Source organism: Canis lupus, chromosome 12 (assembly GCF_011100685.1).
Source record: "Canis lupus familiaris isolate Mischka breed German Shepherd chromosome 12, alternate assembly UU_Cfam_GSD_1.0, whole genome shotgun sequence".
NCBI classification, from domain to species: domain Eukaryota; kingdom Metazoa; phylum Chordata; class Mammalia; order Carnivora; family Canidae; genus Canis; species Canis lupus.
The window spans coordinates 6,781,328-6,903,223 of record NC_049233.1 but is presented as its reverse complement, the minus strand read 5'-3'; the positions used below and the strand labels follow the sequence as shown (position 1 = coordinate 6,903,223).

Genomic DNA, 121,896 nt, shown 5'->3' with positions numbered 1-121,896 from the left:
GGCAGGAGGAGATGGGGGAGATTTCTAGAAAGGAGCTCTCACAACAAAAGCTGCCCTGCTTGGCCAAGGTCTGGGTTTCCTGGTTCCCTGGCGTGTCACACATCATACACCCCGTCAATCAGCAGCTAGTTCCAGAAACTTCCTGGAGCCCAAGGGCTGGGCTTTCTCTGGGGCAAAAGAATAGTGTTTTTCTTAGAGTGTCTCGGGTGGAACCCAGGAGTTGGCAGTCAGTGCTGACCACTGAGTCTCCAGGAAGCCCAGCCTCAATTGGCCTCAGGTCCAGTGGTCGAGAGCTCATGTGCCACCCCTCAAAAGCCCGTTTTGAGGGCCCGGTGAATTGTTCTCTGAGTGTGACAAGAATAGGGAACACTCCTGTGAAAACATTTACTAGGCACCTAGGCCCTTTCATTCCTTCAGTATAGAGCAGTGGGAAAGAACAAGGTGGAAGGGCCAAGCTACCTAGGTCAAAGCCACATAACCGCTATGTGAAGTCACTGAATCGTTCTATGTTATTCTAGGAGAATAATGGCCCTATCTCCCATAGTTGTTATGAGGATTAAATAGCTATCCACATGAAGGCCTGTGGTATCAGCTGTTATTACTCACATCTCACAACCACTCTGTGAGATAGGGATCTGCCCACTTTATAGCTGGGGAATCCGAGGCTTACGGAGGTTACAACTGGAACGTTGGATTGATGGCTCCCAAGTCTAGTGCTTTTTCCTTCTCCTGGTTGCCTCCTCCCCCCCCTTTTTAAAGATTTTATTTATTTATTCATGAGAGACACACAGAGAGAGACAGAGACATAGGCAAGGGAGAAGCAGGCTCCACGCAGGGAGCCCAATGCGGGGCTTGATCCCAGGACCCTGGGATCATGAGGTGAATCAAAGGCAGACGTTCAACCACTGAGCCACCCAGGTGCCCTCTGGTTGCCTTCCCTTGTCAGATACAGGGCTCTGTCAGAGGCAGCAAGCCAGGCCCACTTGGGGGAGGAGATGGCTGAACTCACAGGCACACACCAACTGGCTGTCAGGATACTTACACTGCATACAATTAGCTGCAGAATATTCACAAGTGAATTCGCTACTGCAAATGTTCAATCCCAGCCCTGCTTCCCCCTCCTCCTGGTCTCTCCTTGACCATGAGTCTTCTCTGTCCTTCAGGCCACTATATGTGTTCAGAGAGGGCAAACTCAAGAGCTGAGTTTGTCAGCTGGGTCAGTGGGGATTCCCTGTCCCCCGGTAAAACATCCCAAGGCCAAAGAGGAGCAATTAACTGCTGTCTTGGGGTTTGGACCAGATGGTTGGAAAATAGGAAGGCAGTCTCCTCTGGCGTGGATACATGCTCATTTAACTCAGAATGGGCAAAGCCAAGGAGAGCAGAAATCACCATGATCACTCCCTGAGAGCTTCCTGGAGGTGGTGAAGGTTTCTAGGAATTTTTGAACAGGGGAAAGATGACAATAAAAGAAAATAGTCATCAGCACACTCTCAATTGGTGCCACTTCCTGTTTAGACTGGGTAGGGGAGGTAGGTGGGAAGAGGCCTGATAGCTCTGTAGCCCAATGGAGCAGAAAATGGGTTTTTCTCCTCCAGGTAATGGTTGCGGGGTGGGGAGTAGAAAGGGTGGCTGCATTGAGGGTATCCTAGGTCTGTGGTATCTGGCCTATGATGGGCATCATTCATCCATTCATTTAACAAGTGTCCTGCTGGATTCTGCTGGGTGCCCAGCACTAAGACGGGTCCCCTTATTCAGCCTTGGATCCACAGGAAAGGAAGTGGAGAGACCAAGGGGGAGGGGATAAAGAAGGAGCTAATCAGTTGGAAGTGGGCTGGAGAATAAGATTCTTCAGATGTTTTCAGACTTCCCAGGATGGACAGAAAGGTGGCATACCCCCCAGGGCGGCCTGGCATTTCTGCCAGCATCTCCCACTGCTGCCCGGCACGTTCTCCCGTGAGAAGTCAGTCCCTTGAGGATTGGGGGGGGGGGGGGGGGACCCAGCAGAAAGAGGGTCTGAGATGGGGTGGATTTTATTGTTATTATTTTTGAAATTTGTGTTTTAATTACATATTGAAAAATGAAGTATTTTTTGGTGTAAGTTCTCTGAGTTTTGGCAAACGCATAGAGTCGTGGAACCACCATCACAGCCAAGATGAACTGAACAGTTCGGGGAAGAAGGGTTAACAGTCTCGCTTGTTAGCTGCTGCGGTAGTCCGCGCTCCCGCGGGCCGCCCTAAGACCGTCCCCACAAGCCGAGATAGATAACGGCGACAGGTGGAGCAGGTGAGATTAGCAGGACCGGCGTGGGGACACGCCAACCGAGGCGCAGCGGAGGCCCACGCCCCGTCCCCGCCGGCGTCTGGGAGGCGCACGCTTCCCAGCCCCGCTCCGGGGGCCGGGGGCCGGGGGCCGGGGGCCGGGGGCCGGGGGCCGGGGTGAGGTCGCGGAGGTCCCGAGTGCCTGCGCCCCGCAGCTGGAGCCGGCCGCGGGCTGGGCTGCCGGAGGAGAGTGCGCCCCTGGGGCGCTTGGGGGCGCCTGAGGTCCTAAGGAGAGGCCGGATGGGGGCGAGACCGGGGCGAGCCGGGGAGCATGCGGAGGCCCAGGGGAGCTCCGGCAGCGGGGTCCTGCGGGCAGACCGGTTGGCAACCTGTGGGCCGAGGCAAGGGCAGGCTCGGAGCGCGCGCTCCCCGCCCGGGCCCCAGCAGCGCCGGTGGCCGTGGCCCCCACGCCCTACGCCGGGAGAGGCCGAGGCCGCCTGGAAGGGGCGGGGGCTCGGCCGGGGGCGGGGGGACTCCGGGGCCGCGCAGACAGCCCCGCAGACCGGCAGCTCCCGCGCCTGCAGGGCTCCAAAAGACGCGGGCCCGGTGGCCTTTCCCTCCGACCCCCGCTCTAGTTCCGACCCCCGAGAGTGCAAAACACTCGCAAAGTGCGCGGTGCCCCGCAGGCTGCGGTCCCCGGGGCGAACGGCCGTGCCTGCCCCGCGAGTACGGAGTCGGTGCACCGGCTCGGCGGCGGCCTGGGCGTGCAGGGCGGGCGGGGAGCGAGCGGCGAGCGCGCGGCTGCAGAGCCCGCGCCGAAACCCACGTCCCTCCGCCACTGTCCTCGGGATAGATGGATGCATTTCTGCTTTCTGACATTTTCCTGCCGGGGGTTGGGGGGGGGGGCGGCGGAGAGAGGGAGGGGGGGAGGGGCCGAAAGGAAGAGGGAGAGACAGAGAGACTGAGAGAAGGAAGCCGGCGGTCTGCTTCCCCCAGCCCTGTTTTGTTTTCTCTAATTGGTCCTGGGGGAGGCGAGGAAATTGGACAGAGGCTGGGCCGGGCGAGCTGGGCTGCCTTTAATTGGCTCCTTTTTTTAACTGGAGGGGAATCAAACAGGAGAGCGAGCGACAAAGGGTGGGAGAGCGAGAGACCGAACGAGGAGACGCGAGGAGGAGGGAGGCGGGAGGAGGGAGGAGGGAGGCGGGGGGGCGGGAGGCGGGAGGCGGGGGGAGCGCGGAATGAAAAGCTCCGAGGGGGGAAGCAGCACAGCGAAGCCCAAGTTGCCGAGCGAGCCGAGCGCTCCCGCGGCCCCAGCCCAGCGGCCGCCGCGCCCGGGAGCCCGGCCCGGCCCCGCCCGCTGGGGGCCCCCGCAGGCCGAGGCCGCCGGGCGGGGGCGGGGACGACCAACTTGGGGCGCGGCGCAGCCCGGCTCTCCGGAGAGCAGCGAGCCCGGGAGCGCGGCGGCCGCGGCCAGACGGCGGGAGCCCAGCTCGGCGGGCGGAGGCGGCGAGCGGCGCCCGCGCCGCAGCCCCGGCCTTGCCGAGAGCGCGAATATTTTTCAAACGACTCAAACTTTCCTCGTTTCCCCGCCTTCTGGGGTCTCCGTTGGCTGGAATTGCTCTCCTGATTCCCGCGGGGCTGCCGGGGCGCGATTCCTCCCCGGGGCTCCTCGGTGGCTCGGTCAACTTCGCGGACCGGGGACCCGCGGCTCTCGCCCCTCGAGCGAGCCCAGGCGGCGCTGCTCCCGGCTCGGGAGGGCCGCGGCCGGGGCTCCTCCGCCTCGGGGAGCGCGCCCAACCCGGCCCCCTCGGGTCGGGCTCCGCGGCCCCCGGCGCCTGCCGCAGGACCGGAGACGGCGGATTAACCTGAGCGTAGCCCGGGCCCTCCCGCCCCCGCTGCACCGAGGGGCGTCCCCCGGCGGGGAGACGGCAAGTTTGCCGGCGGCCGGTGGCCTGTTGGATCGCGGCGCGCCCTCGGCCGCAGAGGGGTCCCTGGCGCCCCGCGCACGGAGCACACAGCCCTGGGGACCCGGGGCGGATCGGCGGCCGGGCTCCTCGCGCCGGGGCGCTGGCTGCTGCGCGGGGCGCGCCGAGGCACCCGGGGCCGGGCCAGCGCCCCCTGCGTCCCCACGCGGGCAGCGGCCCCGCCGGAGGAGAAACCCGGGTCGCCGCCGCCGCCGCCGCCGCCGCCGCCTCCTCGGTCTCCTGGCCTCGGCCGCCGCCCCCTCCGCCGCCTCTCGGGGGAAGGGGGGACGCAGGGGGCATCGCGGGGCCCCGGCGGATGCGCCCCCCGCCACCTCTCGGGCTGCGCCGCCTCGCGGGGATGAAGCACCGGCCGTGAAGATGGAGGTGACCTGCCTTCTACTTCTGGCGCTGATCCCCTTCCACTGCCGGGGACAAGGAGTCTACGGTAAGAGCCCGCGTCCCGCTCCACGCCGGCGTCGTGCCGCGCGGAAACTTTGCAGGAGGCGCCAAGTGCGCGCTGCCGGGGTTCGGTGGGGACCCCGGCTCGGACTCCGGAGTGGATGCCTGGGTCCCCGCCCTTCTCAGGGCGCCAGGAGACCGAGCCAGCTGTTCCGGAGAACGGAGACGGGTCGCAGGGTCTGGCGTGAAGCCGGGGATGCCAGGGGGAGGTGCCCACCTCCTCAAACCTCGCCAGGGGCAGGAGTGCCTCGGGACCCTTGAGAGCCCCCGGCGGCTCGGCAGACCCGGCAGAGCCCAGACCCCGGCCCGGGGCAGCGCCGGGCACGGAAACCGAGCGCTGCCCTGGTCGGCCTCGGGAGTAGAGGCGGCGCCGCACGATCCGGAGTTGCGCGCGGCCCGCGGCCCGGCGGCGGGCTCGCCTTCCCCCGCTGGCGCTGCGGCTTCGCGCCGCTTCTGCTCGCTACGCGGCTGCCAGAGCGGATGCCCGCAGCCCCGGGGTCGGCGCCCCATCCGCGGCATCCGTGTTCGATCCAGCCTGCGCCAGTTCTTCGCGCCCCCGGTTCCCGGCTGCGAAACCCCAGCCCCACCTTCCTTCTCCCCGAGCGCACACGCGGACACGTTCAGCCGCCGGCCCCAGGAAACGCAAAGGCGGCACGCACCCATCGGGCGACGTGTTCGAACTCTGCCTCCTGCCGCGCAGCTCTGCTCCTGCGTCCCCACGCCTCGAGCTCCGGCGCTGAGGGGACACTGGCTGGTCGTCCCTTCTCCTGACTCTCCAGAGGGTGTTCCCCGCGGAAAGGTCCCGACAGTAGGCATCACCTGTTTAGGATCACCCCGAGTTCCCTCCTCTCGGGGGCCCTCCCTCCGAGTTCTAGGAGGCTCCAGCACCCTGACCTTACAGCACAAAAAGTCTTGCGGCCCAGTGGCTCTTACTTTGCCTTCTCCCGACTGCAGGGTGGTCTGGGTCGGTCACTTCGTAATCATGTGTAGTTGGGGTGGGGAGAGGTCCCTGTCCCTTTTTGGCTGGACCCAGGGCCCGATTATTCATGTTTGGATCAGAGGAGAGTTTGACCTGTTCTGTTGGCGCGGAGACAGAGGCATTGTGCCCCCACCCCCCCCCCAGCTGCCCCCCAACATGGTACAGGGCGCACAGCCGCCAGCCTCAGGTGCAGATGCTAAATGCTCCCTTCTGGGGGCTGCTGGTCTTGCTGTGCCTTTGGAGAGGCCCCGGTGTCCTGAGGGGCGTCTGGGAGGTGACATGCTCCCCGCCCTACACAGTTAGCTGGCTTGGGCTTAATTCCCCGGGGGAGGCTGGCCCAGGCATCTGGCCAAACTCTGCTTCTTAATTAGTTTGTGTGTCTCTTACTGCCTGGCCCTTTACAGAGGCCAGAAGAGGGAAGGGGAAGGAGGAGGGCAGCGGGGACTGTGAGAGGGCGGGTTGTGGGGGGAGGCCACTGAGCCCGCCCCAGATGCCTCCCCAGGACAGAGGAAGACACTGGGTGGTCTGGGGGATTCGGATCCTCTTCTTTATTCCCAAGTTTCCTCCCAGCTTCACTGCCTCCTTAAGAGGTAGCCTAAGGAGGGATGTCTCCCCCCCCCCCCCCCAGGTCTTTGCCTCCTGCTCATCACACCCCGGGGGCTCTGAGAGTGACCAGACCTCTCCCTATTCCCTGCTGTCCTCTACCTGCCCCTCCCACCAAGTGCCCTTGGGAGATCTGGTAAACCTGTTTCCTGGCCATCCCTCTTCTCCATCGCCTCCCAGCATTTCCAGCCTTCTCCAGGGCTGCGCAGGGCCCATGGTCAGGGCACTCCCCCGAGCCTAGCCTGAAAACCCCAGCAATGAGGGCAGGGTGAGGTGTGGGGGTATGGATAGGAACCATGGTGCCTACAGACCCTGATCTCAGAGGACTTGGGGACAGGACTTGGCCATTGACTTCTCTGTCCCCTGTTTTCTATAGTTTCTCCTCTCATGCTTGGGTCTCCCTTTTTCTTGCTCTACACTTGAACAAATCAAGGTGAGCTGGGTGACCAACCCCCTGGCTCTGGAGTGACGACAGTGCCTTTGGGGCGTCAGCTCCGGAGAAGGCTGGGGCCTCAGGGGCATTGCAGAGTGGGGCGGCTTCATCTTCGTTGAGGCGGATGGAGAGAGGTGTGAAGATCTAGTATGAGGACGGCAAAAGGCTGCTGTGATGCTCTGTGATGCTAGCTTTGGCCAGAGACAGCAGAAGGGGGGACTATTGTAGGACTATAGGTCTCCCCCCCACCCCACCCCCCAGTTTCCCTTTCCTCCCAAAGCAGGGAAAGCAGCTTGAGAAAGAGTAGGAGTGAGGGATGGTCACTTGTGTCCATCCTTATATCCTGGCATCCAACATGGTGCCGGGCACACAGAAGCTCGGCAAATATTTGCTGCAGGAATGAAGGGCCATGGTCAGGGGGAGGTTGAGGAAATGCTTTTTGCGATTCTTCCCCCCCCCCCCCCCCCCCCCCGCCCCCAAGGAGTCTGTCTAGGTTGTATTCCAGCAGGGTGGTGGGGCACCCTCTAAGGGTCTCTACTTAGGGTGAGTCACAGATCCTAGGTCCGGGGCCAGAGGGGACTTTGGGGAGGAGACGAGAGAAGAGACTGAAAGTCCAGGCACAAAAGAAAACTGTGTCCTGGGGTGGGAACCCCAGCCCATTCCCCTCTGCCCCAGGCCTGTGTGGTGAAGGAGGGGCAGGTTAATGTGGAAGCTCAATTGAGGAGGGGGAGGAAGAGCAGGACGTGGAGGCGAAGCCGGCAGGATCTAGCCTGGGCCCTGGGCCTCTGTTGAGGCTGGTAGGAGGCAAGTAACCAGAGCTCTATCCTCTGCTTCCCTCTGAGGATCCTCTTGCTGGCCCTGAGGACTGCTGTCTGCGGTAGGGCTGGGGAGGTGCTCTCAGTCTGGCCAGGTGGCTTCCCTTCTTCTTTGGGGCGCAGATGCTATAGCGGCCGAGTACTGGACCAGATGGTCCCTTTGGAGCCGATCCCCTCTTCCCTCCCTGCCTCCCATTCTCCTGGCCCAGTTTATTGTGCTCCGTAGTGGATCCGTAATTGTTTTCTGGTGGTGGTGGGGTGCTGGCCCCAGAGGCCTACTTCTGGGGCAAAGGCAGTAGCCAAGTGATGGAGGAAGAGTATCCTGCGTGTGGATTCATCAGAAAACACCCTCTCCTCCACCCTGGCTTCCTCTCCTCCTGTAGCTGCAGGACTTCCAGCCAGGGCAGGTCGGTGGGATTCCTCTCCCTTACAAAAACACAACAAACCTCTGGGTTATTTAATATGCAGGAGTAGGAATTGACATTATCCTTAAGACAGGTTGTTTGCAACTTACTGGTGGAAGTCAAAATATTTCACCAAAGGTGTCATCAGAAACTACTATCCTATGCTAATTTTTGTGGGAACATGAAGACAGATGTTGAATAATTTGACAAGAGCAACATAGCTTACAGAATTATCACCAAGTCAGGTTTTTCCCTCCTCTGAGGGGTGCAGAGAAGGAATTTCAGGAAGTGTGTCTCCCAGTACCATCATCTAGGTGTGGTAGGTAGGCATCATCATCTAGGTGTGGGCACTCTTGGGATTTTTTACTAGAGTTTCTACCATGTGCCTTAAGAGCAATGCTTAACACGGAGGAATCTTTTTTTAAACGATGAAAGATTCCCCTGGAGAAGGCATGGCATCAGATAACTCTGGTCCCCTAGGGCTCACAGAAGGCTCAGGGTTTTCTAAATGTCCTCAAGAAGGTTCAAAATTCGGTTCCTTCTTTCTTCCCGGTTTTAGAAACTGCTTGAGGGGAAGACGGGGCCTTGTGCCCACAAAGCAGGCCGGTTTGTATGCCTCGCTGGCTGGCACTATCTCCCCAACCCCCTTCTACCTTTCCCAGTGGAAGTTGAGGTCGGCCCTTAAGACAGCCTGAAAGCTTCCTAGGCCCAGCAGCAGGCTGGAGAGCCCCACTCGGGTCAAGATCTGCATGATGTCCCGTCCTACACTGTAGGCGGGGAATCTGTTTCCTGGCTGGGTGGCGGCCCTGGCAATGGAGTGGTTAGAGAGAATGTTATTAGCTGGGAATGCACCCTTGAGGGAGTGTGCTGGGGACACGCCAAGGGGCCACTTGTAATTGGCCAGGTTTGGCTGTGAGTTCCCGGGGCCGGGTGGCAAAGCCTCCTTTAGAGCCTGGTATTAGCTCTGCTTTGCTAGAACAGGGAGGAACAGGCGAGGGTGTGTTGTGGGGGGTGCTCCGGAGGGAGAATGGAGGGAGCTAATCACAGCCGCCAGGGCCCTGCAAATGAATGATGCAGGAAATCATTATCTGGGGGTAGGAGTGGAAATCCCAGCAGCGGGAGCAGCCCCGGCTTCTCCGGCTTCTCCGGCTTCTCCGGCTGCCCAGGAGACATGGGTGGGCTTGGGAGGAGTGGGACAGGCTGCACTGTGGAGAATCTCTCTCTGTCACCTCCTCCTCTCCCCCATCCTTCCCCCATGGACTACTCTGCCTCCCCCCACCCCCACCTGTCTCCCATCTCCATATTGGGTGGGGAGATGCCCCCACAGAGATAGGGGGCCTGGGAGATGGGACCTTGGGTCTCTCAGTCCTGGCAGAGCCATGCCCCGCCCCCTACCCCGCCTCTGGACCCTTGAGCCTGACTCCGCCCCAGGTGCAGGGAATGTGTGTAGCTGCCTGGGGACGCTGACCTCTGCTGCTGGCACTGCCACTCCAGATGTGGCCAGCAGGGGGAGGGCTTGGCCACCACATTGCCTTTCCAGGGCTCCCTGGGCCTCAAGCCTCTGGGTGGGATGAGTTAGTCCAGTTCCTCAGCCTGGGGCCCATGGGGGCTCCCTAGGGCCTTCTGAAGCTCTGGGCCCCCACTCCACCTCCCACATGCTCGCCCCAGTGTCCCGTGGCACTTGCATGTGGCCAAAGCCACACTTCCTGCACCCTAGGCCACTGGAGAGCTTTTTGGTGGGGCTCAGCTCTGTGGGCTCCTGCCCAGGTGAGGCTGTGTGCAGAGGAGGGACAGTTGCCCTTTAGAGCTGCCTTTGGGAATCTGGGGTGTGGTTCCTGTTCTTCATCTTTCTCCCCTGCTCAGAAGACCACTTTGCAGGCACATGTCTGCCCATGGCAGGAATGAGGTATTAAAGGGCCCTATTGAATGTAAATGCTGATGCAGGAGGCAAGAGCAATGCTTAACACAGAGGAATATTTTTTAAACAACGAAATCTCTCTTTCCCCCAGTGAGTAACACATAACAGTCAGAGAATATGTAAAATTATAAGGAAGAAAGTAACACTCACTTGACACCCCGCCATGCATTTGGTGATGGTTCATTCTTTCGGGCAGCCTTCTGTGCAGAGAGGAATGAATCTTTCAAGGAAAATCATTGGTTGTAACAACAATCCCTTATAGGCATGTAAGTGTCGTGCGCCTTCTTCACTGTTTCTATGCCTCTGCTTCCTTTGTTTCCCGTAAAGTTCAGAGAGGTCAGCACAGCAGGTCCTCTTGTCCCCATTTAAGAGAAGAGGAAATGGAGGCTCCAAGATTTTAAGTGACCTGTTCAAGGTTACCCAGCTGATAAGAGGTGGCTCCGAGAGACTCCATCCCAGGGGACCTTCTGATTTGGGGGTGGGAAAGGTGGCAGTTCTGTCCTCAAAGAGAAGGGGAAGGGAGTCACGTACAAAGTGGGTCCTGAAGACCTTGGCAAGGGCAGATAAAGGACTGGGGACTCAAAGGAGTGAGAAGTTGCTTGCAAGGCCTTGTGAAGGGGCATTTGAACTGGCTTTTGACAAACAGAAGTAAGGATGAGAAGGCCATCACAGGCAGAGAGCTCCTAGCAGCAAAGGCATGTGGATGATAGAGACCCTGGTGCGTGGGGAGAGTAGTGAGTCACTCAGTCGGGGTGGGAGCAGAGGCTGAAATGGAATGGGCGCTCTGGAACAGCAAAGGAATGATAAGACCAGTTGCTCATGTTTCCTTCCTAGGCCGAGATCACAAATGCATATTGTCTTTAATCCTCACTACTTCACCAACGCCACCCCCCCCCCCCCCCGCCCCCAGCCACCCCAGTGAGTCATTGTCAGCCCATTTTACCAAAAAGTAAATGGGGGGTTTAGAAAAATGAAGTCTGCTTGTCCAAGTGACGGAGCCACGCTCGAACCCGGATCTAATTACAGAGCCTGGGGATCCCTGGGTGGCGCAGCGGTTTGGCGCCTGCCTTTGGCCCAGGGCGTGATCCTGGAGACCCGGGATCGAATCCCATATCAGGCTCCCGATGCATGGAGCCTGCTTCTCCCTCTGCCTGTGTCTCTGCCTCCCTCTCTCTCTCTCTCTCTATCATAAGTAAATAAATAAAAATTAAAAAAAAAAAGAAAAAAAAAAAAAAAAATAATTACAGAGCCTGTGCTTGGGTGGAGGAGACCAGAGTCCTGGGTATGGGAGAAGCTTTCAGGAAGGTCTGGGGTGGAGAAGGGGGCTGATGTGAGCCATATTCAGGCTGCTGTGCAGCTATGTGTTGTGAAGAGGATATAGTCAGGGGGAGGGAGGCTGGGCAGGAGGTCCTGCAGTTGTCCAGGGAAGTCATGCGGAGAACTTGATCCAGGGTGGTGGCTGTGAGAATGGACTGGAGGGAGTGGGTACAAGAACTGCGGTCATCCCAGAAACACGTGAGGGAAGGCTCTGTGTGGAATGCTTGAGGTATCTGGTGAGAGAAACAAGCTCTTACTCTCTGAGAGTTTGCATTCAAACTGTAAACAAACAATAAACAATGAATAAGTATGTAATGCATCATATGGTGATGGGGTCGATGAAAAAGGGTAAAGGAGCCAAGGGAACAAGGAGTGGTGGATTGTGGTCCAAGTTCAAATACAGTGGCTAGGAGGCCTCCTTGTGTAGAGATCTGAAGGCCACCTGAAGAGAGATCCGAAGATGCTCAGGGAGGAGTGAGGAGGCCTGGTGGATATCTGCGGGAAGTATAGTCCAGGCAAGAGATTAGCCAGTGCAAAGGCTCTGCAGCAGAAGCATGCCTGGCCCGTTTAGCAACAAGGAGGTGCCCAGCTTGGCTGGAGCAGAGTGAGCAATGGGCGGGGCGGGGGGGGGGGGGGAGTAGGATGTGGGGTTAAAGAGTTAGTGGGGCCAGGTTGTTCACGGTCTTGAGGGCTATGTAGGGATATTGGCTTGAATTCTGAGAGATGTGGGGAGCCATGGGAGGATTTTGAGCAGGAGAGGGATATGAACTGATACCTTTTTAATGGAATCCCTCTGGCTGCCTTATAGAGAACAGACTGCAGGGGGTTGGGCATAGGGAAAGGGGTCCACTTAGAGATGGTTGGAAAAAGCAAGAAATGAGACTGTACAATCATTAGGTTCCAAAAGGGCTCCAGGAAGAGCGCAGGCAAGAGTTAAGGCTGAGAATGGCTTTGAGGTTTGGCACACAACAGCAGTGAGCAAAGCCCGTGGAAGTCAGACGGGTTCTGGGCAATGGAGTGATGTAGTTAAGAGCTGAGATTTCTGGGTAGGAAGCCAGATCTGAACCCCAGCTCTGCCCTGCACCAGCCATGAGAGTCTGAGAAATTCCTTCAGTTTTCTAAGACATGGCTTTTCTGCTTCTCGGACAGAGATAGTCGAAGCCACTGCTCGGGTTTGTGATAAGCGTGCATTGAGACAGTGCCTGGGAAGCCCTGAGCACTGTGCTCGGCCCTCCGCAAAACCTCAATAAATCATTTTACTTTAACGACAGTGCCAATGCAGTTTTGAACTTCATGGGATTCCGGTGTGGGAGGTCCGGAAGAGGTGTAGGCGGGGGGAACTGGACATAAGCGTTCATGCTCAGAAGAAGGAGGATTCTGAAGGGCAGATTTGCACATCTGGATTTATGTGCATAGAACGATGGGGGTTGAATCATGCATTGACTTAAACTGCCAGAGAAGAGAGAGTCGAGAGAGGGGCACTGGGCTGAGACCAGCACCCTGGGTGGGGGACGGTGAGAAGAGACAGAGTAGCTGGCATCAGGGAGGTAGGAGGAGGCCCAAGGGGGACAGGGCCCGGAAAGCCTGGAGAAGGGACAGAGTTTGTGGGAGGAAAGGCCATCTGAGGTGAAGGAGACCGCAAGCGCCGTCCGGGCTGGGGGGTTGGCATTTCTAACAAACTCCTGGGTGCTGCCGTGTTGCTGGTCTGCGTCACTCTTTGAATACCAAGGACACACAGGAAAGACGTTAGACTCAAATGGCAGACTTGGCTTGGAGGGCCAAGTGGGTGGCTTGCTGCCTGTGAGGGGCTCTGGCCCAGGAGCCTCACGTCTGGAACTCAGTTTCCCTTTCTGGAAGGCTGGCTTAGGCATGTCCAGCTCTTAGGATTACAGAGAAGCCCGACAGTGATAATGCTTTGTAAACTCTCAGGCGAACTCTGGGGACTCTGTTCATGAGAGCAGAGGGGGTGGCAGGCAGATGGTAGGGAGCCCCGGGAGTGGGTGGCGTGTGGAAGCAGGAGGTGCAGGCTGCGCTTTTGAGAAACATGGCAGGCCAGGGAGGGCCCCAACAGCAGCTCCTGCTCCCCAGCCCTCTGCCTGTGGCGAGTGGGGCTGCAGGGGTGGGTCGTGGGGAATGACTTGAGCAGGCGGGAGGGCGCTGCTTGGCCTGCCTTGGAGGTTCTACCCCAGGCTCTTGTTGGTTCCTTTCCAGTCCCAGAAACTCCGCTGAAATAGACTTTGATTATCTGGAGGGTTGGAAGCTGTGTAGAGAAGTGGTTCTCAACCCCAGGGCAAGTCAGAACCACCTGGAGAGCTTTTCCAATGGCAGATGCCTGGCTCCACCCCCAGACCTCCCAAATCAGAAACTCTGCAGGTGGCATCAAGGCAGCTGTGGCTGTAAAGAGCTCTCCATTTGATTCTTGGGCACAGCTGGTGTAGACTGTGCATCCGAGTGAGTCAGGCCCAAACAGATGTCTTCTTCCCTGGGGCTTTCTGAGGGCATTTCTGGGCTTTCCAGGTCACAGCACAAGCTTTGTTTCAGCCAAGCTCATCTGGACCCTGGGGTCTTTAAAAAACAAAAAAACAAAACAAAACAATGGAACACCCCACGCTTATTATTTTGTAAATGATGAGCAGGGAAGCATTCTAGTTTAACAGTTCTAACTGGCAAGTCCAGGTCACGGTGCAGGAGACCGACCCCTCCTTCTGCTTCCAACCAGGGGCTTTCCAGTCCTGAACCTAGAGAGCCTGAAAGACACTGCCCAGAAACTGTTTTCATTGATTTTCAGTAGGTAAATTCTGTTACCATTTTGAAATGTTGCCCTTTTGTTTATTCTTTTCTCTTTTTGGTTTAGAGAAAATGAAAATTTCAGAGCTGGACCGCGTCACAGCAATTCAGGGTAAACCAAGCAAATATTTAATGAGCATCTGCTAAGTGTCTGGAAGGGTGTTGGGTGCTGTGGCTGCAGAGGTGAAGGGCACCTGCCACCAAGGAGCTCACCGTGAAATGGGAGAATGAAGTCTCTTCCAAAGCCTTCATTTTCCAGATAGAGAAGCTTGAGTGATTTGCCCAAGACTGTGCCATTAGCAGGTGGTGGAGTAATGATTTGATCTCAAGCCCGCCTAAAGCCAAGTCTGGAGTCTGCCTCCTGCCCCACATGTGAGGTTCCCGAGGGTGGTATCTGATCATTTTTTGTTCCCCAGCCTGTGTTGTGCGGGATGGGTTGGCTGATAGGAGCAACCTGAGGACCCTCTGTCCTATAACAGATACACATCTCATTTTGTTGCCAGAAACAAAGATCCAACTACAGAGCCTCCAACAAATTAAAGTTGACCTTCTTAAGTCAAGAGGTAGGCTCTCCATGACCGCTATGTCACTAGAAATCCAGGCTCCTTTGTCTTATTGCTCTGTTCTCTTTCTTACAATGGTGCTTCTCAAACTCTGCAGCCTGTTAGAATTACCTCGCAAGTGTTTAAAAATCCCAATGCCTACGTCATACCTCATGCTAATTAAATCAGAATATCTGGGAGTGAGAAGCAGGCATCAGCATATAAATTTATTTTTTAAAGAACTCCAGCCATGGAGCCTTTTTGCCTCAAAGTTGCCAAAGGGCTGCTGGGGCCCAGCCATCATGACACATTCCAGGCAGGAGAAAGGAAAGAACATTTAAAAGGATGGACCTACCAGCAGAGTCAGCTTCTGTTAAAGAACTTTTCCAGAAGTCCCTTCCCAATGACTTCTGCTTACATCTCATTGGCTGTTCTTAGCTGTAAGGGAGGCTGAGAAGTGTAATCTTTGAGATGGGCACATTCTCAACCTAAGAAAACATCAGGTTCGGTTAGAAGGGGAGAATGCATATTGGGTAGGTAATGAGTAGTCTTTACCACCTCAGGGCCAGTTGGCATTTCTTGAAATGAGAAAGGATTTAGATGGACGTGAATGCTGCTCTCAGCCCTCCCTGCCAGTCTAGCTCAGGTGGGGTGGGAGGCTCTGGCTGCGTTGTGGATGCCCAGAAGGAACCTCAGGGAAGACAGAGAAGCACAGGAAGAGACTGGTTTGGGGTCCTGCAGATGTTCATGAGGGGTTCTGCTTCCCATCGGCCAGCACTCTCATTCCCTCCTCCCACCCCACTCTCATTTGCCCAACATTGTTCATTTCTGCTGGTTGGTACCTCTTTCCACTAGCTGGTGGCTCCTTGAGTCATAGGCACAGGAGAGCTCTGTGGACCCTCCTGATATATTTTTTAAAAAGATTTTATTTATTTATTTATGAGAGACACAGAGAGAGGCAGAGACACAGGCAGAGGGAGAAGCAGGCTCCCCATGGGGAGTCCAATGTGGGACTCGATCCCAGGACCCCGGGATCACGCCCTGAGCCAAAGGCAGATGCAGACGCTCACCCACTGAGCCACCCAGATGTCCCAACCCTCTTGATTTTTAGACCAGAAACGGAAGGTTCACACTGGAAGCCAGGGACCAGAGAGTACTGCAGAAGTGATGATCTAGCTTCCCTTTCTCCCTGTCAGGCCCACGCCCACTGGAGACCAGGCTACTGCACTGGTGTTTGCTCAGTGTCTCTGGTCTTTGTTTCTGGGAACTTCTCCTTGTCTGACCTTATTTCAACTTGCCATAACATAATTTATCAGAAAGACTGAGGAGCTGAGGCCCCTGAGCTACACTTGAACATCTCTTTGGCCCTGAGACTCCCTGTGTAATTCTTAAGAAACTCTGAGAAGGACATCAGGAAGATGTAGAGGTAGGGAGCTGAGTTCCGGTGGCCTCATCTGTGTTTGGTTCTGGGGTTTCAGTGAAATGCAGGGAGACCTTGGGGAGGTCAGTTTAACTCCCAGTAAAATACATAAAGCCCACAAGGCAAGCTGGAGGTGGCAAGGCCTGGGCTCTACTCTCCATTCTGGAATAAGGCCATAGGGTAGACAGAGGGAAGGCCATGAGATGGGGCCAGAGGGTGTGGCAAGGAGTGAGCTCAGCTGCCAGCCAGTGGCCTTGAGTGATCCAGAAGCAGAGCCGTGAGATTCACTGTAGGAAGAACCTGAGACCAGTGAAGGTAAGTGGCTTGTCAAGATCACACAGCAGTTAGGTGCCAAGGCTAAAGTTAAAAGCCACGCCCAGGGACTCTATAGCTAGATCTCGCTCATTCTCCAGTATCTCCTTATAGGTTCAGGAGAAGCCAGGACATGTCTGCATGGCATTTATAAGCTCTTTATGCCCACACCCTTATAATTCTCCCCTCACCCCTCTGAACCCTATTTCTTATTCCCAGGCCTCATTGCATCTGAACTATAGGATCTGGGGCTCACTCTGGGTTCAGAACTCCAGCTTAGATATTAGAAGCCCTTAGCGGAGGGACGCCTGGGTGGCTCAGCGGTTGAGCATCTGCCTTTGGCTCAGGGCATGATCCTGGGTCTGGGGATTGAGTCCTGCATTAGGCTCCCCACAGGGAGCCTACTTTTATGTCTCTGCCTGTCTCTCTCTGTGTCTCATGAATAAATAAAAGTCTTTAAAACAACAACAAAAAAAGAAGCCCTTAGTGGAAATCTCAAGGAGGCCCCTGGTGTGGGTGGAGGAGGCAGCTGGCTTGGCAACTGGAGGTTGCTGCCAATCCGTACCACATCCAACATCTCCATCGTACTGCCTGAGTCCCTCCTTAGAGTTATTAAAAAGGTAGCCAGCAGAAACACAGACACTGTTACCAGAAGGTTGCTCTGGGAATACTTGGAAGCCCTTAGGCCTTTTGCCAGTGCCCAGGTTATTTGATCAGATGAGTTGGATGTTGAAATGTTGATGCTCGGGCAAGGAAGTTTCCAAGGAAGTCATGGGTCCAGGTTGGGGAGCATGGTTGGTTATGTGATGTTTGTAGGTGTGATTGTTAAGCATTATGTGGGCTCTGGGTCGTGGCCATGTGAGAGATTTTTTTTTTAATATTTATTTATTTATTTATTTATTTATGATAGAGAGAGAGAGGCAGAGACACAGGAGGAGGGAGAAGCAGGCTCCATGCCGGGAGCCCGATGCGGGACTCGATCCCGGGACTCCAGGATCGTGCCCTGGGCCAAAGGCAGGCGCCAAACCGCCGAGCCACGCAGGGATCCCCCCATGTGAGAGATTTAATAGTGGACATCATGAGGACCAGAATTGGCTTGGACTCGTGGTCTTTGGGTTCCCCAGGAGCAGAGCCTGAGATAAGAAGCTGAGTGAGATAGTTTATTTGGCAGATGAGCCTGGGGAACTCTGGTAGGGAAATGGGGACATAAGACAGGGAAGCAAAGAGAACTGAGGAAAGGTGTATTGTCAAGCCAGTCACCACCGTGTCCCACTGGGGACCTCTGGGTCACTCCTGCCATGGTGAGGGAGCTGGGGCATGTGTATACCAGCTCCTATCTGTCCTTGGTTGGGGGCTGCTCCGAAGGCTATTAATTTTCTGGTACGTCTAGCTAGCCCGGTACACATGAAGTGTAAGCCCTAGTGGCCAGAGACAGCCTCAGGCAGAGAAAAGCGTTCTGGCCAGTGTGCAATCAGATGGTTAGAGGAGAGTGTGGGGCGGGGCGGGGCGGGGGAGAGGGGCAGGCGCTGACAGCTTGTACTACATCCTGCCTAAGCCATCCGTCTTGCTTTTTCAGATCCAGCCTGTTTGGCTGAGCTCTTTGTTCTTAGGTCTTGTCTTCTGGATGCACGTATAAGCTCTGACTCCAGGCTGAAAACTCTCCCTTGCGGCTATCAGACCTGTGAGCTGCTCATTTACTTCCTTGGATTCTGTGACCAGACCCCAGCAAGTCAACTTCCCCAAGATCTTCCCAATAGAATCCAGGCTCTCCCAGAGGGATGGAGGGGGCCTCACACTTGGGGAACGAACGCAGGGTTAGGGGATCACTGAGGGCAAACTCAGAGTTTACAGGTCTTTGAGGCGTTGCCAGGAGAGGCATGATCTTTAGCTCCCCACCTGGTGAATTCAAAACTAAGAAAGAGGTGGGGACCATCTCAGACTACGTCTCCGCAGGCAGGTTTCCATATGGGTAATAAAGTTGATTGCATTCTGTCACTTTCTGCTCCAGGAACCCACCTCCTCCCACGGGTGATGGGAGGCTCGCCCACACCCCTGAATATCCCTGGGCCTTATGGATCCAGATCGGAGCACCTCCATCCTATTGTGAATTTTTGTGCCAGATCGTTATCTGACTAAGATTAATTAATTAATCAAATATTTATTGAGTACCCCTCCTATGTGCCAGACACTGTTCTAGGAGCTGAGGATACAGCAGAGAGCGAGACAAAGAGACAATCTAGAATTACAGGCTTGTGGAATCAAAACCAGGGAGGGATCTTAGGGCAAATCTAATCATTCCTCCGAAGAGAAACCTGAGGCTGAGGAGGGGCCAGAGAAGTCCTTAGCCATGGGGCAAATCGGGAGCCCAGCTTGGAATCATGGAATCTGAAAGATAATGGGCTAAGAGGTCACCTGTCCCTACCTGCTCAGTTTTAGAGGCAGAAACCAGTGGCCAGAGGCAAAAGTCACACCCTTCTCTCCTACATCTCTCCCAAACCAGATCTGGGCTCTGATTTACTGAGGGGAGTTTGTATGTGTGTGTGTGTGTGTGTGTGTGTGTGTGTGTGCGCGCACACGCGTGCCTGCCTGCATCTGTGTGTGGCTTCGTGTAGGCTACGGCAGCCTGCAGGAGACATGAGTGGCTTTCTGGTGATCCAGCCTTCCCACCTCCTTCCAGGGCATTCAGAGGCTGCAGTGAGCTCTCTCCTCCCCTCTGACCTCCACTGGCTCCCCCATACAGCCATGGCCCCTGGCACTGCCACAGCCACTGCGGCCTCAGGCAATGCCAGGGGGGTTCAGTACTGAGGGATGCCCTGACATGCCTGAAGCATCAACACCCCCATCTGGCTCACTCCTTCACCTTCTGGGGAGCTGAAGGAGTTGGGGGGTGCGAGGCTATCGGGGGCAGGGCTGGGCTGCATCCCTCCCAGTCTCTTCTCCCTCATTCTTTTGGAGTTGGGACAGGTGTAAGGAGTGGCTCTAGAGAGCTAGACTGAGAGGCCAAAGGAGGTGATTGGGTGGGGAGCTCTGGCTGCTGGTGCTCAGTGTGTATGCGGAGGACCATTGGCATGAGGTAAACTGCTCCCACTGGGTACCTCGATAGGAGCTGAAATACATCCCCCTGCCCCCGCTCTCTATCCTGGGCATATGTACCTCATTTGTGTTTATGTGCCAGTAAATATTCGAGGGTGTACACGTCCTGAAGGTGTGGGAATGCATGGTGATGCATCTGAGAATGTGCGCGTGCGTGCAGGGAGCCCGGTGTGTGCATTTGGGGGACCTTCTCTGGGTCCACCTCTATCCCACTGCCCCTCCAGGCAGCCCTTGCTTCCCAGGCACGGGGCAGGGCCACACCGTGGGCAGCAGCCAGCAGCCCGGTGCTTGGCCCAGCCCGGGTTACGGCTGCCCCTCCCCCCACTTCTAGGAGACCTGCAGTGGGGCCAGGGCAGGCCGAGGCTGGCCCGGAGCTCCTGGCTAATTTTCCCCGGCCTCCATCGATCCAGCAGCTTCTCCTGAGTCTATTAGCAGTCGGCGAGTGAAAATATCCCCCATTGCGAGCCCTGACCTGAGACAGGAGGAATCCATAGCAATTTGTTCAAACAGAGGAAAGCGTTTCCCTCTGATTTGTATTCCAATTTATTCTAGGCAGGAAGGGGGTAGGGGTGGGGGGGAGGTGAACCCGGGCTCGCCAGAGCTGGGCCCAGGCCCGTCCCCCTCAGCCCCCCATGCCAGCCGGGGTGGCAGCTGGCGCTCCCCGCGGTCCCTGGGTGGGGGCCGAGGAGGGAGGGCGGGCCCCAGCAGGGGGACGGGAAGAGGGGCCCGCCTGCCTTCCCAGCAGGCCCGGCTTGGCTGGAGAGCTCAGTTGTGGATGTGGTTTTCACAAAATACAAAGCTGCCGGCTCGGAGCCTCCCTCTCGGGCCCTGGGGCCTGTGCCAGGCGTGCGCTCACCCGCTGCGCCCGCGCCAGGATGGGGGCTGGGCCGGGCCCGTGGACGGTGGCCCCAGCTGGGCTGAGGGGCAGGAGGGCCCATTCTTCCCCTGAAGCCCTCCCCGGCCAGCCTGGCGGGCGCAGAGCTGCTCGGGCTCCGAGGGGCACTGACACGGGGGACAAGCTGCGGTGCGTGGGGAGAGCCCGAGGCCAGGAGCCCCCGAACGCATCTTCCTGGCGCCCTGCTCAGTGCTCAGGCTCGCTGCTCTCCTACCCAGGAAGTCTCTTTTGAGCACTTAGAATAATGACAGCTCTGACTGACATTCATTAAGGACCTACTGTTTGCTGGGCATGGGGCTCGTGCCCTCAAGTATCCAGGCCTTGCAGGATCTAGGCCTCCTTGGGGTGCCTCGGTTTCCCGACCCTTCCAGAACCCTCTGTCACCTCCTTCTCCCACCTCTGCTTGGTCCTTCTCCCTTCCTCCTGAGAATCTCTTCCCCCTTCCACCCGAGGGTGGCCCTGGTGACTGAAGTTCTCAGGGCTGACGCCTCTGCGGCCCCGTTTTCCAGAGGGACTCCAAAGGCTAGCTCCTTTTTTCTTTTTTCCCAGGTAGCTTCCTTTGGCCCCACCTCACCCTCACCGCCAGGGCCCAGGCCTCTGCAGAGGTGACGCCATGGCAACGGGAGAAGAGGATTCTGGGAAGGGTCAGCCAAGTGGTCCTCTGGCTACCCACCCCCTCCACTGTTTCCTCCTTTCTTGTGGCGGTGCCCGCAGGGAGGGGAGTAACTAGAGACATTCTGCACACCCAGGTGTCAGTGACTAGCAGCTCTGAGGTCAGCTGTTGCACATGATTTGCCAGGCTCCATGACACCAAGGTCTAATTTCAGAAGCCAGCAACTAAATATATCAAAGTTGATGAATAATCATCTGTCTCAGGTGGGAGTATGTGGTGTGAGGGCGCAGAGGCTTCTGAAATGGATCTGGGTTCAGGTTCTGCCCCGGCCACTCACTGGCTGTGGATTTTTTGTTGTTAAGATTTAATTTATTTATTCATGAGAGACACAGAGGCAGAGACACAGGCAGAGGGAGAAGCAGGCTCCCCGTGGGAAGCCTAATGCAGGACTCGATCCAGGACCCTGGGATCACGCCCTGAGCCAAAGGCAGACGCTCAACCATTGAGCCACCCAGGCGCCCTTGGCTGTGTGATCTCGGGCAGGTTAAGCTCTGTGCCTCCTGCCAAGCCGCCCTGTGCACAAGAGGGGCACTCACAGCACCTTCCTGAGGGGACTGTGGTGAAGAGGAGGTGGGAGCACATGAAAAGCCATTCTTAGCCTAGTGCCTGGCACAGGGGGAGTAAGTGACTGGGGCTGTTCAGAGGCCATCCTGCTACGGGACTGACACCAGTGCCTGGGCCTGGCTCGGGAAGCTCCTGAGTGAGTCGCAGAGGCTGCCACCAGGGAAGTGGCAGTGAGGTTCTGTGTACAGACATGCAACAGACCATTAGGGGAAAGAGGGAGCAAGAGTGGGACTGTGGCCCAGGGAGGGCAAAATTTCAGCCCTCCTCTCATTTCTCTCTTGGGGAAATTTATAGCCAGAACGTTCCCTCTGAGCCACTCTGTAGGTTGGGAGACAGATGTGTTTTGCACCTAGCCCTTTAGGCACCACTGCCTATCCCAGACCTCATTTTCCTTGTAAGAGGCAGCCCTCCCCCCACCACCTTCTCAGCCCCTAGGAGCTTCCTAATGGCAATGACTTTTCTGTCTCTGGCTGTGATTGAACTCTGGTCCAATTGGCCTCCCCACTCCCCAGGTCCTTCACTTTTCTCCCCCGACCTACTGGGTTCCAAATCATTTACAAGTTGTTCGGCAGCTCAGCATTATAATCAGATCCTACAGTGCATGCCACTTATGTGGTTTCTAAAGTTTTAGCCAAAAAAGGAGTGAAACCCTTCAGTGATGGAGGAAAAAAAAAAATAATGAGAATACTTAACAGGAGGGCAGGTATTGCATTTCTTGATTTATAAATGTACCTAATGCTAAAGAAAACCTGTTCCCCAACTTGATGCTTCCTGAATTGACTCTTGGAAAAAGAAAAAAAGATTGTTCATCCTTTTCAGGGATTTAACATGCTTTTCCTCCCAGGAGTGTTTGTCTTTTGACGAGGACACAGAAAAAGAATGAACAAGTGACTGTTTAATATGCAGGGTGTTGATGAGTGTTATGAAGAACACACAAAGCAGGGGAAGGGATTGAAAGTGGTGGAAGTGGGGCAGGCATGCTGTCTTAAATAGGATGGTCAGGGAGGGCCTCTCTCAAAACACAACTGAAGGAAGTGAGGGAGCAAGCTCTGGAAATCTGGGGAAGAGCAATCGGGCAGTAGGAGCTGCAAGTGCAAAGGCCCTGAGATAGGCAGTGGGTTTGGCCTGCTTGAAGAACGACAGAGAGAACAGTGTGACCACAGTGCAGGGGGCAGTAGAACATAGGTGGGGATGGGAGCAGATGACAGCTGGTGTGGCAGCCTATTTAAAAATAGTTGGCTTTGACTCCATGTGAGATGGGAGGGTTTTGAGCAGAGGAAGGGCAGGACCTGAATGGGACGCCTGGGTGGCTCTGCGGTTGAGAGTCTGCCTTTGGCTCAGGGCGTGATCCTGAAGTCCTGGGATGAAGTCCCAGGATCAAGTCCCATCAGTCTCCCTGCAAAGAGCCTGCTTCTCCCTCTGCCTGTGTCTCTGCCTTCTGCCTCTCTCTGTGTATCTCTCATGAATAAATAAATATATATTTTTTTAAAAATGACATAGCGTTGTAAAGGGATCCTTCTGGCTTCTTGTGGAGAACAGACTGTGCTGGGCCAGGGAAGAAGCAGAATAGACCTATCAGGAGGCTGTTGTAGAAATCTAGGCAGAAGATGGTGGTGGCTAAAACAAGGGTGGTATCGCAGGGGTTGGATTGGGGAGCACTTTTGAGGGAAGCTGGGAGGGCTTGCTGGTGGATTGGGTGTGGGGTGTAGGAGAAGGAGAGAAGTCATGGAGAACTGTTTCCAGGTGACAGCAGGGGATAGTGTGTTTTCTCTAATGAGGGTGGGGGTGAGGAATGGCTCTAAGGCCTTGGGGTGCTGGGAGGCAGTAAGTGCTGTCCTCCTGAGGTCACTGAATGTGGAGAGAGGCATAAAGTGAATCAGGCCCTTATAGCTCTGCTCCCTGATTTATAAAACTCAGAGCTAATCCTCCTACCGCCTCCTGAGCTGGGTGGGGTGAAGACCGGTCTGGGAGAGCTGTGGAAAGGTAGCTTTGAGATGTTTCAAGCAGTTAGGTCATGGCACCCATAATTTCACCCCACAGTTGGGTGGATAAGGCCCCGAAACCCACTGTGGCCTGGGGGTGGGGACATCGGAGGGTTGCCCAGTGGTGGGCTCAGCAGGAACACTGTCCTTCCCTCCCCTGCTCTTCTGGCCTGGGGTCCAAGGCTGCACCTGCTCTCAAGCCGCAGGATTGATTTTGCTTTCAGGGTGGTATTGTTATTATTACCCACTTAAACAACCTCGTAGGAAAAAAAGAAGGAGCCCGATGACCATCAAACATTAACCGTTCATTCTGAATTCCCTGCCCACACCTGTCAATACATTTTTACATAGCGGTAAACAGTCGTCTGTTCTGCTCTGTCGGCTGACTTTATCTCCCACACACGTCTCTTGGTATTGACTGAGCCCTCAGCCCTGTCACTTTAATGGCTGCAGGGCACCCCCTGCATCGATGTGTGGGAGTTTGGTCACTGTTTCTCGGTTTCTCCGTCGTGGAGCATTTGGGCAGGTGCCAGCTCCCCCTTCTCCTAAATAGCTCTGCCGTGAATATCCTTATGTGAATTACTTTTTCCTTTTACATTATTTCCTTGGGGCCTATTCCCCAAAGTAAGATTGCCTAATAGGTCATAGGATAGGAACAGTTTTATGGTTCTCATTTTGTGCTGCTGGGTTGTGCTACAAAAAGTTTGAGCCAGCTTTGCACACAGCCCAGCCACAATGGCTTTTATCATCCTAATTTATTTTCCCTGGTTTAATAGGTACATAATGGCTTATTTCATAACTTCCAATTTTCACTTCACGAAGCCACGTTTGGGCCTTTCAGTGCCTAACAGGTACCTGACCTGGGCAGAACTTGGCAGTTTATATGGAGCCTTCTGATAGTCATCTCGCTTAGGCCCTGGGGGTATGGTATTTTGGCCTTTGTTTTATATGGCAAAATGGGAGTTTAGTCACGGTAAGTGGTGGGGTGAGGCCTCCAACCAATTTTTGCAGGTTTGATTAGAAAGGATTCCAACCCATCTGCCATTCTTTCTGTGGGCCCAGGGTCCCCAGATGCCCATTTCAGCCCAAATTCAGTGCCCTGGTCTTGTCACCTCCCCTGAGCTCCCATAGCCAGCTTGTGCCTGTGCTTCTAGGTTGGGTCTCAGCTCTGAGGGGCTTGGAGGAAGCCACTGGGTTTGGGGGTTTGGTGGAGCCTTGGGGGTTCTTTGCTTCAGCAAAGCTATGACACCTTCCATTCCCTGGCCTGGGCCTGGCCCAAGCTCTACTGGGTCGGGGGGCCTAGACCTAGCAGGTTTTATTCTGCGCTCTTCTAACTCTACTTCTTGAGTGTTAACTAGGAAGCACAGGCTGTGCTCAGCAGATTCGGTTCCTATTGTATTTAACCCTCACAATAGAGATTACAGTTATGCCCATTTGACAGGAAACTGAGGTTATAGACTAGAGATTTAAAAGATTTGCCCCAGGGCAGCCCCGGTGGCTCAGCAGTTTAGCATCACCTTCAGCCCAGGGCCGGATCTTGGAGACCCGGGATCGAGTCCTACGTCAGGCTCCCTGCATGGAGCCTGCTTCTCCCTCTGCCTGTGTCTCTGCCTCTCTCTCTCTCTCTGTCTCTCTCTGTGTCTCTTGCGAATAAATAAATAAAAATCTTAAAAAAAAAAAAAAAAAAGATTTGCCCCAGGCCACAGAGCATTGCTGCAACTGCCTGGATAAACTGTGCCCATGTCCAAGCCATGTCTACGCCACATCTGCTCCTCTCATGGGTTTGGGTCAATAGTGACGCTTCAGTGTTGAGGGGGCTTGGTCATATCTAGTGTCTGGGCTGCCACCAGCTTGCAGGGCCAAGGGTAGTGCAGTGATGGGGTCCCCAGGACTGGCAGGGCTTGGCAGGGCTGGGTAGGTGGGATCCAAGCAGGAAAACTTACATGAGTGACCCCATGTCTGCAGACCTCACATCCCTGGGCCAGGCAGGCTCAGGTGCCGTGTTCTAGAAGCCATTCTCTGTCCTGATGGGTGGCAGCCTCTTTATCCTGCCATCATCCTGTATGTTTTCTTGGGGAGATCTTTCCTTCCTGCAATTACCTCCTGTAGCCCACCTTGCTGTTCTGGTCTTTCAAGATTTGGGCTCATGGCGTTCCCCGCAAAGTAGGCTTCCTCATCTGGTGTTACATTTTCTTCTTGCAGGTTCTTTGAATGGGTTCCCACAGGGTCCTGGGCTACATTATCAAATGGAAAATGGATTAGAATTTATTAAGTATCTACTGAGATACTAGTCCTTGTGTTAGGTACCCAGTGCATGCTATCTCCTTTAATTCTCACAACCCAGAAGTTACTTCCACGACTGTCTGAGATGTATTTTCTCCATTTGCAGATTGAGGAAACTGAGACCTCAGGAGACTGAATAACATGTCTGATAGTAAGGAGATGAGAGGTAGATTCCTGCCTCCTGCCCCTCATACCACACCATCTGGGCAGCCCCTCAGGCTTATGTTTATAGCCTCAGATCAAGCAGTGCCCAATTTAGGGCATGTGCCTTCCCCCTGTCTTCCCTGAGTGTCCCACCTACACTGGTTAGAGCTGCCAGAGGGCCCCTCACTGTTGAGAGCTTTGATCCTGGTCTTCCGAGACTCAGGAAGAAAGTTTCTTACAGCTTTCCCCAGAGCACCTCAGAGTCCCCATGTAGGAGTCCCTCCCGGTGGCCTGTCTAGACATCCCAGAGTTCCACAAGTAGGGTGCCCATTAGACTTCTGTTGATCCACAGACAACAAAGCATCTAGGAATATCATGTGGCACTCTCAATACCTGTGTGCCTTCTGATGAGGCCAGGATGTGGGTGCAAGGGTGCCAGACATTCCCTGGGCTCAGGGCACAGATAGACTGGCCACCACTTTGGGCAGAGGAAATTTGTCAAGAGGGCCAGGCTCTGCCAAAAGCATCAGGCTCTGCAAACAGAGCTAGGCCCTGCAAACAGTATCAGCTCCTGCAAGTGGTATCGGGCTCTATGAGCAGTAGCAGGCCCTGCCTCTGACCACAGAAGCAGAGCTTTTTGTCCTTAGTTGTGGTGATAGTGTGGCAGCCTGTGTGCGCTGGGCCTTTCTGCTATGGCTGGTCTCACATTCAGTGATAGCCCTTGTACTTTGAGGTCACAGACCCTATACACTTGGGTTGGGAAGAGATTTTTGTGGCCAAAGACGAGGTTGGCCGAATAAGAGTTTGGTATTGATGAGAGAAAAAAAAAAAAAAAAGACCCTGGGGTGGAGAGCAATCTCTAGTGGGATCTGCAGCAAAGTGAGGACAGAGGTTCTTCACTGAGGATGGCTATGCCTTGCTAGGCTCTGCATTTGGCACCGAGGGCAGGACGTTGCACACAGTAGGTGCTTAGGAACTGTGCAGACCAAATCGATGAATCAGTGGCAAATAAACAGGCAATTGTGTGTGTCCTCTGAAGGGCTGGGAGGCTGGGAGTGAGAGAGAGGATGGAGAGGGACTCAGCTTGCATGGAAGTCTAATGACCCAAGAGAATGACCAGAGGTGTACAGGGCAGAGTGTGATGGTGCTTCCCCTCAAGATGAGCAGCATTAAAAAAAAAAAAAAAAAATTTATTTATTTATTTGAGAGAGAGGGAGTGTGCATGTGAGTGCAGGGAGGGGCAGAGGGAGAGAGGGAATCCCAAGCAGACTCCCTGCTGAGTGAGGAGCCTGGCACTGGGGTTTAATCCCGTGACCCTGAGATCATGACCTGAGCCCAAACCAAGGGTCAGATGCTCAACCAACTAAGCCACCAGGTACCTCTCAAGATAACCAGGATTAAGGTGAGACTGGAGGAGATGGGATGGGATGGGAGAGACTATTTCAGACTTGTTTTCCCAGCCCTGAATTGGAGCCTCCTTTAGACTTAGAGAAGTCACCTGGTCCATCCTGGGTAGTAAACAGAGGACAGGTGTTAGCTAGTTCCACAGAGAGCCAGGGATAATGGGGAGGCAGGGAAAAGCCTTACTGCAGAGAGCACAGAAGGGTTAATCTTCCCCAGAGGTCCACGTCTGATGGCCCATGGTTTGTTGGAGAGGTGCGTAGCATCATCCCTGGCAGAAGGATGCCCAGGTGGAACTGGCCAGGTGCCTGCCCATAAGAGCAGACCCTGGCTGCCATTCTCTGCGTAGCTAATTAAAAGAGAAAAGCCTGTTAATATTTCAGCACTGTTAACTCTGCTAAATTATTAAGCATCCATTTGCATTACGTGCATAAAAGATCGATAAACATGTGTGTACCAGGAGCTAGGCAGGCAAGGGTAAGATGGTTTCTAAGGATGCTGTATGGGACTGGCCCAATAGTGACTCCGAGACTATGTCCTGCATCCTGAGCTCTGAGTCCTCAACACTGTGCCAGGCACTCGGGAACTGGAAATGCATGGGGCTTGGCAAAAATCAGAAAGTGTGATTCTAAGTCAGCAGGGTGTCCCTGGGCAACTTACTCATCCTCGCTGACCTCGGCTTCCTGATCTGACAAATGGGAGCGATGGGCTTCTTATGAGCAATACATAGCTAATAGATATAAAACATTTGGCATGGTGCTGGCACAGAGTGAACTGTTAATTGTATGTAGGGGGGTCGGTGGGGGAACCCCTAAGCTTTAACTCCAGCTCACAGCCGATCCTTCCCTGCTTCCTTTCTGTCACTCAGAAAGGCCTTTATGGGCATTGTCCTGATCCCAGCTCTTCCCAACTGTGCCCTTTCCTGGCATCCCCCAGCACCGAGCCCAGCACTTCATGCTCACGAGGATGTGTTGACTGATGGAAGTCAGGACCAGAACATAGATCCTGATTCCATATTACCCAGCCCAGAAACACTGAGTGATGCTTGTGAGAGGCTGTTAGGATGGTGGCACTCGCCCTGCCACCTGCTAACGGGGTGGATAGAACTCCAGGTGGGGAAGTCTGTAGCCCCCTTCTCTTCTCTCCTCACCCCCTCCTCTGGAAGTTCCCCAGGCCTGCAGATCCACACATTTTCCCTGAAAGAGTCAGGAGCAGGAAGCAGGGCAACAGCCCCCACTTGATGATGATTAACCTTTTTAAATGTGGGGTGAGGAAGAAACCCGAAGGAAAGCTGATGGAGCTTTAAATTAAGGGTTTCCATTCATTTTGCTGTCTGCCTGCCTTAGTTGGCTCTACATATTGCTGTCACATCCTTGTGCATTTAATGGCACCTCCTACACCTTAGCTAGTGCCAGGGAGGAAATTCTCTTATGAGGGACGGGGGTCTTTGATGAAATTTCCCCTCTGGATTCCAGTGAGAATTCTCTACTGAAGCACAGTGGCTGAGTTGGACTTTGCCTTAACATGAGAGTTTGTGGCTTCCTTGAGAGTTTGTGGCTTCCTCACTGGGCTTGTGGGGTGCTGGCTGTCCCTATGCCCTACCTATAATTATGGGTGTATACTTTTGGGGGGAGGAAAAGGAGTGAGCTGATAGGCCAGAAGCATTCTTCCAGGGACCCACTATTTCTGTCAGTTGTCCTCCTTCTGATGCTGCCCTGTGGGTGACATCTCTCATGTAAGTGCTTAGCTCTGCTCAGCCAGAGGACCGGGGAGGGCCGTGATGCTTGACTCGACAGCCATTAGTTTTATATTGCGCTTGGATCAGCATATCTCCTCTTGCTTTACACAACGCTTCTATCTCTCAAGATGCTAAGAGATCCTCTGTGAAGAAAGGGCTTTATGGTCAAATATATTTGGAAAGCACTGGCTTAAACCAAGATACATAGGTGTGTTTACTGCAGGACTTTTCAGAGCCTTTAATAACACACACTTGGATTCCCAGACATTCGGGAAGGAGAGACAAGACGCAGCATCAGCATCCTGACTTGGCAGAGGACTCTCAATGAACACTTTATGGCACATGGGTTGGGCGTTACTGTTTTTCTTTTCTACGGGGGTTCATTGATAGATCGCAGGAGAATGAAATAGGAAAAGTCTCATAGACCAGGGTCAGGGAGACATACTTGGTTCCAAACTCCCGTCCTATCTTCCATCCACTAATGTGGTGTCAAGCGGAGATGATCAAAGCCAGCCTACCAGAATCTCAAGGAGCTTGTTACAAATACAAACCCTGACAGCCTGGAGTCTGCATCGCAACAGCCTCCCTGGTGACACAGGCAGAGGTAGGGGAGTCTGTGAAGGGCTGGGATGGTGAACACAGTTCCAAGCTAGCAGGTGAAAGGCCTGCATTCAAGTCTCTGCCCTGCCTCTGTCTTGTGTCAGTGAGTGAGGTAGACAGGGCATTTCCTTCTCTGGGCCTCCACTGTCTTCTCTGCCAAAAGAAGCTAAATAGGACTTGCTCTTTCTGCCCCTCAGAATGAGGTGAGGAGCTTGGAAATATATACAGTGGACCCCAGGAAGGTGTCACTCCTCACCATCTGTGGCAGATGAGGCAGGGTCCTTTCATGCAAAGGGCTTGCAGGCCCCCAGGGAGGTGGGTTCTTGAGAGGAGCGCGGGATCATTTATAGAATAATAAAGCTAGCTACGTGTTTAGATGGCTTACGGTGTACCAGATGCTGTTTTCAGCACTTGACGTGAGTTTACTTATGTATTCCTCACAACAAGCCCATTTTACAAGTGAGAAAATTAAGTAACTTGCTAAAATCACAAAGTAACTTGCAGAGAACTGAGTGTGCTGGGATGCTAAGGGGATGCTCAGAAGGGGCCCATCCCTCCCCTCTGTTTTCATCTCCCCTGAAGCCCTGCACTGCCTTCAACATGGATTTTAACATATTTGGGAAACATCCCTGCAGGCTTAATGTCTGCTTTGAGGGTCTCCACCCTGGGATTTTGAGGTGGCCCCAAAGCATGCTCTCCTGTCTCCTTCTCGTGTTCCTACTTAATCATTTCAGGAATTGTCATTTTTTAAAAGATTATTTATTTATTTATTCATGACAGAAAGAGAGAGAGGCAGAGACACAGGCAGAGGGAGAAGCAGGCTCCATGCAGGGACCCCAACACGGGACTCGATCCCAGGTCTCCAGGATCACACCACAAGCTGAAGGCAGCACTAAACCGCTGAGCCACCTGGGCTGCCCAGGAATTGTCATTTATTGAGAGAGCACATTTTGTTTGTTTGGCCAGATGTTTTACAGACGTATTAAACCCTCATGCCAGTCCTGGGAGAAGGCGTTACTGTTCCCATTTTACAAATGGAAAGCCTGAGGCTCAGAGAGGGAGGTTAAGTAATTTGCCTAATGCCACCCAGCTAGCAGAGCCAGGAATTAGTCCCAGATTGTCCGCTTTTCCCATTTCTCTAGAGCATATCTCTCCTCTGCTCACTGTTCCTTGACGCATCCCCTGTTTTAGAGTAGTCTTAGCATTTACAACACTCTGAAACCATCCTGCTCATTTCTGTTCCCTTGTTCGCTATGACAGTTCTCCTTCATTGTTTGCTTTTCCTGGTAGTCTCTCCAGCACCCATACAGCAGCCAGCTCAAAGCATTTGTTGTTTGACAGACTGAATGAAGGGATGATGATGTCATGGTGCCTCTGGCCTGATTGCCTCTGGAACAGAAGATGCTGCTGCTGGCAGTGCCTTCCAAGGGTGTGTGAGCCAGAGGCCGAGGCTAAGTGGGACAGAGCCTTTGACGTGGGTCAAGGTCCAAAACCCATTCCAGGAGTGAGCAGATTGGGGGGGGGGGTGATTCATGTTAACAAAGCTCAGGGGGAGACCACGAGCAAATGGAAATGCCAAGGCCAAGAGGGCCTGGGTACCACTTGCTCCAGAGGGAAAATCTATACCTCGACAAAAGTCAGCCATGGGAAGCAGCTCATCAAATAGGAATCAGAGTAAAGGGAATGGGTAGTTGGAAAGGTTAGTGTCAACCAAAGAAACTGGAAAAACTTAAGGGGAAATTTTTTAAAAATTGAAATGTAACTTAGGTACAGTAAAAGCTTAAGCAAACAACTCGATGCATTTTTACATACATGTCCGCTCATATAAGCACTCAGATTAAGATGTAAGCATTTCCATCCCACCAGATGGGATCCCGCCTTCTCTCCAGAAACTTCTTGTGTGCCCTTCCCAGTAATTAATCCCTGTCTCCACCCAAGGGCAACCACTGTTACTTTAAATTGGATTTTTCCAGTTTTGAATTTCAGATACATGAAATCATATGCTATTTGTGCTTTCGTGTCTGGGTTCTTCCACTCAGATTGTCCATGTGACATTCAACAGTGTCACTGTGTCTATCAGGATTTTTTTTTTTTTACTTTTGTGTAATATCCCATTGTACAATTATACCAGAATTTATTTACCCATGCGTCTTTTTTTTTTTATAAAAATTATTATTTATTTATGATAGGCAGACAGTGAGAGAGAGAGGCAGAGACACAGGCAGAGGGAGAAGCAGGCTCCATGCACTGGGAGCCCGACGTGGGATTCGATCCTGGGTCTCCAGGATCGCGCCCTGGGCCAAAGGCAGGTGCTAAACCACTGCGCCACCCAGGGATCCCTACCCATGCTAGTCTTGATGGATATAGGGGTGGTTTCTCATTTTTAGCTGTAATAAGTAAAGCTGCTATGAATATTGTTGGACCTATTGTTTGGTTGTTTTAACCACTCATTTCTGTTGGGTACTACCCAGGAGGGGAATTGCTATGTCATGGGGTTTACCCTCGTCTAGCTGGAGCAGGTATTGCCAAAATCTCTTCCGAAGTGGTTCTATCATTTTAGAGTTTGATATTCTTAATACTTAATGTCATCAAAGGGAGTTAGGTCATCTTAATGATATCATCATCCATGATGCCTCGTCTCCAGTGTGGAAACGTGGCAGGTGGCCAGAGGCCCTGTGTCTGCTGGCCAGGCTCTGTGTTTTCTGGCCTGTGCTATCCAGACCCTGAGAAAGTCCAGCTCTCCAGCTCCTTTTCAGTATTCCCTATCAGTCACCAAACCTTCTGTTACAACACTGCCTGGCTACAGACAAGCCACAGTGTCCAAGATTACAGCTTATCTTCCACTGGAGCCTGTTAAATCAATGTCTTCCTTGTGAAGAGGCACCCCAGGCCTCTTGTAGACATTCATGCGACCTTCTGGTCTTATCAGCAACTGGCATGCATGTCATGCATTGATGGGCTGTTTCCTGATGAGATTTCTTGGGGCCCTTGGCCACAGATGGCTCTCTCTTCCATGGTGTGGTGATGTTCATGCATTTTCATTGCAGGGGGTGACAGTTTCAGACCCATTTCCCAGATTCGAGGTTGCATCTTATATGTGCACTATGCACTGATTATAAAATTTATAGAAAGTGTGAGCTGAGAAGGATCTCAGAGGTCATCTAATCTACTCCTCTGCTTTAGGAGGGGAAATTAAGGCCCATGAGGTCTGACTTGCCCAAGGTTGCATAGCTTGTTTCCTGACAGCTAGCCTAGGTTTACTCCTCTATGGCAGCCAGGCAGGCAGGACGATTGTCTGGATACTCAAGACTCCGGGCTGGTGGAAGCTGCCACTGTTTGCAGAACCTGCTGCTGTTTGTAGAGACTCTCGTGGTTAAACAGGGCCCGTGTGGCCTCAATTGCTGCCCCACAGCTTTTTGACTTACAGCCTGGCTACCTCTGTGGACTCACCTCTATAACTGGTTCATAACTGTCCCATCAATGCGGGTTGGAGAAACTCTGTTAAGGCGCTACTTGTGGCAACTGTAGAACACATTAGAGTCTAATCAGCATTTCTCAGTTAGCCTGTGTTACTGTCACACCCACCCTCGTGAATTCTCAGGGCTGGCAGCATGCTCTCTGTTTTAGAGATGAGAAAACAAAGGTCCAAAGACGACTCATGGCTTATTCCAGGTAATATATATTATGTAGGACTCCACTCTGTCAACCAGCACAAAGCTCCCCGATTCTCTGAGGCCTGGTGAGAAAGCTGCCTCTTCCATGGAGCCTTCTGTGATTCTTCCTCTGGCAGACAGAGCTCTCTCTCCCTCTCTTGACCTCCTAGGGCCTTCTATACCTCTTTACAACACTCAGCAACATCACTATAGGATATTCTTGTAAATTCATTCATTTAGGTTCACTGAGTGCCCACTATATTTCAAAGGCCTTGTGCTGGGGATAAAAGGTGAAACCTATGGTTTGGTAGACAGAAAGACAAGAACCCCGAATCTGGCAGACACACAGATTGATGTTCTGTTGTCGCACTGGGAGAGTGACCGGGTACAGAAGGAGGGAGGGCGCAGGCCAGTCATGGGATGCTTCCTGGAGGAAGCTACACATTTTATGTACGGGTTTTATCTCACCTTTGTGCATCTCTTTAGGGCAGGACTCTTTTCACTCTCTTGAGCCCCTGGTGCCCTGGATTAGCCCTCCCACCTCCACTTTCTCCACCCTCAGCTGGGAGCAGACAGGGGCCTTGTCATCCTCTCCAGAGCCCCACCATTGCTGGGCTGGGGGCTAAGCACTCAGGGAGGGGCTGTATGCTTTTCCCATTGGGTGTCCCAGCCACATACTAACTCTTGCCCCCCAGCCCCGGTTACTGTGAGAAAGGTCAGGAGGAGCTTCCAGGCCCCTGGAAAAGAGCCTCTTTCCCTTGAAGATGCTGGGCTAGGCTCAGGGAGCGATGAGGGAAGAGTAGCAGGCCTTTGGGTGAGGGGAATGAACAGTCTGTGGGGCTGGGAGAAATCTCTGTCAAGCTCTCTAAAAGGAAAGCCTGGGATGGTTGAGGGGGTGCAATTTAGGCAAGTGATTTGCTGAGAAAGTGCTCTTGGGAGAAACTGGAAGAGGAGGGAGCCAGGCAAAAATGTGGCTCAGTGGCTTTAGCTGTGCCCTCCCACCAGGAGATGGGGTGGGGCAGGGAAGGGGTTGTTAGTCACCGACTGTGTGTGTGTGTGTGTGTGTGTGTGTGTGTGTGTGTGTGTATTGGGCAGAGGGGTGATCTTGTGGGCATATCTGGCCCAGGCAGCTGCCATTGGTGAAAGGCAATCGCAGGCAAGGTGAGCTCTGTGCACCTAGCAGCTAGCTCTCATAGCAGCTGGGGAACGGATGCACGTGGAGTGTCTGGGGAGCTGGGAGGAGCACCAGCAGCTTCCACTCTGGGGGCTGCGAAGGCAGCGATGCTTACTCAGTGATGATAACCAGTCTGTATGGATCCCAAGCCCCTCAGACTCATCAGCTCATTGAAAGCACAGATCTCTTGCAACGAGAGTGGGATGAGTTGGAATTGCCCCCTTCCTGAGTCCTCGACTCTGGCTTGGGGCCCTGGGAGTCTCCTTTCCAGAGCTCAACAGGTGAGGCCTCTAAGGAATGGCCTGGGGAGGTCTGGGCTGATGCCTCCTGCTAACATACTCAGAAGAGGATGCCCTAGACCTCCCTCAGGCCTTGGTGCCTCTTGCCTAAACCTGCCCCCTCTCCGGCCAGCTCCCGCCCAGGCTCAGATTGTCCACGCAGGCCAGGCATGTGTCGTGAAGGAGGATAACATCAGTGAGCGTGTCTACACCATCCGGGAGGGGGACACCCTCATGCTGCAGTGCCTTGTCACCGGGCACCCACGGCCCCAGGTAAGCCCCTCCGTGGCTTCACCTCCTCACTCGCCGCCCTGCCCTGGGATCAGAGCTGCGGATGAGGCAGCAGGAGCCCGGGACCAGAGGCAGAGGAAGTGGGCAAGTAAACATGAGACTGAAGCCCGTGTCTGGGAAATAGCTGGAAAATGAACTCTGTGGGGAAGGGCTGGAGGCCGGGAGCTTATTCAGCTGAAAACATTGACGGCTGAGGGGAAAAATGAAATGTCAGCTGTTCAATTCCACTTTATCCTGTTGTATCTGCTGGGCAGACACTTCCTCAGATGCACCTTCAACCTCCGTTTGAGGGCAGCTGACACTGTGCGAGGTGCTCCCTCCAGTGTCTTCTCTTGGGAGCCTCAGGACCATGCTGTGGGGAAGACATTAGAGCTTCCATGTCACAGCTGAGAAAATCAAGGCTCAGGGAGGCTGAGTAAACTCCCACGATCACACAGCTCCTGTGAGGGTGGAGGCAGATTTTGAATCCAGAACCAGTGTTCTCTGTAGCTTTGCACACTTCCTCCCAGTGTGCCTGTCTTTGGGTTGAGGGCTCCAGGGGTTACCCACAATGTAGGATGATATGATCTCCTCTTCAGGAGGCTTCAGGTAGGCAAGCCCCACATTCTCAAGGTTTAAAGACTGAGAGCAGTTAGAAAGCCACAGAAGATGAGTATCTGGAAATGCCAGGTAAATTTAGTCACAGATCAAGGATATGTTCAGTCAGAAGGGTTGGCCAGTTATCACCGAAGCTGAGGAGAAGAGACAGGAGGTGGGCTGGAAGGATGGGTGGAATTTGCTGGTGAGCTGCTGTGGCATTTAAGAGCAGCAGAAAATTTTTCACTGGATCTAAGGAGGATAATAAATGCAAAATAGTTTTTTGGGATAATTTTGGGCACAAGGATGACTTTGGTAGGTTTGGCCTGGAGATAAGCAAATGATAAGGAAGTCACTAAGGACTCAACCTAAAACCATTATCACTGCTTGCTTCTTCTCAGAGTTTTGTTTCAAAGTGATGACAATGCTGCCAATCTTCACATTGTTATATGCATCAGGTGTGACATCAGGATGGTCCTCCCTAACACCAGGGAGGCAGCTGGGCCATCTCTCCCTAAGGCTGTACTGGCCATCTGTGTGTGTCCCCTTGTGCATCGCATTTATAAGTTGTTTGTGGCTGTGGCTCAGCGTGTGCACACACAACACTCTTTTTTTCTACTTGCATCCACGATTTCATTATCCTTCCTGCTACCTAGGCTCAAACCCTTGGGCTAAAATTTGGCTCTGTGCCATCTCATTCCCCACCTCTAGCCAGCCTCTGAGGCTTCTGTCTTTATGTCTCTTGCATAGGTCTTCTGTTTCTCTTCCTCATTACCACTGTGGGTCAGACCTTCAGACCTATCCCTTGGACCACTGCAGTAGACTAACTGGCCCCCTATGTTTGATATCTCCCCCTTGATTCACTTCTGTACCCTGCTCCCAAAATCATCATCTTCAAACCTCCTCTCTCATATCATTCCCCTGCTCAAAATCCTTTGATGGTTTACCTATTACCTACCAGACCCAGTTCAGGCTGCTAGAGGTAGAAGTGAAGAGCCCTCCATCCCCCACCCAGTCTGGCCCCACCTGCCTTCCTTGTCTCACCTCCACTGCCACCCTCCTCATACCCTGTGCTCCAGTCACACTTGCCCGAGTACGCCCTGTTCATTCCTGCATTAGCCACTGCTGCTCACCTCTCCTGGAATGCCGTCTATCTCCTTGCTTATGTCATTAAACAAATATTTCTTGAGCACCTGTTGTGAGCCCAGCCCCGTGATGGGCCCTGAAGATACAGTTCCTGTTGTCACAGAGCATCCAATCTAGCAGAGTCACAAGGAATCAGCATCTCATGGTCCACTTTGAGGTCAGGATAGGGGACTGCGTAGGCATGGAATTCCCCACTCTAAACAAATAGCAAGACCGAAGGACTCTTGAGGGCCAGAATGAAGAAAGAATCTGTAGCCATGGCAGTGAGCAGAAGGTGAAGGACCTGGTCCTTGGAGGGGCTTGAACTACATACTCACCTCAGGGATAGTAGTATTAATACACACACGGGGTGGGGGGTATGAGTTGAGGCCACAGGTCCATCTGTGGTTGGAGGCTAGACATAAACACTCTACCTAAAGCAGGAAACACAAGAGTGTCCCCTGTGGATGGGGACCAGAAGTTCTCCATTCCACATCCGAGAGTCATAGCCGGAGGCCGACTCCACTTCAGGATGAGCATATGAACAGTCACCTATGAAGGAGCACAACCTTTAGGCTGTGTCTTACTGTCGCAGTGGTGAGGAAACCTGAAGCTGAGAAACTAATATAAAACTAGTTGGAACCTGTGAACCCTTGTGTCTTGGGCATAGGCAACCATAAAGCTACACCACAGACAGGCCTGTGAGGGCCCACAGAAATTTCTTTTTTTTTTTTTTTTCCCGCAGAAATTTCTGTGGAAGAAAAGTCCCACAGAATATAAGCTTGCGGAGTAAAATTTTAAAACACATTTAAAAATACAATGCCAAGAGGGCCAGCCCAGACACTCAAATAATTGAATTGAATAATCTCTCACATAAAAGGAAACAGAGATAACAGAGCAATTTGTTCTTTTGTTTGTTCATTCATTCATTCATTCATTCATTCATGATAGACACACAGAGAGAAGCAGAGACATAGGCAGAGGGAGAAGTAGGCTCCCTGCAGGCGCCTGATGTGGGACTTGATCCCAGGACCCCAGGATCATGACCTGAGCCAAAGGCAGACTCTCAACCAGTGAGCCACCCAGGTGTCCTGATAACAGAGCAATTTGAAAGGATCTTGAAAATAAGTATAGTTAAAGTGTTTAAAGAGATAATGAAAGGCATACAGTCCACAAGTCAGGAGATTATACAACCTGATCCTTCAGATATGGGGGGAAAACCAAATAGCAATCCTAGAAATAAAAATCCAACAGTCTTTTGAAAAATTTGACCTCCATACCATAGAGATAGCTAAAGAGAAAATTAACGAATTGGATGACAGATCTGAGAAAACCAGCTACAATGCAGTCCAGGGAAGACAAAGAGACTGGAAAATGTGAAAAGAAAGTTAGGAGACATGGAGGATAGAATGACAAGCTACAACATTAACTTAGGATGGACTAGAGAAAACTGAGAGAAGGCAACATCTAAAGAGATAAAAGCTGAGAATTTTGTGGAATTGAAGAAAGGTACAAACCCTCAGATGGATAAAGTAAAACAAATCCAAAGCAGTTTATAAACACACTCCATCTAGATAAATCACAGGAAACCTGCAAAATGTCAAATACAAAAGAAAAAATATTTTCATGGCCTTGGTTTCTCTCTGAAGTGGGTGAAGGGCAAGTTTCTCATGCAGAGAGTGGCCACTGCAGGCCACAATGTTGCTACCATCATCCTCTCGCCATCCTTCTCCCCAGCCTTGTTGTTTTTAGGGACTATGGCCTGACCTCTTCACTGGGATCGGGGCCTTGCCCCATCTCAGTGATAAGCAATCCCCACCCCCCAACTTTTAGATGGAAGCTTCCCTACCCTGTCCTCTAATCCTTAAGACTTAATCACCTGGAAATGATCAATTTTTCTTAAACCTCTCCTACTCTGAGTAGTAGCTCCAGTTTCTTGTGTGATCCTTGATCATTTCCTACGGTCTAGGGCAGTGTTGATAATAATGGAAATTTGTTGAGTGACTAATACATACCAGGGACTACACTTAGGTGCTTTACACACTTTGTTTCTAAACCTCTTTGCAAAGCGAGTATTGTGCTATGTAATAGTTATAGTTAATCTAGTGCTGCATAACACATACTCTAAAACTCAAGAGACTCGGAACAACACACACTTATTGTCTCATAGTTCCTATGGAACCACAATCTAGGAGCAGCTTTGTTGACTGGTTCTGGCTCGTGCAAGGTCTCTTAGGAGGCTGAAGCCATTTGAGAACTGACTGGGGTGGGAGGACCACTTGCAGGCTACCTCCTGTGGCTGTAGACCTGGAGGTTTCCATTCTTCCCCCGGGGACCCCTCCCTCCGGAGGGCTGCTCATGACAGCCGGATGGCTTTCCCCAAGGTGGAAATCACAGTCCTTCAAAACCTGATCTTGGCAGTGGCATACCGTCATGCCCGCTGTGTTATATTGGGCACACAGCCCATCTGCGGCACAAAGTGGGAGGGCACCACAGAAAAGGACCAGACGCTAGGGACCATCTTGGAGGCTGGCTACCACGGAGACCTCTTTCGCAGATGACAAGTCTAAAGCTGGGAGAGAGTGGCCTACCCAAGGCCACTAAAAATTTTTATCAAATTCTTAGCCATACAGGCACTAAGGCACATTTAATCCTCCCAGAAGCCCTCGGCCAGGTAGTATTCTCTGTTTTCCCAATGCGGAAAGGGAGGCAGGAAAGGTGGGGCAACTCGCCCCAATCCATCCTCTTAACCACTGCACTACACTGCCTGATTTAAAGCCTCCTTCCTCTGACCCCAGATTTCCCAGGCTCTTTGCTGAAGCATCCTCCTACCCTATCCGTGCATTTCCCTGGGGGGAATTAGTTTCCCAGGCTGGGGTGGGCCCCACGGGCACGCAGGGAGAAGAGTGGGGTGCGGGGGGAAGAGGCCCCGTTGCATGACCTTCAGCCCGGAGCACGCTCCTCTCCGTGCCCCGCTCACCCTGCCCCGCCCTGCGGGCCCAGGTGCGCTGGACCAAGACGGCGGGCAGCGCCTCGGACAAGTTCCAGGAGACGTCAGTGTTCAACGAGACGCTGCGCATCGAGCGCATCGCGCGCACGCAGGGCGGCCGCTACTACTGCAAGGCAGAGAACGGCGTGGGCGTGCCCGCCATCAAGTCCATCCGCGTGGACGTGCAGTGTGAGTGCGGGCCCGGGTGCCCCGGGGGCCGGGCTGGGAAGGCGGGGGGTCGGGAAGGAGGCTGGAGAAGAGACACTTCGGTGGAAGAAGGCAGTAGAGACCTCACCTCTCCCGGACCACTGTTCCTCCGATGTGTGTCCCCCGATACCATTCACACGTGTCCCTCCCTAACCCATAGGAACCTTGCACAGCTCTCCAAAGTGATCAGAGAGGGCGGGATAGTTTGGATTATACTCTACTCCTTTCACAGATGAAATGGAAGTGGGGGGAGGTCTGTGACTTGTTTGCCCACAAAGGTTCTCTTGACTCTGGCCCATGCCCTTCCCACAGTCCCTCATGTCTCTTGCTTCTGTCCGAGGGGGAGCTCTGCAACTTCCCTGCCCCCACCAAGGGGGCACCTACAGGACCAAGCACCCCTTAGCCCTGGCTGCTGGTTGAATGGGAAGCCCCTAGTCTCTACCTGCCTACCATGGAGGTACCCCCTTAACCCCAAGAGGCTATTTCACTGCTTGCCACCTGCCTCTGTGCCCACTCAGGCTGACACTAATTACCCAGAAGCCATAGGGCCAAGCCAAGCAGCCTGTCTGGCACCATCTTAATGTCCACAATGAACCTATTCATTAAATATGTCCCACACCCCACCAAGTGAGACCCCCAAGTGGTGAGCAATGGAACCTCAGACCCTTCTGTCCCCCATCAGTCACCTAAGGGCCTGCCAAAGCCTGGGGCTGAGGATCATTTCTTGCATTATTGGTGCTGGAAGGGGCTGGCAGGCATGGCCTGGATGTCACCAGTGCCCCACCTCTACCCATCATGGTCTTTGATATGACTTCTGTCCAGGTGGGCTGTGTGAGGACAGAATGATGGGATGCTGGAACACCACCATAGAATGTTAGGCTGTGGAATGTTGGTGCCTTTGTTTCACAATGCCAACTCTTCATTAGAAGGTCTAGGGGATCTTTAGAAGAAACTATTGATGCCTGGGTCCCACTTCCAGAGATTCTGATGTAATTGGGCATGGAACCCAGCATCAGGATTTTTTCTTAAATTCTTTTTTGTTGTTGAGGATTAACCTATATCCAGTAGAGTGCACCAATCTTAAATGTACAGTTCCGTGAATTCTTATGTCAACGCATGTGTAAACACCATCCAGTTCAAGAGCATTTCCCGGACCCCAGAAAGTTCCTTCATGCTCCCTCCCAGTCAATAATCTCCTTAGAGGCAATCATTCTGACTTCTGACGCCATCAGTGAGCTCTGCTGGGCATTGGTATTAAAAAGAAAGTGGTATTTGCATGACCCATGACAAAACGCCCAGAAAGAGAAGTGACTTAGGCAGGTCACACTGCAAATTAACAGCTAACCTGGGATTTGAACCAGTGTCCTGATTTCCAATCTGCAGCTGCTTCCTCCATCCCATGATGGGAGGATAAAGACAGACACCCCCATGCAGGGCTGGGGGAGGAACAGTTGGGAAGCCATTAGGTCCATTCTCCTGCCTCCAACAGGTTGGTCGAGTTTGTGGGCTGGGAGACCATCTGGCTTTCTGGAAGCATCCCTTGAGGGTGGCTTAGCTTTCCTTGGGGTTGCCAGAAGACCAAGCCCCCCACCTGGCCGTGACTCCCCTGGGGCTGTGTCCTTGCAGACCTGGACGAGCCCGTGCTGACGGTCCACCAGACGGTGAGCGATGTTCGAGGCAACTTCTACCAGGAGAAGACGGTGTTCCTGCGCTGTACTGTCAACTCCAACCCGCCGGCCCGCTTCATCTGGAAGCGGGGTTCCGACACCCTATCTCACAGCCAGGACAATGGGGTCGACATCTATGAGCCCCTCTATACCCAGGTCAGGACAGAAAGCAGCCGGCCTGGTCTCCTCATGGCTCGCCCTGCACTCTTCCTTCTGTACCCAACAAGGGAGGGAGACGTGGAGACAAGGCCCCATGATCTAAGGGGTTCCAGGGGCTGCCCTGATGCCAATAATTCTGCTCTGATGTTGGAAGCGTGCAATCTGATTGGGCTTCAGACAACCTGGGCCAAATGAAATCAGGACAGAAAAGTCAGGGAGCAGTGGTGAGGACGGGAGAGTCCCCAAGGCAACATGTCCTTCAGGAACATTGCTAGTTAGGAAAGGATCCCCCAGGGGCAGGCATGTCACCCCTGTGTGCTGCTGGCTAGCAGAGTATTGGGGACTCTTGGGCAGGCACAGCAGCAGTCGGGGGTATTGATTGAGGTCCCCCACAGTCCCAGGAGGTGGTGATGAAGCTGCCTGCCAGGGAAGTCTTTCAGAGGTGGCTATCCCAGGTGGTGGCCAAAGCTCCATGTGTGGACATGGCTTGTGGGCCAGCCCCATGTTTGTATATGTTGTAAGATAGAGCAGGATTCCTTCCTAATCCTCCATTTCCCAGAGTGTGAAAACCGAGGCCTGGTCCTGGCTGGTGTGTGCCAGGACAACATCAGATCTGAAGCTCAAGGTATGGAGGCTGCAGTCTCCACCCCAGGTGCAGGCTCCCTGAGGATAAACTGTGGAGGTTGGAAAGATAGGAATTTTTTTTTAAAGATTTTATTTATTCATGAGAGAGACAGAGAGGCAGAGATGCGGGCAAAGGGAGAAGCAGGCTCCCTGTGGGGAGCCTGATGTGGGACTCCATCCCGGGACCCCAGGATCATGACCTGAGCCAAAGACAGATGCTCAACCACTGAGCCACCCAGGCGTTCCAGAAAGATAGAAATTAAAGTAGCCATTGGCTTCAGCCTCTGGCGCTGGGTGAACGTGTGTGGGATCCCTAGAGACCCAAGCAGGCCCCTCACCCCAGTGATCTGCTGCTGCCTAGGGGGAGACCAAGGTCCTGAAGCTGAAGAACCTGCGGCCGCAGGACTATGCCAGCTACACCTGCCAGGTGTCTGTCCGCAATGTGTGCGGCATCCCAGACAAGGCCATCACCTTCCGGCTCACGAACACCACGGGTACAGGACTCCCCTGCCCATCGCCCTCCTGGGCTGGCTCCCCAGCTAGGACACAGGGCCCAGCCCACACAGGACTCTAGGCATCTCCCCTCCTCCTCTCTGCCTGCTCCCTGCCTACTCCCTGCCTCTCCCCTTCCTTTCCCCTCCAGGCCTCCCTCAACCCCCTGGCTTCCCTTGCCCCCTTGACTCCCCCAGCCCTGCCTCATGGTCCCTAAGACCCCACCTCCTTGTCCTCGTAGCACCACCAGCCCTGAAGCTGTCTGTGAATGAAACTCTGGTGGTAAATCCTGGGGAGAATGTGACCGTACAGTGTCTGCTGACAGGCGGCGATCCCTTACCCCAGCTTCAGTGGTCCCACGGGCCGGGCCCGCTGCCCCTGGGTGCTCTGGCCCAGAGTGGCACCCTCAGCATCCCTTCAGTGCAGGCACGGGACTCTGGCTATTACAACTGCACCGCCACCAACAACGTGGGCAACCCTGCCAAGAAGACCGTCAACCTGCTGGTGCGATGTACGTGGGTCGGGAGGGGTGGGGGTGGGGGGACCCGGGAGGTGGCCTGGTGGCTCCTGTCCTCCAGAAACCACCCGTGAACCAAGAGAGAGGCCTGTCTGCTTCCTCTTGGTCAATGGGATTTGCTGAGAAGGCATGTTCCAGGCACTTCGATTTCCCTGCAATTCTGATGTCTGCCTGCAGGTGGCAGGACTACAATTTGTACAGAGTTTTATTTACAATCCACATTTCCAAAGGTCATCCTGACAATGGACCAAGTGGGAAGGGTGGGTGTTGATTACCTGCATTTTTCTTAGATCTGAAAACTGAGGCTGCTAAAAGCTAAATGTGGACACTCCAGTCTGCAAGAGAAATTTCCTGACTCTCTTCCTATATAATAATTTCTACATTTTTCACAGAATTAAAATGAAAATAACATACATTTGCACATACCTCAAATGCAAATCTTTATTAGCAAAGAATGTCAGTGAGTCTGAAGGTAATTACTAAATGTAAAAATGATAACAAAAGTTGGGACACAAAAAGTATTGACACTCTCCTTACTAACCTCCGCCTTATTAGCTGCTCAGTATGATCTTGATTTTGCTACTGTGCTTTAAGAAGAAAACTTTTTTTTAAAGTTTTATTTATTAAAGTAATCTCTACACCCACCATAGGGCTCAAACTCATGACCCTGAGATCAAGAGTTGCATGCTCTTCTGACTGAGGTGGTCCAGCGCCCCTAAGGAGAAAACTTTAAATTCTTTTGACTTGGAAGTCACTTTAGGTTGTTGTTTGTTTATTGTTTACTTATTTGAAAATTTTAAAGATCTAGGCTTGTTTGCAGCTCTTTCTCCCTTGAAAGTCAGGTATAGCTCCTGTCAAATCTTCTGATTAAATGGAGAATCTTCTGATGAAATGGATTCTCCATTTTGTTCTTCCCTCACCAACCAGTCTCTCTCTGACTCTTCTCACAAAAAAGAAGCTAGCTCTCTGGGATTTTTTTACTTAATCAGAGCAAGAAACATTCACCAGATTGTCACTGCTGACTTTTTCCTTTGATGGTACTTCTCCTGTCAAATTATTCTTCTTTACCTAATTCCACTTGGCCTTTAAAACCTGGGTTCAAAAAACAAAACAAAACAAAACAAAAAAACCCACAAAACACCTGGGTTCATGAAATTGCAGTTTGCATCAAATACTTACAGTCATCTCTTAGGGTCATGTACAGCCTGCTTTGCCCAGCCCAGTCCTGGTTCATGGCTGTTGCACCAGGGTCCGGTCGAATTAACAACCCACTACTGAGCATTCTGTCTAGACGGGCCTGGGCGGCTCAGTCTGTTAAGCATCTGACTCTTGATCTCAGCTCAGGTCTTCATCTCAGGGTCATGAGTTCAAGCCTTGCATTAGGCTCCACTGTGGGTGTGGAGCCTACTTAAAAAAGGAAGAAGAAGCAGCAGCAGCAGCAGCAGAAGAAGAAGAATTCTAACTCTCAGTTATGTCAGACAATATTCAGATTTTTCAAAGAGGGCTAGACCCTTTTTTTCTAAGCTCTGTGTTTTATGTAATTTCACATAAAATAATTGTATTAGGCTTTTATTATAAAAATCACACAAACTTGTTGAGAAGAAGCAAACAGTACAAAAAGATGAAATGTGCAAATTAAAATTTCCCCTCAGCCCCACTCTCTAGATAGAAGCACTATCACATTCTGGTGCATCTTTCCAAAATGTGTACTTTGCATATTCAAGGTTTAAAACAAGAATAAAAATAAAGCAGTGCAGCTGTTAAGAGCACAGGCTGAGTCTGAATTCAAGGTTGGCTACTTTGGGCAAGTTACTTAAACTGTCTGAGCCTCAGTTCTCTCCTTTGTAAAACGGGGACAGCAAAGTGCCTCACTCGAAGATTGTGGGATGGGTGAGATGAGTAAACCCATGTAAAGTGCTTGGAACAGTGCCTCTCACGTAGTGGGTGTTCAGTCAACAGTGGCTGTAACAATGACTAAACCCACTTTTCTACAGCCAGCTTTTTTGAACTTTTAAAAATCCATCTAAGTAAGCAGAGCAATTTCCAAGCAAAGCAATGGTTTCTCTTGGGGGTGGGGTAGGGTGGTAGCCCCCAATCTCCAGGAAGGTCAGTTCAAGAAGAGAAGCTGGGTTGGGATGGAGGTAGGACACAGACCCTTGGCTTTTGGCCAGTCCTAGCCACCCTTCCCTCCCCATCCACCTATAGCCATGAAGAATGCTACATTCCAGATCACCCCAGATGTGATCAAAGAGAGTGAGAACATACAGTTGGGCCAGGACCTGAAGCTGTCATGCCATGTGGATGCAGTGCCCCAAGAGAAGGTGACTTACCAGTGGTTCAAGAATGGCAAGCCAGCACGCATGTCTAAGAGGCTGCTGGTGACCCGAAATGACCCTGAATTGCCTGCCGTCACGAGCAGCCTAGAGCTCATTGACCTGCACTTCAGCGACTATGGCACCTACCTGTGCGTGGCTTCCTTCCCAGGGGCACCAGTGCCTGACCTGAGCGTCGAAGTCAACATCTCCTCTGAGACAGGTGGGCAGCCAAATAAGTGGCGTGGGTGTGTGTGTGAGGGATCTGGAGAGGCCCACAGAGAGAAGGTGGGCACAGAAGCTTGGGGAAAGGAGGCCAGAGTGAGGGGAGCACCGTTTGTGTTTACTTGGTGTTCTGCACACATTTATTAAGCACCTGTTAAATGTCAGGCATTGTGGTAGGCTCTGGGGCAGAGGGGTGGGCAAAATAAGCTCTGCTGGCATGGAACGAAGCAGGAAGGCAAACATTTTTCACATAGTCTCACAAATAAATATATCACTGCAAACTTTGATACACAAGAGTCAGGAAAGAGTCTCCTAAGATAGAATGTTTGATCTGAGATCTGAAGGAGGGGCGGGATTTTGCAAGGTGGAAGAGAGCAAGGGAGGCCAAAGAATCAGCACATGCAAGGGCCGAGGTAGGTAAGCACGTGGGCCATCTAGAGCCCTGATGGAAGGAAAGTGCAGCTGGAAAAATGGAGTGAGATGGAAGAGAGCAGAGGGGTCAGCGGGGGCCAGATTATGCAGGGACTTGGGTCTTTATTCCAATAATAATAAATAACAATGAAATAATGACTAACATTTATTGAGTGCTTACTCTGTGTTCTGATGATTTCATATTTCTCTCATTCACCTTCATGGTTTACCTTATGAGATAGTTTATCACCAGTTTTTAAAGATGAAGAAACAGGCTCAGAGAGTTTAAGAAACTCACCTAAGTTAACAAACAAGTGGTGGAGCCTGGTATTCAAACCCAGGCAGTCTGACTTTAGAGCCACCCCTGAAGGGTTTATATTTTAAGAATGACAGGAGTTTGGAGAGGAGGATTTTGGAGAGAGTCTCTCGAATCTCATCTCCAGCCCCTAGCCCCTTGCACTAAGGAGCTGGCTGACTTTGACTAAGCCTCTTTAACTCTCTGGGCCTCAGTTTCTCCTCCGTGAGACACTGAACCAGATGGCTTCGGAGGCTCCTTCCATCCTAACTTCTACACAGGGAGAAGACTTTGCATCTAGGGAGTGTGTCCCTCACAAGTGGATCCCATAGCTGGGACACAGGATAGGAGAGGGAAGATGAGTCTGGGGAGTGGCAGAGGCTGGAGCACGAGGGTCTTGTTTGCGGAGCCAAGGATCTGGAGCTTTAACCGGAAGGCAGGGCAGCTTCAAAGGAAGGACAGCCCTTTAGCCTATGGGGGCACAGGAGGGTTGGGAGCTGGGATGTTTTAGAACCAGAGAAATCAACAGGGCACAGGGCCATTTCCTCTATTTGGCTCATTAGCCTGATGCCTAGGGCATGGAAGCTTTTTAAGGGCCTATAGAAATAATTTAGCCCTGGAAAAATAAATTAATTGGCTCCAAAAATACAAAGAGAAAACTGTAAAATTAAAACCAATACATGTATAAATGTTTATAGAGTATGAATTATTCTAACTGGATAACTGGACCTCAGCTTGCCTTGCAGAGTTATTTACAGTTTATATTTAATGTAGGACATTTTAATTTGTTTGATGAGATGTGGGATGGGACCCATGGAAGTCTTTAAAAGACCCTCCAGTTGGGCGATGTGTTGGGTTGAATTAGGTTTGTCTGTGTATAACAGAAAATCCCAAAATACTACTAGTGACTTAAATGAGCTAAATGTATGTTTCTTTTTCTCATAAAAGTGAGCAGTCCAGGCTGGAATAATGGCTCCGTTCCACCAAGTCCTCAGGGTCCCAGGCTCCATCTTGTCTCGCTCTTCCGTTAACCTTAACCGTAGTGTGTGCCACCTTGTCCACAATGGCAGTTCCAGGGGCAGCCATCAATCTGCATTCCAGCCTGCAGGAGGGAGGAGGAGAGGAGGGCCATAGCGTCTCCTTTTAAAGACCTTTATTTCCTGTCACATCCCATTGGCCAGAATTTACGTAGCCGTAGCCAGCCGTAAGGCAGGGTGGTTATTCCCACTGTGGACCGTGCTGAACTCCAGATATTCTATTACTTTGGAAGAAAGGCTAAAGATGTTGGTGGACAGACTATTGATCTGTGATCACACTCCAGAACACAAGATGGAAGCTTTAACTCTATGGGATCCAGTGGGCAGGAGAGAGGGAGTTGAGGGAAGAGGTCATTTCGTAGAACTGTTTAAAAGGTGGAACTCCCTTTGTTGGGCTAAAGGGAAAGAAGGCATAGGCCAGGACGACCTCAGGTCTCTTTCTGAGTTGGGAGACCCTGAGATAGAGACCCCAGGAGGTGGAGAGACCTGGGGGAGGTGCGTTGTGTTTTGGGGACCCTGAGGGATCCTTTGGGACACCTGGGATGGGAAGCCTAGGGCAAGGGCAGCAGAAGCCCCAAAGCTGGGGCCGGCGGGGAGCTCTAACCCTGCCCCTGCGCCTCCCCACCGCAGTGCCTCCCACCATCAGCGTGCCCAAGGGCAGGGCCGTGGTGACCGTGCGGGAGGGCTCGCCCGCCGAGCTGCAGTGTGAGGTCCGAGGCAAGCCGCGGCCGCCGGTGCTCTGGTCCCGCGTGGACAAGGAGGCTGCGATGCTGCCTTCGGGGCTGCCCCTGGAGGAGACCCCCGACGGGAAGCTGCGGCTGGAGCACGTGAGCCGCGACATGAGCGGGACCTACCGCTGCCAGACGGCTCGGTATAATGGCTTCAACGTGCGCCCTCGCGAGGCCCAGGTGCAGCTGAACGTGCAGTGTGAGTCTCATCGCCCCACCTGGGACTTCTGAGCTGTCCCTCCCGGTTCTCAGCCTCACCTGCCCCCTCTTCGCCCCTTCGCTCCCGGCCAACCAACCCTCCTCCCTCCCCGCACTGCTGCTGATAGCCCTAAAACCTTGTCATCCCGCCCCCCGCCCCAGTTCTAGGGGGCGAGGTCTGTGACCCCTGCCACATTTCCACCGTCAAGCGCCGCCCCGCCCCGCCCCCACCATCCTCATTCCCGCGGACCCAGTGAGCAAAGAAATCATTGATTTTGACAGGTAGAAATGGTTAGTTTGAAAGACCTTCAAGGGAACACGTCGTGTCTGATGGTAGAACGATGAGAGTGATGAGTTAACTGACCTCGTGCCAAGCACTGTTCAGAAAGCATCTTAATGCATGACCTCCTTTAACCCTTCGCAGCCCTATAGGTAGACTCTGTTATTCCCTTATTATTACAAATAGAGAAACCGAGTCACAGGATAAGTAACTTGCCTAAGGCCTCACCAGCTAGTTTGAGGTAGGGCTGGGATTTGAACCCAAGGCGTCTAGCTCCGCGGATCGTGCTCTGAACCCTGATGCTACACTGCTTTTCACTACGGGGCGGCGGGGGAGGGGGGGGAGGGGAGGGTGTGGGGACGGTTTGAGGCGAGACCGGAGGCCCAGCATGGGAAGCCTGGCTGGAGGAATCGGCCGGGAGGGGTGGGTATCTGCCGGTCACGGAGGTATGAGCGTGGCTATTGAATCCTCGGAGATCTCTGCAGGCTGGGGGTGCGGGAGCCGGGTCGGGCGCGTCGCCTCGGACGGGCCGGTCCTCAAAGCCCACGCGGCCCCGCTGACCGCCGCCCCCGCCCCCGCCCCCAGTCCCGCCCGAGGTGGAGCCCAGCTCCCAGGACGTGCGCCAGGCGCTGGGCCGGCCCGTGCTGCTGCGCTGCTCGCTGCTGCGGGGCAGCCCCCAGCGCATCGCCGCGGCCGTGTGGCGCTTCAAAGGGCAGCTGCTGCCCCCGCCGCCCGCTGTCCCCGCCGCCGAGGCCCCCGACCACTCGGAACTGCGCCTGGACGCCGTCACCCGCGACAGCAGCGGCAGCTACGAGTGCAGCATCTCCAACGACGTGGGCTCGGCTACCTGCCTCTTTCAGGTCTCGGGTGAGCGTCCAGTGGGTCCCGCGCGACCGCGCCCACCTGGGCCAGGCTCCGCCCCCAGCCCCGCCCACGGCCGGCCTGGCCCCGCCCCTTCCAGCCCGCCTGCCCTGGTTTAGGCCCCTGCCTCTCCGAGACCTGCCCCTGCCAGGTCCAAGCCCCGCCTCCGCCGCTCAGACCAAATGAGACGTCTTTTACAGCCTGGTCCCCTCTAGGCGGGCTACACCCCTTCGCTCGCGCCCACTCCGTGTAGACCTTGTCTTCTCAAGGCCGCTTATACGTGCCCGAGGTCCTGCCCATTTTAGCTCAGCCTCCTTCCCCTTGGCCTCGGACTGCCCTGCCTCTTTCAAACCCCTGCTTCACCCCTGCTTCCCCGGACTTAGGCTTCGCCCCTTTAGCCCCGCGAGCGCCAGGTGTGGGCCCTTCCCATTCACACCTCACCTAGGCCCCAACTACAAGGCCTAGGCTCTAGCCCTTGCAGCTTCAGTCCATCCCGAAGCTCTCCGTTTCCTTCTTCCTCCGTAGCAGGTGCACTCCAGCCCCGCCCACACCAGGTTCAAGACCGCCCACTCAAGCCCTGCCCCACCCCCTCCATCTCAGCCGGCATATTTCAAGCCCCTCCTCTTTCGTCCTTGGCCCCAGAGGCTACGGATGGAGGACCCCCTCTTTTCCTGACTTGCAGGCCCAATGTGAGGGGCCTGAGCTGTAGCTAAGAGGAGCGAAGAGGACCCTGGGCTCAACAGCTTCTCTGGAACGCCGTGGCTGGCTCTGGGCCAGCCAGCATACCTTTCCTGAGCTGTCACTCCAGGCCCCTTGGTGCCCAGAAATCCCCCATCTCATCATCAAGTCATTCCCGGGTGGGCTATTAGGGGCTGCAGGCGGGCATGGGTGAGTCCGGAAGGGGTGGAGGTCATGGTGAGGGCTGAGGGGAACTCCTAGGGGCCAAGGGGGTTGCTGATCCCTTCTCTTCCCCCTTCATTGAGGGGAGAGCTGGTTCCCTATCGGAGCTGGTGGCAGCGCCCCTGGAGGAGAGCCCCAGGTGTGCCTGTCCCCATCTACTGCACCTGCAGCTCTCCCAACAACCCCCGACTGACAGGGTGCCCTTTTAGCTCTTGTTTGGATCTCCTCACTCAGAAGCAGGGGGCCAGGACCACAGGTCACTCCCCAGCCCTTCCCCACCCCACCCAGCCCTGCAGCCAGAGGCCCCTGTGACATTTCCCACCTCCTTCCCCCCTCCCCTGTTCTCCCACACTTTCCCTGTCTCCCCACCTTTTTGCCTCCCTATCTCTCTCCTTTCTCTTCCTTCTTCCTCCATGTCCTTGACCCTTCTTTGCGTCTTTTTCCCCATCCTCTTTCCTGTGTCCTTTCTAATATTCCTCCTCCTCTGTCTTCCCAAATTTTTCTTCCCTCTGGCTTTTCCTCTGCCTTTCCTCTCTATCCTCACAAATACCACGTCTTGGAATTCCCAATCTTCCTTTTCTCCACGTCCTCCTCCCCTCCTACTCCACCCTCATTCCCCCATTCTCCTCCTCTCCCACCATCTCCTCTCTTCACCATATGCCCTTTCTCTTTGTCTCTCCATACTGTGTCTCTGTTCCTTGACATCCTCTTCTGTCGCCCTCTCCCGTGCCTCCTCTCTCTGTGTCTGTCCCCATCCCCCACCCTTCATGGCCCCACGCCCCCCTCCCCGTCCTCTCAGCCAAAGCCTACAGCCCGGAGTTTTACTTCGACACCCCCAACCCCACCCGCAGCCACAAGCTGTCCAAGAACTACTCCTATGTGCTGCAGTGGACACAGAGGGAGCCCGATGCTGTCGACCCCCTGCTCAACTACAGACTCAGTGTCCGCCAGGTGGGCCAAGGGGGACAGGGGCCCAGGTGCAGGCTGACCCTCGGAATGTCTGTCAAGCCATGGGAAGGGGTTGGAGGCAGGGCTTGAGCACACTGACCCCCTTAGAGACCACTCTCCAGAGCCGGAGAGAAAGTGTTCTGGACATAGCAGCAGAAGCCGGGAGGTTCTAGGGACCTGTCCCTTCTGGCCCCATGCTCTGGGGAAGGGGGCGGAGTCCACTCTGCTCACAAAACATAGAATCTACTTGTGTGTCAGGAGCTTAAGGTGGGGGTAGGGGGGGAGTCTCATCCACAGGGTCTCTGGAATGCGAGGCCAGGGCTATGCTGGTCTTGTGTCCAATCTAACTCCCTGTGGTTCTGTCCAAGGGGCAGTAGGTGTGGAGGGTAAAAGTGTGGCTCTGGAGCAGACTGCCTAGGCTAGAATCCAGGTCTGTGTGAGCTACGGCAAACTACATCTGCTTGGCCTCAGTTTCTTTGATCTGTAAAATGGGAGTCATTTTATAATGTTCCACCTCATAGGATTGTTATTTGAGGATCAAATGAGTTAATAATGGCAGATCACTTTGAGCAGCAGCCAGCACATATTCGGTGTTCGATACGCACTGCTGTCACTTATTAAGACAGCCCTAGGAGGCAGGCATGGTAGGGGTGATTGCCCTAGCTCACAGATGGGGAAACTGAGGGGCAGATTTCCTAGTCCTTTATTCTTCCTGCTCCCTGATACTGCCCCGCACCGCACCCTCCGAGCTGTGCCAGGGCCCCGGGCTGGTGGCTGGTGGAGGGTGTGGCCTGCTGGGCATCTGGGACCGCCCTGTATCCGCAGCTGAATCAGCACAGCGCCATGGTGAAGGCCATCCCGGTGCGGCGCGTGGAGAAGGGGCAGCTGCTGGAGTACGTCCTGACCGACCTCCGTGTGCCCCACAGCTACGAGGTCCGCCTCACGCCCTACACCACCTTCGGGGCTGGTGACATGGCCTCCCGCATCATCCACTACACAGAGCGTAGGTGGTGGGGGCGGGTGGGGGGAGGGGGGCTCACTTCCTACCCAGGAGACCCCTCCAACCTCCCCACAGGGTTCCAGAACTTGGGGCTCCCCAATGTGCAGTGTCCTACTTTACCACAGCCGGCTAGGCCCCTCTGGTCCCCAAGCCTGGTTTCCGGAGCCCTGTCCCCTGGTCCCAACCCAAGCCTGGGCACCCTGTGTATGGTCCCACACTTTGTCTGTTCTGACTTACTTTTCCTGCTTGCTTTCTCAGCCATCAACTCTCCCAACCTGTCAGGTGAGACACCTCCCTCCCACTTCCCCTTCCCTCTGGGGACACAAAGACTCCCTGGGGGTGGGGAGGACCCCCCCAGAGATACCCAGAGAGAAAATGGCATGGAAGCTCACAGCTGGAAAGAAAATCCAAAGGCAGCAGAATTAGGCCTGGAGATGTGTGCATCCAAGATTTATTCTGGGGCTTAAAAGGGGGGCAGAGGTGGGGGGCATCTGTAACTCAGGGCCTTTCCTCTTGAGTTGGCACCCTGATCCTGTCCCTAAAATCAGCATCCCTAAAAGAAAAATAGAGAGACCAGACTAGTCCACATCCCCTGCTCTCTGCGGCAGGGGTCCTTAATCTGAGATCCATGAGGCCCTCTCTGCCCCAGGGGCTCTGTGTATAGAATTCAGGGAGTCCATCAACGTGGAACATGGAAGGGCGCACATCTTCATCTTCCCCTAACTTCTAGAAGTTAAACATCTCCTTCAGTGACGAATGTAGGCAGCAGACCACAGTAGTGTCACTACCTGTGACTTTGTCATCAGGACCAACCTGAGGTTTGCACATCACCTGAAAATTGTTGCAGCCATTCCTAAATATCACCTACGTTCATCAGGACTTCGAAGTCACCATGATTATTAGAGCTAACACTAGATCCTGTTATTTAATTAAATAATAAGGAAGCCCTCATATTATTATATCACAAATGTGTTTTTTAAATATTTTGACAGCTGTATCTCAATATAATTGATTTCCTTTGTGACCTTATGTATTTCATTTTATGCATCTAAAATTATTTTTCTGAGATGGTGTCCTTAGACTTCACTAGACATCAGGTGTCTGTGGTGCACAAAGGTTAGGAAGTCCTGTTCTAGGAACAAACTTGTCAGGGGCCCCGTTGCCTGGTCTCTCAAGCCCTGAGATCCAAGGCCCACTGCTCAGATGCACAGTACTTGCCCTGGGGTGGCCAGGGAGGGCGGAGCTGGACCAGGGGCCTGAGGAGCCTGACCCTCTTTGTCTCCTCCCCACCCCTGCCCCAACGCAGACAACACCTGCCATTTTGAAGATGAGAAAATCTGTGGCTACACCCAGGACCTGACCGACAACTTTGACTGGACACGTCAGAATGCCCTCACGCAGAATCCCAAGCGCTCCCCCAACACTGGTCCCCCCACTGACATCAGCGGCACCCCTGAGGGTGAGGACATGGCCTGCTGCAAGGATAGCTTCAGGGAGGGGCCTAGCATCAGGGAGCCCCAGTGTGAGGGGAGACACAGCCCTGCCCCCAGGGAGCCCCAGTGTGAGGGAGACACAGCCCTGCCCCCAGGGAGCCCCAGTCTGAGGGGAGACACAGTCCTGCCCTCAGGGAGCCCCATTCTGAGGGGAGACACAGCCCTGCCCTCAGGGAGCCCCAGTCTGAGGGAGACACAGCCCTGCCCCCAGGGAGCCCCAGTCTGAGGGAGACACAGCCCTGCCCCCAGGGAGCCCCAGTCTGAGGGGAGACACAGTCCTGCCCTCAGGGAGCCCCATTCTGAGGGGAGACACAGCCCTGCCCTCAGGGAGCCCCAGTCTGAGGGAGACACAGCCCTGCCCCCAGGGAGCCCCAGTCTGAGGGGAGACACAGTCCTGCCCTCAGGGAGCCCCATTCTGAGGGGAGACACAGCCCTGCCCTCAGGGAGCCCCAGTCTGAGGGAGACACAGCCCTGCCCTCAGGGAGCCCCAGTCTGAGGGAGACACAGCCCTGCCCCCAGGGAGCCCCAGTCTGAGGGAGACACAGCCCTGCCCCCAGGGAGCCCCAGTCTGAGGGAGACACAACCCTGCCCCCAGGGAGCCCCAGTCTGAGGGGAGACACAGCCCTGCCCTCAGGGAGCCCCAGTCTGAGGGAGACACAGCCCGCCCCCAGGGAGCCCCAGTCTGAGGGAGACACAGCCCTGCCCCCAGGGAGCCCCAGTGTGAGGGGAGACACAGCCCTGCCCCCAGGGAGCCCCAGTGTGAGGGAGACACAGCCCTGCCCCCAGGGAGCCCCAGTCTGAGGGGAGACACAGTCCTGCCCTCAGGGAGCCCCATTCTGAGGGGAGACACAGCCCTGCCCTCAGGGAGCCCCAGTCTGAGGGAGACACAGCCCTGCCCCCAGGGAGCCCCAGTCTGAGGGAGACACAGCCCTGCCCCCAGGGAGCCCCAGTCTGAGGGGAGACACAGTCCTGCCCTCAGGGAGCCCCATTCTGAGGGGAGACACAGCCCTGCCCTCAGGGAGCCCCAGTCTGAGGGAGACACAGCCCTGCCCTCAGGGAGCCCCAGTCTGAGGGAGACACAGCCCTGCCCCCAGGGAGCCCCAGTCTGAGGGAGACACAGCCCTGCCCCCAGGGAGCCCCAGTCTGAGGGAGACACAACCCTGCCCCCAGGGAGCCCCAGTCTGAGGGGAGACACAGCCCTGCCCTCAGGGAGCCCCAGTCTGAGGGAGACACAGCCCGCCCCCAGGGAGCCCCAGTCTGAGGGAGACACAGCCCTGCCCCCAGGGAGCCCCAGTGTGAGGGGAGACACAGCCCTGCCCTCAGGGAGCCCCAGTGTGAGGGGAGACACAGCCCTGCCCCCAGGGAGCCCCAGTCTGAGGGAGACACAACCCTGCCCCCAGGGAGCCCCAGTCTGAGGGGAGACACAGCCCTGCCCTCAGGGAGCCCCAGTCTGAGGGAGACACAGCCCTGCCCTCGGGGAGCCCCAGTGTGAGGGAGACACAGCCCTGCCCTCAGGGAGCCCCAGTCTGAGGGGAGACACAGCCCTGCCCTCAGGGAGCCCCAGTCTGAGGGAGACACAGCCCTGCCCTCGGGGAGCCCCAGTGTGAGGGGAGACACAGCCCTGCCCTCAGGGAGCCCCAGTGTGAGGGGAGACACAGCCCTGCCCCCAGGGAGCCCCAGTCTGAGGGGGAGACATAATTCTGTTGTCATGGGGATCCCGAAGAAGAGAAGCTGTGGTAGAGCTGGGAACTCCTGGCCTAGGCAGGGAGATGGAGGCACCTGGGGTCAGATGAAGTTAAGGCAGCAGAGGAATCAGATGGCAATAGGCCTGTGCGGGGTGAGAGGGGGGCTCTTGGTACATCTCTCCCTCCCCAACAGGCTACTACATGTTCATTGAGACATCAAGGCCCCGGGAGCTGGGGGACCGAGCCCGTTTGGTGAGTCCCTTGTACAATGCCAGCGCTAAGTTCTACTGCGTCTCCTTTTTCTACCACATGTACGGGAAGCACATCGGTGAGTTGGGGGACCAGACAGTCTGCCCAAGTATTGTCAGGGCTGGGAGGAGAGAGGGAGGCCACGGGAGGCTGGGCCCTGGCCGGTGAGAAGCCTGGGCTTCCCGACTTGGCTGGATCACACATCCTTGGAGGGGGTGTGGGCAGTATCTGGGCGAGGGAGGAAGCCAGAGCCAGCTTCTCTGAGGTTTTGAAATGATGAAGCCTTCCTGGGTCTGCAGAGAAAATGGCTCTAGCAGGACAAGATGGAAGCCTTGGAGGAGAGGGCGAAAACAGCCAAGAGGGTGCCCATGTTGAGCACCTGCCAGGTGCCAGGTGACATCCTGAGCGCTCTGCACCTGTAATCTCATTATCTCTCACATGCATCAGGGGAGGGAAGTGTCACCATGTATATCAGAGAGGTTAAGCATTTTCCCCAAGATCACACAGCAGCCCAAGTTGTCTGACCCTCCCAAGCCCTAAACACAGGGTTGGGAGGGTGCTGCTTGGTGAGCAGTGAGGGGAAGTCCTGCTTCCTAAGTGTGGGCATCCCTTTGCCCTTTGGGAACAGATGGCAGGAGAGTTGCATTAATCAATGAACTCGTCATTCAGCCATGCCTTCCAGAGCTTCTGCTCTGTGCCAGGCACCAGGTGCTGCAATAAACAGGGCAGAGCAGTTCCCTGTCTTCCTCTCACCTACAGTCAAGTGAGAGAGACAGATTTTTTTTTTTTTTTTGAGAGACAGATTTTAAACAGCTAATTGCACCAGATAAGATTGAGTGACCTTTGTGACACGTGTCTACAGCAGGACAGAAGCCAAGACAGCTAGTAACAGGGACGAACGCTGGGGGCTTGGTTATGGGAGACTCTGCTGAGGAAGTAACAAGGTTTTACATTTTTTATTTATTTCTTTGTTTATTTCTTTATGGGACAGGCCATGGGTCGAAAGGCACAAAAGGCACATGATGAGAGTCCCCCTCCCATCCCACACCTCCTGCCAGCTAGAGCCCTTCCCCAAAGGCAACCACGGCACTAGATTTGGGAGCAAGTTTCCAGAAACACTATGCATATGGAAGCCAGTACATGTATATTCTATTTGGTCCCATCCCATTTTACACACGCTGTTCGTGTCTTGCCTCTAAACTGTACATCTTGGCGATCCTGACTTACCAGGCCACAGGAAGCTGCATTGTTTTCCTCAGCTGCATGATAGAGGAAGTGACATTAGGCAAGAGTAGACCTAATGGCTCTTTGGGAACAAGTCTCCACTGCTCAAGTCGTGGGTCAGGCTGAACTCATGAACCAGGATGGGGATGGGATGGAAAGTTCTGCATCTACTCGGCCTTCCAGACCATCCACCCAGACCATCGCACCTGCAGCTGGGTCTCTGGCCCTGGTGAAAAGGTTCCTGTGGAGCTGGTGGGTTGGGCGACCAGGACGGCCCTGCCCTAGCCCAGGCCAGTCATTTCCATTTGGCTTCCCCACCTAGGGCAACCAATTCAAACCGGTTCCGGTTTGCCTTTACCTTTCCCAGTTGTAACACTAAAAGTCCCACATCCCAGGCAAACCAGAACAGTTGGTCACTTTATCCTCAGCTCCAGAGGGGCCCTGGGGACCCAGCTGCCACGAGGAGGGCCCCAGAAAGGCCTTAGGAGCTGGGATATCTGGGGACTTGAGAGCAGAGAGAGCCCTGAGGAAGCAGTCCGTGCTCCAGAGCTTGCGCAGCCTTCCCTAGCAAGTAAGCAAACACCAGGCACTGAAAGCTTCCCAGAAGCAGATTTGAATTGGACCCGAGGAAGACCCTGTGAGCATCATCAGCTCTGGACAGGACGGCTTTCCAGCAGGGATGCTGCGGAGGGGCCCCGCGTCCCATGTCATGTTACTCCCCTGCTCTGCCCCCTTCATCACCGTCTTCTCTAGGCCTCCAGTGTCTGGTCCCTGCCTCCTTCTAGGACCACATTTTCTGCCGCTTGCCCCTTGGCTCCTGCTCAGCTCGAGAGCACACTGGTCTCCTTGCTTTTCTTGAAATACTTGAAGTGGGTTCCTGCCTTAGAGGACTTTGCTCTTGATGTTTCTTGGCCTGGAACATTCTTCCCCCTCCCCTCATTCAGGTCTCCTCAGAGAGGTCCCTGACAGCCCCATCTAAAATACCTCTTCATTCTTTTCCCTGCATTATTATCTTTATAATGCTTGTCACCAATAGAAGGTAAGCTCCAGGAGGGCAGGGGTCTTTGCCGTATTTCCTGACATACCTCTAGTGTCCAGAGCAGTGCCTGGCACATAGCGGTGCTCAATTATTTGAACGGATGATTGGTAAGGAGATCTAAGGCTCATGAACCCCAAAGTAACTTCTAACCATGAGGTTCTCTGAAAGTCCTTTTTCTGTTGTGAGGACCGTCGCAAACAGTTCTTCATTCAGCATTTAATTATTGAGAACCAATAACAATTTGCTACAGACCTTCCCTCAAAATGTCAAATGAGGGGGAGAAGATGTGAATACCATGAACTGTCCCACCACAGAGCAGAGAATGGTCTGAGCCTGGAGGGTGCCGTGTCAGGACTCGGGGTTCACAGGAAGCATATGGAGGACTCCCAACTTAAGCCATAGGAAGACTTCTTGGGAATGATGACGTTTCCAAGAGGCCTCGAATCACAAGAAGGTTTTGGCAAGGGGAATGTGGTTGAGGTGGGGAGGGAGTCTCAAACAGTGGGGAAAGCCCAGAGGCTGGAAAGCTGGAGTGTGTGTCCAGGCTCCAGCATGCAGTTCCCCTTGGCTTTGCAGGGTGGCAAGGAAGGTGGGGGAGAACAGGCCCACCCTTAAGGGAGGTTGGGCCCTGGCCGACCCCTGTGAAAGGCTGTCAGGAAGCCGCTGAGCAGGGGAGATCCTGGAGCTGAGGGGTTACTCAGGGAAGTGAACAGAAATTCAATTTTTGTTTAAGCAGTGAAAAGGAGGGGTTCCCCCATTGGTATTCTTGGGGGAGGGTGGTTGAAGAGGAAGAAAAGATGGGAATTGAGGGAGATAGGAAGTAGGACAAGAGCTCCAGGAGGGGGAAGAGAGAAGATCCCTTTGCGGCCAGTGAGGGGTCTGAAAGGTATCGTGGCTTGGGTTTGCTGTAGCCTGTGCACCTCCCGGCCCACGGGGAGCTGGCTGCAGCCCTCCGACAGGCCCACCTGCTGGGAGGGTCCCCACCCCAGCCTAGCTCTGCTGCTGGGGAAGGGGGTGTTTCCTGCTGCCCTGTTCCCTCCTCTCCCCTCCCCTCCTTGCCCGCCTGGCAGCTCTGGGCACCAGCTGTCCCCAGACCTTGTGTCTTTCCGGCCAACTCCTTTCATCTCAGGCAGGTAACATTTGGTGGCTCTTCCCCATCGGGGGTCTGTCTATCTGGTGTCACAGATGGTGTGGCTTTGTCTATGGCAGTGCCATGGAAATGCCAGCCGCCGGGCGCTAAGATTGATTCCCCTTCCCTCTGAGCCAGGTCTTTCACATCACTGGGGGCTTGAGGTGGGCTGGAATAGCCAGGAAAGGGCATGACATTGACTGGGTGCCCTTAGCCAAGCCATGGTCCCTTATCTCTTTTCCAGAGCCCCCAGCACCTCCAGATTTCCAGGCTCCCATGGCTGTGGGCAAATGAGCTCAGCACCCACAGGCAGATGCCCTCAACATTTCACTTTCGCTGTTTCTTTACCATGGCTATGCAGCACAAATACCAACATCTGTCTTTAAAGCAACTCACCCTTTTTCTCTTAGCTTTGTCCTAAGCATCAATTAGAGAAATCATGAGTTTGAAGGACTAGCTTTATTCATTTCTTAAAACATACATCTAAGTATTAAGCTTTTTAAAAAAGATTTTATTATTCATTTGAGAAAGAGAGGGAGAGAGAGAGATCATGAGCAAGGGGGAAGGGCAGAAGGAGAGGGAGAAGCAGACTCCCCGCTAAGCAGGGAGCCCAGTGCGGACTCGACCCCAGGACCCTGGGATTACGACCTGAGCTGAAGGCAGATGCTTAACTGACGAAGCCGCCCAGGCGCCCTAAGCATTAAAAATTTTAAAGTCCATTGCTGTGCCTCCAGAAATCATCCCATGGCAGGGCTATGCTCTGTGTGCTTTGGGAATTCTGCTCTGTGCTCAGTCACTGGCCCCACTGCCAGGGACCACTCCACTGGTTAGAGGCAGAAGGATGGTGTGTGTGTGTGTGTGTGTGTGTTGGGGGGTGGTTAGGTGGAGGGATAAGCTGATTAAAAAGGAAGGCAAGGAAAAAATTTAAAAAATTAAAAATTAAAAAAAAAAAAAAGGAAGGCAAGGAATGAAAGAAAAGTTGCAAGTTGTCCTGATGGGTTGAAGCCCGGCTACTGTATCTCTGTCCCATGTTGAGGGCCACCCCCCACAGCCCACCTTCCCAGGATGAGGGGATTGTGAGCCAGTCTGGGCTAGTGCTGTGGGCAGCGACAGAAGAGGGGGGCCTGGAGAATGTGGAGGGGTAAGGGCACCCTTGCCTGGACCTCACTGCCCCCCCTCTCTCCCCATACACGCCACAGGCTCCCTCAACCTCCTGGTGCGGTCCCGGAACAAAGGGGCCCTGGACACGCACGCGTGGTCCCTCAGTGGCAATAAAGGCAACGTGTGGCAGCAGGCGCATGTGCCCATCAACCCCAGCGGGCCCTTCCAGGTGAGTGCACCTTCCAGGTGAGTCCAGAGGCCCCTCCCAGGCTCCCCCAGCCCTCGGGCCAGTGCTTTCTCCCGGGAGCTGGGGAGAAACTCAGGCAGGGTCTGGGGCCTTCCAAGTGGACTGAGGGGAAGGGGTTGGGGGGCTCTCTCTAACAGAACCCTTCATCCCTGCTCTCTGCTCTCTGACCCTGCCCCAGATTATTTTTGAGGGGGTTCGAGGCTCTGGCTACCTGGGGGATATCGCCATAGATGACGTCACACTGAAGAAGGGAGAATGTCCCCGGAAGCAGATGGATCCCAATAAAGGTGCAGGATGGGGAGGGAGGGAGGAGCCGAATCTGTGGGGGGCTGCGTAGGTAGGTACCTGTCTGTGTCAGGAGAAGGAGTTTGTGTCTGTATGGGGGTTCAGAGCGACTGGGTGGAGGGATGCATGTGTCCGTGACTATGGGGGCAGGTGCTGGTGTGTCTGGTATGCACCTCGGGCCCCACCCTGCCTCAGGTGATAGGGCATTTGTAGGGCAACGAGACTAACCTGTGTGCTCCCATGAACTTACTGAGTCATCACAGTACTTGAGTGTCTCCTGTGCCTGCCTCTGGGTATGTGTGTGTGTGTCCAGATGTGAACATGTGCCCCACCCCCCAGGGCCAGGTGTTTGCAATCATAACAGCTGGAATTTACTGAGTAGATTGCACGAACCAGCCAGGGTACAAAACCCTGTATATGCATGATCTCATAGCCCCCCAGGGTAGCACTTACCACTAGACTCATTTTACAGATGAGGAAACTGAGGCACATGGAGGTCAGGTGATTGCTCTGTGTCTTAACAAGCTGCAGAGCCAGCATTTGGACCTGGCAGGCTTAAGTGAACCCGCACACCACCCGACTTTACATCTGTGCTTACGAGTGTGTCTGCGCAGTGAGGGCAGTGTCTGCCTTTAGATCCCCCGGAGAGAGGGGGCACCTTGCTCTTCCCTGGCCCTGCCAAGCTGACCAGAGCCCTGGCCTGTGTCCCTTCTCTCTCCTGTCGCAGTGGTGGTGATGCCGGGCAGTGGAGCCCCCCGCCAGCCCCACCCACAGCTCTGGGGGCCCATGGCCATCTTCCTCTTGGCATTGCAGAGATGATGAGAACTGCATGGCCCCTCACCCCGCCCCCGGCACACCAAAGTGTCCGCATCGTACCAAAGACTGACCCCCGCCAGCCGGGGTGCCCAGGGGCAGGGCCGGCCCGCCAGGGAGGGGGCCTACGTTGGCTGCGAGGATGAGCAGAGGATGAGCAGAGAACGAGGACAGAGGCCTGGCGCTGAGGCCCCGGAGACGGTCGTTTGACACACGCACACACTCACACTCACACACACAGAGATATATTAAAGCACAAGTTTCTATCCGACCTGCCAGCACCTTCTTTTCTGCGGAGACAAGGGACTCACCTGAATGGTGTCCGCCACCCCAGGGACCTCGGCACCACGTGGGCCTTGTCCTGGCTGCACCTGTGGTGTGTTTCTGACTTTCTCTCGTTCCTAACTCAGCCCAGTGGCTTTACCAGAGGGGAGCCAGAAGGGGAGCAGACTCGGGAGCCCTACCCTGGGCTGGACTCTGTGACTCCCCAGGATAGGGGAGGCCTGGGTCGAAGGAGGCCGGGGTGGGGGGGGGGTACTTTGTGAGCTCTGTGAATGTCCCTCTGCAGGCAGTGGCGACAGGGGTGGGGCACCTGCTGCATGCCCTCAGTTTTCAGGGCAAGGGCTGGAAGGTGGGGAGACCCCAGGTCACCTTGATCCCTTGACCTGTTCCTCAGATATCATATCCTCCCCGCACTATGCCCGTTTGAAGGGACCCAGCACAGAGTCTTGGGCCTGGGCAGTCTGAAGATTGCCGCCTTCCTTCCTGCCCCATCTGACCCCACTCCCACCCCACAAGGAGCTGGATTCCTGAGAGCACAATCTCCAACCTAGTCTGCTGGCCTAACCTCAGCGCCCACCTGTGTCTCAAAGGGGTAGGAGGTGGGGGGTGGGAGGAGGGGGGTAGTGGCCAGCCATTTTCTGGGATGAGGCTTCCCTTTGAGAGGAGCAGAAGGGAAGGCCTGTTTTCTTGAGTAGTGCAGAGCCTTCGTTTTCTATATACTTGGCATGAAGGGGTGCCCTGGATGGGAGCGTGTATAAAGGGGGTGCCCCTGTTCCCCCTCCACTGCAAAGCACCGTCTAGCTGGCTCTTCCCCTCCCTGCCCAGGGGTTTGTGGAGCTGGGCAGAGGGCCATTGCTGGCCTCCTGTGTTGCCTGGGAGCCATGCTCCCATCCAGAACTGTGAAGAGGCTCCCTGGTCTTGGGTTCTGGGTTGGGCGCCTAGATGGGCACATTGGGATCTAGGCCTTTCCTTTTCAATGTCACCCCTGAAATCCCCCCCCACACTATCCATGGGAGAGAGAGGCCCAGCCCCTTCCAGAGTGAGTCTTCGTGTATGTGTCGTACGTGTGGCCGTGTGTGTGTGTGTGTGTGTGTGTGTGTGAGTGTGTGTGTGCACATAGGTGCATGTGTGCACGCCTGTCTGTGCTAGTATAGCACTGTGGGCACGTCTCTGGGCAGGAGTATGTGCAGATTATGAGTCTGTACGTGCAATTACACATATCTGTGAGGCCGGGTCTGCGGCTTCGGCATGCGTGTCCACCTTCGCGAGTGACATGAATGTTTGTGGGGTGCCGGCCAAATATACCCCTCGCAGCCCTGTTCTGTAGCTTCAAGCTGCCCGATTCTCTATGTTTTATCCCCTCTGGATGACAAAGAGCTTACAGATGACCCTATTGAAATGCAAAAAGCTTTGGTGGGGCGTGTTACAGGGCTTGGCCTGGAGCATTCGGTGGGGACAGCTGCTGGGAAGAGGGAGCACCGGCAATGCCAAGAGGCAGGCAGGGAACCAGAGCGGAGGCTGCCCACGTCGTGGCTTTGCCAGGCCCACGCTGTCATCATCACCAACAGCTGGTGGGTGGCTGGGCCAGGCCTGGAGTGGGGCCTCCGATCCCCGACCAGCCTGGCTGCCTCCTTGGCCCAGCCAAGGCGTCTCCAATTGAGTGGCTCCAGGTTCCCAGGACACACTTCCATCACGTCTGCTGAGTATTGTTCCTTAATTGTCCCATCTGTGCAGGGTCTGTTGCCCCAACTAGACTGTGAGCTCCTCCTCTGAGCCTTCCAACCTTCTCCCCCGCCCCGCCCCAACCTCCTGCCCAGCACAAGTGGGCCTGTTATGGAAATCACAGCAGGCTTTGCCCAGTGGAATGGATTATATAAATCAGTGCTTCCCGGCCCTGGCTGCAGAAGAGAACCACTGGAGGGTCTTAGAAAGCACTGATGCTTGGGTCCTATGCCCAGAGGTTCTGATTTAATTGGACTGGTGTGCAGCCTGGCATCAGAAATGTGTAACGGCTCCTCAGAAGAACCCAGGAACGAGAACCACTGGCCTATCACCAGCCAGGTGCTTCCTCTGTGCCCTTGCAGGGGTGGATCCAGAGATTCCAGAGAGGAATAGCACCGAGCCCTTCCTCCCCGTGGCACTGAGGTCCTCGGTCCTCACGTGTGGATGGGCAAGGGTGGTGCACGTGTGTCTGTGTGTGCAGGCAGGTGTGCAGGGAGTGTGGGTGTCAGTGGGTATTAGCATAACAGTGTGTGATGTGAGTGTCTAGTGTGTGCCTGTCTGCGTGTGGGAGGATGCGGTCTGCAAGACAGAGCGTCTTCTTGTGTCCCTGGGTGGTGACTGTAGGTCAGCATTTGTGTGTCTGCCTGTGAGTTGGCACCTCTGTCTCAGTGTCACCTATGCCGTGTGTGTCTTTCAGTGCCCGTGGGTGTCAGTGTCTGTGTGCTAGTAGGTGGTTCGTGAAGACCCCCCCGCCCCCCAGCCCAGGGGAGACCAGGCTGGCTGGATCCAGTGCATCTCCCCCGTGGCAGTCTCGCCCTCTGGGTCAGGGTGGCTGAGGCATTTTGTGGCCTTAAAACAGGGAGTCCGGGGTCAGCTCTCAAGGTGTTGGGGTTGGTTCACCCCTGTCGCCCCCAGTTTGATGTCTTGGGGAGACCTCTGGGGCCAGGTGCTGTACAGGTAGAAGCGGGGGAGTCTCAGCTTGGCTGTCTTGCCCTTGGGACCAGAGACAGCCACCTAGGGCGCCGAGCTAAGCCTGCAGGCCACCCCTCAGCCCTGGGATGCTCCGCCCAGCTTGCCTTCTCTGGGATACCCTGCCTCCTCTTTCCCATTCATTCTCCCTTCTCCCTTGGTGGAAGCCCCTGGCTCAGGCTCTCACTGCCAGGATGGGCCTCAGAGGTCCTTCCGTAAATGAGAAAGGCACAGGGGTGGGGGGACGGATTGGCCCAACGTCACACAGCCAGTTGGAATGGAGCCAGCCCTGGAAGCCCCATACTACAGCACCCAAGGGTGTCACATTGCTGGCCACTGCCGCCTGCCTGGCAGCAACGAGGAGCTTGGTCAAACTGCCCTGTCTCTGGGCGCTGGCACAGATGTTACAGATGTTACTGGGCACCTGCTCTAGGAGAGGTACTGTCTCCCTGCCCCAAATTCTGGCCTCTCATCCCAGGCCACTACTCCTCCCACCCCAGATCAGGCCTGGGGGCCATGTGGATGCTGCCTCCCCCTGCCCACACTGGTTTTAGCTGCTGTGCAGGCTCCCAGATACAAGGGACTGTTTGGCCTCCTCGGCCGTCTGTCTTCATATGAGCCTGGGCTTGAAATGAAAGTCAGTGTGTCATGGTGGGCTTCCCCCTAAGGACCAAGAGGGCTGGGGTGAGAGGGTACAAAGTCTTGTGTTTTCCTCTCCCTGGACTCAGAGGGCTTGGGGATATTTTCAAGGTCTGTCCCAAGGAATGGGATAGATGAATCTGCTCTGGAGGGTCCCTGTAGGGCCACCGGTTGAGGTTCTGGGTTCTGGGGAGCCCTGCCCACTTCCAAAGGCAAGATAGCATGCCCCTCTCTGTCGAATCAGTGCTGTGTGTGAGAGTGTGTCTGTGATGGTAAGGGTGGGGGTGTGTATCTCTGTGTATGTGTGTGTGTGTGTGTGTGTGTGTGTGTGTGTGTGTATGAGGTGTGTGTACATGTGTGAGGGTGTGTGCTGGGGCAGAAGGACCACCCCTTCCTAGGGATCCCTTGACCCTTAGAGCTGGAAGGGACTTTCGAGACCATCTAATCCAGTGTCCTCACTGTACAGGTGAGAAAGCTGAGGTCAGAGAGATGGCATTTGCCCACCATCACCCGTCCTTCATGTCACCTGCATTCATTTCCCAGAGGCCCCACTAGAAGTGCCCTCCCTCCCATTACCTCCTCACCTCCTCCCAGCTACCCCCATAATCATCATCTCAGCTCAACTCTGTCTCTGTGGTCTCCAAGCATCCTTCCTGCCCCAGGTGGCCAGCTCACCAAGGCCTTTATCCCCAACCCAGGAGACGGGGCAGGGGAAGGAGGGGACAGCTCCAGCCCTGAGGCCTCACAGACTTGAGAGAAAAGCCAACCCCTCCATGCCCAGGCCCACCCCACCACCAAGGTAAAAGCACAACAGGAGACCCTCATTAATGGGTGAAAGGTATTGGGGTTGTTTTAGTCACACGACCCCATCCTCACCCCTTTGCCTTGCTCTCTGTCTCCACCCCAGCCTCTGTCCCCTCTTTGTCCCTCTTTCACCCCCAAGACCCCCCCAAATGTAACCTCTAGTTGCGGACGCGGTTGTTTCAATCAATAAAGCTGCAGTGTTCTAGTGCTCTGGGTCCGGCTGTGTGTGTGGGCACCAGGTGGGCCAGAAGGGGGCCTGGGTGAGTGTCTGTGGTTGGGGTGGGGGTCTTTTCAGGCCCCTGGGGAGAGCCCTTCTCTTTTGGCACCTGCTATCACAGGTCCTGCTCTGCCTCCCAGGCAGTGGGGACCTGCGTTCTGGTCTCCAACCCAATGAATCTGGTGTCCTCATTCATTTGTTCCTTCAATAAATATTAGCCAAATACTGCCTTTATGGAAGCTCCTGCTTTAGTGGGAGAGGTGGACACTAAGCTGATAATTACACAGGAAGCACATCATTATGAATACTATTAGGGCTGAGAAGGAAGGTAAGAGCTGGTTCCTATTTAAGTTGGAGATTCAGGGATGACTTGTCTAAAGGAGAGGCATTTAGGAGAGACCTAAAGGATAATTGGGGTTAGCCTACCAGGGCAGAGGGACTCTTCCAAGTAGAGGGAACAGAACATACAAAGGCCTAAAGGGACAAAAAAACATAGAAGGCTCAAGGAAAGGGGGAAAGGCAAAGACAGAGGAATAAAGTTGGTTAACCACCATACCAACTTGACCTTTCCCTTCACAGCCCCCCAGATTCCCATCCTTCCTCCACTCCCCTACTCCTCTTATGAGCTCTGGGTTCCTTCCTGGCCCCATAAACCTCACTATGCACTCCAACTGGGGCTGCCTCCATCATTTACTGTCAATGAGCTGCCCACTTACCCTCAAATCATTTTGTACCAATGTTTTACTTTTTCCCAGACCCTCCCAGAATCCTAGAGCTTCAGAGCTGCAAGGTAAAGATCACTTATTTCAAACATCTACTACTGTTTTCCTTAGAAGAAACAGCTTGCCAAGATCATGGGGGTGGGCAGTAATGAGGAAAGTTCACCCTCCTGTGCACATTTGTGCAGTGACCCCAAATCAAGGGCATGGGTGTCATGATGCAAACTAGGGGGAGATCAAGCAAATGACAGGAAGAGTCTCACATTACTTGGTTACAATGACTTAGGTAGGTAGAGCAGATAGTTTCATTTCCGTGCTCCAGATGGTGAAGCTGAGGCTCAGGAAGGTGACAAGACTAGGGGTTTCCTACCCCAGTTTTATCAGTTCACATCTTGGCTAACTTTTTGCTGCCATGCTTGGGGTTTTTCTTCTAAGAGGTTAGGACCATCACTTCGTTAGGTCCGTTCATTTTGTACAAGGAAGAGAGACCCACCCAAGCTCACCCACTCACTCACTCAAATACAGGAATATTATCCTAAGGATATAGGTAGTGATGGGGACAGCCACGCTCAGAAATCCAAACAGGTGTAACAGGGATGGGATTCTTGAAGCAGATAGCATTCTGGATTTAAGGTAGCTCTAGGAGCTCATGGTCCATCACCTGAAACAATGGCCAAAAATCCTTTGTTATCCTACCTATCGAAAGGAAATCTAATTCCTTCTTCTCCTTGAATCTGGATTAGTCTTAGTGACTTATTTGGCCAGTAGAATATGACATTCTGAGATGAAGATGCCCTGAAGCTTCAGCTAAGGCTCCATGGGACATTCTCTCTGGGAGCCCTGAACTACTGTGTAGGATGTCCACCTGCTCTGAGACCGACACACTGGAGAGGCCATGTGAAGGGCTCTAGTGGACTGCTTCAGCTGAGCTCAGACTTCCAACCATCCCTCCCTCCCCGCAAAGCACCAGATATGGAAGTAGAGCTGCCTTGGACTGTCCAGATCAGCCCACCCACTGGCTGGATACCTTGGCCAAATGCCATATGTAACAGAAGACTTGCCCAGCCAAGCATTGCCAAAATTCCTCACAAAATCAAGGGATGTAATAAAGTTATTATTATTTAAAGCCCCTGAGGTTGGGGATAGTTTGCTACAACAGCAATAGGTAAAACCTTGGAGTGATTCAGCCACTTTCCCTGTTTCACTTCTCTCTTTGCCCATACAGTTCCTCTCCTGACTTATGGTGTCTGCCCCCTTCCTGGCTCCCACTCTCCCTCGTGACTTTCTGATGGCAGCTCCCATTCACTCCCATTCACTGATTTAGCCTCTCTAGAGAAGGGGCTGATTGGACTGGCCCGCCGCTTTGTCCCTAATCATAGATGCATCATTGGGTAACCTGTTGACTGGCCAACCTTGGGTCCTCAGGTATCACACAGCTGGGTGGGAGGAAGGGGTGACACATACAAAACATGGCTGCCTGTGGCCTGCTGTTTCTAGAAAGGCTGTGAGTAGGCCTACTTTGGAGAGGCAGTGGCTGGAAGGCACCATAAATTTACTTCCCTGGTTCTTCCCCTCTTTCATCACTTCTCTAGTGATCATCTGTTCTCAGGGGCACAGTTGTGCTGTGTGTACAACCGTGAAAGTGACTCCATCCAAGGGTAAATCCCAGTGGAAACTGTACAGATAGGTCAGGTAACTTAGAGGAACAGTGTCTCGTATTCAACTCTATGATTTATTTTCATGTTAAGGAAGCTAAGACTCAGAGAGGTGCTGTGGTTACTCGATCTCATAAAATTAGGAAGAGGAAGAACCTGGAGACAAATCTTGATGTTTGATTTCGGGTGCTGGGTCCAGTGATGTCAGCCAGGTCCTTTCCTCTTCTTCCTCCCCTTTGGGGGTCATTCTGCTTTTCTCACCAGCTCATCCCCAGGGGCTGGAAGAAGCTGGGCTCTTTTCTGTGAAGCCCTCCACTTCAGATGAAAATTGTTCCTGGTCCTGATTTTCTATTTCTAGCTGCCTGACCTTTTTGCATATGTCCTTTGTGGAAAGCTACTATAACACCTTTTCAGAAAGAGGTTGGGTATAAATAAATCCAAGAAAAAAGTCGAAACTCTTCTCCTTGAAGTCACCCCAACCCCGAGTGGAAGCATCTCTCCATCCTGCTTCCCAAACCCCCTGCTCCTGAATTCATCTTGCCCGAGCATGCGGCCCTGTCAGCACCCAGCATGTGTCCCTGCTCTGAGGTCAACTTGGCAAGCCCCCCAAATGCAAATCCTACCACTGAACTCACCACTCTGTCTCTTTAGCAGTTTTGGTCTTTAAAAATGTTTTCAGGCTTCCATTTCCTTCAGGCCCCATGAGACCAGCCAAAGCTCTGCTGAGTGGACTCAGCACTTTGCAAGACCTCATTCCATCTCCACGTGCTGCCCTAAGTAGAATCCTGCTCTTGGTACCCCCATCTCTTCCAGGAGCCACCTACCAATCGACTCTCCTCCACGAGGCAGTGAGAAGTAGAGTAAAACATGAGTCAGAGAGGCCGAGAGTCCCAAATGTCCACACAGTGGGTGTCTCTGTTGCCATTTAAAGATGTCCATAATGCATTGCTGAGAGACAGAAGGGCAGATAAGAAACAAGTATGCCTAGTACAATTTCATTTCTTTTATAAAAATATCTGTGTGTATAAGTGGGTGCATTTTTTTAAGTCTAGAAGAATATTCACTGGATTATCTGTAGTTACCTCAGTGATGAAATTTCAGAAGCTCCTGATTCACATTTTAGACTTTTTCTGTACTGTCTGAATATTTTTACATGAACATGTATTATTTTTAATAACCAGGAAAAAATATATTTTCTTGGGAAAAGCCTGAAGTCATTAAGGACAACAGATTAGAAGTAAAGATCATTTTCTGGGGGCATCTGGGTGGCTCAGTCTGTTAAGCAGCTGCCTTGGGTTGTGGTCATAGTCCTGGGGTCCTGGGTATGAGCCCCCCATCCAGCTCCCTGCTCAGTGGGGAGTCTGCTTCTCCCTCGCCCCCTGCTCTCTCTCTCTCTCTCTCAAATAAATAAAATCTTTTTTTAAAAAAGGATCATTTTCTGTTCTTAGCCTTATTTTTTATAACCATACATTACAGAGCTGGGGAAAGGGCTTTGAACTTAGGCCTTGAAATCTTGTCCTGCTGATTTATTCAAATAAAAATACTTGGACAATTGGGAGAAGGAGAAGTGTTGGTTTGTGTTGACTGAGGATGAGGAGGTGGGGATGTCAAGCCAAACTGTGAGCAAGAGAAATCCCAGAAAGAATAACACTACCCAGCAACAAAGACTAGCATTTGAAATATGCCTGACACCTGACACTCGTGCATGTGCAAGGGCATGCAAGCCTTCGTGGAGGCTTGGGTGTGTGTGTGTGTGTGTGTGTGTGTGTGTGTGTTTGAGCATTCCTCTTTGGGTCACCTATGTCATTGGCAGCCCCTATGCAGTGCTGGTGTCTCCCTCCCTCTCACGATTTTGAGGAGACCTCACTCCAGCTAAGAGGAGTGTGTGGGCAAACACACACAGTGGGAAGCAGGAGGGAGGGCTGTCTTCCACAGCCAAGTGAGGGCCTGGAGGGGATGGGGCAAGGTCTCTGGTTGGGCCCTTCCCAGGCTCCTCTGCGCCCACCACTCCCTAACCCCCAGCAAGCAGACAACGCCCTTGGGAACTCAGACTCTTGACTAGAAGTATCCGGGCCTCTGCTGTTCCCTGCCTCAAGACTAGGGTCAGAGAAGGGGTCCTGCTTCCACTGGCAAGAGGCAGAGAGAGAGGGGCTGAAGAGAGGTAGGAAGACACAGAGATGGAGCACAGTGAAAAGAGCCCTCTAAGGAGAGAAAGGGGCACCTGGACCCCAAATCTGGCTTGTGGCCTCGAATAAGCAGCGACATCTGGACCTCAGTTTCCCTGGAAAATGGGGGAGGAGTGGGAGGTTTGAACTCAAAGGTTCTTCCAGTTCTGGGATTCAATGAAAGGAGGGGGTGAGGTGCTCCTCAGCAATGCAGAGAAAGGGGGTCTTCATATAAGAAACGGAAACCTCAGAGACAGAGCCCTATTTGTGTCTGTGGGACTGAGCACCTGTCTCCGTCCTCCTCCCCAGCACTGCCTCCCCAGCCCCTTCACTCAGGCCCAGGCCAAAGCCGGTCAGTCTGTGGCCTCTCCACACCCCAGTCCCTGAACTGGGCCCCATCCCCGCCCAGAGGCGGGCAGGTGGCAGGAAGGAGCCCGGTGGTGTCCGGGGAGTCCTGGCCGGAGCCTGGGGGCTGAGGGACCGCCTGGCAGGGAGGGAGCACCAGACTGGGGGGGGGGGGGGGGAGTGGGAGGGGTGGCTGCCTGCAGAGTGCCAGCAGCACTGACCAGCCCCAGGAGATGGCGGGCCTGTGAGAGCAGAGGGGTCTTGGCAGGGTCAGCTGGATGCCAAGATCCCTGGAAGTGAGTCAAAGACGGGGATGAGAGTCTGCAGGGCCGAGGTTGCATGGTCCTGGGAGGGCTCAAGAGCATCTGGATGGTGACAATGGCAGCTACTAGGATGGCAGGAGAGTCCTGCTCTCCATGGCTCCCAGAGGCATCACAAAAGTTCCTGTTCAGTCTGGCCCAGGTTGGGGGTGGGGGGCAGCCCAGTAAATCCAGAAGGGTCCCAGAGGGGCACTGGACTAAGTGTGTGTTAGTCCTCTCCAGGAGTGAAGGGTAGAGGCAGTGGGAAGAGTGGTCTCAGACATGTCCCTCTGCTCCCTTACCCTGGGTCCAGAGATGGGGACAAGATGAGGTGCAGTGGGGATGGCAAGTGCCCACATCCTCTCCCTCCGTGATGGGAATTTGAGGCCTTTTTCTTTGTGTAACATGCGAAGAGCAGGTGGTTTCTGCATGCTATTCCCCTGGGGACTCTGGTGGGAGGTGTGTGCTGCCTTCTAGTGACTTCTGGCCTGTGGAATGGTGACAGTGCACCCCAGTGGGGCTGGGGGTCCCCGGTCTCCTCTCTCAGTTCAGATTCTCCAACTTCCGGCGAGCAGGCCAGGCTCTGAGGAATTGGCTGCTCATCTGCCGGCTTCGACTGCCCCCTTCCCCTGGGGCCTGCTTGGCACAGGGCCACACCTTTAGAGGCCTCCATACATCTGTCTTCCTGCCTTTCTCTCACCTACCTGTCATCCTGGGAACAGCCTCCAGGACTGGCAGAGGTGTCTGTCGCTTCCAGACCTGAGCAGGGCCCGGGCCCTTCAGCCTGGATCAGCCTGGAGGTGTTGTCAAGGGTTTCAACACCAAGTGGCCCTCTCCAACAGCCTGAATCCTTCCTACAACATCCCCCAGCCTCCCTGGGTGGTGCCAGTGACCAGGAACTCTGCCCTTTGCAGGCAGGTCATTCCTCCTTGGCCAGCTGTTACTCTCACCCGACCCTCCGCGTGATTGTGGTGGGGCAGGCTGTGGCAGAAGGGGTGAGGGGCTCTGTTCTGCGCCCTCAACATTTCAGAATGGGCTGGGAACTCTAGGCTGTCTCCCTTGAGCCACTCCATGGAGGCCTGGCTATACTGTGAGAAATAGTGTAAATGTCCCGTGGGAAGGGCAGACACTGAGGTCTCTGAGTCTGGGCTCTGGTCCAGCCTCTGCCACAGACTTTCTTTTGTTCTATGTATGGGCTTGGATCTTCTCATCTGCAAAATGGAAGGACGTTGGGTTGAATGATTTCCTTAGGGCCCTTCACCTCCAACTTTCAGTGTTGTGTGTTTTACATGCTATTAGGGTAAAGGATTGGTCAGAAAGCACCATCACTAATAGTCAAAAGTTGTTTTTTGACGGGGCACCTGAGTGGCTGGCTCAGTGGTTGAGCATCTGCCTTTGGCTCAGGTCATGATCCTGGGGTCCTGGGATTTAGTCCCACATCAGGCTTCCTGTGGGGAGCTGACTTCTCCCTCTGACTCTCTCTGTATCTCTCATGAATAAATAAATAAAATCTGTTTTTAGGGATCCCTGGGTGGCGCAGTGGTTTGGCGCCTGCCTTTGGCCCAGGGCGCGATCCTGGGGACCCAGGATCGAATCCCATGTCGGGCTCCCGGTGCATGGAGCCTGCTTCTCCCTCTGCCTATGTCTCTGCCTCTCTCTCTCACTGTGTGCCTATCATAAAAAAAAAATTAAAATTATATAAAATAAAATCTGTTTTTAAAAGGGGGGTGGTTTGTTGTTGTTGTTGTTTTTATCTCTGGGTTAGCCGAAGATGGAGTCCTGTAACACACACTTATTCCAAGGGCCACGGCCTACACGAGGGACCAGCACACTTGCCTGTCCCCACAGGCCCTGTCTAGGTTCTTAGGTTTGACTGAGCCCTATTCCCTTTTCCAAAAATCACATCCTCTGTAGGCCAAGGTGGATTTCTCTTTCTCTGCTATTGCCCTGTCAGTCACTCCTGTCCAGTTTCTGGGTACCCTCTCCATCCTGGGCCCATCCTCTCTCACCACCCACCTTGGCCCCAGCAACTCTGATCTCCTTGCCTCTAAACCCCAGGAAAATCACCATCCCTCTCCCTTCATTGTCTGCCTCTCCCTTCCTGGATCCTGACCCCAGGAGTTCTCCCAACTTCCAGAGCTGCAGAGGATAAGTTGTATTTTTACTATAGAGTGTTTGTTCCTCCATTGATTGGTTCACCTACTTAGTCACTGTGGCAGACACTACTGGTTACTGTAGCCACAGTCATTCCCTTCTTCTTTGCTCCTCTCCCACTATAGAGCTTGGAAAACTGAGGCACTCATTTCTTAGCCTCTCTTGCAGCTAGAATTGGCCACAGGTGACCCGGTTTTGGGCAATAAGATATAAGAGGAAGTCAGCTGAGGGCTTTCAGGAAAGCTTTTCCTCCCAGTTGAAAGGAAACTCAGGAGGATAATCCTTCCTCACCACTCTGCCCTTTGCCCTGCTTCCTGCCCATGGACATGATTACATGAGGTTGTGATGCCTGGAATGGTGGTGGCCATCTTGTGACCATGAGGCACCAAGCCCAAGGATAAAAACCAGCACTCTGAAAGATGGTGGAACAAAAATGGTAGAGCGAATCCGGGGTCCTAGATGACTGTTGAACCGAGCCTGAGACCATCCCTCCACACTTCTCATCAAGTTAATACATTTCATACAAACAGTTCAAGCTTTATTGGTGAGGTATTATGGGGGTATTTTTGCTGTCACCGTAACAGAAACAATTTAGACATTCACTCAACTGATCATTCACTTACTCATGAAGTTACTCACGCATGTATATATTCAACTTCTTGCTGTATTGATAGAAGCTCAGATGTTCTAACAGAAACCCCACATAACAGTTGCTAATTTTTTTATTAAAGATTTTATTTATTTATTTATTTATTTATTTATTTATTTGAGAGAGCAGTTGAGAGAGAGAGAGAGAACACACACTAGCAAGAGGGAGGGACAGAGGGAGAGAGAGAAGCAGACTCCCCCGTGGGAACCAGATGCAGGGCTCAATCCCAGGACCTTGGGATCATGACCTGAGCCAAAATCAGATGCTTAACTGACTGCTCCACCCAGGCACCCCAAGAGCAGCTAAATTAAATAGAAATGCATTTCTTTCTCATATAACAGTCTGACTATAAGTAAGTGGTCAAGGGCTAGGATGGCAGTGCCAAAGTGTCAGGGGCCCAGGATCCTTCTAGCTTTTTGCTTCACCACCCCTGGGCTGTTCTCTTTTCCACATGTTCCAAGATGTCCTCATCACATCACATTTCAGCAGGAGGGAAGGGGAATAGGCAAAAGAGGACCCAGTTCTCACTTTTAAAGATGTTATCTGGAGATTACATGTTCCATACTTCTATTCATATCTTATTGGCTAGAACTTTAGTTATAGAGCCACTCCCAGCCACAGAAGAGGCTGGAAAATGCGTCCTCTATTCTAGATTGCAATGTGCCCAGCTATAAATGTATACATATATAAATGTATGTAAATGTATATACATAATTATATATATAATACAAGAAAGTGAGAACAGATGTGGGGTGCAATTGGCAGTCTTATTGATTTTGTTACTCACTCACTCATTCATTAAACATGTATAAATGCATACTAAGTGGAAAGGACTGTGCCAGAGGCCAAGGCCCCACATTTCAGGCTGCTCACAGTCTAGGGAGAGAATCATGTAAGTCCACATATTCATATCCAATGAACTTTTGGGAGCACCTGCTCTGCCCAGACATACATCCAAACTGAAAAACAAAGAGCACCAATGACATTACATTTGGTGCACCGCAAGTTGGCCCACCTGCCACCTCTTCCCTCAACTTCTTCTGAGTCCAGGCCTATAGGAAGAAGGGAGAACAGTGACAGTGGCAAGTGAGGACATGTCCCTCAAAACAAATCTTTGCTTAGAAAAATCCTTCTTCAGTTCTAATGAGAATCCTGCCTGCTGAAATGTACAATCTTGTTGTTCTTGGGAGTGATGGGCATCAGTACCGGCATCTCCCCTGGGGCCCCCTGCTGATGTCTCTGAAGAAAGGCTGTCAGTCTCCCACCCTCAGGGAAGTGAGGTGGCTTATTTCCTTTGGGAAGCAGAGAATCTGTGTGAATGGTTCCCACTCTATACCTGGAACACAGTGCGTATGCCACAAGAGTTTGATAAATGGATGAAGAATCAAGGAGTGTGTGGTAGATTGTGCTTTCTAAAATTGGCCTCAATACTATTTCTGGTCCTATATTAACCCTTCCAGAACCTGGCCATTCCTCATTAAAAGGTCGGTCTACCTTCTCTCTTATGAAAATCAGGTAGCTTTGTGACCGCCTCTTTCAATACAACGTGATATAGCTCTGCCTGGGTCTGCCTGTCTCTTTTGGATGCTCACCCAAGGAACCCATCTCGATGCTTGGGGAAAGCATGGGCCATGTGGATGGACTACATGTAGGTGTTCTGGATGGTGGCCCTACATGAGGCCTCAGCCAATAGCCAACATCAGCTCCCAGACATATGAGTGAGTGAGCTTCCGGTAATTTCAGCCCCCATCCTTCAAGCCACCCCAGTAGTGGCTGGGAGGCTAGTAGAGATGACCTGTTCCCACCAAATCCTGCCTATTCATGAGCAAAAGACAGGTTGTCGTTGTTTTAAGCCACTAAGTTTTGGGGTAGTTTGTTATGTAGTGATGGATCACCTTACCAATATGGTAGATTTTATTTTATTTTATTTTTTAAGATTTTATTTATTTATTCATGAGAGACGCAGAGAGAGAGGCAGAGACACAGGCAGAGGGAGAAGCAGGCTCCATGCAGGGAGCCTGACACGGGACTCGATTCTGGGTCTCCAGGATCACACCCTGGGCTGAAGGCGGCGCCAAACCGCTAAGCCACCCAGGCTGCCCATATGGTAGATTTTAAATGGTCACACATTCTTTGCAACTCTTCCCACCAAGAGATGGAGCCTACTTCTCCAGCCCTCAATTCTGGGCTGGCTTTGACCAGCAGAATAGAGTGGAAGTAACATTGTACAGTTGCCATGCCTACGCCTCAAGGGTGTTGCAACTTCCTTTGGCATGTTCTTGCTGCCCCAAGACTGCCATGTGGAAGAATGAGCTCTCCTCCTAGACACTGGAGATGTGAGCTCCAGCCATTAGCTGGCACTGGCCTCCAGACATGTGTGTGAATTCACCTTAACCCATCCTGACCACAGCCACACGAGGGGTCCCAGGCAAGAACCCAGCCTAATACACTGACCCCCAGGATTGGGGGTGAATAAAATGGTTCTTGTTTTATCAATAGATAACTGATAATGCCAACTTTCCATTTCTGAATTAACATACGGAAATGAGAGGTATTTGGGGTGCCTGCCTCCATGCCAGGTGTGGGGATGGATCCGAAAACAGAATTCTTGGCTCTAAGAGCTGATTGCCTCATTGAATTGCGGGAGAAATGAAGTCTCACACCGCAGTTGACTGCTGGTTGATGACTCAAATCCATTCTCCCTTCATCACCGGAATGGGATTGCGGCTCAGCAGCACATGGCTGCCTCTCAGCACCTTGTTGCTCTGCCTCCTGCTTCAAGTTATGCCACATGACTAAGCTTCTTCAATGGGAGGCAGGAAGATGTGATGGAGGCCACTCCAGGCCAGAGCCTGGAGGGCAGTGGGGCTGTCTTTCTCCCTAGGGGAATGAGAGGAACCAGTCTCTGCATCATCAAGAGCAGCTTGCCACCCTAGAATTCATTTAGAATTATAATCCTCTTGCTTACCCTTTGGATTCTCCGTTATAGGAGTTTAGTTTTACCTTCACTATAGCCAGCCTCTCCTGCATGGCAACCCATGAGTCATCTCCAGACTGGAAGCTTAGGGCTGGGAGCTGCAGCTGGGGGGAGATGGGTAGTGGTTTCTTCCTCCTAGACTGTGAGCTCCCTGAGAGCAAGGATTTTTATCCATTCTCTCTGTTCACAACTAATGCCTCAAGTCCAGGGCTGGAAACAGAGCCTGACATAATAGATGCTCACTAAGTATTTGTTGATTAGATGAATGAACCTGGGAAGGAGTTGTATTTCCTTTATAATTCTGGAGGTTTCTAAAGGGCTTAGGCCATGGGCCTCAGACTGGGACCTCCTGAAGGCAAGGCTTCCTGTTCCCTGCACTTTCTCAGACTCAGAGCAGCTGTCTGGGCAGCTGAGACCAGGGGAGGGCAAGACTCCTGGCTGTCCCTCCCTTGCCTCCCAGCCCCCGGTGATGTGGCAGTGACTATGGCAGGAGCCGCAGATGGCATCCAGTCATGCCAGAGGGTGGCTAAGCACCCTTGGAATGAAGCTTAGCCTCATTACAGCTTATTTGGAAGAAGAGCCAATTAGGAAAGCAATTTTCCTGGAGCAGTCTGAAGGATGGAGTAAAACGATACCCAACCAGACAGGAAGCCAGGGGCCCCCATACCTCTGCTGGCTCTGCCTGCCCTCTGACCTCCTAGGAGTCCCCTCAGCCCAGCCATCTGGGTGTAGCTAGTGGGTAAAAAGGGGCAATTGAGCCCCACCTGAGGCCTCAGGGCTCCAGAGGGCATCATGACCAACCCCTCCCCCATGCAGTGCTCAACTAACTTAACACATCGTGGGTATAAACACTCCCAGCTTCTAAGAGCTTCACGCTCCTGGCACTGGAGAGTTCTTAATCACTAATTGGGGCTGCAGTTTCTTTTCATTATATTCTTTGTGGGGAAAGAAAACAGGAAGCACCCTTAGGAGAGGCTCAAAAGCCCCCCACCTCCCCTTCACCAGCCAGGAGGTCCGGTGCCTTCTGTCATCTGCAGATGGAGGATAGATGGTTTCCTGGGACTTCTGCATTGGCCAGGACTTGATGGGGAGCACATGACAGAAACCTAGCTTCAATGATTGAACTAAGGCAAAAAAAAAAAAAAAAAAAAAAAGAGAGAGAGAGAGAGAGTGAGGGGATTTGGGGAAGGATATGGAGATGTGGAATATCTCTTGTAATAAAGGATAGGCAGATGAAAGTCTTGGGCACAAATGGAACCTAGGATTCAAACTCACTGCCACAAATTCTCTCGTTTCCTCTGGTCTCGACTCCTCTGCCTATTGACCAGAGTCTCCTTGAGTCTCCTCCACATCACAGGCACCATGGCTCTCCCTCGTGTCCCATAGCATTTCCCCCAGGAGGAGTGGAACCTCTCTCCCAGCTCCAGTTTGAAGAATCCCAGGGAAGAATTCTGGCCCAGCTTTCAGCACAGACTCATTCCTCAACTGATCATCAATGGCCAAGGAGGCTGGGGGCATGATAAACACTACTAGGATCACAGAGCCGGGCAGGTGTGGGCAGTTCCCCAGAAGGGGGTTGCCAATCCCAGAAGGAGACCGAGGGCTGAGAAGGCCATATAATGGTTATCAGTTACGGGGACACAGCTGTCTCCCACCCAGCATCTCATCAGATAGTTTATCTTGTCTCCTTGATTTCTTGAAACAAGCACAAGGTAAGGCTCTAGTACTATCATCCATGACATACAGATGAGGAAACTGAAGCTCGGAGAAGTTAGGTAATTTGCCTCGAGTCACATAGCTGTGAAGTGAAAGAGGCAGAACTTGAACTCAAAACTTTTGGTGGCACAAGTAGGGGAGGGAGGGAGATCCAATCCATATATAAGCTAAAGCTTGGACATGTGAAGCAGAGACCATATGTAATACCAGCCGGGCTGCGCCAAGTGTCCAAAGCAGAGTTTACACAGGGCTGAAGAAGGGCAGAGATTCGGGGGCAGCGCTGAGCAATGAAGGGTAAGGCACTGGCAATGAAGGTAGGCTTCTTGGAGGAGGTGGCATTTGCTGGCAAAATAGGATGGTTTGGACTGTTCCGAAGAGAGAGGTGCCGGCAGAGGCACAGGTGCTGGCAGTTGGAAGTGGGTAAGAGTGAGGCGACATGGGTGGACTCAACAGCATCTCTTTCACTGGCCAAGTCGTGGGGCTCAGGTCAAAATGTGGGATGCAGAAACCCCCTGAGCAGGACTGGCAGGAGAATATTTTGAGTTTTTTTTTCAGGTTAAAATGTCCTTCATTTAAAAATTTTTAACTGAAGCATAGTTGACACACAATGTTACATTAGTTTCAGGTGTACAACACAGCAATGCCACAAGTCTGTCACACTGGGCTCATCACAAGCGTGGCTACCATCCGTCACCAGACAGCCCTGCTGCAAGACCCTTGACTCTATTCCCTGGGCTGTGCTTTTTATTCCCGCGACATTCAGTTCATAAGTGGAAGCCTTTTTCCTCCCACTCCCCTTCCCCCATTTGCTCAGCCCCATCCCCTGCTCTGGCAACAATCTGTTTTCTGTATGTGTGAGTCTGTTTCTGCTTTTTTTGTTGTTTGTTTGCTTGCTTGCCTTGTTTCTTAGATTCCACATACGAACAAAATCATATGGTATTTGTCTTTCTCTATCTGCCTTATTTCACTCAGCATAGTACCCTCTAGGTCCAGCCATGTTGTCACAAATGACAAGATCTCATCCTCTTTATGGCTGAGTAATATTCCAGAGTGTGTGTGTGTGTGTGTGTGTGTGTGTGTGTTGTACACCACATCTTCTTTATCCATTCATCTACTGATGGACACTTGGGCTGCTCCCATATTTTGGCTGTTGTAGATTATGCTGCAATGAACATAGGGGTGCAGTATCTTTTTGAATTAGTGTTTCATTTTCTTTGGGTAAATACCCAGTAGTGGAGTTACTGGATCATATGGTAGTTCTATTTTCAATTTTCTGAGGGACCTCTATTTTCCTCTATTTCTGTTTTCCACAGCGGCTGCACCAACTTACGTTCCGACCAATAGTGCACGAGGGTTCCTTTTTCTCCACAACCTCACCAACACTTGCTGTTTCTTGTCTTTTTTTGATACCAGCCATTCTAAGAGTGGTCTTGCTTTGCATTTCCCTGATGATTAGTGATGTCGAGCATCTTTTCATGTGTGACATTGTGAATCTTTCTGGAAGGTGGGTCTCAAATGTTTATGGAGCACAGCAACCCACAGCCTGGGCTAAAAGGAGGGACAAAGCAGTGGGAGTTGGGGTCTCTGCCCTCCCTGCACCTGATCCCCAGGCAGCACGGGGCCTACACTTGGAGTGAGGCTTCTCTCTGGCTGAGCCACCCTGGAGGAGTAGCATCTAACACAGTGCCAGGCACATGGTAAGTGCTTAGTCGTTTAGCCTAGGCAGTGACAACACTGCCAGGCTCCTCTACCAGAGGATGTCCGATGGAGTCTGTGGGAGAGAACACTCTGGACAGATCACCTGCTGTGTGCCAGTGCCTCTACGACTCCTGCAGAAGGTGAGTCCTGAGAGCAGACTCTTTGGGCTACCACACCGTCCCCACAGCCTGTATCAGTGCCCTGCACATACTGGGGGCTCATCACAAATCTGGGGAATCTACAAGGTAAGCCTCGCAATCACCATTTTACAATTGGGGAAACTGAGGCTCCAAGAATTAAAGCGACTTGTCCGAGGCTAGAAAGTGAGGCAACCAAGTTCTGCTGATTGCCCAAAGCCATTTTCTCCACTGGCAATCCCAGCTGCCTCTGCACACACATGGACGGTAGCCAGGCACCAGGGGGGCGGGGGAGCAGGCTTCCGTCTCCCTCGTCAGACTCTCTGCAGAGGGGTTTGTTTCACTCCCCCTCTACCCTCATTCCCTCTTGCTCAGGTCTGGTGTCCTCCAGACCTCGGTGGGGGCCAGAGCAGCCAGGGGATCCGCAGAGGCCTCAATGGCTTGGGCCCCTGTGGGGAACCAGCCTCGGCCTGGGGAGTCTGAGGAGGCGGCCTCCGCAGCAGGGGCGGCCTGCTAATTAGGGCACGGTGCTCGTGATTCACTATTCCGAGATGTCATTTTCCAGACTTGGGGTTGGGGGTGGGAGTGGAGAAGGCACACACAGAGTTGTTTTTAATTACATTTGGTTTGCTAATTTCTGATAGAAAATAAATATTTACCGGGAGCCATATTTCTTCATTTCACGCCGGCTGACTCCTGAGTTTATCGGGAGCCCAAACAGACACCTCCCGCTCACCTCCCGGCGCCCCCAGCCGCACCCCCGCACTGGAGTCACATACCGAGCAGGAAGGCAGGCTCAAGGGCTGGGGGGAGATGGGAGTGAAGAGAGAGGCGGAGGGGGGCCAGGCCTGGCTTCTGTGGGCGGCAGGTCCACTCTCAGGTGCAGACGGAGCTCCTCCCTCCCAATTCTCAAGTGGCACAGTGACTGGGGCATGAGCTGGAAGCCTGGGGGTTGGGGTGGCCCTAGGCCTGTGCCCACCAGCCAGGAACCCACCCTCCCCTTTCTGGCCTGTTTCTACTTGTCAAGATGATCTTTAAGGACACTTCTACATCCTCACATGTGTTGGGTCACTCCAAGGACTGGCTCGGGAGGACTTTTGGGGTGATGGGGATGGCAAGAAGCTTTGAAAGGCCATCCTATCCACTCCTTGGCCTCCAAATGGGTCTGTGCAAGGGAGAGAGAGCAAGGGAGCAGAGAGGAGGAAGAGAGGGGAAAGGAGGAGGAGAGGAACGAAGTGAGGGTGAATTCCCCCAGTAGAGGTCAGGTAGCTGGCCTCCAGGAAGCAAGGACATCTGCCCTTCTCTCTGCTGAGTGTTGAGATTTTGGAGTTTACAGGGGACACACATAAAAGGGGATGTCTCCCTGATGATGAGGAGGGGAGAGGGAACTAGAGATCCCTTAGCGGAGGGCTGATAGGGCAGGGCAGACTTTTTCAGCCTTAGTACTATTAACATTTTTGGGCTAGACAACCTTTGCAGTGGGGGGCTATCCTGGGCATTGCGTCCCTGGGGTCTCTAACCCACCAGATGCCAGTAGCCCCCCACCCTGCTAGTTGTGATAACCAAAAATGTTTCCAGACATTATCAACTGTCCCTTGGTGTTTCTGTGTGTGTGTGTGTGTGTGTGTGTGTGTGTGTGTGTGTGCAAAATTGCCCCCCATTGAGAAGCTCTGTCTAGGAAATCCTTGGGTGGGGGAGGAGCCAGAGGAATGCAGGGAGGAGCTTTCAGGGACCCTGACTGAGAGGTGATGGCCCCCTGAAGGATGGAGAAAAGATAAGGAGGTCTGGAGGCTCGAGAATAGAGACGCCCCTGCCCCCCAGCCTGGTTTATAACTCCATGTTAAGTCATGATTTTTTTTCCAATTACATTTCAATTTAGCTCAATTACTTTTCCATTATTGTTCAAGCGACTCGGTTTTAATTGAAGCCGCTGGTTCTTATCTCTCTCATTCCCCCACACAGAAGAGGGGAGGGAAGAGGAGGGTTGTGTTAGAGGGAGCCCACGTTGGTGGAGTTCTAGGGGCGATGGGCACCTTGAGCAGAAAGATCAAGGCTTTGAAGGATAGGGCATGCCCAGGAGCTCTCCGGGGGCACCCCAGCATGGCCAAACAAATCTGCAGGTGGCAGGGTGTGGGTGGGAGGAGAGCTACAAAGAAGGAAGGCTATGATCATAATACTCATTGAGTACTGGACCTTGTCATAGCTAAGACCAATAGGATATGTGCTGTTATCATACCCATTTTACAGATGGGAAAACTAAGACACAGAGAAGTAAAAAAAAAAAAAAAAAAAAAACACTTGCCCTGAGTCATACATCTGATAAGTAGCAGGGCTGGGAGGCAATCCAGCCCTCTGGCTCTTGACTTTAGGCACTTAACCCCAGGCTATATTCTCTCTCCTTCACAACTATGCCCACTGGCCTCTGATCTATACCCTCAGCCCCAATCTCCCTGACAATCCCTCTCTTCCAAGCTCCGTTCCCTCTAGGGTGTTTGTTTTTTTTTTGTTTTTTTTTTTTTGTTTTTTGTTTTTTTTCCTCTAGGGTGTTTGAAACTCCATCTGTCTCTAATTCCTCCCCAGCCCTCTTCCAGGAAGTCTTCCCAGATTGCCCCTGCCCAAATGTACTTCTACAGGCCTGAAGTTGCCCATCATAGTGAGGGTGGGGGCTTTGGAAAAGGCAATCATTTGGAGTTGGACAGATCTGAGTTGCCACCTGTAAATTGTCTGTAAAATGGGTATTCTTAATCTCCTGGGAGATGGGTGTTCTGAGGATTCAAGTAAGGTGATGAGGTATGTAAGACACCAACAAGGGGTAAGAGGCTTAAGCAAGATAAAGGGTTTTCTCAGTGAATCGTAATGTCAGCACAGGTATAACAGGAATCAGTCTCCCCACTAGAGAAGAGCAAACAAGCCCGGAGATGTGTTCAAATCCTGCAGGGAGGTGGAACAGAAACTGGGACTGGGATCCCCTTCTTAACCCTGAAAGTCATCAACCTGTGACAGAGGAGACAAGGGAGGGAGGGGTATAAACAGCTGTGAACTTTCTGAGCTCATAGGGGTGAGGGGCTTGGGTCTTACTCTTCCCTGACTTCCTTGTTCTGCCTATGAACCCAGTGAATTCACACAGGGGCTGCCCCTGTGACTCTGAGGGTGGGTGAGTGATAGAGGTGAAAGTAGGCAAATCCCCTACCATACAGTTGTGGTTTCCATGTGTTTTTCTCGGTTAAGAGAATGCCACTAGAAGGAATAGAATATGAAACTCAAAGTGGCTTTAAATAGTTTTCCAGCTAAAAGTCTGAAGTGGGTACTTCCTGAGTTGGCCAATGACTGGGCTCTTTACAGATCCCCCTGTTCTGCCATCTTCAACGTGTTCATAATCTCATGGGCACAAGATGACTGCCAGAGCACTACATCACAGCATCCCAAGACAGCATCTGGAGCTTCATGAAAGGGAAGAGAAGGGACTCCCCCTCACACTCTCTTTCCTTTCTTTGAGGAGAAAAAGCTTTCCCAGAAACTGCCCAACAGATTTTCCCTATGTCTCATTGGCAAGAACTGAATCATAGCGTCCCCCCAGCTGCATTGGCAAAGCCAGTTCCCGGCACTGTTACCCCAAGGGTCTACCCTTTGGGGCACCAGCTTGATGTGGGGAGAGTCCCCCGGAAGATCTTGACCTTGACTTGTGTGCTCCTCATCTCAAGCATCCCCTGAACTGAAGCTCAAGTGAGCAGTATCTGCAAATAACCTCAGGATAAGCAGATTTGGTGTTTACCTCTCTGGTTATAAGCTTTCATCTCAAAATTAGCTTTGGATTTCCTGCTACCTTTTGGTCTTTTTTGAAGCTTTTAAGTGAATTTCTTATATATATATATTTTAAAGATTTTATTTATGAGAGACACAGAGAGAGAGAGAGAGAGAAAGAGAGAGTGAGAGAGGCAGAGACACAGGCAGAGGGAGAAGCAGGCTCCAAGCAAGGAGCCTGACATGGGACTCGATCCCAGATCTCTAGGATCACGCCCTGGGATAAAGGTGGCACTAAATCGCTGAGCCACCCGGGCTGCCCTCTTAAAATATATTTGCCCAGTATTTGTGGTTGTTTTTAGAAGGAGGGTTAATCTGAAAGACCTAGCATATCATTACCTGGAATGGGAACAGAAGTGCCTGACAAAGAGGAGGAGGGTGTTATATGTGGCCTGGACCAGCGACTCATCCCTTGAGGCTGGGTTATGCTACTGAGCCCCAATAAAATTGGGATTCTCTGAGCAGAAGAGGAGGGGAAATGGTTGTAGGGTGGGCCACCAACAGCCAGAGCCGCAGTGGTGATAATTATTGCTGAGACCATAGGACAGGCACAGGGAACTACAGGAGGCTTGCCTATGAAACGTGCCTTTTTGCCTATACTTGGAGATGTATCAACATTTTCCTTCAACAAGCACATTATTTTTCATTTTCAAACAACAAACTCACAGAAGTATTCTACAAAGAACTATTTATTTTCTGAATTATTTGAGAATGAGTTGCAGACCTAATGTCCTATCTTCTACATAGTTTAGTGAGTATTTGATGTACACAAGGGCATTCTCCTGCATTCCAAAATCACGAAGTTAAAATTGATACTTTACTACCATCTGATCCTCAGACCCTATTCAAGTTTTCACAACTGTCCCTGTAATGTCTTTTAGAGTAAAAAAAAGATGCAGTCCAGAGTCATGCATTGCCTTTAGTTGTCACATCTCTAAGGACATGTGAAGCTTCCTTCGCTCTAAAACTGTTCTCTGCTCTTTCCTCGACTTTTATAACTTCAATGCATTAAAGATTACAGGCCAGTGTCAATTTTTCTGTTTCTGCATGATCAGACTCAAGTTATGTATCTTTGACAAGAAAAAAAATCAAACCTATCAGGTTTCACTCAGTATGTACCATTTCTAATGATGTTCACTTCCAACATTTTTGAACATATGTTAATAAGTCATGGCCTTTGACTCCAGAGTGTCCCACAAATGCTGCCCAGCCCTGCACACATAAAACAGAGGCCAAGGCAACCCTGCACTAAATTGCATGTTTGGGGCAATTCCATGGTCTATTCATTCAGAGCAGGGAGCAATCAAGCAGGACTTCAAGGAAGAGATCAAGAATGGCTTCCTGGAATGGGGAGGATTTGGCAGAGACTGAAGGGAAGCATCAAGGTAGGATGGAGAATATATGAAAAGGCTCACAGCTGAAAAAAATAAAGAATGTGTGACAGAGGCAATGCTCTGTATTCCACAAAGCTGTGTCATTTCTCTTGGGTCACAGAAAAACTACATTTCCCAGACTCCCTTGCAGATCAATTGGGCCCTGTGATTGAGCCCTGACCAACAGAATATGGATGAGAATAAGGAACCCTGCTTCTAGGCTTCCCATAAATCGCCTTCTTTCCTTCCAATTGGAGACTGCAATTTGAAGGTGGTGGAGAACCTGTGTCCCTGAACGACTGTGTGGGGCAGGACCCCCTCCCCCACCCACTGCCAATCACATCAGATTGTGTCATGAGTGAGCAATTAACCTTGGTTATGATAAGCCACTGAGATTTGGGGGTTATTATAGCAGCTGCCATACCATGACTAAGATATTATGTGATGGAGATGTCAAGAAAACCAGTCTGAGTAGCACAGAGTTATGTAGAGACACATGAGACAAGATAAATCCAGTTTATGTAGGGCCTTAATAGTCAAGCTAAAGAATCTGGAATTATTTCTAGCAGGAAGTAGGGAGCCACTCAAGGATTATGAGTTGAGGAAAGACATGAAAAAAGTAATGCTCAAAGGGGAAGTGGTGGAACACCTGGATGGCTGGTGGTTGAGCATCTGCCTTGTGCTCAGGTCGTGATCCTGGAGTCCTGGGATCGAGTCCCGCATCGGGCTCCCTACAGGGAGCCTGCTTCTCTCTCTGTGACTATCATAAATAAATTTTAAAAAAATAAAAAGAGAGAGAGAGAGAGAGAGAGAGAGGCAGAGACACAGGCAGAGGGAGAAGCAGGTTCCATGCGGGGAGCCTGAAGCGGGACTCGACCACGGGACTCCAGGATCGCGCCCTGGGCCAAAGGCAGGCGCTAAACCGCTGAGTCACCCAGGGATCCCTGAGCCTGCTTCTCCTTCTGCCTGTGTCTCTGCCTCTGTGTGTGTGTGTGTGTGTCTCATGAATAAATAAATAAAGTCTTAAAAATATATTAAATAAATAAATAAATATAAATAAATAAATGGTAAGTGGTTTTGGGAGGCCTGAATGGCAAACTCTGTTAATCAGCCAACTCTTGATTTTAGCTGAGGTCAAGATCTTAGAGTCCTAGGATCAAGCCCCACATCTGGCTCTATGCTCAATGGAGTCTGCTTCCTTTCCCCCTACTCTCTCTCTCTTTCTCTCAAACAAATAAATAAATCTTTTTTCAAAATGGAGGAAGTGGTTTCTAGGATAGCTTATGTTGCAGTGAAAGAAGCAGAGAGGCCATTTAGAGGCTATTGTGCTCATCCAAGTAAGGGATGCTATCAAACAGGATTAAGTTCAGTTTGACAGAAAACCCCAAATAACAGTGGCTCAATCAGTGGTGAATATTTACTTCTCTCACATAAATGGAGTCTGAGTGTATCAGTCTAGGACTGATGCCCAGGCCCCTTCCACCTTGCCGCTCTGCCATCTTCAGTAGGTGGCTTCTGTGTCATGGTCCCAGATGGCTCCTTGAATGACAGCAGTGAATCATATCCACCTACTACTCAATAGGAAGCAGGAAGGGGCAAGGAAGGGAGTGCCCCCTTCCTCTAAGTACACTCCATAGAAGTTGCATGTACCAATTCTACTTACATATTCATCACATGTAGCTGTAAAGGAGACTGGAAAATTTGATCTTTATTCTAATAGCCCCAGGTGCCAGCTGAAATTGGGAATATAAGGAGAGAATGAATTTGGAGGATATAATTAACAGTCTTTGCCATGATGTTGGTGGTGCCTAGGCCTCAGGGGTGGTGCTGAGATTTGAGAAACAAGGAAATGCACAAGAATGATGAACAAATGGAATAGTCCTGGGTTCAAATCCTAGGTTCCCCATTTTACTAGCTATGTTGATTTAGTCAAGTTTGTTAACCTCAGTTTTTTAATTAAAGAGGAATGATACTACCTCCCCCATAGGGAGATTAAATGAGATACTGAATGCTAAATGTCTGACACATAGAGGATGCTCAATGAATGGTAAATTAATTTAGCCCCTGAGAGACAAGAACGGAGTGGGGAAGAAGGGCCAAGGGGAAAGAATTAGATATTAATTTCATTCATTCATTAATTTGCTCTTGTACCCACTCATCATCCCTTTATTGACATGCCAGACATATTGCTGGACTCTCAAGATAAGCAGGGAACAAGGCTCTGGCCCCTTTGAAGAAGTTCCACAGCCATAGAGACAATCAGGTTAACAGGCGATAAAATCATGACAAGGTGGAAAGCCCTGCCCTGGTGGTTCAGCCAGGTGTACAGCGCCCTCTGCTTCCTCCTCCCCAGGAGAGTGTTGGGAGCTCTCCACGGTGCTGACTTGGATCCGCCACTCCTGCCATTAGGGACCTGCCAGCCATCATCCAGGTTGATAGAGAATCAGTAGCAGGGGAGAGTTCTCCCTTTCTGTCTCAAGGAAAAGGAAACTTTCCCTCTGAATACACGAGAAGATGAGTAAGGGGCTGAGCGGGGAAGGGGAGAGGCATGAGTGTTTGTATCAGCATGTGTTTGTGGCAGCTTGTGCCTTGAGTAGTTGTCGGGTGAGTTTATAGGCAACGTGGTCCTTAGACGTAGACTGACAAGATGGTTGCCATTGTGATCAGTTCCCTAGGGGTGCAATTTCAGACACCAGCAGAAGGAGTTGTATTTTTCTTCCTTTATAGAAATCTGGGTTCTGGTCCTGAGGAGATGGAGTAAGCATATCTTACCTTGTCTCTTCCATGGCATGAAACGATCAATTCTGAATTCAGGAAGCAGGTACCAGAGGATTCTGAAAAATAAATGGTAGCCAGTGGATTAAAGAAGAATTGGAAATTTTATCTCTAATTGCCTGCCCTGGACTTAAAGGCAGCTGAAAACTCAGAAATGCATGTTGGGTGTGGACAGAAAGAGCTCCATGAGAACCTTTCTATTTCTGGACAAAGGAGTGGAAAATGGGACCCCTATGGGTTATCAAAAGTAGGAGAAATCCAGAAATTCCCTGGGTCTTTAAAAAAATTTTCATCCTTTCTCCTGGCCCCAGCTCCCAGGTACTACTGTGGTAGCAGGGATGATGGCTGCACAGTGATGGCAGATTTAGTTAGCAGTGCAGGTGCCTAAATCTCTGAGAGAGAAAAATTCTCATCTTTTACCAAAGTAGCTGTGATCTCAAGAGCACAAGGTGAATCCCCATTATTATTTTCTTTCTCTTTGTCTTCCCACTACTTGGTCCAGGACAGAGGCAGTAGAGGAAAGAATGCAGCTGAAGGGAAAGCTAAAACCCCAAATTTTTCTCTGGAGGTCTGAGAAGGGAGGCTCCAGGGATCTGGAAATTGTCAGATGGATCATGGAGAAGAAGGAGGTCAAGAGAGTAATCCCATAAAGTTATGTGTAGATTCCAGGCCTTACCTCTGAGCTACATATGTCTGGATCTGATCCCAAACAGCTTATCCCAGGCTTTTATTTATTTATTTATTTATTTATTTTTAGTTATTTATGATAGTCACACAGAGAGAGAGAGAGGCAGAGACATAGGCAGAGGGAGAAGCAGGCTCCATGCACCGGGAGCCCGACATGGGATTCGATCCCAGGTCTCCAGGATCGCGCCCTGGGCCAAAGGCAGGCGCCAAACTGCTGCACCACCCAGGGATTCCCCCTTATCCCAGGCTTTAAGGACTAAGCTATAGCACAGATTGCCACCAGGCCCCAGACTGACCACTGAGTGTTACACACATGGGACTGTCCCTCAAAGAAATACAAATGCTTTGAAAACTAAACTGACATTGGGCCCACAACCCATAGAAGGCAGATCAGAACTTGCAACCTAAACCTAACTTGATTGGTTACTGCTAACAAAAAGACTCAAATATACTTCTTAAGATTGAAACATGACCCAAAATATCTGGGATAAAATCCAAAATTTCTTGGTATGTGAAGAATGAAGAAACTCTAAACTCACAAGAGAAAAATAAAGGCAACAGATACCAACCCCAAGATAATACAGGTGTTGGATTATCAGACAGAGACTTTAAAGCAGCTATTATAACCATGCCTCAAGAAGTTAGGGTGAGCACTCTTGAAATGAACGGAAAGTTAGAGAGTCTCAGCAAAGAAATAAAAGCTATAAAGAAGAAGCAAACAAAAATTTAGAGAAATACAGTGATTGAGTTAGAAATTCACTGGATGGGGGTGTCTGGGTGGCTTAGTCAGTTAAGCCTCTGCCATCAGCTCAGATCATGATTTCAGAGTGCTAGGATTGAGCCTGGAGTTGGGCTCCCTGTTCAGCAGGGAGCTTGCTTCTCCCTCTCCCTTTGCCCCTGTTTGTGCTCTCTCCCTCAGATAAATAAAATCTTAAAAAAAAAAAAAAGGAAGAAAGAAAGAAACTCACTGGATGGGCTCAATAGCAGAGTGAAGATAACAGAGGAAAAGTGAAAAGTGAGTGAACTTGGATGCTTAATAGTTACTCAGTTTGAACAACAGACAGAAAAAAGATTTCTTAGAAAAGTTGAACAGAAATTCAGGGATCTATGGGGGCAATACCAAAAGTTGAACATTTGCACTAACAAATTTTTAAAAATGGAATTCAAAGGATGTTTTCTGACCACAGTGAATTACACTAAAAGTCCATAATGGGAAGATAATTGGAAAGCTTCCAAACATTTGGAAATTGAACAACACACTTCTAAATAATTCATGGACAAAGAGGAGTTTCAAAGAGAAAATGTTTGGAACTGAATGAAAATGAAAACAAAATATAGCAAAATGTATGGTGTGCAGTTAAAGCAGTGCTTAGAGGAAAATTTATAATATTAATTGCTTATATTAAAAAGAAGAAAGTTCTCAAATTGAACAATCTAAGCTTCTTCTTTAAGGAACAAGAAAAGCAGTGCAGAATAAACTCAAAGTAGGCAGAAAAAGTAAATAATAAAGATCAGAGCAGAAGTCAATGCAATTGAAACCAAGAAAACCATAAAGGAGAAGTAATTGAGGGACTCCTGGGTGGCGCAGTAGTTGAGTGTCTGCCTTCGGCTCAGGGTGTGATCCTGGATCCAGGGATCAAGTCCTGCATTGGGCTCCCTACGTGGAGGCTGCTTCTCCCTCTGTCTGTGTCTCTGCTTCTCTCTCTCTGTCTCTCATGAATAAATACATAACATCTTTTAAAAAAAGAATCAATTGAATTAAAATCTGGTTCATTGCAAAAAAATCCATAAAATTGACAAACTTATAGGCAGATTGACAAAGAAAAAAAGAGAAAAGGCACACATTACTAGTATCAGTAATGAATGAGGTAATGTCACTACCAACATGCAGATATTAAGATAATAAGGGAATACTGCAAATATCTCTATGTCCATACATTTAACAATTTAGATTCAAAGGTTGGCAAATTATGACCCATGAACCAAATCTGGCCCACCACCCATTTTTGTCACTGATGTTTTTGGGGATCATGGCTGTACTGGTTTGCATAATCCCCCTGCCAAATTCATGTCTACCTAGAACCTCAGAATTCGACCTTATTTGGAAATAGGTTTTTTGCAGGTGTAACTAGTTAAGATGAGTCATATTGGATTAGGATGGGCCCTAAATCAAAAGTGACTGTTGTCTTTATAAGGAAAGGAGTGGAAGATTAGTGTACAGAGAGATGGAGACAGGAGAGGCCATGTGAAAACTGAGCTACAGATTGGAGTTATGGTGCCACAAGCCAAGGAATGCTTGGAGTCAGAGGAAGCATGAGAGCGTTCTGCCCTCGAGCCTTCACAAGGAGCAAGGCCCTGCTAACATTTTGCTCTTGCGCTTCTAGCCTCCTGAACTGTGAGAGAATACATTTCTGTTGTTTTAAATCACCCAATTTGGCTATTTTGTTGTGGCAGCCCCAGAAAACTAACACAACAGACATGCCTACTTGTTCATTTACTGTCTATGGCTGCTTTTACACTAAAATGGCAAAGTTGAATAGTTATAACAACGACTGTGTGGCCCCAAAAGTCTACATTGTTTTCTATCTGTTCCTTTACAAAAAAAAAAAAAAAAAGTTTAATGACCCTGGACATGAAATAGACAAAGCCCTTAAAAGTCACAAACTAGGGCAGCCCGGGTGGCTCAGCAGTTTAGCGCCGCCTTCAGCCTAGGACCTGATCCTGGAGACCCGGGATCGAGTCCCATGTCGGGCTCCCCACATGGAGCCTGCTTCTCCTTCTGCCTGTGTCTCTGCCTCTGTGTGTGTGTGTCTCTCTCATGAATAAATAAATAAAATCTTTTTAAAAATTTTTTATTGATTTATGATAGTCACAGAGAGAGAGAGAGAGAGAGAGAGAGAGAGGCAGAGGGAGAAGCAGGCTCCATGCACCGGGAGCCCGACGTGGGATTCGATCCCGGGTCTCCAGGATCGCGTCCTGGGCCAAAGGCAGGCACCAAACCGCTGCGCCACCCAGGGATCCCTAAATAAAATCTTTAAAAAAAAAAGTCACAAACTACCAAAATGTACCCAATAAAGATAACCAGATTTATCCTATCTATTAAACAGCTTGAATTTGTAATTTAAAAACTTGCAAAACAAAAAATTGGCTGGAAGTTATTGAGTTTTCCTGGATCTCTCTCTCTCTCTCTCTCTCTCTCTCTCTCTCTCTCACACACACACACACACACACACACACATAGAGCCATATACACATTACATATATATTATTAAACTTTTGTTTGGTTTTCTTCTGTTGAAAAGAAAAAAGAGGGGGCACCTGGGTGGCTCAGTTTGTTAAGTGACAGACTCTTGATTTCAGCTCAGGTCATGATCTCAAAGTCCTGGGACAGAGCCCTGCATTGGGCCCCCTATCAAGCCCCACTTCTGGCTCTGGGCTCAGTGAGGAGTCCACCTGAGGATTCTCTCTCCCTCTCACTCTCCCCCTCCTCCTGCTCGAGCATATGTATGCTCTCCTCCCCCTCAAATAAATAAATAAATCTTTAAAGATAAAGAAAGAAAGAAAAGAGAAAGAAAAAACAAGTCTTCTGGTCTGGATGATTTCTCTAGTGAATGCTAATAAACACTGAGAGAAGAAATAACACCAATTCTACACAATCTCTTCCAGAGGACAGAAGAGAAGACTTGACAACTCATTTTAGGAGGCTAGCATTACCCTAATGTCCAAACCAGATGAAGACAGAATAAAAGAAAACTACTGACCAATAGTTCTCGTGAACATATAAACAAAAATCTTAAAGAAGACACTAGAAAATTGAATACAACAATGGATATGAAAAGAATAACACATCATAACCAAGTGGAATTTATCCCAAGAATGCCAGACTGGTTCATACTCAAAAATCAATCAATGTAATCCATCATATTAACAGACCAAAGAAGAAAATCCACATGATTATATCAAACTGAGATAATCAATGTATGCTGTTTTAAGCTGCTGAGTTTTGTGATAATTTGAAACTCAGCAATAGATAATTAATCTTAGCAAGTTCTCTGTTCCTCCTGTATCTCTTCTCCCACTCATCTCACACAGCCACCCCCCCCCACCACCACACACACACAGGGAAAATACTTTGGTAACCACTAGGTAACCACTAACTTGAATGTATAATTTATCTGTCCTATGCTTTCCTTTATACTTTCACACTTTTAAAGATGAATTTTTTTTTAAATTTGGGTGAGAGAGGGAGAGAGAGAGAACATGAATGGGAGGGAGGGGCAGAGGGAGAGGAAGAAGCAGACTCCCCGGTGAGCAGGGAACCAGACATGGGGCCTGACTCCAGCACCTTGAGATCATGACCTGAGTCGAAGGCAGATGCCCAACTGACTGAGCCACCCAGGTGCCCCTCTTTTTTTTTTATGCTTTCACTTAATAAATGAAATACAGATACATGCATACCAAACCATTATATAAATGTCTTAAAATTTTATATGTGATGCTACATTATATTCTGCTACTTACTCTTCTCTTAATATTGTACTGCAACTCATCCATGTTATAGTATAGATCTTGTTCATTCATCCTTACTGTCATGTATTCTACTGTAGGATCCTGCCACAATTGATTTATCCATTCTTACATTTGTGACATCTATTGTTTTTGTTTTGTTTGTTTTGTTTTTGTGCTTTCCGAGTGTCACTGGGAACCTTCCTGTACACGTTTCTGTGTGTAAATGGCTCGGAATTTCTCGAGGGAGAAGAAGTTTGGTTTAATCCTGGTTCTGGATTCTTTTTTCCCAGAGTCCATAATGAAGTAGTCGCTCACAATTCAAGCTGAGTATAGTGTGTGTGTGTGTGTGTGTGTGTGTGTGTCTGTGTGTCTGTGTGTCTGTGTTTCTTAGGGTTGGGGAGGAAGAATCATAACCTAACAACAAACAACAATGATCATGAGTCACCAAGCCTTGTCTGTGTAACTGAAATAAGCATTTGTACTTCCCATCTGTCTCCATTGGAAGGAGCTTTTAGATGTATTTGTCATACTTCCTGGGAATCTCCGTCTCTCTCAAAACTCTTGCCTTGCCCCCATAGCTCCTTTCCCATTCACTTTCCCAGTCCAGATCCTGCCACTTTATCAAGAACTCAAGAGAAGATATTAGGGAGGAGGAGGGGAGAAGGGAGAAAAGCCTCCCTCCCTTAGTCATTGCCAGGGAGGTAAATCGATAGCTCAAAGCCCATCACAGGGAATCACAACATAGGCCTTTGTTGTGACCCCCCACTCTACACAGTCCAGGCCAGGCACCGCACTCCCTTCCAGCTGCCCTCACCAAGGAAGACAGGCTGAGAGTGCCCGTGGACAGTAGAGCTGAGAATGCAGGCGACCACTTGCTGGTTGTGCAGACCAATGGTGGGTGATTACTGGGGCTGGGGAACATTTCCTGGCCTCCAGGGAGAGGGAGATCTGTCTGCACAGAGGACTGGAGCCCCCATCTGAGGCAGGGAGTCAGGGATGAAATGTCCTAGAAGTGGCCTCTTGGCCCCCACAGGCCTGTCCCATCCCAGTCCCAGCCCACCTGTTGCAGGCACACACACACCTCCATAGGTAAACCATCCAGCAGCCTCCTGTGGACAAGAGCAACCTCCCACTACTCACTCTTGTCCCAGCTTCCCTGTCACAACCCAAATGCTTAGATAGGAAAAACTCACAGAGCCCAGGCCCCCAGGGCTGAGAACAGTACCAAGAGGGTTTTCTGCTCCAAGTGCATTTGGGGTCTGCCCAGCTCTTGTGGACTGGACTGAAGAGAGAATGCTGAGGAGCCCTCAGTCTGAGGGAGGAGGCACTACCCCTGCTCTCAAGGAGTCACTGGTTTAAGGTGGGGAAGTAGAGTCCCCTACTACTGGGGAGTTCCTGGTCCAAGCAAGGAGGCACAGCTCTTGCTATTAGCCTGAGAGTTCCCTGTTTGGTTGCCTGTCAGTTCCGCACAAAGTAAGGACAGAAGATGCTAGGATACGAAAGATTTCTGATTCTAGACCTAGAGTCTATGGAGATTATTGTAGCAAGTGAGAAGTCATTGATTTCTGCTTTTGCTGGCAACAGACTGAAACAGCAGGAGAATTGGAGGCAGGCAGACAGCAGGGAGGACCTTCCATCCACGGGAAAGGAAGTCACTAGCACAGGTGGGCTTTGGTTCAGGGAGGGATCTGCATCCTCTCTGTCACCCATGCAGCAGGTCTCTCTCCTGGTTGAACACTTATCCTCTGAGGCTCAGGCACCATCCAGCATGGACACATGGGCATGGCCATGGCCACCTTCCAAGCTTCTTTACTCTGGGATAGACCTGTCTTTGAAAGTAAACACGGCCTTGCAAAAAACCCTGCCCCGGTGATCAAGAGGAACAGACCTACAGACCTCCTCCCACGCCCTGGGAGGAGCTCCCTCGGCAGGAACACTGCTCCAGCAGCTCCAGAGACTGCAACAGCACCCTAACTGGAAGCCCCCTCTTCATTTTCCTCCACCACCACTAGCACAATGTCCAGAACTCTGGCTGTCACCAGGAGGCCTGGGTTCCAGTCCTAGCTCTGTTCTGGTTTGCTGCATGGCCTCTGGCAAGTCAGCGAACCTCTCTGAGTCTCATCCATCACAGAGAGAAGAGAGCCCACCACCTGGGATTGTTGTAGTGATGCCATTGGTGAAAGCAGTTGGCAGATGGTGAGTCATCCCATAAGCACAATGGACTGTTACCCCAGTTAACTGTTATCTTGCACCTTACTGTGGTGATAGCATCCTGGGTCCCACGGTGGCATGGGACAGCCTACTACCCTCTGGGTTTGCGGAATCTAAGGCAGAACACGGACCTTAATGTACGGATTCCTCTTAATAGCCAAAGCCCATCTTCAGGAAGCCAGTTAGGACCTGCTGGGCCCCATACCCATAAAATTCAGGCAGCCCTGCCAGGTAAATGCAGGGCCTGTGGAAGCCATGTCAATCTGCCTGTCGTGCCCCCTCCCCCATGCCCCAGGAGCTAACAGCCCAGAACACTGAGCATTAGCTAGTCACTGTTTCTCTTTCTGAAAAAACACAACTCTATTAAAATAACAGCATGATTTAGTTAATTATTCTCCATAGTAAGTGGGTAACTGTAGGAATACAATTCATCCAGCTCCCTGCTGCCTGACTGGGTTTCCCGAAATCCCCCTTTGCTCTTGTCACTGCATCTCCTCCCCCAAGGACTTGCCTCTCCTCCCAAGATTATATAAGATAAAGCCCCAAATCCTAGGTCTGTGATTTTGGGACCTCCACTATTTGAGCCCTTCCTGCATCCCTGCCTCACTGACAAGACTCTAAACTTTGGACAAACCAGGCTATTCCCTGTCCTTGTCTCTGCCTCCTTCAACTGAGCCTCTTTTAAGACTAGTCAAATTCAGCTTCCTCCATAAAGACTTCTTTGGTTGCTGTATCCAGAGTTTCTTGAAGGGGACTCATTAGCATCAGATCACATGAAATGTATGGGAGGTGGAGGTGGGAGAGTTAAAATGCTGATTCATAGGCCCTGCCCCAGATCTAGTGGACCAGGCTCCCTGATGGGAGATGATGTCTGAAACTTTGCTTATTTAACAATCCCCACCGCTACTCTATCATGCTTCACTGCCCTAGCCCTTGGTAACTAGCTGTCCTGTTCTGAAACTCTGTAGTACTTGGACACGGACCTCTTGTCTAGAAATATCACATGCAGGAACATGATAGACTGGACACTCCAAAGGGCCCTCTGACTATAAAACACCCACATCGTAATAAGCCATATATAATGACATGGAGTTTGGGAGATGTTAAGGGGACAAATTGTAAGAAGCCATATGTAAGGGGCATCTTCAAGACTGCTCTGAGGCACATGCTGGTAGCAGTTCTATGATAGAGTTGCTGCAGGAAAGGCAGAGAAACTCTCCTGACCCTCTTGCTTTAAGCAGAGACTCAGATAGACAATGTCCTCTGGCTTCCAGCAAAAGCTATTCCAAATCTTCTTTGGAGGAAAGCATCCCAACTTAGTCCTGAGATACCCAAAGATTAGGGGTAAGCAAAAGAGAAAAACAAAAAACAGAAAACAAAACCCTCATGGTCACAGTTCACCACTTATGAAAATGAGCCACCATGAGTGAGAACCAGCAGAAATCATGAGCAATAGATTTAAATTGCCAAGGAATTCAGATACTAGGATAATTAGACATTGGCTACAAAATAACTATGCATAAAATATTTTGCATTAAAAATAGAATGGCAAAGGGGCACTGGACTGGCTCAGCCAGGAGAGCATGTGACTCTTGATCTCAGGGTCGTGAGTTCGAGCCCCACATTGGGTGTAGAGATTACTAAAAGAAAAGTAAATAAACTTAAAAAAATGTTTATAGAAACAAAGTAGAAAGGCAAAGACAATTGTGCAATGAAAGTCTGAGCCATGACAAGGCAGATTTTTTTTTAAAGGACTGAATAGACCTCATACTGAAGCAAACTCAGGGGATAGGTCAAAGAGGAGATGAGACGTAGCTGAAGGAAGAATTTGTGAAGTGAGGACTAGCACTGGAAACCTTGCTTTGATGGCAGCACAGCAAGTCAAAGAAACGGCAGATGAGAGAGTGCTTGCGAGGTGTGGAAAGAAGACTAATTGGGGTCTTGGAAGAAGAGAGGAAATGGAGCAAAGGAAATGTTTGAAACTATAAGGGCTGAAAATTTCCCATTTTTGATTAAACACGTGAACTCATAGAGACAGGAAGCAGGATAAATAAATAAAAAAAAAAAAGGCTTCATCCAGACCACCTGGCCAGGCTGCCTGAATTTTGTGGGTTCGGGGCCCAGCAGGCCCTAACTAGCTTCGTGAAGAAGGGTCTTGGCTATTAAGAGAAACTCACTGTGCAGAACATCAGACAGAAAAATATTCTAAAAGCAGCCAGAGAAAAAAGACAGATCTCCTCTTAGGCCCCCTTCTAATGTCAGTTCCCTGCAGATGAGCATGTCCAAGCCCTCCAGACAGATAGAAGCCCCCTAAGGCCCAAGCCTCTGTCATCTGCGAGCCCTCAGATACGTTATTAACCTCTGAGTCTCCGGTTTTTCGTTGGTAAAAGGCTGAGGGATGTGCTGCATATGGGGGGGAAGAGTCCTGGCTTTGGAGTCACGTGGCCCCGTGATAAACTCTAGCTCGGCTACTCACTGCCTCACTTTTCTCTTCCTGGGGCTGATACACACGCCTAAGTCATTGGCTTGTGCACCGCTCTTGAAGTTCAAAAAAATGAGGAGCCAGATAACAAAAACACCCAGGTGAGGATTCTGATTTTCTTTTAAAGATTTTATTTATTCATGAGAGACAGAGAGAGAGAGAGAGAGAGAGAGAGAGAGAGGCAGAGACACAGGCAGAGGAGAAGCAGGCTCCCTGTGGGGAGCCCCACGCACGACTGGATCCCAGGACCCCAGGATCATGCCCTGAGCCGAAGGCAGACACTCAACCACCGAGCCACCCAGGTGCCTGAGGATTCTGATTTTTAAAAGATTTACTAAAAAAAATAAAAAATAAAAAATAAAATAAAAGATTTACTAAAGTTCTGACCCTGTGCTCAGATATTCCTCATACATTCCCTCAGGGAGCCCTTGTGACTTCCCTGTGAAGCGTTCAAAATCTGAGGAGGGACCTCCGGGGCCAAGACACGAGAAAACCAACCCTGCCCCCAATAGCTCACAGTGTACTTTTTGTCTCACCCCCACCCCCCCACCCTCATTCTCTCTCTGACACCTGCACACATTCTGATGCACTTAATATGTGTCCTTGAATATGGATGTCTATTCCTGTTAAATATGTAGTGTTGGTTTTCCTGAGAGCGTGTTTCTAATTTCCATAAATGATATTGTGCTGTGGACCTGAATTCTGGGTTTTTTCCCCGACTCAACAGTACACTTAAAAATAAAAAAAAGAAACATTTTATTTATTTGAAAGAGAGAGAGGAAGAGGGAGAGAGAGCACAAGCAGGGGAAGCAGCAGAAGGAGAAGCAGACTCCCCACTGAGCAGGGAGCCCAATGCAGAGCTTGATCCTGGGACCCTGGACCCTGGGATTGTGACCTGAGCTGAAGGCAAATGCCCAACCAACTGAGCCACCCAGGCGCCCCAACACTACACTTTTAACATCCTGGTGTCTGCCTGTTGTCTCTCACCACAGTTTGGCATTCCATGGTGTCCCCACTTCCCAGGTGAGGTACTGGAGGCTCAGAGAGCCTAGATGATCTTGCCCAAGGTCACACAGCCAGTAAGGGGCTGGCTTTGGTCAGAACCTTCACAGTAGGCATCTCTCCCTTCACAGATTTAGAGAGAGGCGCTCATCCTCTTCTTACTGGGCCTCCTGACCTACCTACTTCCCTGCAAGGGAAAGTTCCCCCACAGAGCTTCCGCTGGCCTCCTAAATACCCCCAAACACCTCCACTGGCCTCTAAAACAGCTCCTGGGTTCTGAAAGGCCCCATCCCTCCTTCTTCTAAATCTCTTCAGTGGATTTCTTTTATAGTATTTAATTGAGCATATCTAATTAGGTAACATAATTACATTTCTTCAAACAGGTAATACAATTGCCATATTTCAATATTCAGATGACAGGAAAGGGAACACAGTTTGGGTCTTGCTCTCTGCTGACCCCACCACATAGTTCCCCAACCTGGAAATCCTCCCTGTTACCAGTATTTATGATTCTCCCCAGAGATATTTTATCCTTACACAAAAATATGTTTCCATGGTTTTCCCACCTCCCATTTTTATGGAAATGATAGCATACTCTCTCTCTTTTTAAAGAGTATATTTATTTGAGAGAGAGAGAGAAAAAGACAGAAATAGAGAAGGCAACGGAGATAGAGAGAGAGCAAGAGCAGGAGGAGAGGGAGAAGCAGGCTCCCCGCTCAGGCGGGAGGACCCTGGGATCATGACCTGAGCCGAAGGCCAGATGCTTAGCCGACTGAGCCCCCCAGGTGCCCCGCTAGCATACTCCTCCTACTGCTCTATACCTTATTTTGTCTCTTCCGTCACTTCAGACTGCATCTTGGGGATTGTTCCACATCAGTACTCTATTAGTAGAGTACTTCTTCTGCTTCCTTTATGGCCGCATAAGATTCCATATTATTCCATAATAGTCCACAATTCCACCATTACTTATCCAACTAGGTCCCTCTTCATGGACATTGTCTAATCTTCTGCTGGGAACGTCCCCTTGCAAAGTCATTCTCCTGTGGGTGAGTGGAGTGGATATTCCGATGCATTGCAGACTCCTGTAGGATGGGGCACTAATTCCCCCAGCTGCTGGAGCATTGGCTGCCATCAGCTCACCAACCTCTTCGGGCACAGCCCTCTGCTGGCCCTCACCCAGGGCTACACCCCTCCGGGAGGCACAAACATCTACTCCCTGGTCCTCAAGGGACCCTCTCTGCCTCAGTTTGGGACATCTCTGCTCCCATAGCTGCCATGGGATCTGCATGGCCGTTCAACTCCTTCCACTGCCCATCAGCAGTGAATGACTTCCTCACTCACTTGCAGGTGTGGTGCCCAAGAACTTTCCCCAGCTAATGTCCTGTGTGTGAATCTCTGCCTCAGAGACTGTTTCCAGGAAACCCAATCAAAGATAGAAAGTCTGTTTGCAGGAGAAATTCCGAGTTAGGGAATAGAAGGACCAATGTGCTTGTAATTTGGGTAGATGTCAATGTATTTGCAAAGGACAGAACAAAAGAATATGTACGCAGCTGGCGTGCAGTAACTGTCCCTTCCACCTGACCCAGATGAGAAGACGGTAGATGTGTCGATGGTCAGGTAGGATTTTCCAGCAGTCAGGACAATCTGACACTTTGCAGCTAAGGAGGCTGGGCTGTAAGGAGTCTGCTTGCCCCAGATGGCATAGCTGGCACAGCAAGAGGCAGGGTCATCCTGGTTTGTGCCCGACATAGGGACGCTGAGATGCTGGCTCCACCCAGGGACTGGAGGACAAATACGGATCACAGAGGTGCAGCTGGGGTTGTGAGGAAGGCAGAGTTTGCAAGACCTCTCAGTTAGGGCCCTGCCCTTCTCTGATGGCCCAGATGGCCTGATGTGACTCTGCCTCCCTCTTCTCGCCTGACCTTCCCCTGCCCCTTGAGCTCTGTAAGCTGTCAGATGCCTGAGAGAAACTAATTCAGACTAACATGAGAGCCATGTGCAACCTCTCCCCAAACTACTCAAATGGCTGCCTGAGTTTTAGATTGCACAAAAATAACTTCGTGCACTCAAATCACCTTTACAACCATTTACAACAGCTCTGGCTTACATCTGGACCCTGACAGCTGGATTTTGATCTGTGTCTTCAGCCCCGAATGCCCTTCCCATCTCCTCTACTCTTCCACCTTCATTCATCCTTCTCATTCTTCAGTCCCCGGACACTGTCTCCCTTAGGAAGCCTGTCCCTACCTTCCCAGGAGGTGTGTGCTCCCCCTCCCACAGACCTCCATAACCACCACTGACACTCTGTGCTGCGGGTTGAATCATGTCTCCCCCAAATTCCCATGTTGAAATCCTAATCCTAGTACCTGAGAATATGACCTTATTTGGAAATAGGGTCATGGCAGATAGAGTTAAAAGATATGGTAACACTGGACAAATGGACCCCAAATCCAGCGTATCTAGTGTCCTTATTAAAGATGCCATGAGAAGAGAGACATGTACAAAGGAAGGACGATGTGAAAATACCATCGACAGAGGAGCCTGGCCGGCTCAGTCAGTAGAGCATTCGACTCTTGATCTCAGAGTTATGAGCCCACAGTGGGAGTAGAGATTACTTAAAAACCAAGTCTTTAAACAAAACAGAAAGAAAAGAAAATTCTGGCTATGAGGAAAGCCAAAGATGGCCAGCAAACCCCCAGTAGAGAGAAGCCTGGAATGGATCTCCCTCACAGCCCTCAGGAGGAACTCATCCTGCTGATACCTTCACTTGACTCCAAGCCCCTAGAACTGTGGGACAGTGAATTTCTGCTGTTCAAGCCACCCAGCTGGTGGCATGGTGGTACAGGTGTCATGGCAGCCCTAGGACACTACCGCACTCACCGGGCTCTTGTGACGATGAGCTAAGGCATTCCTGGGATGCTATCACCCTCATTTAAATGGCAGAGTGAGGAGAGGGGCTCAGGCTGTCTGCCTCCAGAGCCTGTGTTTTGAACCACTAGTTTATCCGTTTTATAGCAGTGGTTATCAGTGAGAGTACTGAAGGAAGACCCACAGTAGCACCACAGGCTGTGGACTCAGCGCTGATAGCTCCCAAGTACCACGAGGGAGGAGGAAATCTTCCAGCAGCCCCAGGCACTTGCCCAGGCTCCTGGCCAGTAAGATGCAGGCCCAGGATCTGATGTAGGACCTGCTGTCTCCTACAAATAGACACCACATCCCTGTTCCACGCCAGTGAGCACATCTGCCTCCCGGCCCAGCTGTGTGTGCCCTGCCTGGGCCAGTCCTGGTCACCTGGGCTCCAAGGGTGCCAGGGCCCAGCCAGCAGCATGCTGAGGGTGCAGCAGGTGCTCCAGAAAATGCGGTTGGAAGAGTGAACCCACGTGTGGCTCTGATGCGGCGCCTCCTTGGGCCTCATGACAACATTTCATACACACCTCAAGTATCGACAGAATTCTCATCTCAGCTTGCTAAATGCTGGCCTAATTTTCCACTCGATTGACAGGCTCCATTTTACTTAACTGGCCCCTACTGTGTAGCAATTGGATGGTCTCTCATCCCCTAGTTTAGGAGGGATGCCCGAGCTTCGGCAGTGGTGCCTTCTGAAGGAGCCACCCTAGGAAGAACATTCCTGTGATGCTAGCAGCAGCCACCAAGCTGGGGAGAGGCTTGGAGACGGGATGGGGCCTCCCTGAGGCTCAGTGGGCATCCCCCTGTCCCCAGTTACCCTGGAGTCCTGTCCTCAATCCCTGCTCACCTTTGCTGGCCCTTCATGGCCACAAAGCACAGAGCTCCCAGGCGGCCTCCTCCCCCACCCCCACCGCCATCCCATCCTGCTCTAAGCCCCCACTCTCTTGTCCTTTCCATGTCTTACATCTTCCTACCCTTCTCTGAAACAGAATCCTGCCATTCTTTCCTTCATGGTTGCTGAGCACCTACCTCTGGTGCCCAGAGCTGATCCAGGTGCTGGGGATTCATTCAGCCGCCAACGAGAGACCACATCCCAGCTCGCGAGCTGACATTGCAGCGCAGAGAGACAGATGGCAAGCAGAGACGTGACGGGCGCCTGGCTGGCTCAGTGGGTTAAGGTCTGCCTTCGGGCTCAGGTCAAATCTCAGGGTCCTGGGATCAAGCCCTGTGCTGGGGGGTGGGGGTGGGGGGAGGGTTCCTGCTCAGTGGGGAGCCTGCTTCTCCCTCTCCCTCTGCCCCTCCACCTCCCCCTGCTCATCCCTCTCTCTCTCTCTCAAATAAATAAATCACGTCTTTTTAAAAAAGAAACAGAGAAGTGACACACTGGGTGCTAAGCACTATGGGACTGGGAGGAGAAGGGCTGATCATTCACACGGGGTGGCCCAGGAAGACCTCTCTGAGGAGATGGGCAGACACCTGAACAAAGAGGACGTGTGGAGGAAGAACTTTCCAGGCCACGAGAAAGGTAAGTGCCAAGGTCCTGAAGCAGGAGATGCTGACATGTTCTGGAAACAAGAGGCTGGTGTGGCTGGAGCGGGTGAGGAGGTAACACTGGCCACAAGGTACAGTTGGGCCTTCCTCACGGCTTTAGCTTTTACTCTAAGTGAGATGAAAAGGCACAGACGAGGGGCTTGAACTGGCTTGTCTTAAAAGATCTGTCCGGCTGCTATGTGGAGAGAAGACCATAGCGGGGACCAGGGTAGAAGAAGATGCAGGGACGCAGGCAAGAGATACTGGGGCCCTGGACCAGAGTGGTGGCAGTGGAGCACATGTACACACACACACACACACACACACACACAGATGCACACGCACACGCTCTCACACTCTGAATCATTTTGGATCTATCCTGAAGCTGGGACTGACAGCATTATCACTTCTAGAAGGAATTTCAGAGATCACTGCCCAGCCCCCTTTTATAGACTGTAAAAGTGAGGCCCAGAGAGGACAGGTGGCCCAGCTCGGTCCACCCACGATGGGGAACTCAGACCTGGAGTCAGGTCTCCCCACCCTGCTCCGACATCTCTCCCCAGCTCTCCAATGCTTTATTGTGTGTTTTCCTCCACCGCATTTTGTCTCTCCCTGTTCCCAGCCTCTGTCTCTCTGTCTCTGCAGATGCTTTGGCGTTTATTCCCCCTCCTGTCAGGTGCAATTTGGAACATTAATTAGTGATGAATTAGCAACGTAAATCCCAGCAGTTGCCAGCGCCTGGTGCCCACAGGCTCTTGGAAGGGACCTTGCAAATCTGATCTTAATACCTCTCGCCTCCTCTCCTAGGGCAATTACTTCTCACATCATTTGTCTGCGGAGGCTGTGGCCACCCCTCCCAGCCCGGCTGAGGACAACAAGTTCATCTTTGTCAATTAATTATTGAACGGTTTATTTCGCACTGGGAGGTGATAAGAGAAGGGAAAGCCGCGTGTTGTGAAATCGTCTCCGTAATTATACAGACTCTGCTGCCGCACCCGACATCACAGCGGCCCCAGGTGCCAGTGGGGGCAGGGAGAGACCAGAGGGCACAGGCCCCTAGTGGGCAGGAGGCCTGGCTGTGAGGTCTACCGGCAGCCCCTGGGCCTCTCTGCTTGTCATCAACACACATACCCATGTTAATCTTTCAGAGTCCAATTCCACATGGGGAGGGGGATACAGGGAATTAACCATGGGGGCTGGCCCCTGTGGCTGCCTCTAGGATGATCAGAACATGGGAAAGCCGAGACTGGCTTTATAGTCCTTCCCATCTGAACCTGGGAGTCCCATGAGATGCACAAAATATGGTTGCACAGTAGAGGGTCTTTGATTCTTTAGCTAAAAGCCCCTACAAGTACTCTGAAAAGCTCAGAATATCTGTTCCACCCACCCTGCCTCATAACATTTCACCTCATCCCACTGTGCGGACTCCACTGCAGCCACACTGGTCACCCTGCAAATGCCCGGCACACACTGCCCCAGGGCCTTTGTGCAAGCTGCTCCTTCTGCTTGCAGTACTCTTTCCCCAGCAATCTGCATCCCTCTCACCCTCTGCAGGTCATTATCTACTATGACCTCTCAATAAGACCCTCCCTGAGCACCTTATTGTAAATTGCCACCTGCCCCCACAAAATTACCATGATACAAACATTCTTTCTCTTCCTGCTCTATTTTTTTCCCAGAGCATTTCATCATGCTTGACATATAATGTGCTTACTTATTTGTTTATTCTCTCTCTCTCACCCTCTCTCCCTCCCCAAAGTATAGGCTCCATAAGGACTAGGGTTTTTTTGTCTGTTTCTTCCCCTGCCCCCTCTTCCCCATATCCCCCTATCTGTATCTTCTGTACCTATAACAGTGCCTAGCACAAAATAAGTGCAGAGTTACTCACCAATGAATGAATGAATGAATGACCATTTGTGTGGGATGGGGCCTGAATGTGGAAAAGACAGGGGTGAGTTTCTTTTCCAGGAACAGGTTTGCAAGGGCTATTGCAGCACCAGGAATTGGGGGAGATTCTTGGCAGAGATAGGGACCCTGCCCAGGGAGGAAAGCGCAGGAAAAGTCATTTTAAAAGCGAGTGTTCCAGTTGATTTCATGTCTGTACACGTCTGGAGGCTGGCATGTTTGATGCTGCCCCTCCATTGGCCACACTCAGACTGGCCCCCACCTCCCAACTCTCCCCAGGGTGGGGACAGGAACAGGAGTAGCTGTGGACACTTGATTAACTCCCCAGCAAGAGTCCCCACACATGTGTCTTGTTGTCTGCCCAAGGCTGTGATGGGGGGCAGGGTGCTGGGGGCTGGGCAGGGACATCTCCACAATGGTGGGGAGGGGAGGGGGACTGCAAGTGAGGGGCACTGAGGAGCAGGGTGGAGCGGGGAATAGGGTCTGCTCCCCCAGCAGAAGGTGAGGAGGTGGAGGGAGAAAGCATGGAGAGGTAATGGGGAGGTGGTGTGAGGAGGCAGCAGGTAGGGAAGGAGCTGACCTCTCTCTGGGCCAGAAGATGCAGAGGGAGTGGACTGGGGGGTGGACTAGGGGAGGGGTACAGACAGGGTGCCCCAAGGGCCCCATGAGGACACAAACTCTTTTTCCAGGACCTGTTTGCCCTGAAGCTCCTCTCTTCTCCATCACCGAGCTGTGCTGACTCCCCCCCTAGAAACGAAGATGGTGATTTTTTAGAACCAGTTTTCCCCCAAATCTCTGGAGATACCAGAGCTGCTGTTTCCATGGAAACCTTCCCCACCAACCTCAGGAAGGAGGAGCTGGGCAGCCGCCTCCGCCCCCATCACCCCCACACCGCCCCTGCTCCAGCCTGCAGGGGGGCCCCAGGTTGAAAATAATCCCCCTCCTCCAGATTTTCTCAGCAGGGGCTCCACTTCTTCAGTGAGGGAAGGCTGCTGGTTTTGTCTCCCGGCTCAGGCTGAGCTAGGGGGACCCTAAGGCCCAGGCAAGAGAGAAGTGGGGTTGCTGGAGGGTGGGGAGTTCATGGTGGCATGGGCAAGCTCTATCTTCTGTCATCATCCCCCGAAATGACTGGCCAGGGGACTAGTCCCCAGGGAAGGGCCCAAGAGGAGGACCTCTCCTTCCCTAGAAATCCCAAAATATCCCATTTCTCTCTGGCTCTGCACATCTCTAAGGAATTTCCTTTCCCGGATCCCAGTCCCATGTGAATTCATCAGGGATCACATTGCAAACTGTAAATAAAACAAAACAAAATTTAAAAAAAACCCACAACAACAACAACAAGCCAAAACTCTGTCCAACTCAAGTAAGGAAGGAATGTATAGCTCCTTGAATTGATGAGAAGCCTGGAGGGGCAGGCTCAGGAAACCACTGGATGGGAAAGGCTGGTAAAGCGAGGCAGCCAGAGTCTCACCCAGAGACAGCCCAGCCAGGGCAGGGGACACTGCTGCCTCTGGACACTGGACACCTGTAGACACTGGCACACGGTGAACAATTTTAATGGTCCCCACTTCTCCTCACTGCTCTCTCCAGGTCAAGATCCCGGGCAAACAGATAGTATGAGGGAGTTGTTTGGATAATTGGACAGTTCAGTATCCTGATTGTGGTGGTCTCCATGTGTGTACTAAAATTCAGAAAACTATACCAAAAAAAAAAAAAAGAGTATTACTGTTTGTCAATAGACAAACAAGATCCTAGGTAAAACAAAAACAAAACAGAGAGAGAGAGTGGGGCAGGCCGGGTGGCTCAGCGGTTTAGTACCGCCTTCAGCCCAGGGCGTGATCCTGGAGACCTGGGATCGAGTCCCACATCAGGCTCCCTGCATGGAGCCTGCTTCTCCCTCTGCCTGTGTCTCTGCCTCTTTCTCTCTCTCTCTCTCTCTCTCTGTGTCTCTCATGAATAAATAAATAAAATCTTAAAAAAGAGAGAGAGAGAGAAGAAACAACTCAAAAAACCCATAATATACCATATGTTAATTAATTTGAACTTAAAATTTAAAAATTCCTTGACAAAGGTGGCTTGTACACCCCCAGGCCAGCTGCTGGGGCCGGGAGAGGGGGTCTGTCTGTAGCCCTATGGCTTCCAGAACAGGCTGAACTGGGGTTTTGCTGCCCAGCCAGAGTCACACACTGGGAGACTCGAGGAAGAAATAGGGAATTTGGGTGCTTGGGCAGCCAGCAGTTGGACAGATGTCCCATTTCCCATAGGACCATTTGGACATTTGGAAGCTTCCGAGGGAATGTGACCACCAAGAAGGGCCTCCCATTTTAGTCAGAGCCACAGGTCTGAAAGAGGGGAGACAGCAAGTTTCTGAACCAAAGGACGAGAGAGAACCTAGTCACCCACTGGAACAAGCACACACACCCTGCATGCAAATGTCAGAGCAAGGACACACACTCAGGCTTCGACACCTGTTTGTAAGCCCTCAGATCACTAGTTTGGTCAGCAAGAGACTTTGGCCCTCACTTACTGCATGATCTTGGATAAATTATTCTCCCCTCTAGGCTAAATTACTTCCTCTGCAGAATGCAGATTTCTCCTCAGCTCTCGAATGCTGAGTGACCAGGCCCCAGAATTAATGGAACTGGACCTAGGAAGCCTGTGTTTCTGGGTGGCCCCCTCCCCTGCCACTGTCCTGGAAGACAGTGGGGTGTAGTGAATGATGCATGTCATAGAGAAACAGCCCCCACCCAGGTCCCACCTGAGTTGGCACATTTTTCTGCCAAAGAAGGAGGCCAGTAAAAGGGAAGACACCCTCCCCCCACCAGCGCCTGTTCTATGAGCCTGTGCTCTGATGCTTCTCCAGGAGACTGGGAGGGGGCGGTGATTGCAGTGCCTTTCCCAGGAGCCTGTGTCCCTTGAGATCCAGCATTCAAGGGTAGTGGAGGGTAATGAAGGGTCTTTATTAAGAAGCTTAGGACAGCCTAGCGCTGGGCTTCACACCCTCCAATTCTCAGTATCTCAGGGAATCAAGGAGGGCAGCCCCCCTCAAAGACTCCCCCAGCAGTGCTCCCGTGGCCCACGCTAACCCCCACCAATTATACCTGGTTTCCAATCAGGAGCTTGCTGAAGGCTCATGGACTACTCCCTCCCCAGACAAAGCCTATTCCCAGCTGCCTAAGCTCAAGCATGGAGCAGTGGGAAGGGTGGGGGTTCTCAAGCTTGGACGTCATGAGTGTGCATCCAAGTTCTTCGCCCCTCCCCCAGCCCTTGAGCTTTATGAGGGACTGGCTCCCCTTCTGGCATCATATGCGAGTAGGAGCCCCCATCTAGCTCAGAATGGAAAGTGTCTAGAGAGGTTAAAGGCAAGGGGAACAGCTACAGAGGGGCTTCCTGCACAGTCTGAGGCTGGACCAGATGGCCTAGAATCCTCATACAGCAGGCTAGGGTGGGGGTAGGGTGGGAGAGGTGGGGGGTGTGGGAGATACCTAGCCCACCTGGTGCCCTCTCCTACCTTCACATGGCCCTGGGACCTGCTCTCTCCCTGCTCCCCTGCGCAACCTGGAACCCTGCTACCTGGGCCAGGATCCCAAGGAGGGAGGGGGGAGGGAGGGGCAGTAAGGGCTCTCCCAGGGTCCTGTCCTAAATGGCACAGGTGGAGGAGTGTGCCATGGGGCAGCATAGGGCTTCCCCTGAACACATGCGCCAAAAAAGCAGAGCCTTTTCTGCAATTTTAAAGGTTATGTGTTGATTTGTCATGTTGTTAAGACTGCATGAGAAAACTATGTGACAATAAGACCCAGAGACACAAAGCCCATTGTCAAAGGGGGCCAGCCTTTTCCTGGCCTGCTCCCACTTCCCCCTCCCATAACCCTAGGGCTTAGCCACCTGGCTCCACTCGCTCAGGGAGGGGGTGAGGCTCCTCTGACCTGGTGTGGAGATGGGGAATCTGAAACCGAGGACACCAGAGCAATGGAGAATGGACAAAGATGAAAACCCCACTGGGAGCCAACATTTACTGAGGCTTTTGTGCCATCTCTAGCAATTGAGATAAAAGGCACCTCCCAGTTCCTCAGAAGCTCCTGGCTGGTGGGAAGGCTCACAGAGAAGTAATTAGAATCCGGTCAATGCAGTCAGGGAAGGTAAGGGGTGGGGGTGGGGGTGGGGGCATCCAGGAGGGACACCTGCCACACTGAGGGCGCCCAGGGCGCAGAGACGGGAGCCCCCGGGAAGATGCAGGGGTGGTGGGGGGCAGGAAGGGAGAGAGAGGAGCACGGGGAGGAGGGGAGGGGGAGAGAGAGTCACAATGAGACCTGCTCTGGATGAAGCCACCTGGTGTTGACACAGCACCTGACACAGCGCTTCCACCCGCTTTGTGTTGGTGGATTCTCGATGCGAAGTTAGGATGGTGGAAATGCTCTGTACCTGCACGTTCAGTCTGGTTGCCACTGGCCACGTGGAGCCCCTGAGCCCTGGAAACAGTGGCCACTGAGATGGAGGAGCCAGGCTTTCGGTTCCATTGAATTTTAATTAAGGTAGATGTAAAGTTAACTAGCCACCTGGGCCTCCGGGCTCCTGGATTAGGCCGTGCGACAGGCGACAGGCGTTCCAGCTGGGGGACAGGAAACAAATACCTCTGTGGTCTAGTGTCAGGCTGCAGTCAACGCTCTGGAGAAAAACGGAGTTACAGAGTGGTGCGGTGGGCCCGTTGTTCTGGAAAGGGGGTCAGGAAAGGCCCCTCCAAGGCCCGACCTGTGCAGAGACCTGAGTGGGAGAAGGCGGGGCGCCAGGGGCGCCTGGGGAAGGGCATGCCGGACACAGGGACCAGAAGCTGCAGACGCCGCCGGAGATGGGGTGCAGCCCGGGGTCGGGGTGGCGCGGATTGGGAGCTAGGAGATGAGGTCTGAGCTGCCGGGGGCGCAGGAAGGAGCGTGGGTTTTACCCTGTGACTGTGACGTGGTGCGCTCGCATCGCCACAGCCGATTGGAGCAGGAATTGGGTCCGGCGCCCCGCTCATCTCCGCCTGCTCCGGGCCACCGTTTTTGCTGTGGATGAAGGAAACAGACGTGCTGGACACGTGTCTCAGCTCCCCAGCCTCTGGCTCGGAGACTCTGCCCTCCCTATTGTTGACACTTACAAAACAATGATGTTAGCTATTTATTTGAGAGAGAGAGAGAGAGAGCATGAGTTGGGGGCATGGAGCAGAGGGAGAAGCAGACTCCCCGCTGAGCGGGGAGATGCTCCTGCAGATGCTCCCCGCAGATGTGGGGCTTGATCCTAGGACTCTGAGACCCAAGGCAGACACTGCTTAACTGAACTGAGCCCCCTAGGAGCCCTTGCCCTCCCCTATTTCCTGTCCCTTGCTCCCTGCTTTTGCCTGCCTCTCGGCTGGTGTCTGACAGGCCTCTCTATGGCTGTGCCCTTCTGCTCAGCACACATTCCCTTTCCCGGGATGGTTCGGTGGAGACAACTGGGCCAGGGGGGGTGGGCAGTGCACCAGCCTGGGGTGTGATGGAGCGCCCAGCCTGGGTGCATGGAAAGGCCATGCCAGCACCTGGGGAAGGGTGGTGGGGAAGGCTGTGGTGGAGAGTACTGTTCTCGAGACACAGCCAGGGTTCACCCAGGCCCCTTGGAACAGGGTAACTGGAATTGGACAACGCTTCCCAGCTCTTTCCCAGCTCTTTCTCAGCCTCCACTTCAAGGAAACAAAGGAGGCTGGGCTTCGGGGTGGAGTGAGTGCAGGAGTTTCTAGGCAGGGTGATTGGTTTTCTTGCTGCTGCTTAACAAATGGCCACGACGTAATGGCTTGAGACAGCATATTTATTCTCTTATGGTTCTGGAGGTCAAGAGTCCAAGATGAGTCTTAAGAGACTAAAATCGAGGTGACCGCAGGGCTGCTTCCTTCTAGAGGCTCCAGGGGAGAATCTGTTCTTGCCTCCTGCAGCTTCTGGAGGCTGCCAACACTCCTTGGCTTGTGGCCACATTGCTCCCACTTCTGCTTCTGTCATCACATTGCTCACCCTCCTGCCTCTTTCATTTGTGAGGACCCTGTGATTGCTCTGGGCCCACCTTAGGAATGCAGGATAATCTCCCACTCAAGATCCTAAATTTAATCATGCCTGCAAAGTCCCTTTGGCCAAATAAGATCACACTGCCAGGTTCCAGAGATTGGGACATGGACATCTTTGGGCACCATCATTCAGCCTGTGGGTTCCACAGAGGGAATCCTGCTGCAGCACTAGATGGAGGCCTCTGAGACTGTCGTTTCCTTCTGCTGTTCCTGCCCTCCAGAGTTGGTACAGGAGCACAGAGTCCCAAGGGCCCCTGGCTCTGCCTCTTCCTTGTGGTGATCCTGAGCAAGTCACTTAACCTCTCTGTGCCTCAGTGTCTTTATCTGTAAAATGGGAATAATAATAGTACTAGCCTCAAAGGTCTCTTTGTGAGGATGCAATGCATTAATCCATATAGGTTGCAGAGAATGTTCCTGGTGCATTAATAAGTGCTTTGAACAGAATGTGCCTAGCACATGGTGAACCTGTCAGCTGTCAGCATTATTATTACAATTCTTGCTATTGTGCTTCTGATGGGCCCAGCCCTGGGATAGGCAGGTGGGAGCTCCGCAAGAAGGAAGGGACAGGCTCATCCTCGAGGAGTTTAACCAATTGGGAATACAAAGGCTTGTAGAAATGCAGAATCTTTGTTTCTGGAAGGACAGCTTCTAAAAATTATTTCACAAATGTTTATTCTGTTAAAGTTTCTTCATTATGCATCTGTGATAGTCATTAATGTGATTTGCCAAGTTTTCCCAGCTCTCTGCCTTTTGGGCTTATGGCTGAATTGGCACTTGCAGATTTCATTGTGGGTAAGTGGGTGGGTGGGTCCATGGGTTCCTAGGTCTGGTCCTGGCCAATGAGGGGTGAGCAGGAGTGGAAGTGCACTATAGACCTGGCCATTTAATCACTGGTGCAAAACCCTCCAGAGCTCTGGCGTAGCTTGGCTTCAGCCTGATCCCCCAGGACTACAATGAGCAGAGCTTCCTGCTGACATGCAATGCAAGTCAGAGTTAAAGTGATTGCTTCAGCCCTTCTGATTTAGGAGTTACTGGTCACCTCAGCACCACCCACCTCCTCCTGACTGATTGAACAACTAAACCGGTTTACAGAGAAAAGCCTATCACACTGCTATTGGTGGTTTCCCACTCACTCATGTTGTCTGCACCAATGCGTAATTTACACAGTTATAATCCATGAAGAATATCTATTTAAAAAAAAAACAGTTTTATCAAGGTCTAACTGGCATATAACATTATATGAGTTTCAGGTGTACAGCATAATGACTCAATATGTGTATATATTGCAAAATGATCGCTATAGTAAGTCTAGTTAACATCTGTCACCGTAGTTAGAAAACTTGTGAAAAAACATTTTAGAAAAAAATAGAAATTTTTTTCTAAAAAATTTAATAATTAGAAAAAAATTTAATTAGAAAAACTAATTAGAAATAAATAGAAAAAATTTTTCTTGTGATGAAAACTTTTAAGATGTACTCTGTTAACAACTTACAAATATGCAATACAGTGTTATTAGCTACAGTCACCATGCAGTACATTACAACCCCCATAACTTATTTACTTTAGAACTGGAAGTTTGTACCTTTTGATCCCCTTCTTCCATCTCACCTATTCCCCACCACCTACCTCTGGCAGCCACCAATCTGTTCTTCATTTGTATAAATTCAGGGTGTTTGGTGGGGTTTTTTTTGGTTTGTGTCTTTGTTTTTTTAGACTCCACATATAAGTAAGATCATAAGGTATTTGTCTTCCTCTGACATTTCACTTAGCATAATGTCTTTGAAGTCCATCTTGTTGCAAATGGCAAGATTTCCTTCTTTTTTGTGCCTGAATAATATTCCATTGTATACATATACTGCATTTCCTTTATTCATCTATCCATCCATCTACCCACCCATCCATTTATCAATGGACACTTAGGTTGTTTCCATGTCTTGGCTATTGTATATAATACCGCAATGAACATGGGAGTGCAGATACCTTTTTGAGTTAGTGTTTTTATTTTCTTTGGATAAACACTCAGAAGTGGAATTGCTAGATCATATATAGGCAGTTCTATTTTTAATTTTTTGAGGACACTCCACACTGTTTTCCATAGTGGCTGCACCAGTTTACATTCCTACCAACAGTGCACAAGTGTTCTCTTTTCTCTCCATCCTTTTTTTCTTTTTTTAAAGATCTTACCTATTTTTTAATGAGAGACACAGAGACAGAGAGGCAGAGACACAGGCAGAGAGAGAAGCAGGCTCCATGCAGGGAGCCCAATGTGGGACTCCATCCCGGGACCCCAGGATCACGCCCCAGACGGAAGGCAGGTGTCAAACTGCTGAGCCACCCAGGCATCGCTTTTCTCTCCATCTTTGCCAACACTTGTTTCTTGCCTTTTTGGTAATAGCCATTCTTTCAGGTATGAGTTGATGTCTCACTGTGGTTTTGATTTGCATTTCTCTGATGATAAATGATGTTGAGCACCTTTTCATGTACCTGTTGGCATCTGTGTGTCTTCTTTGGGAAAATGTCAGATCCTCTGCCCATTTTTTAATTGGATTGTTTTGTTTGTTTTTCTATTGAGTCATATGAGTTATTTATATATTTTGGATATTAACCCCTTATCAGTTATATGATTTGCAAATATTTTTTCCCATTCAGTAGGTTGCCTTTTTGTTTTGGTGATAGTTTCCTTTGCTGTGCAGAAGCTTTTTGGTTTATCATCCCATTTTTAAATTTTTGCTTTTGTTGCCTTTGCTGTTGGTGTCAAATCCATAAAATCATCACTAAGACCAAAGTCCACTCTTACATTCTACTTTTCCACCTAATATTTTCTTTCTATATGTATGCATCAGTGAGTATTCAGTTTGGCTGATAATGACAGAACTGACAATGATTTGTATGCCTAAATTTACTTCAATTCCTCAAATTCCAGAAGTAGGCAATCTGGGGCTGATACTCTGACCCCATGATAATGAGGAACCTGGGCTTCTTCTTTCTTGTTACCCTGCCATTCTAAACAGATGGTTTCTCCCAAATAGCTTAAGATGGCTGTTGAAACTCAAACTATGCCATTTGTGCTCCCGCAAGTGGGACATGAAAGAGGTGGGGGAGGGGTAACCCTGTAACAATGGATCACCGATGACTGTTTGTTTTTAAGATAGGTTTATTTATTTATTTATTTATTTATTTATTTATTTATTTATTTATTTGACAGAGAGAGAGCAGGGCGAGGGGCAAGGGGAGAGGGAGAGAAAGAATCTCAAGCAGACTCCCTGCTTAGCATGGATCCTGACAAGGAGCTCAATCTTACCACACTGAGATCATCACCTGAGCCAAAGCCAAGAGTTGGTTGCCTGACTGATTGAACCACCCAGGCGTCCTGACTGTTCTGTTTATATCCCATTGTCCATACCTTGGTCACAAAGCCACATCTAGTTTCAAGCGAGGTTGAGAAATGAAATACTCATTGTGGGCAGCCATGCACCTTGCACATTTTTTTTTCTAAAGTGGAAAGAGATGGCTCTAGGGAGGCAACCAGTGGTCGCTGCCCATAATAGGACGGTTCTTTCACATAGAAGTTCCAAAGTGTAATGATCAGTGTGGACTTTTTCTAATTTTTTTTCACATTCCAGATAGCCATATTAGCACAAATTGTTTTTCTCCATTTGTGTTATTTCCTTGAGATTTCTTTCCAAATGTTTGATAACCTCCCAGGCTGGAGGGTGTGGCTCGTTCTCTCCTGCAGTCACTGCTGTTACATTTTGCTGGACTGGGCTCCCAAACACCAGTCCCAACAATAGAGCCAGGCAGGATTTATGAGCCAATAACCCTGTTTCCTCCCAGCCCAACCAACATCAGCTTGCACCATTTTAATTTGTTCTTACTGATTTAATAGGTGTGTTGTTTAAGGATGTTTTCATTTTCATGTCATTCATTAGCAGCCAGCTGAGGTTTGGTTTTATAATCTATATTTTCTCAAATAGCAACTGTTTTTTTTCCAACTGCAAGAGAAATGAGTTTTGTGGGGGTAGGGGCAGAGGGAGAGGGAAAGAAAGAATCTTAAGCAGGCTCCATGGCTGGTGGAGAACCCCACTTGGGGCTTGATCTCAAGACCCTGAGATTATGACCTGAGCCAAAATCAAAAGTTGGATGCTTTAACTGACTGAACCACTCAGGCGCCCCCACAAGGGAATTTTTTTTTAAGACTTTAATTATTTGAGAGAGAGAGAGCCCACAAGTAGGCAGAATGGCGGACAGAGAGAGAGGGAGAGGCAGGCCCTTTGTTGAGCAGGGAGCCTGACATGGGACTCGATCTCAGGACCCAGAGATCATGACATGAGCCAAAGGCAGACACTTAACCAACAGAACCACCCAGGAGCCCCCCTGCAAGGGAAATTTTTAATGTCCCTTTTAAAGCTGAGAAAACAAGCCTTGAAGCTGGAGTGGCACCAGGTTTGGCAGAGCCAGGACTGGATCCCAGTTTTGATTCCCAGCTCAGTGGTCCTATAACCAGGACCTGTGTAAATTATAAAGCAGGAATTCGACAGAGGCTGAGGTACAGCAGGGAAGCCACCGGTTGGCAGATTGAGGGGCCTCCCTGGATGAGGTTTAGTGTGACTAGTGGTTTTGTACATGCTGCCTTCTCTCCCTGGACCTCAGTTTCCCCACAAGCAGAGTATAAAGTCAAAGCAGACCTGGGCTTCTGGCTAGGCCAAAGCTTCTCTGGGCGCTTGGCTAGAAAGTGCAATAATCCACGCTGGGACAGTTTAGGAGGCTGGAGTGGGGTGGGGAAGGGGGAGCACTGACTCCTGGGGGCATGGGAAGGTAGGGAAGACCTCGGAGGGAAGGGCAGGACTGGAGCGAGTCTGGTCTGCCCCGTGGTGTGCACTGTGCTGTCACAGCGTTGTCTTGAGTCCGGGGCTGAGGGAAATAGGCCCAATTCTATTTTGGAGGTGCAGGTGAGGACTAGAGGCCCGGCACTGCCACCCTTGGACACGGGTGAGGGCTAGGGGTGGAATCTGGGGCCTGAGGGAGGGGAGGCAGACAGGCCTGTTACTGGGGTCCTGGCATGACCTGAAGGCTAGAACCCTCTGGCCTGTTGTTCAGCTCTAGCCCTTGGTGTTCTCACTGGAGGGAGTGTTTTGAGATGCTCCAGGTCACTGAGGCGATAGCCTTGGAAAAGTGGTGCTGGGTGCCCATGGGACCCCAGGCTCCCTGGCTAACTTCTTCCCACTGTGGTCTGGTTTACAAGACCCTCCCAGCTGACTGATTCTGTTTGATTCCACCACCCTGTGGTGGTGGGGCAGTCTTCCTCCCAGCTACACAGCTAAGGTGAGGGGTTAAGTGACCCTCACTTAGCATGAAGGTGCTGGGCCCAGCTTTCCAGCCTGGCTATTCTGCTTTCAGGCCTTGAGGAGTCAATCCCCCTCATTCTGGGACTGAGACGGTGTGACCAGAAAACTTCATGCAAACTCTTTTGGAGGATGGGATGGGTTAGCAGCTCCAAGGGAGCAGGGAGCCAGAACAGAGAGCTGAGGACAAAGCTCTTCCCAAACCAAAGGGTCTCAGACACCAGCTGGAATTTGAAGAAAGACAGTTCTGACCAGACTTTGGAGGCCAGGTCAGAAGCCCTGCCAAAGAGAGAGGCCCACGCCCTGTAGCAACCGAGGGTTGGAGCTACCAGGGGCCCAGAGAGTGTCCTTCCCTTCTCTTGGCTTCTCCTCCTGCCTCCCTGGCCACCTCTCCCCATCTTCTGGACCTCTGAACACTCAGTGCTGGGTTCAGTTGCTGGTGCCTTCCCCAGCTCAATCTGCACTTACCCCCAGCAGGCTCCTGCATAAATCCACCTGTTTGTCAACAACTCATGAATTTACCAGCTCTGTTCATACCTGTCTCCTGAAGTCCAGGCTCCTGTGTGTCTGCCTACTGGATGTCTCTTAGGGTGTCTAATGGGGATTTCTGACTCAACCTATCCCAAACTGAGCCTTTGCCTTTCCTCCACAAACCTGTTACACCCAGAGTCTTTCTCTACACAGTAAATGGCAGCAAAATCCTTCCCATTGCTCACGGAAAGAGCTGGAATCATCTTGACTCTACTCTGTCTCTTATACCCCTGTTAACCCATCAGCAAATCATATAGGCTCTACCTTCCACATCCATCTGGAATCCTCCCACTTCTCACACCTTTACTGTCACCCCCCCACTCTGGCCCAGCCCCTACCACATTGGCCCTGGAGTACTCCAGAAACCTCACTGCTCTCCCTGCTTCTGCTCTTGGCCTCCATGGGTCTACTCTCAATGCAGCAGCTAGAAACATTCTTTAATAATAAGCTAGCTCACAGAGTGCCTAGATGGCTCAATTGGTTAAGCATCTGACTCTTGATTTCAGCTCAGGTCATGATCTCAGGGTCCTGAGATTGAGCCCCACATCAGTCTCCCTGCTCAGCTAGGCAGTCTGCTTGAGATTCTCTCTGTCCCTCTCCTTCTGTCCTTTCCTGCCCTGCACTCTTTCTCTTTCTCTAAAATAAATAAATAAATAAATAAATAAATAAATAAATAAATAAATAAACAAACCCCACTAACAACAAGTTAGCTCACATCACTTCCGTGCTCAGAAGGGCTGTTCACTTCACTCTGAGTTAACAGTGCAAGCCCTCACAGTGGTCTAGGAGCTCTATGCCTTCTGACTTTTCATTACCTCTCTGACTTTATAGCTTACCATCTTTCCCCCATTCATTTCCTCTCCAGCTGCCCTGGTTTCCCTGATGGTTCCTCAAATATATGGGCAGCTTCCTACCATAGGGCCTTTGCACTGGCTGTTCCCTCTGCCTGGAAAATTCTTCCGTCAGATATCTGCAGAGCTCACTCCCTCACTTTGTCCAGGTCTTTGCTCCAATGTCATCCCTATGAACCTATTTAAAATTGTAACTCCATCCCAATCCAGAATTTCTTATCCCTCTTACCATTTTATTTTTTATAGCACTCATACTTTTTAATATATGATGCAATTATTTCTTTTATCCCTATCTGTTTTTCTCCATGAAATGTGAGCTCCACAAGGACAGGGATGTTTGTCTATCATGCTCACTGATGTCTCCCTAGCCTCCAGGATGATAACTGGTACACACTAGGCACACAGGACATACTCCTTAAAAGAATGAACAGATATAATCCAGCCCCTCATTTCACAGATGAGGAAACAAAGGCTCAGAATGAGGGACAGTGGCCCTGAGTCACAAAGAAAATCAGTAGCAGGAACCAGGACCAGACCAAATACCTCCAGACTCACAGTCCAGTGCTCCTTCTGCCCCCATCTCCCGCCCCAGACTGGGTAATTCTAAGTATGACAGACACCACTGGGGTCTCTGTTGTGATCTCCTCAGATCCCTTTAACTGGTCTGTGTGTCCATCTCCAAGTTCTGTATGCTTTGCAGAATTTGTGGCACTTTGACCTTTTCTAGCAGTTTCCCTTGGGCTGTCAGACCGTCTCACCTGTAAGGAGAGCTGGAAGTGTCTTGGAGCCTGCATTCCTTCCCCCAAACACACACACACACACACACACACACACACACACACACACAGGCAGCCTGATGCCAGCGACTGGTGGGAGAGTAAAAAGGCCAGCAACCTTGCCTTGAAGCAGGACCATCCTAAGGGGTGACTTACACCGCAGAGTTCCCTGCAGGACCACACTGAGGTTAGAACCTTGCCTGAAATCTCCCAGTGCTTGGCTTCTTTATCTTTTCCATCCTGCTTCACTACTCCCTCGCCAGATTCTCAAGTGAGCACTCTCGTAATATCTCACCTGTGCATGAATCCTCCTAGCAGGGTCAGCTTCTAGAAGAACCCAATTTAAGGTAAGGGCTTCTCTGTTAATCTGGGGTAGACTCATGTACTGGTGGAGGTGTAGGAGATAGACCACAAGCTCTAGAGTCCCAGTTTCAAATCTAAGCCCAGCCCCTGACCTAGCACAAGAACTCAGGGAAAATCCTGAGTTCTTGGAGTTCAATTTCCCTACTGGAGAATGGCATCAATTATATCTTTCTATGTAGCTGCTGTGGGATTAAATGAGATCAAATAGGAGAAGCTCTTTGTGTGGTGGCTAGCGCATAGTGGTTGTGCAATAAACATGAGTTCCTTCCCTGTCTCCCATTGGCATCTGTTGTGATACAAATGGCCTGTCTGGATACAGTTTGGGCCCTAAGAGTCTCCTCCTGTGCCTGAGCAGACACAGCATAGCTTTGAGTGTGCTGAAACTTAGAAACTTATCACTTCTTCAAGGGGTCCCGGGGACATAAAGAAGAGGTATCCTAAGGCCACCGGGGACATCTCCCAAAGAGTAATAAGGTGAGGTCCAGGGTGAATAAGACTATCTGAGATGAATGGCGGAAGCAAAATTCTCCCCTCCCGCCGAGTTCCCATTCTACCAACAGCCAAGTAGTTCCACCAGACAAGGAAACATTGACAATCAGCTCCAGGTTGTAAAAACCAGTCCTCAGCTGGGTAGGCACCCTGCCTTGGGGTGACAGTGGCACCAACAGTGGACAGTGGAGAATCAGGAGCTCTAGAAACCCTAGAGGACCCAAGGTGAAGGACAGCTATGTGACTATGGGACCCTAGGAGGTCCCTCTACTGCTGCCCACCTCTTTTCCACATGCTGGACTGCTCCCAGGCTGACCTCCATGCATCACTCTTTCACTCCCTGTCTGGGATTATATCTGCAGCCCTGTCCCCACAACCCCACTCATACCTCCTATCAGCATCTGGGCTTTCTTAGATGCCTGGTTGCTCCCCAAAAGCAAGGGTCAAGTTCATCTTTTTTTTTTCTTTTAGAGTCTGAGTATAATGGATTATATTTTAGAGCTAAAATGTTATCACTCATCAAATCCAACCCCCCCCCATATTTGTAAATATGACAATAGAACCACAGAGAGAGGAAGAGTGGCTTTCTCAGGGTCCCACAGTGAGTTAGTGACAGAGCCAGAATGGAGTCCTTAATGCCATTCTATTTTATTTTGCCAGCATAGGGATATCTGTTAAAAGCTGGCAACAGGGACACACGGTCTGCATGTGACAAGGCCTCTGACACAGCCCTTTATGGGGTCCCTTCTACTGAGATGGGAGGGAGTGGCCACATGGAGCTGTCCTCCATCCTGCTTACAGTTTCTAGCAGCAGCTGGAGGAGACCTTAGGAAGGAAGAGAAGAGATGCATGCATTGGGCACTGCACACATGCCAAGATATTAAACTTAAATGTTCAGTGGAGTCACCATAGAGGTGAAATTCCAAAGTCAGATCTTATATACAGAATTTGCCAAGGAAATGTTCCAGAACCAGTTTCATAACTCATAGCACCCTCAGCCAAGTCAAGGACACAAAGTAGAAAAAGGGGAGACATAGTAGAAAAGAGAGGATTTGATGAAGAGATCACCTCGAAGAGAGCTCTTGTATGCTGTAGACCCCATCTCACATTCCTAGGATGGCCATAATCAGAAAGACATAATAACAAGTATTGACAAGGGTGTGGAGAAATTGGAACCCTCATATACTACTGATGTGAATGCAAAATGGTGCAACTTCTTTGGAAAACAGTCTGAAAGCCCCTCAAAAAAGTTAGAGTTAAAAAAAAAAAAGTTAGAGTTACCATTTGACCTAGTGACTCCAGTCCTGGGTATATATTCTGCACAAACATCCACACAGAAACCTGGATGTGAG

General features: G+C 51.5%; 1 protein-coding gene across 3 annotated transcripts; it reads left to right on the top strand.

Annotated features, from left to right (window-relative positions):
• Nucleotides 1–2,185: 2,185 nt before the first annotated feature.
• MDGA1 (MAM domain containing glycosylphosphatidylinositol anchor 1) lies at nucleotides 2,186–66,419 on the top strand. Of its 3 annotated transcripts, none has more exons than XM_038553938.1 (17): nucleotides 2,186–2,283; nucleotides 34,823–34,962; nucleotides 39,685–39,859; nucleotides 41,504–41,700; nucleotides 42,689–42,821; nucleotides 43,061–43,330; nucleotides 45,542–45,871; nucleotides 48,247–48,543; nucleotides 49,408–49,689; nucleotides 51,383–51,534; nucleotides 52,357–52,534; nucleotides 52,790–52,813; nucleotides 53,838–53,990; nucleotides 55,903–56,037; nucleotides 60,550–60,680; nucleotides 60,877–60,985; nucleotides 61,711–66,419. In XM_038553938.1, the coding sequence occupies exons 2-17, from the start codon at nucleotides 34,924–34,926 to the stop codon at nucleotides 61,800–61,802; spliced, it is 2,697 nt and encodes an 898-aa protein (XP_038409866.1). In that variant the 5' UTR covers nucleotides 2,186–2,283; nucleotides 34,823–34,923; the 3' UTR covers nucleotides 61,803–66,419. The 3 variants fall into 3 exon arrangements, with proteins under 3 accessions (XP_038409866.1, XP_038409864.1, XP_038409865.1); XM_038553936.1 differs by lacking the exon at nucleotides 2,186–2,283 and adding an exon at nucleotides 4,476–4,667; XM_038553937.1 differs by lacking the exons at nucleotides 2,186–2,283; nucleotides 52,790–52,813 and adding an exon at nucleotides 4,476–4,667.
• Nucleotides 66,420–121,896: the final 55,477 nt, after the last annotated feature.

What these genes read in the sequence shown, in the direction of transcription:
- MDGA1 (XM_038553936.1), top strand. Translation starts at nt 4,601, where the DNA reads ATGGAGGTGACCTGCCTTCTACTTCTGGCGCTGATCCCCTTCCACTGC. An exon ending in CCGGCTCACGAACACCACGG is followed by an intron (nt 42,822 to 43,060) that starts GTACAGGACTCC and finishes TTGTCCTCGTAG; the next exon opens with CACCACCAGCCCTGAAGCTG. An exon ending in CATGTACGGGAAGCACATCG is followed by an intron (nt 56,038 to 60,549) that starts GTGAGTTGGGGG and finishes TACACGCCACAG; the next exon opens with GCTCCCTCAACCTCCTGGTG.